The 119,733-nt window shown below is 39.8% G+C and overlaps 9 protein-coding genes and 2 long non-coding RNA genes across 13 annotated transcripts; 4 read left to right on the top strand and 7 right to left on the bottom strand.

Moving 5' to 3' along the window:
• The first annotated feature begins 2,113 nt into the window (after positions 1-2,113).
• scn4ab (sodium channel, voltage-gated, type IV, alpha, b) lies at positions 2,114-37,947 on the top strand. The gene is made up of 31 exons (XM_067477312.1): positions 2,114-2,242; positions 11,429-11,611; positions 16,164-16,301; positions 16,422-16,540; positions 17,205-17,294; positions 17,844-17,972; positions 18,424-18,515; positions 18,619-18,900; positions 18,975-19,038; positions 19,133-19,274; positions 21,915-22,115; positions 22,195-22,285; positions 22,940-23,178; positions 23,717-23,788; positions 23,879-23,980; positions 24,104-24,460; positions 24,635-24,833; positions 25,004-25,257; positions 25,648-25,756; positions 26,456-26,610; positions 27,493-27,666; positions 27,821-27,943; positions 28,033-28,317; positions 28,429-28,482; positions 28,667-28,804; positions 28,891-28,995; positions 29,083-29,353; positions 33,209-33,830; positions 33,933-34,077; positions 34,149-34,226; positions 34,915-37,947. Exons 2-31 carry the CDS (start codon positions 11,480-11,482, stop codon positions 35,278-35,280), a joined length of 5,328 nt encoding a protein of 1,775 aa, XP_067333413.1. The 5' UTR covers positions 2,114-2,242; positions 11,429-11,479; the 3' UTR covers positions 35,281-37,947.
• Positions 37,948-39,153: 1,206 nt separating this feature from the next.
• Positions 39,154-41,431, top strand: gh1 (growth hormone 1). The gene is made up of 6 exons (XM_067478395.1): positions 39,154-39,303; positions 39,962-40,095; positions 40,195-40,311; positions 40,723-40,866; positions 40,951-41,097; positions 41,208-41,431. Exons 1-6 carry the CDS (start codon positions 39,294-39,296, stop codon positions 41,268-41,270), a joined length of 615 nt encoding a protein of 204 aa, XP_067334496.1. The 5' UTR covers positions 39,154-39,293; the 3' UTR covers positions 41,271-41,431.
• A 1,586-nt stretch (positions 41,432-43,017) lies between these two features.
• cdc27 (cell division cycle 27) lies at positions 43,018-59,277 on the top strand. The gene is made up of 20 exons (XM_067477048.1): positions 43,018-43,173; positions 48,001-48,076; positions 48,228-48,375; positions 48,514-48,639; positions 48,735-48,832; positions 48,924-49,069; positions 49,178-49,395; positions 49,480-49,579; positions 50,178-50,287; positions 50,400-50,499; positions 50,660-50,840; positions 51,075-51,247; positions 51,342-51,494; positions 51,618-51,698; positions 51,774-51,901; positions 51,987-52,104; positions 53,154-53,282; positions 55,424-55,498; positions 55,734-55,863; positions 58,964-59,277. Exons 1-20 carry the CDS (start codon positions 43,147-43,149, stop codon positions 59,053-59,055), a joined length of 2,409 nt encoding a protein of 802 aa, XP_067333149.1. The 5' UTR covers positions 43,018-43,146; the 3' UTR covers positions 59,056-59,277.
• Positions 59,278-62,224: 2,947 nt separating this feature from the next.
• maptb (microtubule-associated protein tau b) lies at positions 62,225-71,484 on the bottom strand. The gene is made up of 11 exons (XM_067477061.1): positions 71,451-71,484; positions 71,205-71,333; positions 70,749-70,802; positions 68,492-68,532; positions 68,186-68,243; positions 68,022-68,098; positions 67,754-67,903; positions 67,498-67,579; positions 66,834-66,943; positions 63,754-63,921; positions 62,225-63,670 (listed from the first exon to the last, which is right to left on the bottom strand). Exons 1-11 carry the CDS (start codon positions 71,467-71,469, stop codon positions 63,638-63,640), a joined length of 921 nt encoding a protein of 306 aa, XP_067333162.1. The 5' UTR covers positions 71,470-71,484; the 3' UTR covers positions 62,225-63,637.
• A 1,442-nt stretch (positions 71,485-72,926) lies between these two features.
• LOC137099786 (uncharacterized) lies at positions 72,927-78,410 on the bottom strand. 2 transcript variants are annotated; one of them, XM_067477051.1, is made up of 4 exons: positions 78,239-78,410; positions 77,150-77,901; positions 75,097-75,260; positions 72,927-74,893 (listed from the first exon to the last, which is right to left on the bottom strand). In XM_067477051.1, exons 2-4 carry the CDS (start codon positions 77,870-77,872, stop codon positions 74,095-74,097), a joined length of 1,686 nt encoding a protein of 561 aa, XP_067333152.1. In that variant the 5' UTR covers positions 77,873-77,901; positions 78,239-78,410; the 3' UTR covers positions 72,927-74,094. The 2 variants fall into 2 exon arrangements, with proteins under 2 accessions (XP_067333152.1, XP_067333153.1); XM_067477052.1 differs by having other exon boundaries at positions 78,243-78,410.
• A 5,661-nt stretch (positions 78,411-84,071) lies between these two features.
• On the bottom strand, positions 84,072-86,308 carry LOC137099803 (uncharacterized). The gene is made up of 3 exons (XR_010910812.1): positions 86,181-86,308; positions 85,642-85,747; positions 84,072-85,429 (listed from the first exon to the last, which is right to left on the bottom strand). It is a non-coding gene; the product is annotated as an uncharacterized lncRNA (long non-coding RNA).
• A 539-nt stretch (positions 86,309-86,847) lies between these two features.
• On the bottom strand, positions 86,848-91,198 carry LOC137099795 (uncharacterized). The gene is made up of 3 exons (XM_067477064.1): positions 90,831-91,198; positions 89,983-90,128; positions 86,848-89,771 (listed from the first exon to the last, which is right to left on the bottom strand). Exons 2-3 carry the CDS (start codon positions 90,087-90,089, stop codon positions 89,081-89,083), a joined length of 798 nt encoding a protein of 265 aa, XP_067333165.1. The 5' UTR covers positions 90,090-90,128; positions 90,831-91,198; the 3' UTR covers positions 86,848-89,080.
• A 1,514-nt stretch (positions 91,199-92,712) lies between these two features.
• LOC137099791 (uncharacterized) lies at positions 92,713-98,148 on the top strand. The gene is made up of 4 exons (XM_067477059.1): positions 92,713-92,727; positions 93,670-93,746; positions 94,439-94,531; positions 96,010-98,148. Exon 4 carries the CDS (start codon positions 96,015-96,017, stop codon positions 97,539-97,541), a length of 1,527 nt encoding a protein of 508 aa, XP_067333160.1. The 5' UTR covers positions 92,713-92,727; positions 93,670-93,746; positions 94,439-94,531; positions 96,010-96,014; the 3' UTR covers positions 97,542-98,148.
• A 1,204-nt stretch (positions 98,149-99,352) lies between these two features.
• On the bottom strand, positions 99,353-103,889 carry LOC137099802 (uncharacterized). 2 transcript variants are annotated; one of them, XR_010910811.1, is made up of 3 exons: positions 103,749-103,889; positions 102,970-103,046; positions 99,353-101,488 (listed from the first exon to the last, which is right to left on the bottom strand). It is a non-coding gene; the product is annotated as an uncharacterized lncRNA (long non-coding RNA). The 2 variants fall into 2 exon arrangements; XR_010910810.1 differs by having other exon boundaries at positions 102,970-103,057; positions 103,749-103,888.
• Positions 103,890-105,746: 1,857 nt separating this feature from the next.
• On the bottom strand, positions 105,747-110,124 carry LOC137099787 (uncharacterized). The gene is made up of 2 exons (XM_067477053.1): positions 109,482-110,124; positions 105,747-108,310 (listed from the first exon to the last, which is right to left on the bottom strand). Exon 2 carries the CDS (start codon positions 108,306-108,308, stop codon positions 106,701-106,703), a length of 1,608 nt encoding a protein of 535 aa, XP_067333154.1. The 5' UTR covers positions 108,309-108,310; positions 109,482-110,124; the 3' UTR covers positions 105,747-106,700.
• Positions 110,125-114,689: 4,565 nt separating this feature from the next.
• On the bottom strand, positions 114,690-118,290 carry LOC137099801 (DELTA-sagatoxin-Srs1a-like). The gene is made up of 3 exons (XM_067477081.1): positions 118,149-118,290; positions 115,958-116,105; positions 114,690-115,774 (listed from the first exon to the last, which is right to left on the bottom strand). The coding sequence occupies exons 2-3, from the start codon at positions 116,089-116,091 to the stop codon at positions 115,357-115,359; spliced, it is 552 nt and encodes a 183-aa protein (XP_067333182.1). The 5' UTR covers positions 116,092-116,105; positions 118,149-118,290; the 3' UTR covers positions 114,690-115,356.
• Positions 118,291-119,733: the final 1,443 nt, after the last annotated feature.

Raw genomic sequence — 119,733 nt, 5'->3', positions numbered from 1 at the left:
TCTCCTAACAAAAGCTCTGTCCTTGGTCTCTTCTTTGGCAACAGACATCCTCAACCTGTTGCACTCCTGCCCCAACACACCGTCTGCTCACCTTTTCAGTCAGCAATAATCTACAGCTTCGTACAGCTTCTGTTCAATTGGACAGAACAACTTTTTATTTTGTCATCAGAGTTTATACCTGTACTGTTACTGCTGTTTCCAACACATGAACGATCCACAGGGTGGATAAATATCAGTTGAATCAACATCAGACTAAGGTGGTTATGATGACATACAAATCTTAAATGAAAGTCCTCCTTGTCTGATCTCCTGTATGTCCATATATTCCTATTGTCCCCTTTCCCCTGGAATATTCTCAGACACAGTCAGAAAAATGCTATTGAATGTCCCTCTGATTTCCTTATTTTAAAAATATCTCTCAATTTCTAGTTTAAAAATGCCTCCAGATGACATCTCGTGAGGGAACCTTCAGTTCAGATTATGTCATATTGTTGTTCAAACTATGGAGTTTGTAATCAGGGTCAACTTGCTTTTTCAGAGCTCCCCAAATTATATAATCTGAAATATTAATATTGAAAAACTGAAAACTGAACATTTTTCAGCTAGAAGCAAAGAAATATTGGAAGTCAGAAACCTCCAAGGGAAATCAGAGGGAGGTTTAAAAGCATTCACGTACATTTACACTCTAAACTAAAGCACCAGGGAACAGGTTGAAAACTGGTGAAGTCGCCCTCTAATACTTCAATTACTGCCTTATGTGATTATTGCACATCTCTGGGTCTGTACCTGCTAAAAAAAAAGCACATGGTCACCTGGTCAGGAGAGGACAGTTTGACAGAGGTGCAAAGAACTGTTTCAGTTTCAGGATTGATGAAAAAAAATAAGAATCACTTATTTTGTAAATACTTAAAAGTAAAATATTTCATTTTTAGTTTATGTCCTTCAATAATGTGTCCTGTCCTTTGTACTTATCTTCTTTTACCACTGGGGGGCAGTGCCTGATAGGTTCTCAGTATTCAGTACTGACCCTTGAACTTCTGTTCAGGGGGGTCACTGACAAAAACATCTTTACAGGATGGTCCCCCACCCCTAATGGACTGTTTGGCATGAGCTGGTTTTTTGGTGACACCACTGGGATCCTTGCCTGGGATCTACCTCTCGGACAAGCCAACATGCTCCAGCTAACAACACAGATAGAAGAAAGTAGTACAAGGAAAATGAAAATAATTTTAAAATTAGTGACTTCCTCAATTACCACCTTTCCTCAGGACATCTGGTGTGAGCGTCTCACTGAACTCTGCTTCTGTGCTGGGTTCAGGTCTGGGCTCTGACTACAAAAAGGATTGTGTGCACCTCAAGTCTTTCTGTAGATACCAGCTGCTTAAAAGACTCTGGATGAAGCAGGAGATTTTGCACTGTCCACAACATGATGGTTCAGCTTTCATTTCTAGTTGTCTATTAAATTTTACTGGGAGTCCATCTGATCAGCTGTTCAATCATCAGCTGACAGGAGAATTAACATTTCTGTTACCATAGTTAGGGATAATGGTCCACTTTGATTCTGATTGGCCAGAACCTCTGTTCCCAGGCCTGTGACATCAGTAATTTATGTTACTTTATAGTTTTATCACATTATTACTTCTGCTTGTCAGTCTGGTTGTACTAGTCAGACTATGGTTATATTATTTAGACTGGTTGTATTAGTAGAACTAATATAATAATAATAATATAATACTATACTATACTGGTCAGACTGATAGTTTAATTGGCCAAGTTGATTAAACTTGTCAGACTGTGCTAATACTGGTTAGACTGGTTTTACTGGCCAGGTTCCATTGAATGTCTGTGATTCCTGACAGACATTGCCTCTCAGTGAAAAGGATTCAATAAAAGTTAAAATGAAAAAGAAGAATACTTTTTAATAATACTTTAATAATTTAAACTTAGTTTAAGTGTTTGTGTCAATGAATTTCAGTGTTCCGATCATTTCTAATATTAACTCTGAATAAAAAAAATGAACATGTGACTTCACATGTGTGTGTGATGAAACTGTACCTGAGCTCTCAGGTTTCAGCCAGAGAGATGCAAGGCGAGGCCAGAAGACACGAGACAGACTCAGTCAGATACACAGAGACTAAGACAGAGACAGATAGAGGGACAGACAGGTAGTAACAGGGTGACAGACAGCTGTTTACACTTTGATGTGTACTGGTCTTTTTTGAGGGCAAATCAACAGAAGCAGGTAAGACTGAACTGCTCTTCATTTGTTCTGAGCTCATAATGTTTGGACTTGACGAACTTCAACTAGACAGTTTGTGACTAACGGGTTTAGGTGGACTGTCTCTAATCTTCATTCCCTGACTGCTAAAACATTTGAGCCAAGTGAAAGGACCAGGTTTAGGTCTAAACTGGAACCGGAACCGATTCAGTATTATAATAGTTTATAAATCAATTACAGAATGAAAAAAAAATTCACCAATCACTTTTCGGGGGTTGAGACTCTGCTGATCATTAAAACTGCTGATCTCAGCTTGGTCCTGATTCAAAATTTTGATGATGATGATGTGATGATTGTAAAGTTGTCACATGATTAGAGTTTAGTCGTAGTTTTAACTTAGAGATCAGGTGTATCAACCTGGAGGTAACCATGGGAACAGGTCAAAAGGAGGATAGTGGATGTTTCACCTGTGCAGATGTCTGCTGGAGCAGCTGTGTGACGTTTCAAGAGCCAGAGCTCAGACTGGTTACTCAGATGTTGTTCATTTGCAGAGGAATGTGATTCGGTCTGTGAATAGTTTTACTGAGTGGCTCAGTAGCTTGACAACGGCTCAGATTTAGATTTATATGACACAACACTGACTGCAGGTTCAGGTCTAACATAAACCAGCTCCTTATGTATTTATAGGCCGGCTGAACAAGCTGATCAGGAATCCGATATTAACAACTGCTACAGTTTAATTTAGCTCTCTGTGGCTGTGGCCAGGCTAATGCTAACTGAGTAGGGTCACTCTGAAAGGTTAAAGGCCTGCCAGAAAAATAGCATTTAGCTAGTCACATTAGCACTGCTCGATCCAGTTCAGAATAAAATGTTTGCTACAAGATGTAGCAAAGGTTTATTACTGAATGATTATCAGGTCTTTTTACCAAAGTTCTCTATGCAGTGGACACAACAGCCAACAGCTAGTTCGCTGAAACATGTGGTGCTAATAGCTGGTTTAAAGTTAATCAGAAACTAATGAGTTAAGTCTTGGTGTAGAAACAGCTACTGTATACAAAGTACTTTATATACACAGACAGTTCACACGTGTCTACTGCTGAAACTGCTTTATATTGGCATTAGTTTATGAAGTCTGTTGAGTAAAGCATGTTTGACTGAGAGAAGAGTTTACCGATCAATAATTGTGGTTGTCACATAATTGGTGTTGCAAAGCAACACATCTGTCAGGTTTGTTGTTAGATTTTTGATAGCGTTCATGTTCAGGAACCAGGGCTAGTGGCAGAAGCAGAATAAGGGCTTGGACTGGTTCAGAGAACTGAATGAAGCTGTAGAGTATCACTCTTACATGTGTTGGCTGCACATTTGGAGGTTTCTGACTTCCAAATTAGTTGGCATGGGAATCGCAATGTGATCCCCACAAAACACACACTCAGCACCACACACACACACACACACACACACACACACACACACACACAAACACTTCTGTGTGATTCACCTCCTGCTCTCAGTCTGTACTGTAGCTGGTTTCAGTCCAGAGAGAAACTGGAGAAAAGTGAGAAATGTCTAAAGTCAACAAGACTTTGTCACACTCAGAGATTCAGCTGGAAGCTTCAAGCCCCCCCAACCCCTACGACTAAAACTAACACCACCTGCTGTTCCTGGTTAAAGTTGCTCAGTTTTAATAGGAAATGAAATAAACAACTTTATTTAGAAAGCACTTCAAGAGGGACAGCTAAGATATAGAACACATGAAGAAACAACATAAGCTAAATGGCAGCATGACTAAGGGAGCTAGAAAGGTTAAGTGTGAACATGCTAAAGAAAACTAGAGAAGCTGGAAATGAAATGACAGAGGGGAAACTAGGAAACAAAGTATGAAGTGGAATAAACATAAAGAACAGTATTAACAACAAGCTTAACCTCTGTCAAAACAGTTAACTTACAACAGGACTTTGGAGCCTTGCAGAACTAGAAATCTCGGTTGACTAATATTGACAACGATGTGGTAGTGGCTGAGAGTTTAAACTAAGTCTTGATGAGCTGAGGAAGCAGGTGAGTGAGTGGGCAGAGCTTGGTGAGAAAGCTACAGTTGGGCATGGGTATGACCAGAGGCAACAGAGGGCAATTAAATGAGGGAGGAGGCGAAGCGGAAAAAGTGACTTGACATACTGAGATATGTGTGTGTTTATGTGTGTAAACCAGGGCGGGGTCAGAGGAAAGCATGGAGTAGTAGGCGGCCTGAGTGCAGAGGCCAAAGCTGGTGCTGAGGCTTTGTTGTTTAATATCAGTATCAGTTCATGAAGCAAAGATTTAGTTTTTAAATTTGCGATACTTTGACTGTACTATATAAATTTACACACTCATTTAAAAACGACTTCAAAATGGTAAAAACACTATATAGTGAGTGGGAAGTGATTTCGTACACAGCCTTAGAGTTTGATCTGCACAGTTTAAATTTTTTCATGAAACCAGATGAGTGTTGAATAAAACATGGTTGTCTCATAGGAAGAGTTCAGTTGGTAGGGACCTGGAGGCGAGTTCGACAGAGTCAGTGACCTCAGGTGGGTGGTCTGAGTGTAGGAGCCAAGGGAAGTACGGAAGCTCATCCCAGCTGTGGGAGCCATGAGTGCCAATAAATCCGGAGGTGGAGCTGGGAGCCAGCAACTAAGGCCCCTTAGAAGGTGAGACTGGAAGCTGGCGATGAAGACTGCAGTCGAAACCATCTCTCCTACTGCCCCCAATTTGGGGCTGTCCTACAGCCGACTCAGGGACAGTAGCAGGCTTAGGACTTACTGGGGCGACTGTAGTGAGGAGTTAGAGCGGTCGGCCATCAATTCCACAGTTGTTGGTTCGATCCTGTGTTCCCCGGTTACTTGTCAAACTGTCCATTGAACCCCCAACTTAGTTGTTCAGCTCTATAGCAGCTCGCCATTGGTGTGTGAGTGTGTGTGAATGGGTGAATGAGACACAGTGTAAAGCACGTTGAGTACCAACAGGTAGAAAAGCGCTATATAAGGGCAGACAATTTAGGAGTATCGGGTAGCTTCCGCTTGGTCTCTGCATTGGCATTGTTCACCACAAGCCAAACCAGGGGCAGGCACAGGTCTGGCATTGGCCAACCCAGGAGCGGGGTAAGGAACTGGCAGGGTATCAGCCCTCACAGGAAAAATCAAAACAAGATTCTCTGGTCTGATGAAACCAAGATTAAACTTTTTGCCATCAATTCTAAACATTTTATCTGGAGGAAACCTGGCACTGTTAATCACCAGCCCAACACCATTCCTACCGTGAAGCATGATGGTGGCAGCATCATGCCGTGGAGGTGTTTTTCAGCAGCAGGGACATGGGGCTGGTCAGAGTTGAGATACACCTGAATGCAATAAAGTACAGAGACATCCTCAGCTCCTTAGCTGTCAGTGAGCTCTCTGCAGAGAGAACCACCACTTTGTTGATGTGATGGTTTTTGCAGTGCCCCCTTTGTGGGAGGACTCTGTCAGCTGTAGACTGTCATTCACACAGACACACACATGGTTTTATTTTAGTGTGTTGAGCTGACAGAGGGAGAGGAAATGCCGAGCGTCTCTGGCTGCATCCAACAACATTCTGCGGTCTACAGTTACACAGACACATGCAAGAGAGACTACATGAAAGAGAGACTACTTTTCTCTGTCAGTGAGACAAAACTACACACAACATCACACTCTACAGGGACATGAACACGGATAACAGCTGTCTGTGTGGAGGCAGACCATCAGCTTCAGTCACCTGTCTGTCTCACAGAGAGACAGACAAAGACTTGCTTTAGCAAAGGAGAAATTTAAAATTTGAATAACCTACTGATTTCTGCCACACAACCAGATTCATGTGAAGCCTGACAAGTGACTCCTGGTACTTCTGTTCTCTGCACATGATGCTCTAAGAGTCGGGTCTGGATGCTGGACTGGTTGAACTATCCTGGTGATGGATCTGAAATTGTCCATAGCTAAAAACTTTGTTCAGCTTTTTACTGTTAATACATTAAACTCACGCTTTGTTGTTTTCAGTGCTGTGTGTCATGACACCAAAAACAATGCACCTCACAGCTGAAGCAACAAGCTTAGTCTATCTCTGACTTTTTATTTTTCCCGTGTTTTCATTTTGGGTTTTGAGTTGAGTTGAATTTTCTGTTGTGGAAAACAATGTTAATGGAGTTTGTGTGAGTGAGTGCAAGTGGCGCCTGTTATCACAGAGACAAGAGGCTGGAAGACATGTTAGTTACAGACAAACACTTAACACACAAACAGTGTCACTCAGTTTGAAGCAGCGAGTGGAGCAACAGCAGCTGCACACAGTGAGAGTTTTCTACTATTTGTGTGTTTGTGTGTTGTACTTGTTGCTTACATGAGTGCAGATACGTTTGTTTTTACTAGTTTAGTTTACCTGTTGGGTGTGTTAATGACAGTTCACTAATGATGTTTTGATGTTTGATGTGATTCTGGAGCAGGTTTGTGATGTTGGTGGAGGTTTTGGTGGTGGAAGTGACCCTGGTTAGTATTATATCCAATTAACAAGGTGGAAAAACAAACTGAGACATATTGGTGATGATGATGTCTTGATCTGACTCCTGGAGGCTGGTTCATACTGACTGGGGTTTGACATGTGGTTATCAACTTTAGTTAGCATAGTAACAACACCTCAGTCTCTGATCTGGACATAGGTTAATGTGGACAAACACAGTTTCACTTCATCAAAGCACAGTGTGATAGTAATCAACACACAATACAAACATTTAAATCAGTTATTGATCTGATAGTTTCATTATCAGTTTTACAACTAAGCTAAACAACATGTTAGACTCAAATACATCCCTACATAAACACACACAAGTACATAATTTATATTTTACTTAAAGTATTTACAAAAGTTCTCTGTCCCTTTCTGTGGACCAGTGATGCTTCATGTTTGGTGGGCTCTTTAAATATATGATCAGAGGTATTTTTTTTGCTTTTTTTTTTTTAAGAAGCGGTAGGCAGCACCAAGTTCAAATTCAGGATATATACATACATACATATATTTATACATATATATATGTATATGTATGTACGTGTGTGTGTGTATATATATATATATATATATATATATATATATATATATATATATATATATATATATATATTATGTATAAAGTACTTGACTTTATTTAAAAAAAGTATTTGATATGTAAAATACGTCTTTTAAATAAAGGAGAAAATGGAGAAAGTGGTTTATTATGAAATGTGTGACATGAATTTGATTAGAAAATAGAAAAGTAGCCGTAATGAAATCTACTTAAGTACAGATACATGAAAAATGTAATGTGTAAAAAGTACAATAACAGTACTTTGTTAATGTCAACCACTGACACACACACACACACACACACACACACACACACACACACACACACACACACACTTCTCAGTTTTGTTTCTTTTCTGTTATCACTAACTGAAGCTGATTCCTTTTGTGTGTTTGATAGTTTAGGAAGCTCCAATGTGACAGCACCCTCTGCAGGCCAAAGGCAACATTCTGCTGGGAGCATAGTTCAACTTTTATTAATATTTAACTTTAAAACTGATTCACAGTTTTAAACAGATTAATTCAAATGTGACTGAGTTTAACTGTCTCTCTCTGAGGCTGTCTGTCTGTCTCAGATCACTTATCACTGACTGTTGGTTCCCACAAATATTAGGCTACGGCTAAATACAGACACACACACACACACACACACACACACACACACACACACACACACACACACACACACACACACACCCAAACACTTCTGTGTAATTCTGTGTGAGTGTAAAGGTAAAACTGGGAAAAACATCCATGAAATGAGGCACTGTGTGTTAATAAGTGTGTTGGTCATATTATATCTTCATCACCTCTTTTTTCTACAGTGTGTCTTTCTCTGTAAAACTCCATCAAAATGTGAAAACCTGTGCGTTTTCTGGATTACTTTGATAGTGTCCGTGTTGTAGCTCAGATCCCTAGACCTGTGCGAACGAGTCAAGTTGTATTGGAGAAGCTAAAGAACAACTTGTTAAAAGGAAATGTTTGTAACTTTATCTATAAAGTTTCATCAACCTTTTCTTCAGTTCCACTGTCTGCTAGTAAGTCTCAGTCCGAACTCTGCTTCCTAGTGTTTCCACTGTGGTGGAATAAGTTACTTAGCTTCACTGTATCTGGTCAGAATTTCTTTAGGTCTTCAGAGTTCACAGTTAAACACAATAGGCCTGAGACTGTGAGAACCAGCAGCAAGAACCAGAACGACATATCTTGTTTCTCCATCATGCACTCATCAGAGGATGAGTGTTTCCAGCAGTCACCTAACGTTTTACAGAGAATGTACAAACTGTGAATTTAGCCAACAACAGTAGTAAGCACCATCATTTTGTAGACCACACCAACAGTGACAAATAAATGTGGGTTGTTTCTATAAAAGCTGTGGAATGGACAGCTGAAAACAACGAAGTGTATAGAAAGATACTGAGCAGCTGATCAAAGCAAGCTGAAGAAGGTCTGAAAGGAACCTGTCGAGAAAGATGAGGACCATGTGTGCATGTGTTGGTGTGTGTGTACTCGTACACTCTGTAACTTTACACTCATGGGTTAAACTGATCACTTGCAACAGCTGCTGCTTCCGTGGTAATGCAAAGGTGGAGTCAACCCCAGCAACGCCCACCAGAGTGTAAACGCATTTCTGTTGTTGTGAGCACTTTCTGTCTCACACTTTCTGATATTCAGGTTAGAATAAGTTTTAGGTCAGGAAGGGTTGAGCCTAAAAATTGCTGTCAAAAATTGTGATTTTGTATGATTCAGTTCAACTCAACTCAAATTTAAATTAATTATTTATTTATTATTTATATTTATTTTATAAATTATTTATCCTTTAAAACCCCAGAAAATGATTAGAAGGAAATTTGTTTCAGGTTTCAGGTACATTATGTTTCTTTGTTGGCTGCCTAAATAGCCATAACTCTCCACCAACCTCCTGATACATACATAAACATTGAGGATAGAAAGATAATAAAATCTCCATAAATAGAATATAATCTTCATTGTCATCACTGAGCACATTTGACATGTTACAATGAAATTTGTCCTCTTAACCGATCAGCAACAGGGGGCTACTGCTCAGTGTCTATTAAAGAATTTCTATTATTTTTAAGCACACTTTGAGGGAAAGAAATTCTAAAGGTAACAACATGTCAATTTGACCCAGAGAAGAACATTATGTGAACAAGTTGTAGAAGAAAACATCCTAAGATCATTCAGGAAAACATAACTTCTTTTTTACAAACAGTAAAAATTGAACATCATATCAGGCCTTGTTGTATGCTATCATACTATATTTATACTAGTAAAAATATGTATGTGTAATATCCATTCATCCATCCATTGACACCTTATCCGTACAGGTTACCAACTCCTGTTTTGTTTCATTGTAGTTCAACATCATTTGTAGTCTTTTCTCTGAACCCAGGACAGCATATTTCTGCATGGGGCACATCAGCAGGACATTGTTCGTTTTTTTTCATGTCTAGAAGCTCAAAGGCCCAGACTTGTTCAGTGGTGATATGTAGAGTGTAAATGCTGATTTTATACCTTGGAGTTTATATATCTGGGGTGCCTGAAACCATTTTAATGGTATTAGCAGCACTAAGTCTGCCCTGCCATTCAAAGTGGGCAGCAGGACCATGATTACGTCCCAATTTTGGAAGGTAGCATGTCTGCTGGTGTCAAGAGGACACTAAGGGTATTATTCTTATCATCAAAATCTTTTCTTAGCAGTGATTTTCAATTGAGAGATGATGAAAAAAAAGCACACAGAGCATCATTTACATTTAGCAGACGCTTTTATCCAAAGCGACTTACAAGTGAGGTACAAGGCAGCAAAAATCTAAGTCAAGGAGAAAACATCAAAGCAAAGTCCTATCAGAAAAGTGTTCACATTTCACGAGATGCAAGTGCAAAAAAAGAACAGAAAGGAAGTTTTTTTTGTGTGTGTGTTTTTTAATATATTTAAGTGCATAGGAAGATGTGGAAGAGTTGTCAAGAGAAATTGTTTAAAAGGCTGAATTGCAAGTTTTTATGTTTGCCCCTTCCCTGAAATATCAATGTCTCTGTTAGAACACCATGACCCTGCCCCCACTGCACAATACCACAGCTCTAGTTGGTATCATGTCTTCCCCTCCCCAGTGTTGTTGTTTTTTTGCAACACTGCAACGTGGTTACAACTGGGGTGATTTCCAGCCCTTGTCCCTGGTTAGACTATTAGATATTTGCAAATAACAAATGAAACATCATCACACAACCATCTCACCACTGTCAGCTCTTATGTGGGACACAACTATGTGCATAAGCAACTCTGCACAGACATGTACACACAGAGTGAGTTCACACATTAGGTAGAGTATAAGAGTGTGAACGTGAACACTTTGAATCCACCTTTCTCAAAGTGGTTATTTCATTGACAGTATCAAATGCTCTTTAAAGTCTAGAAATACTCCCAGTACATTGCTTTGATCCAAACTAACTTTGCCTCGGATTGCTTCTCTAAAATGAAATGTAGCCATTTCAGTTTTTTACTATGGTCAGAATCAAGTATGGTTAAGTAGATTAAAGTCCCACAACAGAAGGAAATTACACAGTTATCTCTACTAAATTATGAAGTCATTAATTATGAAGAAAAATACATTTTGAGATTTCAAGATGTTAAACCTTAGATGGGGTGAGATTGACCACAAGGATACAGTACTAAAGGTTTACTGTAGGTTTAGGTTTTGTCTTTGTCAAAATTGTCTTGTTTTGTCTATTTACTATTAGCTGGAATTTCATCAACACAGGCGAAATCTGTGACAATAGGAAATAATCATGTGTGAATGTGATGAAAGGAGCTCCTTAGGAGAGAGTCTTATGGTTCATTCACCCATCGTCTCATAGCTATAGCAGACAGATGTAGAAGAATGACTTGATCTGGAGTCATATGATCAACCTGCTGTTTCTGAGAACTATCAAACATGAAGCAGGTGCGGCAGTGAGTGGGTGGAATCAGATCAAGTTGTGTTCATCAGGTGTGTGAACACTTTGTGTTTCCTTTGTGTTTGTGGTTCTGACTCTTTAACTCCTTATCTGTCAAACCTTCAATGCAATAAACTCACATGCTTCCCTGATTTCCTGCAGGAGGTGGTTGATGGTGACGTTGGAGTACAGGTGGTGCTGCGTGATGACAGGATGTTGCCACTGCTTCCCCCTGTTGGTGCGGAAGTCTTCAGACGTTTCACACCAGCCTCCCTGGAGGAGATCCAACGAAGACGTGAAGTCGTAGAGAAGGAGCAACAGAAGAGAAAGGAGAAGAACATTGAGGTAAAAAACATGTAGATTAGTTATTGACCGCAACATACTGATAAAAGTACCAGTTATTACTGATCTAATATCTTGACCATGATTAGCTGTCACAGTTTTATCCTGTTGCTTGGCCTCCCACTGGTACCATTCCCTCCCAGATATCCCTGATTGCTTCTACTCCACCTCCACACCTGTATTTTATCCCACCATGTGCCCCCGTCTGCCTATCATTGATGTTTGGACTTCATCCAGCCAACCTGGCTAGATTACTGGCCTCAGGCTTTTTTGACATGTCTTGCCATCTTGAGAGGTTTCTTGGGGGAAACATTGACCCAAAAGACTGCTGCCAGTTCCGGCAACCAACTGTCCCAGAGTGCTCATCCTAGGCCAGTACCCTGCCTGTTCCTTAACTTTTTCCTAAGTCTTTTCCCACCAATACAGCACTTGTTATTACGTCTCTGTTTCCTGCTGACATTCTAGGTCGCCTTCCTAAGTCGCCTTCCTGAGATGCTCCACCTGCCAAATCCGACCAGTGAGGACATGTACACCCGCATGTCGTCATTCAACCGCTGGCTGTCTAGGTGGTGTCCAGCAAACTATGTGGGCTACATAGACAATTGGAAACGTTTTTGGGGAAAACCTAGGCTGATTAGGAGAGATGGCATCCATCCTACTTTAGATGGTGCAGCTTTCTTATCCAGAAATATGGCTGGTTTTATTAAACAACCAAAAGTATGACAATCCAGAGTTGAGCCTAGGATGCAGAGATCCAGTCCTACACGCCTCTCTGCAGTGTCCTTACAACCGTCACCCCCCCACAACTCCAACATACCTAGAGAGACTGTGTCTGTTCCCCGACCTAAATTACATAAAGTAAATATGACAACAAGAGGAGTTAATCATAATAACCTAATAAAAGTTAAGACTACTCCTCTTACAGAACAAAACCCCAAAACTATTAAATGTGGATTATTAAATATCAGATCTCTCTCTTCTAAATCTCTGTTAGTAAATGACTTAATAAGTGATCATCTATTCGATTTATTCTGTCTCACTGAAACTTGGTTGCAGCAGGAAGAATATGTCAGTTTAAATGAGTCAACCCCCCCCAAGTCATATTAATTATCATGTTCCTAGAAGCACAGGCCGAGGGGGAGGAGTTGCAGCAATCTTCCATTCTAGCTTATCAATAATTCCTAGACCTAAACATAGTTATAACTCATTTGAGAGCCTTACTCTTAGCCTTTCACACCCAAACTGGAAAACTCAAAAACCACTATTATTTGTTATCGTGTACCGTCCTCCAGTCCCTTATTCAGAGTTTTTGATTGAATTTTCTGATTTTCTATCTGATTTAGTGCTTAGTACAGATAAAGTCATTATAGTGGGTGACTTTAACATCCATGTAGATGCTGACAGTAACTGCCTGAGCACTGCGTTTAATTCATTATTAGATTCAATTGGTTTTTCCCAAAATGTAAATAAACCCACTCACTGTTTTAGTCACACGTTAGACCTTGTCCTTACGTATGGAATTGAAGCGGATAATTTAACCATATTTCCTCACAACTCTCTTCTGTCTGACCATTTTTTAATAAAATTTAAATTTACAATAACAGACTATATAGCAGTTAGGGAAAAATTCCACTATAGCAGATGCTTAAGTGAAAAAGCTGTCAACAAATTTAAAGAAATTATTTCTTCATCATTTGCTTCACCATATGTTAATACAATGGAAAGTAGTCTCCTTAATGTTACTCCTGCACAAGTAGATTATCTTGTTGACAATTCTGCCGCCTCACTACGTACAATACTCGATAGTATTGCCCCTCTAAAAAAGAAGGCAGTAAACCAGCAGAGGCGATCTCCATGGTATAGTTCACAAACACGCAACTTAAAACAGGAAACACGAAAGTTAGAAAGGAAGTGGCGTTCCAGAAAGTTAGAAGAATCTCATTTAGCCTGGAAAAATAGTTTAAAAATGTACAAAAAAGCTCTCAGTGATGCCAGAACAGCATATTATTCATCATTAATAGAAGAAAATAAGAACAACCCCCGGTTTCTGTTCAGCACTGTAGCCAGGCTGACTAAGAGCCATAGTTCTGTTGAGCCTACTATTCCCTTAACTTTGAGCAGCAATGACTTCATGACCTTCTTTATGAATAAAATTGTAGCTATTAGAGAACGAATTCACCAGATCCTCCCCCCAAAAATTACAGATAGATCTTCATGTACAGCAGTGCTAGAGTCATCGATAAGGCCCCACTCTCTCTTAGACTGTTTTTTACCCATAGATCTCTCTGAGCTAACTTCAATTATTACCTCATCTAAACCAACAACGTGTCTGCTAGACCCTATTCCAACTAAGCTGCTCAAGGAAGCTTTACCCTTAATAGATACGTTCATATTAGATATCATAAATCTATCTTTAGAAACAGGCTATGTACCACAGGCCTTTAAGGTAGCTATAATTAAACCATTACTTAAAAAACCCTGTCTTGACCCAGGTGTTTTAGCCAATTACAGACCAATATCTAATCTCCCCTTTATTTCTAAAATAATTGAAAAAGTAGTCGCAAAACAATTATGTGATCACCTTCATAGGAATAATTTGTATGAAGACTTTCAGTCAGGATTTAGAGTTCATCATAGTACAGAAACAGCACTGGTAAAAGTCACCAACGATCTTCTCATGGCCTCAGATACTGGACTCATCTCTATACTTGTTCTGTTAGATCTTAGTGCTGCATTTGATACCATTGATCATAACATTTTATTACAGAGACTGGAACATGAAAATGGAATTACAGGAACTGCACTAGGTTGGTTTAAATCTTATCTATCTGATAGATTTCAATTTGTTCATGTTAATGATGAATCCTCCATGCACACAAAGGTTAGCTATGGAGTTCCACAAGGCTCTGTGTTAGGACCAATACTTTTTACTTCATATATGTCTCCTTTAGGCAACATTATTAGAAACACACCATAAATTTCCATGCTTTGCTGATGATACCCAGCTATATTTATCTATGGAACCAGATGAAAATAATCAGTCAATAAAGCTTCAAGCATGCCTACAAGACATCAAGGCCTGGATGTCCCACAATTTTTTACTTTTAAACTCAGACAAAACTGAAGTCATAGTATTTGGGCCCAAAAATCTCAGAGATATGATGTCCAACCATATTGTCACACTAGATGGCATAAGTCTGGCCTCCAGTACTACTGCAAGGAACCTTGGAGTTATGTTTGATCAGGATCTGTCCTTTAACTCACATATAAAACAAATCTCTAGAACAGCCTTCTTCCACCTACGGAACATTGCCAAAATTAGGAGCATCCTGTCTCAAAGTGATGCCGAAAAACTGGTCCATGCATTTGTTACCTCTAGGTTGGACTACTGTAATTCCCTACTTTCAGGATGCCCCAGTAACTCCCTAAAGAGCCTGCAATTAATCCAAAATGCTGCAGCAAGAGTGCTGACTGGAACTAGCAAGAGAGATCATATTTCACCTTCACTAGCTTCTCTCCATTGGCTTCCCATTAAATGTAGAATAGAATTTAAAACCCTGCTTCTTACATATAAAGCTCTGAATGGTCAGGCTCCATCATATTTAGAAGACCTCATAGCACCATATCATCCCAGTAGACCACTTCGCTCTCAGAATGCAGGCCTACTTGTGGTTCCCAGAATTTCCAAAAGTAGAATGGGAGGTAGAGCCTTTAGCTATCAAGCTCCTCTCCTGTGGAACCAGCTCCCAGTTCAGATTCGGGAAGCAGACACTCTCTCTACTTTTAAGTCTAGGCTTAAAACCTTCCTTTTTAATAAAGCATATAGTTAGTTATAGTTATGCTGCCATAGGCTTAGACTGCTGGGGGACCCACCCCCCAATGCACTGAGCTCCTTTCCTCCTCTTGACCATCTCTCCTCTCCTCTCATCCAGCAATTGTCACCACTGTATGTCATTAACTCTGTGTGTTCTCTCCCGTAGTTGTCTTTGTCCTCCTCTGTCCCCTTCTCTCTGTCCCTTTCTGCAGGTGTCCCCCGGCTTTGAAGCTGTGTGTCTTCCAGCGTGAAGCTACTGATCCTACCAATCTGCCAGATGTTTTGTTGCTTTTGTTGCTCTGTTCTTTTCTCTCTCCCCTTTCCACTCACCCCAACCGGTCGAGGCAGATGGCCGTCCACCCTGAGCCTGGTTCTGCTGGAGGTTTCTTCCGTTAAAGGGAGTTTTTCCTCTCCACTGTTGCCTATGGCTTGCTCCAGGGGGAATTGTTGGGTTCTCTTTATATATCTTTATAATCTTGACTTTATTCTGTAAAGTGCCCTGAGATGACTTTGTTGTGAATTGGCGCTATATAAATAAAGTTGAATTGAATTGAATTGAATTGAACTCTAGTATGCTTGTTGCCTCAACTAAGCCCCCACCTACAAACTCTTGTGTCCAGTCCAGTTCAGAAGAATATCCTTACTGGGATACCTGACAGTTTCCACCAACATGCTGCTGTCTCTTTTACAGACAGCCTCTCTCTCTCTCTCTCACTAATTGACCGGCTCTCTCATTTTCAGATAGGAGATGAAGATCTTCCTAAACCAGCCAGTGACCTGGAGGCCGGGAAGCCCCTCCCATTTATCTATGGAGACCCACCCCCAGAGCTTCTCAACACCCCACTGGAAGAACTGGACCCTTTCTACCAATCACAGAAGGTCTCTTGGGGCAGTTAACTGTTTTCTGAGAAGCAATAATGATCAATTTTATCAATGAATAATTCCATCAAATTTAACTAAAAGGTTTAATTCACTTCTGATCTGTCTGTCCCTCGGCAGACGTTCATCGTCATCACTAAAGGAAACATCATCTACAGGTTTAATGCCGAGCCGGCCTGTTATTTGCTGAGTCCATTCAGTCATCTGAGAATTGTTGCAATTAAGATTCTCATCCACTCATATCCTTTTTAAAGTTACAGTGGATCTTAAGTTAAAGTTTATGTTCTTTAGTGAGAAATTTTCTTTCTGTAAAACACGACACAAACATGATTATTTAAAAATGGAGTAAAACAGCTATATCTGAATTATGAGAGGAATTTATAATGTTTTTCTTCTCGGATTCAGGATTGTTACACACAACCAGAAAGATGATAGCCCAAGAATAAAGATTGAAATTAAGTAGAGTCCACCAAACAAACACATAAACCCACAGGGAATTGGGAGGGCAGGACCTTTCATCTATGTCTGAATGAGACTTTCTAATCCCAAAGAATTATATCTTAACACTTTGTTTAAAGAGGTAAAGTTTCAGTACTTACCTGCAAAACTGCTGTTGTACCCAGAGACCTCAGTCGGCTGGGACCCTGGCTTAACACAGCCTTTCTCTCCTCAGTTTGCATATTCTCCCTGTGCTTGTGAAGGTATCTTCCCCCTGTCTGAAGACATGCATGTTAGGTTAATTGGTGACTCTAAAATTAACCGTAGGTGTGAATGGTTGTCTAACACAACAATGGGGCTCCAAGTTATCCAGCGAAAAGGCAACTATGACTAAATTTGAACATTGATTATTCTTAAATAAATTATGGTCGTTTTTTGAAGTTTTTTGTTCCTTAAAACCAAAACGTTGTTCAGTTTGTTCATCATGGTGACAATTCTGACTAACTGTGTCTTTATGACGATGAGTGATCCTCCAGCGTGGAGCAAGACAGTTGAGTAAGTCAACACATGCAGATCTGTGGCTGCTGTGCCCCATTGAACACAAAGCTGTGACATAGGTTTTAGTTCTGTGAGAAATCTAAGTTAAATGTGATGGTGTAACTGGGCAATTTGAGTAGATCTGTAATTCAAATTTGAGTGGGTTAAAACTGTTCAGGTAAAGAGTTTGTAAAAAATATCTTTACATGTAGTACAACATTAAAATCTGTGTGTGAGCCTCCCATGATGCCGTCTATGTATATATATTTTTAGAATAAGAGTGAAAAAGCCTGATTCTCAGAGGAATATTGAGGAAGGAATTTCACTGTTTAATCAGTTCCATAGTTGAAGGGGAGCTATGCACAGTAAAGCATGAGAGTAGTGGGTCGTGTTCCTCTTAAGACACTTTGCTCTTCAGTTTCTGCTGCTTTTTTACAGATAGATTTTAATTAGGACCAGCTTTTTTGTCCAGATCAAATGATTCCTCTGGGAACTGCACTTTAGAAAATTCCATCACTGTCTATACACCGTGGTGATAAACTGTCACTGTTTTCTGTCATTGAACAGATATGTGTTTACAGGCATCTACACATTTGAAGCAACAGTCAAAGTTTTATCTAGAGGATTCTGTGTTGGAGACTTCACCTTCCTCAGAGACCCCTGGAACTGGCTGGACTTCATGGTCATCAGCATGGCGTAATACTTAGTAACACACAAGACATATAAATTTGCTCATCTCGCGAACTGTGAACACTTTTCTGATAGGACTTTGCTTTGATGTTTTCTCCTTGACTTAGATTTTTGCTGCCTTGTATTTTGCTGCCTTGTACCTCACTTGTAAGTCGCTTTGGATAAAAGCGTCTGCTAAATGACTAAATGTAAATGTAAATTTAATATTTAAAGACACATAAAAATGTAATTTGTTTTCCGGTGCTTTTAGTATTAAGTTAATTATTAATTATTGTTAATTATTAATGTATTAATAATAAAGTATGTATCAAAACAAAAATGTATCAAAACTGTGGAAGTTTGAAGAAGTTGTTTAGTTTTATACGGATGTTTTGTTGTCTGTAGTTATTGTTTTCATTGGAATGTGGGTAGATAATAAAAATTATGATGATGGTGATGATGATGATATCTATTTCAGATACCTGACAGAGTTTGTAGATTTGGGAAATGTTTCTGCGTTGAGGACATTCAGAGTACTTCGAGCCCTAAAGACCATCACAGTGATCCCTGGTCTGTGTTTTAGTCCAACATCCAACTTCAGCCAAACCTTCTTTCACAGATTTGATGATTATAAATCTGATCTGTCTGTAACTTTTGAACCCCCCTCCCCCAGGTTTAAAGACAATTGTTGGGGCTCTTATCCAGTCGGTAAAGAAGCTGGGTGATGTCATGATCCTGACGGTGTTCTGCCTCAGTGTTTTTGCTCTGATTGGTCTGCAGCTCTTCATGGGGAACCTGCGGCAGAAATGTGTCCTGATTCCTCCCCAGCTTCGCAACCACACAGCTGACGTAAACCCTAGTGTTGGTTACCTTCTGAACAACAACACCTACAGCAACATCAACAACATCACAGGAAGCAGCGACTTTGATTTCCATGATTACATCAACGACCCAGGTATGTAGAGCAGTCAAATTTGTGATGTGAACTGTCCATCCTGAAACTCTGACATCAGTCCATCTATCTGACAGAGAACTACTACATCCTACCTGGTCAGCTTGATGCTCTGCTCTGTGGAAACAGCTCTGATGCTGGGTATGTGCAGAGTCTAATACAGTCACTAACACTGATGATGATGATGATGATTGATGATGATCATGATATTGTGATAATGATGTCATATGTTCAGGGTCTGTCCAGAGGGTTATGTCTGTCTGAAGGCAGGGAGAAATCCAAACTATGGCTACACCAGCTATGACAATTTTGGATGGGCATTTCTGGCTCTTTTCAGGCTGATGACCCAGGACTTTTGGGAAAACCTTTTCCAGCTGGTCAGTAACTGAATTGTCCCAGTACTGCAATTGCTCTTAACTGTTTTTTAGAGGAGCAGAGCTGTCAAGTGATTACTACTTGACAGCTCTATGGATCCAACTCTCTATGGAGTTGGATCAGAGGGTGGGGGAGACTGTAGATAGATGTAGTAAAAAGGGAGTTTTTCCTCTCCACTGTTGTCTATGGCTTGCTCAAGTTGAATTGAATTGAAAAATCTAACCCAAACAAGCACTGACAAAGTGAACAACCAGGAGGGTATAGCACCATCTGCAATTTCCAGGTTTTCTGCATAAATTGGTCATGATATGTCATCTGATCTTCATCATGGTCACAAATCAACAAATACAATATTTCTAAACTGCTAAAACATAAATTAATGATGTTTATTATATTTGCTGAATACACCCATTATTCATACAAATTCATAGTGGAAAAAGTTATAGCAATAGTCTTTTAAAATCTGTTTAAATGTTGGGAGCAATTTTCTAAAGCAAAGACTTCTCGAACCTGCAGAATAGACCTGCACAGTGCTCAGAAGGAATTTTGAAACATTCTCCTTCATAGAACTGCTTTAGATCAGCCATATTCTTTAGATGTCTGGTGTAAACAGTTCTCTTGAGGTCATTCCACAACATCTCTATTGGGTTGAGGTCTGGGCTCTGCCTGGGTCACTAGATAGTGAAATCTTTGCCCATCCTTCTTTGCAAAATAGCTCAAGCTCAGTCAAATTGGATGTAGAGCATCTGTGAACAGCAATTTTCAAGTCAAGATTCAGATTCTTAATTGGATTTTTGTCTTGAGTTTGACTGGGTCACACAGATGACATGTGAACATGCATCGATCTAACCCATTCCATTGTAGCTCCTGCTGTATGTTTAGGGACGTTGTCCTGCTGGAAGCAACCTCCTCCCCAGTCTCAAGTCTTTAGCAGACAGGTTTTCTTCTAAGATTGTCCTGTATTTGGCTACATCCATTCTCCCATCAACTCACACCAGCTTCCCTGTCCCTGCCAAAGAAAAGTACACCCACAACGCGATGCTGCCGCCACCATGTTTCACGGTGGGGATGGTGTGTTCAGGGTGATGTGCAGTGTTATGTTTCAGCAACACGTAGTGTTTTGCATTTGGGCCATAAAGTTCAATTTAGGTCTCATCTGACCAGAGCACCTTCTTTCACATTTTTGCTGTGTCCCCCACATGGCTTGTCAGGACTTTTTCAACAATGGCTTTGTTCTTGCCACTCTTCCATAAAGGCCAGATTTGTGGAGTGCATGACTAATAGTTGTCCTGTGGAAGATTCTCCCACCTGAGCTGTGGATCTCTGCAGCTCCTCTAGAGTTACCATGGGCCTCTTGGCTGCTTCTCTGATTAATGTTCTCCTTTGCCGGCCTGTCAGTTTAAGTGGACGACCTTGTCTTGGTATGTTTGCAGTTGTGTCACACTCTTTCCATTTTTGCATGATAGATTGTTCGTTGCTCGGTTAGATGCTCAAGCTTGGGATATTTTCTTATAACCTAACCCTGCTTTAAACTTCTCCACAACTTTAGGGATTCACAGAACAGCGGTATTTATGTTGAGATTAAATGACACACAGGTGGACTCATTCGGTGACTTCTGAAGGCAATTGGTTCCATTGGATTTTAGTTAGTGGTATCAGAGTAAAGGGGGCTGAATGCATTTTCATTTTCCTTTCACTTGACAATTATGTGCCACTTTGTTCTATTACATAAATCACATAAAATCCCAAAAAATACATTTACAAAAAAGGCCAAAATGTAAAAAAGTTCAAGGGGTATTAATACTTAAGCAAGGCACAGTAAATTTCAGCTTGCAGCCCTTGCAGGCATGCAAATATTATCATGTAGGATGCCTTCATAAACTTTAGTAATTTTCTCCTCTACAGCAAGTAGTCCAGGTCCAGTGGCAGCCAAGCAGCCCAAAACCATAATACTCCCTTCACTGTACTTCCATTTTGGAATGATGTTTTCTTGTTTGTATGATGCGACTTGTATGATGACAGTACGTCATATGTGTTTGTTTGTTTTTTCTACCTTTCTTTCATAAGTCAACAAGACATTTTCCCAGTAGTGTTCGGGAGTTTCAAGGTGGATAGGTGGACAAACTTTGGACATACTGCAGTGTTTTTTCTGTGGTGGACACTGTGGTCTTCTGAGATTTTGTTTTGTGAGACATGGTTCACATCAGCTGATGTTGGTTTTTATAAGTCAAGGTAGTTCTAAACCACATCTCCATTCACGTTTCTTTGGAGGGACTCCAATTGACATTTAGTGCCATCAGAAGGCTTTGCTTTATGCAGAAAACCAGGAAACTGCAGAGAGTGCCATTACTTTTTCTTGCAACCATATGTGCAGCATCAGCAGTTATCCAATGTACCAAACAATTGTGGTGAAGAGGGAGCTTATGTGGAAGGTAACACTACCACCTCCTCAGTCAATTTACGTGGAACATAGACAGGGTATGGTCCGTAGGGTATGGTATACAGTATGGAGTTCAGTCATCTGGACTGTCCCCACCTGCCCCTTCACCTGTGTACACCTGTCTCCATGCATCTGCCTTCCTCCACCTGACTCTCTTTCTACACCTGTCTGTCTCTCTACCTCTTTCCATGTGTCTCTGCAGACGTTGCGTGCCGCAGGTAAAACCTACATGATTTTTTTCGTTGTCGTCATCTTCCTCGGCTCGTTCTACCTCATTAACCTGATCTTAGCCGTGGTGGCGATGGCATATGCTGAGCAGAATGAGGCGACCATTGCAGAGGCTAAACGGAAGGAGGAGGAGTATGCTCAGATTCTGGAAATGCTGAAGAAGAGAAACGAGGAGGTCCGACCTGACAGACCCAAGTATTAACTACAGAGGAACCAAACACACACATCTGAATCATTTCCCATTGTTATTACAGCAGGCAGCTTACAGGGCAGCACTCGCAGAGAAACAAGAAGCAATAAACTCATCTGTAGAAATTCACGGGCAAGAACACACCAACATGGAAGGTAAACCAGCACTAACTCAAAGGTTGTGTAAACTTGAATTTAAACAGACATTAAAGCATCAAATTATTTTTACATCTTGTTTGTAGTGTTGTGTTGATCTGTTTAAACTTTTAACCTGAATTTACCCCACAATCACTTGTTTACCCTCAGCTGCTGTAATTAACGTGTTCCGACCTTTAAAGTAGGGGATTTTATGTTTCCAGGAAGAATGAGAGAAGGAAATAGGAAAGACATGGAATTAGACAGAAACTGATTCAGGTCAAATTCAAGAAACAATGGATAGAGACATGTAAGACAGAGACACGTATTTAGATGTAATCTATATCCAGTTTAAAAAAACAGTTTGTGGACCTTCTATAAAATTAAATATCGGTTCCACTGAGATATTTTCCTCTCATAAATGATGACATATTATGCTTCCTTTACATATATATATATATATATATATATATGTAGTTATTTTGATGATCAGTGATTATTTTGTTTCAGATCAAAACCAAATTTTGAGGTTTCGCCTGCAGGATAAGAATAAATACAGATAGACGATCTCAGACAGGTGGAGGGAGTCAACTTGACCCTTGTGATGGCCCCTGAGGTCTAACTGTATAAAGAATTTCTGTTGGCAGATCGTCATTAACCAGCTATGTGTTTCAGACTTTGAGGAAGACCAGAGGCCATGTCCACCCTGTTGGTACTCCTTTGCCAACATCTTTTTAAAATGGGACTGTTGCAGCTGCTGGCGGTGGCTCAAGAAATGGCTCTACACCATTGTCACGGACCCATTTGTAGACCTGGGCATCACAATCTGTATTGTTCTCAACACTGTCTTTATGGCTATGGAGCATTATCCAATGACAGAGGAGTTTGAGGAGCTGCTGAGTGTCGGAAATCTGGTCAGTGATAAACACAGTTTAGACAGCTGTTGTTGGAGAAGGTTGCCGGGTGCAGAGACATACAAGTAAAAAGTTTTTATGCTGGGCTCATCTACAGAATCTTGGTGACTCTCAGTGCAGGAGGAGAGATTTAGCAGAGTTAGTGCTGATCCTGAAATGCCGGTGCATTTTCTTTCGCCTCAAAAAACTCATTATGTTATCAACATAGTTGAGTTCCTGCGTTCCTAATTTAGCCTATAAGTTTTCTATGATGAAACTGGTTTGTGTCCCGTGTTTATAGGGGATAGACAGAGTGAATGATTGGCTTCCACATTCTCATCTTTAATGATAGAGTGCCCCAGGTAAACAGGGGATCCATGCATTTACATTACATTAACATTTACATTTACATTTGGATTTACATTTGCATTTACATTTAGCAGACGCCTTTATCCAAAGTGACTTACAAGTAAGGAAGAAGTGTCTGACAAATGATTAAATGTAAATTTAGTGTCTGGCACTAACATGATTTAACATCTACTCTCTGACACCCCTGCAGGTCTTTACAGGAATCTTTACAGCTGAGATGGTCCTCAAACTTCTGGCTATGGACCCATATTATTACTTCCAGGTCAGACCGTGTGTTTGTCATTTAGTCTTTTAAGGACAACAAAAGCTTTTCTCATGAAAATCAATTTCTATCCTTTTGAGTTGGTTATAGGTAGGCTGGAACATCTTTGACAGTATCATTGTCACCATGAGTCTGGTGGAGCTGGGATTGGCCAACGTTCAGGGACTGTCTGTGCTGCGCTCTTTCCGATTGGTCAGTCAGATGCTATCAGCAGAATGTTACTGTACACCCTTCAATCCTCCTGTCTCTTCACATGTTGTTTTACCAGTCACTAACATGTCTTCTGACCTGTCTCTCTACCTGTCTTGTGTTCAGATGCGTGTATTTAAGCTTGCCAAGTCATGGCCGACCCTCAACATGCTGATAAAGATCATTGGAAACTCAGTTGGGGCTTTGGGAAACCTGACTCTAGTTCTAGCCATCATTGTTTTCATCTTCGCTGTGGTTGGCATGCAGCTGTTTGGGAAGAACTACAAAGACTGTGTCTGTCGTATAGCAGAGGATTGCACGCTTCCTCGCTGGCACATGAATGACTTCTTCCATGCCTTCCTTATTATCTTCAGGGTCCTTTGTGGCGAGTGGATTGAGACCATGTGGGACTGCATGGAGGTCTCAGGTCAGGCCATGTGTCTGATCGTCTTCATGATGGTCATGGTCATCGGAAACCTGGTGGTAAGTGTCAGCCCGTGAACGCAATACACCGCTAATCCCTCAGCACCCAATAGCTATGACCAAATCCATATCTGGGATCTAAGACTGTGGTACTGGCTTCAACCATACTGGGAACAAACAAAGAGAAAACAGTCCTAAATATTTTCTTGGTTTTTGTTGCTGTTCTTATTTGAGGTCCTGAACCTATTCCTGGCCTTGCTTCTGAGCTCATTCAGTGGTGATAATCTGGCGGCTACAGAAGAGGAAGGGGAAAACAACTTGCAGATTGCCATAAATCGGATCAACAGGTCTGTAGCCTGGATCAGGTCCTGGTTTCTGGAACATATCTGGACTTTAATGGGAAAGAAGAACACTGTCAATCAAGGCCCCACTGGTAGGACCACAGCGTGGAATATAGCAACACATTTTTAGTGCTCTGTGTGATTATTTTGTGTTATTTTATTCGGTTTTCCCGGTGGTCGTTTTTTTTTTAATTGATGGCAACTTCAGACCAGTTTAAGTTGTTTAATGTTACTTATTCATTTCTTTAAATTTCATTATTAGTGGTTGACAGTGAGGAAGATGACAAGACAATGAAGGAGATGTTGGCTTTGACCTTTGTGACCCCAGAACAGCCAGTATCAGAGGTCAATGCTCTCGGCCACAGCAACCTGACCAGCCACTACCACAATATCACTTTTCTCAAGGTCCCCATTGCAGAGGCCGAGTCAGAGTCTGAGTTTGAGTCACCTGAAAATGAAGATGAGGAGGAAGATGAAGAAAATGAGTTGGATGAAAAAAATGACACTCACTCCCAAGTAACATATTTATATTCTATTTGGTTTTATTATACAACCAGTAGAACACTCATTCTTAAAGAAAATCCAGAACTTTTAATTCCGGCTTGTAGGTGCCCAGAATATACAAACAATGTATTTCCTTGAATATGTTTCCTCTATTCATCTAATCCTTTAATATTTTTATTATTAGTAGTATTAAAACTAGTCTTAATATAGTTAAAAATAATAGTAGTACTAGCCACTCGGGTGAGAGGTGAAATGTTTTCTAAAACTACAAACAAGTCCAGTTGCCACTGAAATGCACTTTTAGGATAACCAGGATCTCAATAACTGAGAATCTTTACAGACAAGTAGTACTAGCAGTTTTCTTTGGTTTTGAAGTAAAATGTGTTTAATGTGTTTGCTCAGACTGACGAGTCATCGGTCTGCAGCACCATACAAAAACTCCCTGAGGTCAAGGAGAATGCAGATGATGAAGATTGTGAAGAAAATACACCTGAGGACTGCTTCACTGACAGTATGAACAAACACACAAACACACACTTGTTATCGATATAGAGAGGTTGTTTTTGAGTTCCAATGGACAAACCAATCCAAAATCGTGATCCATGGAACTGATGTTTAGCAGTTTGGACACAAACCTGACACATACCTGTTTCCCAATTATTAATCAACCCCTCAGTGTTCAGCCACAACATTTTATTACCTGGTGGTTTTAATATAAAGATTTGAGATGGATTTCAGAAAAACATTATGAACTAATAACTGTTGATGTATCATTATGTCTGTCAGCACAACTTTACTAACAATGGCCTTTGACCCTTAGTTTTTATCAATTACTGCACTGTACCGTATGTTTGGCTAAAATCACTATTGTTTAAAATACAAGTGGAGTTCTTTTACTTTTGTACTTTAAGTAAAAAGGAGATAATCTGCTCAGTACTTCTACCACCTCTGCACACAGTGCATCACATCTTGCTGCTACTCAGAGTGGCCATGCTGACGCTTGTCCTCCATGACATTAAGACCACCAGGGGTAATGTTGTGGCTGATTAGTATAAACCTGACAGATTCCCTTGTTCACCAGTTTATTTGTTTACCTGTTACTATGTACCTACCCTATAATGACTTGTTTGCTCATCCTGGACTGTTCCTGCCAATTCTACCTGTTTTCAACAGTTGAGTGAAGTAAAACATTTGTTTGTGTTTATTTCAGAGTGTTATCATCAATGTCCATTCCTGGACATAGACATATCCCAGGGCAGAGGGAAGGACTGGTTTAACCTCAGGAGAGCCTGTTTCTCCATTGTGGAACACAACTATTTTGAGACATTCATTATTTTTATGATCCTGCTGAGCAGTGGAGCTCTGGTAAATATTATTATGTACCATTAATTGTAGATTGTAGATTTTTTAACAAACTCAAAGTTTTGACCCTAACTCACTGCAGTGATGCCATGTTTTTATTTTTTATCTTTTCCATTTTCCATTTTTACTCTAATGTATCTTCACATGTCGGACTATTGCTCAGTAATCCTGGCTGCTAGTCAGTTGGTCTAATTGTGTGACTGACCAGGTCAGATTTGATTGGTTCCCTGGCATGTGTGCAGTTTGAGTACTAACCTGTGGAGACAGACTAACAGTGGATTACAAACATGGTTGATATTCCTAATAATAACATGGCAGGTGAGATGATCTTTAACTAACCCTAAACATATTAACACTGACACATAATATTTATTGCTATTAAACAGTGGATTTGTCATAAAAATTACATCAAAAATTGTTATCTTTTTTCATCAAAAGATAATCATTATCCAATAAAAAAAATCTGTCCTTTTGTTATGTTTTCTAATGGTGAATTTCTAACTTAGCAAACACAACATTGTGGTATGCTTGTGTTTATCTAGACAACTACCTAAAATGTTGTTCATCAAAATTGCCATTATATACAGAATACATCAATTTAAAAAGACATGCTACTGCAATTTTACCAAAGCCTAAAACCAAATGATGTCACAATATAGTCAAATTTATAGGGACAGTAAACAAAGCATGACTGGAAATTAAAGAAAAGTAGCTTGATTTTCTGGTTGAAATTTTGAAAATTACCTCCTAGAATTTGCAGTGAGTCTCAAACAAAGCAAATTAATTCTGTCAGTGTAATACAACTAATATTACATAACACATGTACACTGACCTAACAATGAGACCCACCTACCCAAATGCTAACATAAGTCTCCTTGTGAACAGGCATTTGAGGATATCTACATGGAGCAGCGTCCGGTTGTAAAGACAGTCCTAGAGTATGCAGACCAGGTGTTCACCTATGTGTTTGTTGTGGAGATGGTTCTCAAGTGGGTCGCCTATGGATTCAAAACCTACTTCACCAATGCCTGGTGCTGGCTTGACTTCCTTATCGTAGATGTAAGATGATCAATAACCACAGTTATTAGAATTTTATCCATTAGGGAGCTGACTTCTCTTTTTGTTAAAATGACAAGCTGTGAAACATAGACGAGGACACTTCCGGTAGTCACCTACTGTATGATATCATCCCCATGTGTGCGTTGTCTTCCAGGTGTCTCTGATATCTCTGACAGCAAACATCCTAGGATACTCTGAGCTAGGAGCCATCAAGTCTCTGAGGACTTTGAGAGCATTAAGACCCCTGAGAGCCTTGTCTCGCTTTGAAGGAATGAGGGTGGGTTGGCACTTCTAACACAGATACACACTCTTTCTGCCTATGTTAATGCCTGTCTCCCTGTCTAATACCTGTATGCCTGTGTGCAGGTGGTGGTCAACGCTCTTATTGGAGCAATTCCATCCATCTTTAATGTGCTGCTGGTTTGTTTGATCTTCTGGCTGATCTTCAGCATCATGGGAGTCAACCTCTTTGCTGGGAAGTTTTATTACTGTTACAACGAGACGTCGGAGGACAGGTTTGACCCCGACATGATCAACAATAAGACACAGTGTTTCTCTTTGATACAGGAAAATTTCACAGAGGTTCGCTGGAAGAACGTTAAAGTAAACTATGACAATGTGGGCATGGGCTACCTGTCATTGCTGCAAGTGGTGAGTTTGAACCCTCGGCACCTGATTTAACTGCAAACACTGAGATGCTCAGCGATACAGATACAGTTAAAGCATTAGACCATTATTTTTCTATTCATATGTCTGTTTCAGGCCACTTTTAAAGGTTGGATGGATATAATGTACGCAGCCGTGGATTCCAGAGAGGTCAGTACCGTTGTTGGCATTACTCATACTGGTACTGGAGATAGTACTGAAGTTCCCACTGTTCCAAAGATCAGATTAATGTCATTGAAAACACCTATACTATAAATTGTGAGGCTGTGTTTTAAAAATAAAGTAACCTGTAAATTGATTTGTGTCATTTTACTGTGGTTACCAACCTGTGTAGGTGGAGGCCCAGCCGAAGTACGAGGACAACTTGTACATGTACCTATACTTTGTCTGCTTCATCATCTTTGGTTCCTTCTTTACCCTGAATCTCTTCATTGGAGTCATTATTGACAACTTCAACCAGCAGAAAGCAAAGATATGTTTCTATGCACACCTCTTCCCACCTGGAGTTTAAAATTCAGATCTTCAGTGAGTTAACTTTGTTCTTTGTTTTTTCTTTACTTGGGAGGAACAGATATTTTCATGACGGAGGAGCAAAAGAAATATTATAATGCCATGAAGAAACTTGGCTCCAAGAAACCTCAGAAACCTGTTCCACGGCCTGAGGTCAATCCATTTCTTTAAGGTATAACCAGAAGTGATCTTCACAATAAATACAGGTGTCACCAATCTCTCTGCTTCCTGTCTCTGCAGAACAAGTTCCAGGGTCTGGTCTTTGACCTAGTGACTCAACAGTTTTTTGACATCTCCATCATGGTGCTTATTTGCCTAAACATGGTGACCATGATGGTGGAGACAGATGAGCAGAGCACAGAGAAGGAAACCATCTTATACTGGGTCAACCTCGTCTTCATCATCATCTTTACTACTGAGTGCTCTCTGAAGATCATTGCACTCAGGCAGCACTATTTTGGTGTTGGATGGAATATCTTCGACTTTGTGGTCGTGATCCTGTCCATTGTAGGTCTGTTTCTCTTCATGTGTCTTAGACTTTAGGAAAATATATTCAGTTGTACATTAAGCCTAATTCTGTATCCCATAACAATAGGGACCAGTTTTTGTTACCAATCAAGTAATTTTGGGACATAATATATACCTGTATTACTCAAGCACCTGTTTTCTGAAACACCTAGCTAATGTTAACTAATTCCAAATTCATTCTTAGACCCGCATGTTTAGCAATTAGCTGGTAGAAATGATTTCTTTGTCTAGATTCATCACTCCATCTCTTCGCTGCCCAGTGTGTCTCATCTTTAGTTTTTTCTTGGCATACTTTAGTTGGTGCTTCTCTCTTATCTAAAAATATGGCTGCGTTTATTAGGCCGCCTAAAACCTGACAACCCAGATTGAGCTCTGAAAGCAGAGATCCAGTATTACATGCTTCTTTGTAATGTCCTTACAGCTGTTGCCCCCACAAAGCTTTATTTTTGTGTCTGCTAAAAAATATGTGTCCGCTAAAAATAAACATAAAAACCAAACACTTGAAACAATTCAATGTTGAATATTAAATATCACATCTCTCTTTTTTTACAGTAACTGTAACTGTCAGTAACTGACTTGAGAGGAGTAGAAACAATCAAATTAAGTTTCTGATTTACTGGATACTAATAACACCCCTGTACAGGTGGCAGTGGCTCAGTTGGTAGAGTGGCCGCCCACTGACCATAGGGCCGGAGTACCTTCAACAGTAACCTGTCGAAGTGTTGCTGGGCAAGACACTGAACCCCTAACAGCCCCTCATCCCCAGGTGTGCAGTCCCAAGCCTAGTATAAATTGGAGATAAGAAACTTACGGGATAAGAAAAAATTGATTCTTGCCCCTCTAAAAAAGCAGCGCAGATAGATAATCTAAGAATGACCCAAAGAAGGCAGGATCAGCTGGAGTGTGTGTTCCAATACAAATGCAGTGTGTGCGTGTTTAGTGTTTATGGGAGGATGTAGTGATTGAGTATTAGTATATCCAACGTGTATAGTACAGCATTGATAGCAGCAATGTAAATGGTAAATTGCTGCTTATATAGCTTTATAGATTCAACCAATGTCCGCGGACAACTACATTACCAAATTAGTTACAGCTGCCCCTTTTATGGTACAAGCTCCATGTAGTGGTACAAGGTCTGCTGTTAATGAATACGATGACCTGAAGACAGAAACTGTTATGGTCTCTGGTGGTTTTCATAAATAGAGCTCTGTAGCACTAGCCAGAGAGAAGAATCTCTAAAATGGCCACTTATATAGCACTTTTATCCAAGTGCTTTACAATGTTTATTCCCATTTACGCATTCACACACTTGCACACCGACGGTGGCGGCTGCCATGCAAGGTGCTCACCTGACCCAGCAGGAGCAACCTGGGGATCAGTGTCTTGCCCAAAGAACCTTCAACATGTAGCTAGGACCAGGGATCAAACCACTGACCGTGTGGTCCATGGACAACTGCCTTACCAACTGAGCCACAGCCAGAGGGTTCTGTGGGTATTTTCTTCGCCCCATTCCTGCAGTAGTACATGTCCTGCTGAAAAACTGCTGAAAAAAAAACTCTTCCGCATCTACCTATGCACTTAAATCTATAAAAAAAAACAAAAAAAACTTCTGCTCTTTCTTGCACTTGCATCTCGTGAAATGTGAACACTTTTCTGATAGGACTGTGCTTTGATGTTTTGGGATCCAGGGGAGCACAGTCCTCCCGATGCACTGCACACCAGGCCATTCTTAATGTCTGGTGTTGTCTGATCCTGTTTGGTGACTGCTCCAAACCAGACTGTGGTAGAGGTGCACAGACAGTGTAGAACTGGATTAGCAGCTTCTGTGGCATAATTTATTGCAGTCCTATGTTAAATGCATTGTTTACTGACCTGTTTACCTTGTAGGCAATCACCATGATTGAATGTTTTAAAGTTAAAAGGACTCTGTTGAAGATTTGGGTGAAGATTGGAGCCAGTTGGTCAGCAAACGCTTTCAAAAAGGATGGGCTGACTTTATATGGGCCTGTCTGGGTGTCTGGATGTGGGAGTAGGGGGGGTGTATGTTGTCCTGGTGTCATGGGGGAGAGGTGGGGAAGGGAGTGCACTTTATGTGTCTTTGGGTGGATTTAGGGGGTTGGATACAAGTGTGGTGGTGATGATCCCTGCAGGTGGGGGATGTTGGGCTGGGCCTTCAAACTTGCAATAAAGTGCATTCAGACTGTCTGTCAGTATTTTGACTTTATTTTTTTTTAGCTCTTCAGCATAGTTTCTCTTTGCCACCTTGATCAATTTTGTGTATTTCTTGCCTGCCTGTACAGGAGTCTAGTTGTACTTCTATGAGCTTCCTCCTTAAAAAGCTCATAGAAGTGCCTCCTTTAGTCCTGTGAAGCTACGTGAGTTTAGCTGTGAAGCATAGGCTTTTTGTTGCTGTATGTGTGATAGGTCTGGGTTGGCACACACATGCTCTCACAAAAATGATGTCACAGTGTCAGTTAGTTCATCCAGGTTTTCAGCTGCATGCTCAAAAACACTCCAGTCTGTGCAGTCAAAGCAGTCCTGCAGCTGTTCCTTTGCCTATCTGGTCCATCTCTTCACAGTTTTAACTAAAGACTTTGCAGATTTTACCTTTATATATATATGTCATATGCATATATGTCAGCAGGCGATGAACCATGCAGAGATCCAAGAAACCCAGAGCTGCTCTGGGAACACAGCAATATGTGTTATTAGTACAGTGTAGAAGTGATCCACTGTATTATTTTCTCTGGTGGGGCAGTTTATGTGCTTTTTGTATTTAGGCAGTTCATGGTTCAGTTTTGCTTTGTTAAAATCCCAGTAAAATCGAAATGGAGTCTGGGGGTGCGGTCGGGTGTAAACACAAACCCGTTAAAATGAGGTAAACTAGTTTACAGAGAACAAAATAGTTTACAGTTTATAAATAGAGTTTCTAGGTTCGGGCTACAGGCTCTACTTAACAGCATGACATTGGTACAGAAACCTTCACTGATATTGAAGCAGATTCCACTTCCTCTCATTTACCCTGATCGGCCCGTTACACTGTTCCAATCGATACAGGTGAAAGCCCGACAGCTGCAGTCTGTTATCCAGAATTGATGCGTTGAGCCAGGTTTTAGAGAAACTGAGGACACCAGAATGTACAAAGTTCATGTTTGATCGGTTCAGAAGTACCACCTTGTCCATTTTGAGCGACCTTATACAGACTTAACATAAAAAGAAAGACAATGTCCTGGAGAGCTTTGGACCAAGGTAAAAATTTGTTGCGACATCTTTTATTTTTATTAACAAACTATGTACCAAAGGCTTATAAGATAATCAAACCCCTACTTAAAAACCTTTGTTTGTTTTAGCCACTTACAGACCAATATCCAATCTTGTATCATCATCATTTTTTTCTGCGTTTTTGTGACCACCTATGCAGGAATACATTTTTTGTAGATTTCTAGTCAGGATTTAAAGTTCATCATCGTACAGAAACTGATAAAAGTTATTAATGATCTTCTCAGAGCTCCCAACAATAGGTTCTATACTCTGTACTGTTAGACCTGCAGTGCTGCACTGGACACCATCAACTACGACATTTTATTACAGAGAATGGAACATGTCAGTAGGACTAAAGGACCTGCACTAGGTGGGTTTAAATCCTAAGCCCCTTAAGCCCCTTAAGCCCCTTTTCCACTTCACAGGACCAGCACAACTTGACTCTACTTGACTTTTTTGCTTTTCCGTAGGTTAAAGTTGTAAATAGTACCTATAGTGCCTATAGAACCAGATGAGGAATGTTTCAAATACCAAGTTTTCCTCTTTCTTTTGTTCCTCTCTCCCTTCATGCCTTCAGGCCTCCTCCTCGCTGACATCATAGAGAAGTATTTTGTTTCCCCCACACTCTTTCGTGTGATTCGATTGGCTCGTATTGGCCGAATCCTTCGTCTTATTCGTGGAGCTAAGGGGATCCGGACACTGCTGTTTGCACTGATGATGTCACTTCCTGCTCTTTTCAATATTGGCCTCCTCCTCTTCCTCATCATGTTCATCTTTTCCATCTTTGGCATGTCAAACTTTGCTTATGTGAAGAAGGAGGCCATGATCGATGACATGTTTAACTTTGAGAACTTTGGGAACAGCATGATTTGTTTGTTTATGATCACCACATCAGCTGGATGGGACGGCCTGCTGAATCCCATCATGAACTCACCACCGGACTGTGACCCAAATATCGAGAATCCAGGATCAGCTGTCAGGGGAAACTGTGGCAGTTCGGCAGTGGGAATGGTATTCTTCACCTCCTACATCATCATGTCTTTCCTAGTGGTAGTCAACATGTACATCGCCATCATTCTGGAGAATTTTAATGTGGCCACAGAAGAGAGCAGTGAGCCGCTGTGTGAGGATGACTTTGAGATGTTCTATGAAACCTGGGAGAAGTTCGACCCCGATGCTTCGCAGTTTATAAAGTATAGGTGAGTATCATGTACAACAGAGGAAGAATTAATTGGTTCTTACAATCTGGATCTCAGCCTGGCTCATTCCTGGACCTGATCTGTTTCTTCTGTCTGCTACAGTCAGCTGTCAGAGTTTTGTGACACACTGCAGGACCCTCTGAGGATTCCCAAACCCAACACCATCAAACTGATCCACATGGATCTGCCTCTGGTTCCTGGAGACAAGATCCATTGTCTGGACATCCTGCTGGCTCTCACAGCACAGGTAACATCACCGGGTCATGTCTCACAATATGTTAGCATTTACCGTATGATGTTATATTGTCTTTGTGTTAGGTGCTGGGTGATTCAGGAGCGATGGACACTCTCAAAGCAAGCATGGAGGAGAAATTCATGGCCAATAACCCATCCAAGGTTTTTATCTGCTCTATTATCTGTTTTTAACTGTTACCTAAATGGTCAGTTTGATTTATTCTCACACAAACTTTTTTTTGCATTTGAGTATTTCATTAAAATCTTAAGCTAAATATATTTTAATATTACTCCTGAACCATTTGCAGAAAATGGTAAGTCCACATTGGTTCTTGTAAATATGCTATGAAGCACAAAAGCAAAAGTTTTGTACATTAACATCTTTGCATTCATTACACAGTTGTCTTTAAGTAAATTAAAACAAAAACACAAAGTCTAAACCAAGAGTAGAATCATATGTATTTTTAGAATCTGTGTCAACTGCTGGGCTCCAGGTTCTACTATACAATAATCAGGACCAACCATGTGTAACTGTTTGCACATGACTGAACTGATAAAGACTTCTTTTGAAAGGTAAAATAAGTGGTATTTTCCTTCCTTACTGCCATGAATTCAATACGTCAGGCAGTTTTTAGTATATCACATGTTCAGTTTGAATTATCAGGGAAAACAAAAAGACATTCATTTATTCACAGAAAAATTATCGAGTTTTGGACCTTCATTAGTTCCAAACATTTTTTTTTGCTGAAATATCAAATGAATGTCTCACAATGTCTCAGAGTTTGTTCGCTGCTTTATCAGACACGTTTGTTCCCAGATGTTGAAGTGACAGCATAGTTGTCATCCATAGGTGTCGTATGAGCCAATCAGCAGCACCCTAAGGAGAAAGCAGGAGGAAGTGGCAGCAGCAGTGATCCAGCGAGCATACAGGAAACATCTGTTGCAACGGACTGTCAAACTGGCATCCTACAAATATCGTGAGAAGACAGAGGGACAGGGAGACAAAGAGCGGCCACCAGAGACAGAGGGACTGCTCTACAAACGAATCAGTCAGCTATATGGAGACAAAAAGGATGAAAACCCTAATGCTACAAGTGAGGAGAGGTATCCTCCTGCCCGAGTGGAGCTTCAGAGCGAGTTCCTCCTCCACAATGCTCCTCCTAACAGTGTCTCTGACTTCCTGCAAGAGGAAAACCTGAGGGAGTCTATCGTGTGATGGTGCCCTGGGTCAGCTTATTTTTTGGGTGCTACCTGTCAGGGAGCAGCAGACAAATGGATGTCAGCTTCAGAGCAGCGACAGATGGAAGCAGACAAAGGAAGCATAAAGGTTTTTATTTTTCTATCTGGAGACATTAAAGTTTCTGTAAAACTAACTGTTGTCATCAGAAGGAAAAGAAAGAAAAAGGCCATATGATTCTTTCCTGTTCTTATCCTTGTACTAAACCAGTCCAGATCAGTTTGTATAAGTTCAGGAGCTTTGACCAGAAACAATTGATGACAAGTCACATGATCAGTAGGAGAACGTGAATCTAAAATTAATCTTTATTCAAACAGTTGAACAGAAAAGTTTTTTCGTGTTTTCTGCTTCGGTTTGTTAGACTAATTTTGTCTCTTAGCAAACTCTATTTTTTAATGGTGATTAACAGGAAAGTAACTACATAATTTATTGAAGTACTGCAGTTCCTCTATGTTACGCCTTCATTTTTAGAGGAACAGTAGATACGAATATTGCCCATTGAAAAAATATAGCATATTATTCTAAAACGATGTTGGACCCTTTGACTTGTGGCCTGTAAAACATTATTGTAGTGTGGTTTTTGATTGCACAAGTTCAAAATATGAACAGATTTCTGTATCAGAACCCATAAACCTTATTTGTTGACCCTTTGAAGGAGCCTGAATCCTAATTTGGGAAACACCTCAAGCTATTGCAGTAGTAAAGATGACTAATCTGATATCACAGTACACACAGTATTTTTACCTTAAGTGCATATTTAACACATTTGTATGTTTGTATAAGTAAGACTTTTACTCAGCTGTATTGGTATTTTTATGGAATCATAGTAATGACAGCAGCATATTCATGGAAATCGACCTGGTTAAACAGGTTAAAGTTGGCATCTACCCTTTATTTATTTTAAAAAATCCGCAAAATGATTGGCATTCTGATTAGCTGATTCTGGTGCAGGTGTTTTTTTCTATGTTCTTGCTTTACAGGTAAACCTGAGTCAGGTGTTGCACTGCTGTGAACCGACGAATGAGAGATTCAAATGGGCCAGTCAGTAACCACTCACAACTGCTTCAGATTACCTCCCATTAAAAACATCCACAAAGTTTCTTCTCTAATGAAATGGCTCTGATGCAGGTTCAGTTTTGGTCCCTGTTCACAGGTACAACATACGTCTCAAAGTTAAATTGTCCAATTACAGCCCATGATGTCCTGGATTAACTCTTTTCAAAGATATTTCAACTCTTTCACACTGTGGCTTCAATGAACCACTTCACCTTCAGCTCTGTTCACAGCAGATTTACCTATTATTTCATGTATTTTTTATTTTGTCTGGTAAATCTGCACTATTATACCCAAGGGTCAGTGGTTCAACTACCAACAAGTCAGCCCGGGCCAGTGGGACAGGTGGGGTTCCATATATGGCAGCTGTCATTCACGAATGAATGAGAAACAACATTGTAAAGTGGTTTGGATAAAAGTTACCAGTTACTATCATTAAAATAGTAATTTGTTCAGGGGGTAGCTTTTTGCTAAGAAACCCTTTTATTTGATTGGTGGATTACTTTAAATGTTGTGACAAAAGTGTGATTAAACTTTTAAAAGATTCTGCTGTTGTTCTTCACAGAGTTTACACCGATATTTACACCTGTTCTTTGTAAATCATTAAACAGATCCTGGATCGAATTGATAATGCTAGATCACGGTGTCCACAGACTCACAGCCCAAAGTACCATTAACAATGGAGACATTACTATGAGTATTTTCTTTTTTGAGTATTTTTGAGTATTTAAAATTAGACATTACTTATATTAACCCGATTCTAACAATGAACCTGAAACCTGGACCTTGCTCTATGTATGTGGGTCAACAGGTGATAATATTTTTCACTCTTTGACCTGATCTTGGATCTGTGGGTTTTATAAACTGTTATTGTTGTCTTGGATATATATATATTATAGATCCACCGTCTGAAACCTTCTCAGCAGCTGGTTTAGTTTCAGGTTAGTCTGTATTAACAGATAAAATGTTGTTGGCCCAAAAAGTCTAACAAACTCAAGCTGATGCACACATCTGATTGATGTATGTAAAAAAGAACACATGGGCAGCAGTCTGATGACACGACAACAAAAACTATGATCAACCGATTTCAGTGTGTGTTTGTGTGTGTGTGTCTATGGCTGTCACCATGGAGACCCTAGGTGATGGAGGCATGTTAAGATGGATGAGCGTGTTTCTGTGTCACAGAGTGAATATTAAAAGGTTACACGCAAACACATTAATACACAACGGTGTGAATAAACAACAAGGACACAGTTTGTCTCATTAACACACACAGGTCATTTAATACTTTTGTTTTATTATCAACACAAGAAAAACACACAAACAGCAGCTCCACAGTAATAAAGCCATAACATGATGTCTTACGTTTCAGGTTATTTACCAAAATATTCAGACCCTTTGGCTCCAGCCTGAGGTGGTGGTTCATCTTTCAGTACACCGTCAGACAGTCTCTGACTGTAGTGGTTCAACCAAAGACCAACGTCTGTGAAGATACATGAAGACAACACTTCACAAACACATCCCATTCAATCTGATGAAGCTGAGAGGACAAACCGAAGGAGTGTGGGGGGGTTTTGTGTTATAAATTAAATTTAAATTAAATTTATAACAAACAGTGTGAGGAGTCAGTCATTATATGTTCTACTTTACTATGTTGTGTTAACCCATTACCTAACTGTTAATGAGTTATTTCAGATCAATGTGTCTTATTTAACCAGGTTAAAACAGATGTCTCTCAGCTCAGTTTTCTGTGAGTATGATGAATCTGAACTAAGATCAGTGACATCTGAATAAATTCATGTCTCTGAGAGAAAACAATCATTGCTCATGTCACTGTTCAGTAATTAATTTTTTCCATCCATCATCATCAACAAAGTCTGTCAGAAGACAACAACTGAGCTTTACTCAGCAAATCTCGTCCACCTCTCAGGCACTGTGCTCTGTTAATGCAGCCTAACGCCTGGAGTAATGAACGAGTACAGTGAGACTAAAAGTCTACATAGGAAAGAGGTCGGCGTGGTCAAATGGGTCAGTAAGGAGACAGACGTTTCAACATTGTGTACTGTCAGTGAGACTGAAAAAGGTCAAAGATAGAGATAATTTTTCATGGTGTGGGATTAGAATATATATTAAATACTCAAACACTAAGTACTCACAAAGCTAATGAAGATGAAAGTATTAAGCGTCTTTGCCAATGGTATATACAAAGATTTTATTTAAATATTTCACAGCAGACAGTGATCCACAGTAACTACAGCTTTACATAAAGTCATTTTACCTGCACTTGCCTTTATAGCTCTACAGTTCATGTTGTTCTCACCTCTCCATTTCAATCTTGCTGTTTTTTCTTTTCTTATAAGCCAAGTTGCTCTGTTCATAAAAGGTGAAATTTGCCTGGTATGTTCTCACAGGGGCTTTGTCTGTCTCCAGTGGTTCAGTGTATTGCCCACTCTTGTGTTCTGTTTTCAGAGACCGGAAATCTGTGACTGACAGTGGAAAGTGTGAACTGTCCAGTCTTTATGTTTGTTTCCAACCTTAGTTTCTTTGGATGAAAGCATCAGTTAACTTACTAAACAACTAATTAAGAGGTAGTAATGGTACTGAAAGTACAGTTGTGTGCAAACGTTTCCACTTCTGTTTCCTGTGTGTCGCTGAATGAAGTTTGAAGATTTAATATTTGAAACGTGACATTTATTTTCTATAAATATGATGATTGAGGATTAAATTCTGGTCAACACACTGACACGCACACTAACAGAGACAGTAACAATGTGTGGTTGTTTGTTCGTTTCATGTTTCTGTTGATGAATTAATTCATCAGATTTTCTGCTATAAAACCACAAAGCTCTGAGCTGAACACATCAGAACTGATCCAAAATCTAAACCAGATCCTGAATTTAAACCTGACCCAGACCCAGAACCTGAACGTGGAACAAGCCATGGACAAAGGTAAGACAAATGATGACAAAGGTAAGACATGAGGAACAGAGGTGTTTTTAGACATTTGAGTGGCAGGGTATTGCTCTTGTTTTGATTTTGTTTTCAACACTTTTTAAGCTTTTTCATAATTTCCTACCTGTTTTTTAACTTTATTCTGCTTCACTTATGTTGTTACTGTCTGTCAGTAAATACCTTTATATGAACACTGATCGAGTTGGAACTGTATTCAGGACTATCGGGGCAGAAAAGTTCTCCTCTCTCTGTAGCAGACCCATGGAGGTGCAGTAACTGGTCAAGAGCAGCCAGGAGATGGTGGTCAAAATAAATGCTTCAAACATTTAATGCCACAGACCGCGACAAAGATATTGTTTAGACAAATCTTGGGAGGGTTAGGCCTGAGTGGTAGGGCCAAGGAGGAGAATTGAGACTGGGCCTTTGCCTTCACCTTGTTTAATCAAACCATATTATAAATATATTTATTTTAGTTTTGCAGATTTCAGCTTGGATAAGTCTGAATCCAGAGTTTAGGCAGCTTTGTACACTAGTTATTTTTTTTTCATGTAGCCAACATGTTGATAGTCAAACTGCAGACACTGATCACAACTCCGACACACATCTGATCACATCATATCCTAATGTTTGTCTGTCTGTCTCACCTGTCTGCCAGTCATCCTCCTGCTATCTGTCCTCTCTCTGGGCATCTCCTCTCAGCCAATCACAGACAGCCAGCGTCTCTTCTCTATCGCCGTGAGCAGAGTCCAACACTTGCACCTCCTCGCCCAGAGACTCTTGTCCGACTTTGTATGTCCACTGATGCATTGACTAGTTTTACTGTGTATTACTGTGTGCATTACTGTAAGTTTTATTTTTATATTAATGAGTATTACTGTCTACCATCAGGAGAACTCTCTGCAAACAGATGAGCAGCGTCAACTCAACAAAATCTTCCTGCAGGATTTCTGTAACTCCGATTACATTATCAGCCCTATTGACAAGCATGAGACCCAGCGCAGCTCTGTGAGTTCTACAGCAGTACTAAAGCAGTTTTAATACTGCTATTGTACTGTTACTACAGTACACTAGCAGTAATATACTGTTATTAATTAATTGTACCCTGGGTTTTGCTCTCTGCGGTTCTTGAAGATGACTGGTTAAGGGGGTGCAGGTATTTCTATACACTGAGTCAACTACAGTCCAGTTGATACTGGACTCCACAGGGTTCTGAACACAGTTCTTTGCTGTAATAATTTTTATCTAAGGCATAAATCACTTTATTGATGAAAAACATTCTGAAATGTTGTGGTGAGAACTCTATAGATATTTTAATTCTGAAATGCTCAGCTCAAACTCCTTTTTAGACTACAGTGTGGAAAAAACTGCAGAACCAGAATGGAATGAAACTTTATCATTATTACTGATCGGTTCCAGGTTCTGAAGCTGCTCATAATCTCCTATCGACTGATTGAATCCTGGGAATTCCCAAGTCGGTCTCTTTCTGGAGGTTCTGCTCAGAGGAACCAGATTTCTCCCAAACTGTCTGAACTGAAGACGGGGATCCTGCTGCTAATCAGGGTGAGAACACACTTCAGACACACTTCCCACACTGATGTTATCTGACCAACATGAACACTGTATGATGATCGCCTGACTCTGCAGGCCAATCAGGATGGAGTCGAGATAATCTCCGATGGTGCAGTTCAGCAGCTCGCTCCGTATGAAAACTACTATCAGAGTCTTGGAGCAGACGAGTCTCAGAGACGCAGCTACGAGCTGCTAGCCTGCTTCAAAAAGGACATGCACAAGGTGGGGAGGGGGATGTAATAATAAATATAATAGTGCCTTGGGATGATTAAATGTGATGGCACTGACTTAACATGATGGCACTGATGTAATGATGGTGCTTTTGTTGACAGGTGGAGACGTACCTGACTGTGGCGAAATGTCGACTGTCTCCAGAAGCAAATTGCACTCTGTAACCCACCTGTGGTGATAATGTCATATTATGTGTTCTGTAGCATCTCCCCTCACTCTCCTTGCAACTAGAATTAGCTTTAGCGTTAGCCTTTATTTGTTGTAGCGGGTTGACTAGGAAGTGATGTCATACTGTCAGCATGTTCAATAAAGTTTGATTCAGAAAGTGGGTTTGTTTTTCTGCTCTATAAAAAGCACAACTGCCATTCAGTTAAAATTCCACTGATAGCCATGATATTAACCTAAATTCCAGGTAGCATCCACTTTTGTCTCCATTGTGTCCAGTAAATGGTTACAGGTGTTTTGGTCTATCTCCACACTGGTCTGCATAGTGATTCAGAACCTGGTTCACTTATGTCTAAAATACTGTTTGCTGGGTTAACTTGTGAATGAGTTAAATTGCTTGATGACAAAAATACAGACAGATTTTTATAGCAAACACAGTGGTAGCTACATGTTAGATGAGTTTACCTTTTTATGTACATGCTGTTGTATTTTTATATTCTCAGCTGCAGTAAATCCATCAAAATAATATCATTTTAATCTAGCACCACTATCATGGGTAGAAAATGTCTAGAAGGGTTCTGATGATGGTTTTCAGTTGAAAGAACCTCAAGCAAATTGAGATTCTCCTGAAAAGCACCTTCAGGAACTGAGAAACTGGAGACAGTATGAAAAGTTTAATTAGTTTTTTTAGTGTTAAGCACAAGTTAGATAGATAGACGGATAGATAAATAGATAGATAGACAGAGGGGAAAACCAAGAAACTAAATAAAGTCTAAAAGAATCAAAAAGCCAATTGAAGTTTAAGAGGACTATGTATGAATGTGCACAGCTATAAAATGGTCTTATCTGGGGTCCCTCTGCATTAAGACCAAAATTACTTATAGAGAATAAAAGTGGGCCAAGAACAAAAGTGAGAGGTACTCCATTGTAACTGTGACTTTCCCGCAGTCCTACCTCAAAGATAAATACATTTCTGGCTGAACAGGTTGATGTTAGTAGGACATGATCTGCTGTATCCAAGGCTTCATACAAATAAAGTTGCACAGATGTAAGTGGACAGAACCGAGAATGAAAGGAAAGATGTTCAAGACGGTGGTGAGACCAGCAATGTTGTTCGGCTTAGAGACAGTGGCACTGAAGAAAAGACAGGAGGCAGAGCTGGAGGTAGCAGAGCTTAAGATGTTGAGGTTCTCTTTGGGAGTGACGAGGATGGACAGGATCAGGAATGAGTACATCAGAGGGACAGCTCATGTTAGATGTTTTGGAGATAAAGTCAGAGAGGCCAGATTGAGGTGGTTTGGACATGTTCAGAGGAGAAACTGTGAATATATCGGTAGAAGGATGCTGAGGTTGGAGCTGCCAGGCAGGAGGTCTAGAGGAAGACCAAAGAGGAGATTTATGGATGTAGTGAGGGAGGACATGAAGTTAGTTGGTGTGAGTGAAGAGGATGCAGAGGATAGAGTTAGATGGAGGCACATGATTCGCTGTGGCGACCCCTGAAAGGGAGCAGCCGAAAGGAAAAGAAGAAAATGTAAGTGGACAGAACGCTAAAACTAATTAACAAACTATCTGACTGACAAACTTACTGACTGAGTATTGATCGATTACCTCAACGATTACCCAACAGGGGTTTTCTGCAGCAGAGGGCGACAGATCCCACTTTATATTTATTTTACCAGCTAGTGATGCAGCAGCGGTTTCGGCTCTTTCCGTGTGAACTTCGTTCTTTTCCGCTCCGGTCTGCCATCTTCCCCGGCAGTGTTCGGCACGACTCGGCTGCTAACGGTCGGTGTGTTCAAATCTTCGGTTGCAGCTCCTCCAAGAGAGTAAAGAAAGAGGGAAAACAGACAAACCTTTCTCGTGTTTCGAAGCGGAATGACGGTGCTGCAGGAACCTGTCCAGGTAAAAATACACCATCACATCGCTGTCATGAGCAGAAGGCAGATTATTTATAAAGCCTGTGTTGCCCTCTCCGTCCCGGCCTCGGCGGCTGGTTCAGTCCGCGGTGTGAGAGCTCTTCCCTGGCCGTAGGCCCCGCAGCCCGCCGCTGGCAGCGCGGAGTTTTACTCGGTGTTATCAGTGTGATCATTAGAGTAAGATTTTGTTTGTCAGGGGCCGTTAGGGTCAAACCTTAGGCATAGTGCTAGTTCAGTAGCTTAAGTTAGCCTGGTCATGCCCTAACGTTACTCCCTTTGAAAACCAGTCATATGGAGGTTTCTCTTGGTGTACGTTTAAAAACAGAGGATGGGAACATTGTTGGGATTGGGGAAGGGGACTCCGTGGGTTCTTTTTGTCACTTACTAGCATCGGTACAGATCTAATAACTGTATTATTATGATTATTAATTTAAAATAATACATTTATTTGGATTCTGTGCGTTAATATGCCCGTCTATGGCTCAGGTTCTAATGCAATACGAAGGGCAACACTTCATATTAAAGTTTCATTATTTTTAGAGAAATAAAACGTGTCTGGCTGAGTTTAGTGAAGATGAATGGATTTGCTGTTTGTGTTTGTGTAAATGTCTCTTTTGGAGTTGTGTGTTTTTGCTGATGAGCGGCATGACACTAAATGCTACATTTCAAATGGAGATTTGAATGATGAACGTTGCTAATGCTGTTATGCTAACAGTAGAGTTGTGTTAGCCGGTTAACACCATGACTAACGTGTAGCAAGGCTGCTCCGGGACGCAGAAATGTCGCTTCAGAGTTAATAAGCTAATAAATTGGACTATTTGGATTGTGGCTAATGTCTGACCACAAACATTAACCTGGATCCAGGCCAAAGTTAACCAACAGCTGGTTAGCTTATTTTGCTAACTTCAGCTAACTGCCGGTTAAAATTTACAGCCTGCAGCTTGCTAGCCGGTTAATATGAACAACACTGGCCTTCAGGTGGTTAAACTGAACATTGTTAGCCTTCATCTAGTTGGATGATTAACATGAACAAATGGTTAACACGAGTGTGAGCCTTTAGCTGACTAGCTGATTAACTTTAACAGCACTGGGCTTTAGCAGTCTTTAGCTGGTTATCATGAACAACATTAGCCTTCAGCTGGTTAAATGTCATGTGAGGCTGAAGGAGTAAAACTAGTCAGGTTGTTTGAAGCACATTTGTACGGAGTTGGTATTGTGATTCATCAGGTTTTATTAACATCACCTCAGGTTTATTTAACCACAGCAAAGTTAAGTTGAAATTCAGTAAAAACAGGTTTGTCTGCTTCAGCTGTGTAGACTGGTAAACAGGTTATCACACACCAATGGTTTTTCGAGGTCTGAACTTATATTTTAGGTCAGTATCAGTTTAACAGTACATAATTTTCAAAAGACAAGAACATGCAGACTTCACACAGAAAGACTGCAGTCTATTGCAGTTTTTGTCATTTTCTATGGCCGTGAAAAGCTTGGTGGGCTCATTGTGTGTGTTTGAGTACTTTACACCAGGCCTGTCCTCCTTAACATCCTCTTCCTCATGCCAATACAGTGAAAAGACAATTAGGAGATCTCAATTATGAGGTATAATTTTATATATTCAGGAAAACCATAGAGGCTGCAGCCTGCTACACACACACGTGCTCACACCTTTATTAGCCTAAACAAGCTAATGTTAGCCTCTGTAAGTCTTTCCAACTGTTGCAAATCACAAACCGTAACAGCAACATTTAATTTTGATTCCCTGTTCATAGAAAATCAAACTCCATCACCACGGCTTTCTAAATAAAAGACTTTTGGCTGTATCGTCAGTTTATTTTACAATAACCTGCTTTCCTTTGGTCACCCATTTCTAGTCAATAATTACATCACTAAAATACACTGTAAATTCAAACCTTTTGATTGACCCACTGATGGAAATTCTTATAGACACACTAGGTTAATAGTTACTCTAACAGCTAAAATTTCAATTTCTGAATTTTCAAGAAATCTGCTAAATACCAATTTGATTAGTTTGTACTTTAACTACTGATATTACTTATCTTTGCGCAGCAGGAATTTTAGCTATAGCTATACCTGATATAGGAATGATTATTTAGCTGGTGACTACATGTCATGAAGCTGTTTTTCCTGTCATTTTGTCTACCACATTTAGTATATCAGTGAGGACTGGCCAAATTGCAAAATCTCTGTCTGCACTTCAACAGCAGCACAATAACAGCCTCCAAAACTGAATCAAGTCCTCTTTGTGTTTGAACAAAACTGAACATCAGCCTCATGAAGGAGACTTTACTGCAGGACTGTAGACTGATTTAATTTTAGCCTTATAATCTAACCACTGAGCAGAAATTGATTCATCCGGATCTACAACAACAAAGACACCGCAGACTCAGTAATATCTACCTTAATTAAATGTAAACTGGGTGAAGTTTAAGAATGAACATGAAATCAGGCACTATCACTTATCCCTGTCTTCCTTTGTCTGCTGATGATGTCGACTCTCTGCTGTCAGCTACAGCTGCTACAGGGTTTTGCCTGGTTTGGGAGTGTGTGGGTCTTCCATCTCAGTGTCCACCAGACCTTGTGCCACATTAGGTTAAAAGGTTGGCGCATTAACTAAGTCACGCCTCTCCTTTTGTGGTTAAGTCGAAACAGTGAACGGGAGGCTCCGGGCAGAGCTGAAATAATCTCTCTGATTCACGTTTATGATTTTTTTTTGGTGTTTTGATAAATCCCTGTTTGTTTTGCAGAGCGTTATACTCTCATGTACCTGAATGAACACTAATGTTGTCTCCTCAAGTTGAGGAATTTAATTTTACCTGAGCTTTCTGGACCCTCTCTATTTACAGCCATGGTCCATGGTACCAGGCTGAGCTCCAACATCCCTCCTACAGTAATAGAAGAAGGTGCTCTAGAGTTAAATGTTTGTATAATGAGGGTCTATTTGGGATATTGAAGAATAGATATCCCGTAAAGTAACTTTTTGCAAAAAAATGCATAAACTGTAAGGTCATTTTCTTTATTGTCCTAAAATGGTTCCAGATCTTGAATCATTGGGCCCACGTGCTATTTTTACTCTCGCTGGGATAAAGGAATAGCATTTATTTTGAGCCCTGTCTTTCACTTTAAACCTTTTGTACAGATCTGAATGTCTGTCTTTGAGGTGCTTGTGCTCTTGTGATTTTGTGCCTTCAGTAGTAATTTTATCAGAATACATTTTTTGGTCACATTGGGAAGTGGAATTAGATATGAGTGCATTTAATAAAGGGTTGGTTCTAATGTCTTGGCCCACTCATTTTTTTAAATGACCAAAATAGTGGAACCACCCACTTAATAGTAGAATTATCGCCTTTCTGATAGTTTCAACATAAACCCAGAATTTATAGCTTTGTAAGTTAGAATACATGGCAGGGCTACTGTATTAGAGTGTAATAGCTTGTACAGGTGTATTTAATATAGTGGCCAGTGATTATATAATCTTGGTGCAGTATTTTCAATTATTTGGAAGCTCTATGGGGAGTTATTGGGACATCATAATGTTACAGTAGTCCAATCTGGAACTCCCTTCCATTCAACTTGGGATCAGTAGGATACCTTTCAATGTGGATACCTTTTTAAAAAAGCAGCTAAAAGTAGGTTTGTTTAGCTTTAATAATTTTTTAAAATGTTTCTAATCATTTTCTCATGTCGGTTGTTTTTATCTTTTTGTTTGCTTAATGTACTTTCTTAGAAGTAATAAATGCATGGACTAGTTTTCAGCATTACTCTGATATAGGATGCTTCGAATTTTGGCAATATTTCACTGGTAGAAGAAGGCTATTCTTCACCATAGTACTGGAGGCCAAAGTTGTGCCACTTATACACCCCACCACTGCAGAGTCATCAGCGAATTGCTGCATGTGAGAGGAATCCGAGTTGTGCTGAAAATCAGTGTTCAACCTGCATCTTCAGCAGCTTCTCTCTCTCTCTCAGCAGAACAGGGTGTATTGTATTAAAGGCACTGGAGAAAACAAAGAACATGATCCGTACAGTGCTGCCTACTTTGTCCAGGTGAGAGAGAGGCCTCTGCAGCAGGTGGATAATGGCGTGATCCACTGCAACCTAGGGGCGATAAGCAAAGCAATGTGTTTCTAACCTGAGGCCTCAAATGTGACGTTACCAGTCTCTATAATTTTCGTGATGTGAGAGCTACTACTTGGAGCCGCTAACTTGAGGTTTAGTGTCTAGTGTAGAAATTATTTCAGGCACGGTGGGCAGAAAAATGGTTATAATCGAGTCCATACAGCAGCTGAATAAAATCCTCTAAAACAGTTTTAAACAAAACTTTATATCATCCTCTTTATTAAGTTAGGATTTAATATAGGTCTGTTAGATTAAATTGACTTACTTTTAGCTGTAGGTGTTACCAAAACACTGACAAGTGAAAATTCATTTCTGCAACAAAGAGTAAATAGCTCCCTGAAATCACACATGCTCTGCATAAAATAATTAATAGCCCTGGCATTAATCACTGGGTGAAGCTTAAAAACAATGAAGTGTATAGAAAAAGTCACTGTCACCTTGAGCATTTAGTTAAGTACATTAATTGCACAGTATTTGATGTTCAGCCTTGCTGTGTTTTTGTGAGTTTTAAAAGAAGCACATAATGTCACACAAACTCAAGCAGTTCTTATCAACCTTTAGGACTAGTTTCTTTTGTTCATTATATGAGAAGTTTCTGTCAGCACTGGTTGTGATGTTGGTCTGTGTGACCTCACTGCTGCTTGTCTGTCTCTCTGGACCTCTCTCTGTCTGTTAGGCTGCAGTGTGGCAGGCTCTAAACCACTACGCCTACCTGGATGCCGTTTTCCTTGCCGAGAGACTTTACGCTGAGGGTAATTCCTGTCAATTGTTTGCCTGCCTCTAACTGTTACATATCTAGCTGGTTACTTGTCTGTGTACCTGTCAACCTGGCAGTGTTGCCAGAGGAGGCCCTCTACCTGTTTGCCACATGTTGACCTGTCTGTGTACTTCTTTGTCTGACAGTGAGGTCAGAGGAAGCCCTCTACCTGCTGGCTACCTGTTATTACCGCTCAGGGAAGCCATATAAAGCGTACCGGCTGCTGAAGGCTCACAGCTGCTCCACGCCGCAGGTTCGATTCCTACTGGCCAAATGCTGCGTGGAACTGAGCAAGTAAGAACCAACACACAAGAAAACAAGTTAACTTGGTTATCTAACCTGTTTTACACGAGTAAGCTCAGTAAAAATTTTAATTACTCCTTCTCATCAAAAGGGTTGTTTAGACTTAAACTTTCTTTCTCTGTCTCTCAGGCTGGCTGAAGGAGAACAGGTTCTGATTGGTGGAGTGCTGAACAAACAGAAGAGTCAGGATGACATCATCACAGAGTATGGAGACGCTGCCTCCTTCACACTGTCTTTACTGGGGCACATTTACTGGTAAATTATTAGTTTACCAAGAATGTCTGTTACTGGTGTAAGTTGTGTTACTTGTGACTGACCTGTCTCTGTCCCTCACTTGTCTATCTGAGCAGTAAGACAGATCGTGTTGCCAAAGGTGCTGAGTGTTTTCAGAGGAGCCTAACCCTCAACCCCTTCCTCTGGTCACCTTTTCAGAGCCTTTGTCACCTAGGTAACACACACACACCCACACCCACCCACCCTCGCGAGAGTCTCACCTGTGACTATGTGGTGTAACTGAATATTATGCCCTGTGTTTTTAGGGGAGAAACCAGATCCGGATCAGGTCTTTAAGTTGTCCTCTCTACAAAACTCCTCTATAGCCCCGCCCCCTCCACCCATAAGCCCTGCCCAGAACCCCTCCCACCGTTTAGACACTGCCCTCATGGAGACGCCACAGGACACTCTTGTACGTATACCAAACAGTCCATTATTACTAAGTTGGTTCAGTCTGACCATCAGGTTAATTAGGCGGAAGGAATAATCACATTACTGAGATCTGTGTGTTTCTCTTTAGGAGTTAAATCGTTTAAATTTGGAGTCAAATGGAAAGCTGACATCAGATTTGTCAGTTTCTTACATCGACTCCTCTCTCATCTCTCCTGATACCGGCTCCCTTTTGGGTAATACGGTCTCCATGGCATCAGCTGGCTCCTTATTGGCCAAACAGAACAAGCCCAAGACTGGGCGGAGTTTACTGGGAGGACCTGCCACACTGAGCCCCCTGACACCTAGGTAAGATTGTCAGTTTACCAGCTGCTTATGTGACTCTGGCAGTTTACCTGTACAGGTGAATCATACATATGTGTCTGTTTGTAGTTTTGGCATTTTGCCTCTGGAGCCCAGTCCTGGAGACCCCACATATCTACAGAATTATTCAGCTACCATGGAAACACAAACTACAGCCCCTAGCAAGAAGGTACATGCACAAACATTAACATGCATGTTGTTTGTGGGCGGGTCCTGTAGGCTCAACAGAATAGGGAAATCTAATTTCTCTTTGTTTGATTTATTAGTTCTAGAATGAATATGTTTTCAATTTAAAGTTGTCTCTATCAATTTTTTTGCAAACATTAAACAACTGTATAACAATGGACTGATTTCCTGCTCTGTCAATGTAGAAAAGGTCATCTAGACAAACTTTTTCATTTAGTTCTGTGCTTAATAATCTTTCTTGTATAACTGTATATACTATAAATAATAACTCTTGCTCCGTCTCCACTCCCAAAACTTCCAAATGACTGATGTACTTTTTCACTTTGACAGATGAGTCCTCCCTTGGTCTTCAATATTAGGGTTTGTCTCTGCTGAGGACATTTGCAGTACAGCTGTTAGTCCTTTGACAGAGTCAGACATAATGTTTAGTTACATGTTTAGAAGCCAGTTCCCCAGCAGAGGGCACCCTACAGGATGCACACTCTGCTTTTCTTAATTTTAATGTTTTACACTGCTGTCTCTCTCTCTCTCTCTCTCTCTCTCTCTCTCTCTCTCCACCTACTTGCCTCTCTTCCCCTCAGTCTGTCTCCAGGATTAGCCAGTCTAAGTCTGTCTTCAGTCAGAGTGGAAACAGCAGAGATGTTCTCCCCATCCCATTCAACCAGTCGCAGTCCTCTGCACCTCACACTAGGTAACAACAGCAGCTAATCAAAGAGCTGAGTGATGCTGGTATTGTTGGTCCAATCAGAAAATGGCAGGGAGACACACTTTTCTGACTATTTGACCACCTGTCTGTCTTACAGTGGCTCCCCTCAGGTCCTCAGTCCCAGTATGTCTGGTCCACCAAATGTTCAGCCTAGAAGAAGCTCAAGACTGTTTACAAGTGCCAGCTCTACTGCCAAGGTACTTCCTTGCTTCACTAATACAATATTAACATCACATAAAAACGTACATTTTTTTGCTACACTAATACCACTGTAATTTTTCGGTAGTGCTGCATTTATACTGCAGTACTATGATTGTAAAGTAATGTAAAGTAAAGTAAAGTAACCTGTCTGTGCAGGAGAACAGTAAGAAGCTGAAAATGAAGTTTCCTACAAAGATACCCAATAGAAAAACCAAGTGTAAATCAGCAAAGACATCAAACAGCAGTAACCTGAATGAGAGTCTGGATATCCTGAGACTGGATCCCAGTCTGAGTCTTCCAGACACCAAGATGCCCCAGTATCAGAGAGCCGCAGCAGGTAAGACCATCACCATCCTCCCAGGTCCCTGGTTCGTAACTAGCAATAGGATCAACCAGGTTGGACATACCCACATCCATTTGCTTGATACTCAGAGGCTTTCAGACCTGATTGGATATCCTGGGACCTCTTTCAGTTAGAAATCCCAGAAAATGTCTACAAGAATGGATCAGAAAAATCCTCTTCCTCTCCCTTTTAGGCATTTTAACTTACAGGTTCTGTGTGTGTGTTCAGACAGTGTGATGGCATTGCTACGGGAACTGGGTCGTGGTTACCAGGCACTATGCTCGTACAATTGCAGAGATGCCATCAACATCCTGACCTCTCTTCCCCCCCAGCACTACAACACTGGCTGGGTCCTCACGCACATTGGCAGGGCCTACTTCGAGCTGGCTGAGTACACGCAGGTAACACTCAACCCGGGACACACAGGTAACGCTCATGTCATCTCTGGACATACAGGTAGTTCTCACCTAAGATACGGTAATCACTTTTTTGTAGGCAGAGCGTTTGTTCAGCGAGGTCCGCAGGATCGAATCCTACAGAGTTGAGGGGATGGAGATTTATTCAACTACGCTGTGGCACCTGCAGAAAGATGTGGCCTTGTCTGCCCTGTCCAAAGACCTGACTGATATGGACAAGAACTGTCCTGAGGTGAGCACCACACCTGTCCAATTGCTTTTCTAAACTCTCTTCTGTCATCTGTCTCGCTGACCTGTCTGCCCCTCTAACAACTTTTCTGTTTCTCTAACCACTTGTCGTCTTCTATGTTTGCAGGCCTGGTGTGTTGCAGGAAACTGTTTCAGTTTGCAGAGGGAGCATGACATCGCCATAAAGTTCTTTCAGAGAGCCATCCAGGTGAGCTGCTGTTACTATCAATACTGCGGCTACTTACCTCACACTGTTTCACCTTTGGACCTGTCTTTGTATCAGGTGGATCCAGGATTTGCCTATGCCTATACACTGCTGGGTCATGAGTTTGTCCTGACAGAGGAGCTGGACAGAGCACTCGCCTGCTTCAGAAATGCCATCAGAGTCAACAGTAGACATTACAACGCTTGGTGAGTTACCACAGCAACCAGAACAGACAGTATTATATCAGACTGTGTGTGGGTTTGTGATTCAGGTGTTGTTGTCTCTACTCAGGTATGGTCTGGGCATGATCTACTACAAACAAGAGAAGTTCAACTTGGCAGAAATTCACTTCAAGAAAGCTTTGAGCATAAACCCTCAAAGCTCTGTGCTGCTGTGTCACATTGGCGTGGTATGTTAGCATGTGTCTTCCTCAAATTATTGTTGGTGAACTGTCGGCATTTAGCACCCTTTATTCACTACTGATGACGTTTGGGACTTAGGAAAGGGCTCGAAATCAATGTTTTTAGTTTGTCGGTAACCTGAAACTTCCCCAAATCAAATTTTTTCTTACACTTTTGTGTGTCTGAATCAAGAAGTTGCACCCGTTTATCTTACTGTAGCTTGCTTTCTTTAGTCTTTACTGTTTTGTCGATAAATGCATAACTGCAAAACCACACTGTAAATTCAGATCTTCTGATTTACATCCTGACTTTGTTTACATTTACTGAAGTAACCACGATACTCGGAAAAATCATCTTTCTCACATGATAAGGGGACAGAATTTACATGCACTTTAGAAACTAGGTTACTGCAAATCATTGTATACATGCAGCCGCAGTGTATCGCCAGATTGTGGTGGTTTGGACATGTTCAGAGGAGAGACTGTGAATATATCGGTAGAAGGATGCTGAGGTTGGAGCTGCCAGGCAGGAGGTCTAGAGGAAGACCAAAGAGCAGATTTATGGATGTAGTGAGAGAGGACATGAAGTTAGTTGGTGTGAAAGAAGAGGATGCAGAGGAAACGGTTAGATGGAGGCACATGATTTGCTGTGGCGACTCCTCAAAGGGAACAGCCGAAAGGAAAAGAAGAAGAAGATCTGATGGGGACTTAATGTTACAGTTGCTAAAAGTTGGTGCCTTTGATATTTGGCCATTAACTTTGGGAGCATTTTTCTCATACGTAACACAAATAAGCCCTAGTATATTCCACTCGAGCTGAGGAGAAAGTTTGACTGTTTCCTCTCTCTGCCTGCATACAGGGACACTTGGCTGAGCCCTGCCCTCAGTGACAAAATGCTGCTCTAGAAATTATTCTTTTAGATCTGCTAATTTCACTGATCTCATCAAATATTGCTCTCCTAGGAACTCAGAACAAAAAAATTTTTTTTTTATTTGCCTGAAATTTTGTGCATTGTAAGGTTTTTATTAAAATGTATGTGTGTGTGTGTGCAAATGCAGGTGCAGCATGCATTGAAAAAATCTGAAGCAGCATTAGAGACTTTAAACAGAGCGATTGCCATTGATCCCAAAAACCCGCTCTGCAAATTCCACCGAGCCTCCATTCTGTTTGCCAATGACAAGTACAAGGTAAGCAAAACTGAAACTGTAGTTTTCCTCTGAGCTATTCAGTTTCAATGAACACAGGTTCATTCATTCGCAGCATACACCTACATGCAGTAGTTATAGAAAAGAATCATCTAGTTTTAACCTTTTATCTTTTTACAACACTGAATCATGGTCAACTCAGTAAAAAGATTATTGAAAAGCAGACATCAGGGGATGGATACAAGAACATTTCCATCCATTCACCAAATATTTCTTATTTATATGGTCAGGCATAAATTTACCTAGAACAGGTCCTCAAAAACTGAGCAACTCTAAAAGACCCTTTCTTTTAGAGTTGCTCACCTATAACTTCTGAAGGAGTTACAAGGTTCAGCGGCTGAGATGGGAGCGGCTATCATAAATCACCTTCACCTTTAGGTCCTTAAGCAGTTATAAGTATCTTCCACTAATACACTGGAACCCTGAAATTCTCGTAACTTTATCCAGGGGGTGCTTGTGAGAACGCAAATGTCTTAAGTGAGACGTTTCCAAGATTTTTTAGATTTGACCTTTCATGTACAAAGTCCAGATTATGTGTGTGAGGCCATACAGGGAGCAAGCTGCTCTGTCCCAAATTGTCAAGAGGATTCAAAGAAGAAATTGGAGTGGTGATGAAGTTTCTGTCAGATGACTGCCAAAGAATCCTTATTTAGATGCACAGCTACAATGTGCTGTATACAAGACCCTATGTCACGCAGCATAATCAAATAGTTCCTCCTCTGTGTGTTGACCATCACTGTATCAATCAAAATTTTTCCAGGGAGAACGCTTCTGACTCCGACAATCTCCCACTTGAAATGCAAATGCTTGTAACCCAAAAGGCTAAATGTAGGTCTGCTCAGACTTAGAAACATTGAATTGTGTATTCTCACAGTACACAGTACACATTCCATTAAGAATACAAAGTGGCGGTGAAAAAAGTAATAGCAACACAAGGCTTATTATGCCACTAAATGTCAACTAGAGTCAAATGTTAGCAAACCTGGAGTACAATCAATGGAAAAAAGAATGAATGGATGCTTTACCTTAACTTACAAACCCAGTTGGTGTTGTTATGTTATTCACAAGCAGCTTCAGATGTATTATTCAGTGCAATAAAACTATAAATGACAAAAAAATATGCAGTATTGCAGAAAATATCATATAAACCACACTTTATATGAGTCAGGATGACAACTCTTCCTTTACATTTTTTTTTCTTGCCAACTCTCTTCATTTTTTATCTCTTGCTACTTCACACTCTTTTTGCCACATATATACTTAGTAGTTGGTGTATTCAAAAATGGAACAACAGCAACATGCAAATATAAGTAGCTTACCCCTCTCATGCCCGTAATGTTCTCCAGAACACGGACATTGAACTTTGTCATTATACTACATTAAATTGTCTGCGTTTTGATTCAACTGTATTTGAAGTGATTCTCCCATTAACTTCAGCAACAGATGCATGTCAGCTGATACCTGGCTTGACTAAGTAGTGGCAGGAGACTGCATTAGCAGGCATGTTTTAAATCATTAACTTGTCAAAGCCCAATGGGGTTTTTCTTACATGGAGAGCTTTCCTTATCTTGACTGGTTACTTTAGCATAACACCTGTATGTGCTGTGCATCATCTTGCTTAAAAACAGAAAGTATCCCTACTGCCAATGGGACTTTTCTGTTCCACTTTGACACTAGTGTTGGTCTCTTAGTGTTAACATGGAATGGAACTCTCCATGTGAAACCTAAAGGAACATTCAGAATCAGAAGTACTTCATTAATCCCAGAGGGGAAATTGCTTTCATCCCAGATGCAAGTGTAGAAAATTGTGCATAAGATACTTAATGATTCGGGGCTGCTTTGCTTCCTGAACCACTTACCATTGTTATTCCCACGTTTATCAAGGTATTGATAATGGGATAATGTTAGGATGGGTGTCCAAAAGCTAAACCTCAATAGAAAAAGAGAAAAGAAAGGTGTTGAAGCAGTTTAATAAGAAGAAGACAGCTTTTTTGCTCTTCCTCTCATTTTCTTTCCTTTTGATATGAAAATTTTGTCTTTTTGAAATTGGTTATGGTTTTGTAAATAAAGGTTTTAAAAAATCTCTCTCACTCACGCTCTCTCTCTGAATTGTCTGTCTGCAGGCGGCTTTGCAGGAGCTGGAGGAGCTAAAGCAGATCGTACCTAAAGAGTCATTGGTATATTTCCTGATAGGAAAGGTAACAACTGTTTAACTCTGTTCTCATTACATCCTCTGATTCAGCTCAGCTAACCAAACCTAGCACTGATCTATCTACCCTTATAACATTAACCCATCTGACCCTGGCCTAACTAAACCAAATTAACCAGTTAAGAATTATTTTAGTGATCCAGAGCTTTAGTAAAAGATTAGTAAAAACAGACTGATTGATGCACTTCATTTTATTGTTAACTGCCTGTCTTCACCTGCCCAAGGTTTATAAGAAGCTCGGCCAGACTCACTTGGCTCTGATGAACTTCAGCTGGGCAATGGACCTGGATCCTAAAGGGGCAAACAACCAGATCAAAGAGGCCATTGATAAGAGATACCTGCCAGAGGATGAAGGTAATCAATCACCCAAACCAGTGATTTATCATTTTGATCATTGAGCAAAAGTAAATAATTAGTGTAACCAATGTTCACTCTAAGCTGCGCGTGTGTGCAATTGTGCACTGCTGACACCGTCTCCGTGCACAGACAATCTCCTCGGCGCACCTGATTTGAAAATAAACTAAACACATAACAATTTATTCTGTGCTATTTGGCAATTTGATTCAGTGAGTTACTGGCCGCTCCAGCCAATGATGCGATTCACATGCGTATTTACGCAGCTAATCTACGTCATTGACAGGCTGTGACAGCGTCCTTAATGTGACGGAAACAGTGTTTTAGCAAAGCGGTGTGGCCGATGTGGAGTGAAGACAGGCTAATGATGCTAAGTGCTGCTCAAGTTGACCCTTAATAATAATGGCAAAACGAACGGGAAGTTATTTACAATTTTCATTTATGGATATTGATCATTTTCATATTGACAATTTTATGAGTAGTAGAAATGCAAATAATCATTATGTACTGTATTTTGCAGACAAAGAGTTAACCACTGGCTCATACTCATAATACAAGTCACACATCTGATGTTTCTCACAGTGGTCTAAGGGACCGCTCAGGGAATTTGTGTGTTTGCTCAGACACATAAAAAATTTGAGGGAACATTGAGTGTAACTCTGTTGGTTGTCATGGTGACGACTGCTTCAGACTGTGCTGTAATGGCTTAGCTGCTCACTTCAGTCGAGTAACAAATCCACAGACAGAAACTGAAGTTTCCAACGAGCTGACAAGAACTTTTCTGCAGCTACCACACCGGCAAACAGGAATTTTAGAATCACCTGCTTGTGAAAAGTGATTTGGAAGAAACACAGATGTAGTTGTGGGCATAGTTCCAGGTACATGCCATGTTTGAAGATACTGGATGACAGTTTAACATCATCAGGAACTTTCATGGAAATAGTCCATTCACCCACAAACTGCAGCTGTGAGTAGTTAAATGGTTCTATGAATCAGCTGAGGGTGTAGGTTATGGGAAGCTTCTTCAGTGTTTTCCCAAGGTGGTGTTACACCTAGATTTAAGATCAGGGTTAGGACAGTCCCATAGCTCCATCCTGTCCTTTGAGCAAGGTCTCAAAAAAAATTGATAAAACACTGACTTTTTGTTCTTATGAGTTTCTAAAGAAAATAGTTTTTGTTTCGCCACTTTTAGTTATAATTTTCACTAAAAATGACAGGTCACTAACTATGGAGGCAAAGCTAAGTATAAACTCATTATTGGTTTACTGGATGCAAACTTATTTTAAGATGTTTTGACACCCAGGTGGGCATGCATGAATAATTTAAGAGCAACTGCACTTGAATTTCTGAAGAAATCTGATCAGTATAATGCCAAGCGGACTAAATGTTTAATATGGAAGTTTGATCATTATACTGTGCTCAAATATGCTTAAAATGGATTGTTTTTTAATTTTTGTGGTTTGTGATCCATTTACATTTTATTGAATAAAACTAGCAAAATATAATATGAATACAAAAGTGCCTAGGTGTTTCCAAAATAAGTTTTCTATTCATAACATGACACCTGATCTTCTAAAATGTCTAATGTAACTTCCAAATTTACTGTGCTTTCATGGGTCCACTGGCTCAGCTGTTATTAAGCTTCTCTGTTTCCCTCCATCTTTCTTATCACATGGTCAGGTCATCTCATGATTAGTTTTGCCTCCTTTAGTAATGATGCTATCTGTAGCACGTATAAGGTTTTTGCAGCCTCGCTGGTTAGGCAAATGGAAGTAGAAGCACAGCTCTGCATCATGGAAATAAGCCAGCTAGTCAGGTCCCAGTTAAGTGCAAACCATGCTTGTGTAGCCGTTAGCTGTCGCCCGGCAGTTCCCCAGCAGCTGGAAGGCGTTCGTAAAAGACCTAATGCTAAACAGATGTCCACCACCAACACAAAGTTCACATTTCTAAATGATTTTCCCCACTCACCAACACAAAAACTGGTAATTGGTGGCTCAGTTGTCAGAAATGTGAACTCCAGTGGCCATTGACAAATAACACTAGATTTTGCAAATTAGAGGTCACAAAAATTAATGTTTAATCTCTGTGTAATTTTGCCAAACGGTAGTTATATAAGCTTTATATATATATATATTTTTTTTTTATTGTTTTTTTGGACCACTTAACTGACCAGTTAACTGATGATTAGCCAGGTGGTGTCCAGCAAACAAAATGGGCCACGTAGACAATTGGAAACCTCTTACTGGAAAGCCTGGTGTGATAGGAGAGAGGGTATGCATCCTATTTGTGGTGCTTCTCTCTCATCTAAAACTATGGCTGAGTTTAATAAACACCCCAAACCCTGACAACTTCTCCAATGCTATTATCATGTTCCTCAAACTGTAGTTATAAAAAACTGATGGCTTAGCCAGTTGTGTGCTCCTGGTGTTCTGTGGAGCTAGAGCAGCGTGGTTTTTGAGACGGCATTGGTATCATTTCTGTTTTCCTGGGCACAGAGGTGTGTTGTGGCTGTGCTGACTGGGGGTGTAGAGGTCTTGACATTGTTGGGGTTGTATTTATTCCTAGCTCCTCATCTGCTCTGTGCATGTACATGACAGTAGCACATGTAAAACATTCAAGATACCTCAAGAAGTATTTACAGGTAGTATACTGTACATACACAAACTAATATGCACATATATAAGACGAGAATTTATATAGTGCATAGAATATAAATGTGTATATAATTGTTTGACGTGTTTATAAAGTTTACAAGGAGGGTAGTAACCTTGACAAAAGCGAGACACATTTATGGGACTGTTTCGCCTCTTGTTGCCAGTAATGAGAGACATCCTTGTCATTTTCATTATTATTGCCGTCTCTGTCCGTTAAATGATGAACATACTTATATGAACCTGCATTTGAAAGTAGGCAGCTTGTTAGACAGTCTCTTCAATTTCTCCCACAGAAGGTTTGTACATAAACTGTGATTAAACGCTGAAACAGAGAAACCTGGCAGCTTAAGCGTTGTCTTAAGTTTAACTTTGTAAAGAAAATCATCCACAAAATTGACTTACCTCTTTCTTTCATTATCCCTTTCTCTTCATCTGTCCATCTGCAGGGGCAGAGCTTGATGACAGCCAGGACAGTAGCATCATGACTGACGCCGATGACACACAGCTCCATACAGCTGAGAGCGACGATGTCCTTTAACCCTGCCCCTTCTCGTGGCCCTGCCTCCTGCTCTGATTAGCTGGTGGAGTGATGTTGCTAGGCAACATTCTTCCCAGTGCTCATCCCTGTCCTCTCATTTGCTGAAACAGACTGCTGGTCTGAACCCCCACCCCTCGCTCTTCCTGTTATAACCTCACCGCTGTTTTTTATGTTCTTTTTATTGTCATTATGGAAACAAATCAATAAAAACATTTAAACCCCGCCTGTTGTCAGTCCACTTCCTGTTTACTAGCCAATCACAGCACTTCTCCAGGTGACTTGTCATGATCGGCTGGCTGGAGATGAACTGTGCTTTGCCTGGAAAGCAGCAGAGTGCAGGCGGCAGCAGCGGTGGGCAGTGACAAAAATTTTAGTTATTACAACACACATTTTAACATTTCAAGGCACTTTACTTTGAAGGTCAAGACTTGAAGAATTATAGAACCCAACTAATCCACTTTGAGCAGCACTAGGCAACAGTAGAGGAAAATCTCCCTCTAATGAAAGAAACTTCCAACAGAACCAGGCTCAGTGTTGGCCGGTTGGGGTGAGTGGAAAATAGAGGAAGAAAGCAAAGAGGAGCAACATTTAGCAACTAACAAAATACAATCAGGAAGACAATGAGCAACTTCGAGGTGCCCCCACCAGCATCAGATGCTACCTTGGACTTGCAGGTCCTCTTCATCACACTTGGGAAAAGGGGAGGAGGGAAGGGCACACAGACAATGGCAAATTATTTCCAATAACATACATTTTTGGACCAATTAACTGTAATAGGATAATTTCCCATGGCACATCAAAGTTCTGTGACCTGATGGTTGATGACCACTAACCTACACTGTCCAGCTTTTTAATGCTGTTACCCTATGGGTAATGAGGCAAATGTAAGCTTGTCAGTTATCCTTCACTGAAAAATTTACTGGAGTCCGGTCCTCTATAATCACCTGAAGCTTCAGAAACATGACACACTAATCTAAAACTGACACTTAAAATATGTTATGGGGACCAGGTCAGGTTGGCCCGTAGTGTCTTTATACATGCCAAATGCCACTTATAATGACAAATAAAGCCCTTTACCTTTAAACATGACACACTGATCTAAAAATCCTTTACTTGTCATGAATTTGTTTTAACTTCAGTTAAGTTACTGGCCTTTACACATAGTCACAGATGCTAAAACAAGTGTATTCAATGTTGGGTTTAGAGTGTATGGCTATTAAGAACGGTTTAATTTATTTAGAGAATTACTATAATTGTTACTAGTAAGTTAATGAATAGTCTAAAACCTGACATCTTGTATCACATCCTGGGCTTAAAATAATTTGCTCTTTCACGTTTGGTCGTGTGCCTACATATTTCAAACATGCTTCTGAATAGCCACTTCTTGCATCTACATTTTACCCTAATATTGATGGCCTTTCTCTAAACTGCCCTTTACAGCCAAACATTTAACAACAGTAGTTGCAAACCAGCTCACAGCTACATAAAGTTGCCACAACTTTCCTGATATGTTCCAGTCAGGTTTCTATAAATTGCAGGTATTTATAAAGGTTTACTTCTGATAGGACCTTCTCTGTCACTGTTGGAAGTTGTGCCTTATCATGTGCACCTCAGTTATGGTGTACCACAAGGTTTTGTTCTAACACATATTATTTGCCTTGTACATGTTTCCCTCTGGGGAACATAAGCAGTTTAAGCATATGTCTTATGATTGTTATGCAGATGATATCCAGTTATACATGATGTAACCATTTTTACCATAGAATTTTGATAAAACTCTTACATATGTCTAAATGCAATAAGAACTAACTTGTTGATAGTCATCAACATTAATGCCCTTGCCAGTCTTGTCCCTAAATGCAGGAAAAGTATTTTGTTCTCTCTATCTGTCAGAAACCTTTGTGCCCTGCATTTACATTTTTTTACCAGTATCTGCTTTTTTCAATTAAGGAACACTGAGCTACAATTATTTATTTAAGCAAACAGGTTTATTCAAAGTGTCTAACAACTTTGTGTTGTGACAACTTTCCAAGTGACCCTGCAGTTTGTGGACAAATTGTAATTCTCTCTTTACCTGTCTTAGCAGCAGCATTCTGGATCACTTGTAAACAATCCAGAGATTTTTTGCTAAGGTCTTGACCAGGTCTTCAAAGAGGGAACATTTAACACTAGTCACAATCTCTTTACACTGGCTCCCCACCATATTTAAGATCTAATATAATGTCCCTCTTTAGCTCAATTGGTAAGGCAGTCATCCACAGACCACAGGGTCAGTCGATTGACTCCCAGTCCCTCCAGTCAGACGTCAACTCCTGAAGTTACTCCCGTTGGGTCAGATGAGCATCTTGGAAGGCAGTCCTTTAATCAGTGTGACTGTGTGAATGGTTGAATGAGGAGCAACACTTTAAAGCACTTTGGATAAAAATAAAAATTTAAGCAGACCTTTTACATTCAGGCACCTGAATACCCTCCAAGCATACCACAACCAAACCTCACCAGCTTGTCTCTGAGGTCCACTGATCAAGGTTTAACTGTTCCTTAGTCCAGACTCGGAACTAAAAGAGACTGTGCTTTTGAACCCAACACCTCCTCTTTGGACTTAAGATCTATGAACTCTGGACATTTTCTAAAAGCAGCTAAAGACATATCTGTTTCAGCTAGTTTTTGAGCAGTGACTTCATTCTTTTTATGTGTTTCAATACTCTTATTGTGTTTATTTTACTCAACCACAAGGCCGTTTGAGTTGGGCTACAAGCTATTTACTGAACCAGTATTACTTGCTGGAAGGCATGGCTAGAGTAATTTTAGAGGGTTTTGAACAGATAAGACCTTGCATAGTTATATTTATTGCAACATTGAAGTGGAATATTATATAATATTTATGGTGATGCTGTAATGTAATCCCATGTGTCCAACAGTGTTGTTTGAAGTGACGTGAGTTATAATGTGCAGTGTTATAAGAAAAAAAAACCTGAAACATCCCTAACAGATCAACACAAACAAACAAGCAGCTTTTTTCTTACTGGTCCATCAGCAAGGTGTAACCTCTGCATCTGTCTTATATTTGTTTTGTCTTTTAGCTTTCGCCAACAAGTAAAACCCAGTCTTCGGACAAATGACATACTGTAACTCTTGTCTTTTTAAACTTTGACAACAAACAGGAAACAGGTTTTGCTCCAAGAGAATCTTTATTGGTACAAAGCACTTTTACATCATGGTTTTGGCACCTGCTATCAAAATGCATTTTGTGAGTATTTTGATAATGGAGTGGGGAGGCAGCAGCACATCAGCATTCAGAAACGCAGAAGAGAAAATGATTGGCTGAGAGAGATGACATCAGGGAGAGATGGTGTCCCTGACTGGGAATTTTATGAAGGAAGCCAATAGCAACATCTACTTTAGTATAAACTAGATCAGAATTTTCAAACTTGTCAAACATCAACTTTTAACCCCTGACATGAAGACAATTTTGACAAATCAGAGGAAAAACTGATTCCCATGAACATGGTTTCCAAATCTTTATTTTCATGTGTTTAACAAGTAACAGGAACTGAAAAAAGAACATATAAAAAATAATTTTTGACACTGTTTGTGTGTCTTGTGGTAGTGTATACGTCTGACACCACCGTCCAGTTGTATTAGAGCAAGTAAATGTTTTCAGGTCACAAATCAGAAGCTCAGTAACAGTAACTTTACTACAGAAAGTAGTACCAGCAACTTGCTAGTTTGCAGCACACTCTTGTGATATTCGCTGCAGAAGTTTTTGGTTAGCGTAACTGTGGGAGCTGCTGTTCTGACCAGCTCTAGCAGGTGTAGATGCACTAACCATTGGGAGTTCTTTCCTCAATTTGAAATGTCTTGTGTGGTAACACCATGTTTGGTTTTATAACCTGAACCGATACAAATATCTTGCTGAATTGCTCATTTGTATTTATACATAATGTAAATTCGGGATGAGAATAAAACAACTTTTATCTCCAATTTGTCTTCTGAAGCATGAGGTTAGGTTACCCTAACCCTTCAACAGAAGCTGTGAAAGAAGAAGAAAGTCTTAAAACTAGCAACACTTCTCTAAAAAAGGCGCAGTTGTAAAAGTTTGAAGTAACTATTATCAGAATTTGATCCATTAATCTAAAATAATGTGGGGAATTCATGGAAATATCCATCTGAGGATCTGATTTTATTTCTGTCAATGCCTGCTGAGAACTACTGAGCATGCTCAGTTGGTGCAAAAATACAGAAACCGGCTGAACATCCAGGTCATGTTCTAGCTGCAAACTCTGAACACTAATCTGGACAAAAAGATTGATTGAGCAGCACTGATTGAATCAGTGTGTTTTTTTGGTTTTTTATTCGTACAGATTTTAATCTTTTGAGGACAAAGAACGACTTAATTGTCCTTTAGTTTGTGTCATAACTGTGTGGGCCCGTCGTAGTTATGATTGGCTCAGTTCATAAAATCTTTCTGATGTGAGTGATGAAAATTAGGGTCATGAGCTAAAAGGCAGAATGATTTTTTTTTTTATCAGGTGTATTCCTTGGTAACGGACATGGTGGGGTCTGCAGGCACTAGCTCGTCCAATCACAGGCCTTGTTTGGCAAGGGAAGCAGACACCTGACAGGGACAGAAAAGTTTTCATTTCTGTATGATTTTGTTTTGAATAGATACATTTTTATTTGAACAGGTAAATATTTCACCTGGTCAGCCAGGGTATCAAGGGGTGGAGCTCCAGCAGTGTTAAGGCTGCCCGGGGAGGAAGTGTTGCTAAGGTGATGGGGGGAGGAGTCAGACTGGATGATAATGTCTGCACCGTGGTCAGTCCGAGCTTTGGCGTGTTCTTTGAAGGTGAGTTTCTGAGTCTCAATCTGCGAGCAAACAGAAACATCTTAAAACTTTATCTTAGTATGTTCACTGTGGTACACTAGTAGCAGAATGGTTACAGCACATTCTACAGTATCCCAATATTCCGGGTTCGTGCCCAGCTGGCAACATTTGCTGCGTATCACCATCATGTAACCCTTCAAAATAAAAATACACTAATAATGGATATGACTGTCATGGCACCACTGAGCTTTAGTTAATTTCTTCTTATGCTGATGCAGAATGGTTGTACAATATTCCTCTTTATTAATTGAAAAGAATTTGATGCATAGGGTTTAATTTATTCTGAGTTTTCTGACTATACAGGGCCAAAATTATTAGGGACTCCAAAGGAACACACACTCAAAGTAAGATAGTTGTGTACAAAGACTGGTAAAAGTAGAAGTACTGATTCATTTACTCAAATGAAAAAGTACAGGCTCTGAAATGTAATCAAAGGATTAAAGTAAAAAGTACATTTCTAGCAGCTGTTTGTGCTGAAGGTAAGGTGCTTATTTGTCATTATACATACAAGCTGCACCTCCTTCAGCACCTGGACTCTCCTTTGCAAGGATACTCTTTTTGTAGGCAACTGTGGCGCAGGAGGTAAAGTGGTCGTCCATCAATCCCACAGTTCTTGATTCAATCCCCAGCTCCTCTGGTCACATGTCAAAGTGTCCTTAAAAAAGGCACTGAACACCAACGTAGTTGCTCCTACAGAGTGTTGGGTGGCTCTCACATTGGCGTGTGTGAGAAGGGTGAATGGGTGAATGAGAAGCAGTGTAAAGTCCTTTGAGTGCCAATAGGTAGAAAAGTGCTTTTATAAGTGCAGAAAATTTACCTTTTATAGACTTCAGCTCTGTCTATAATTTCATCCAGAGTCACCCAATGATCCAGAAGTTGTACCACCTCAACATCCCCACTCAGCTGATTTATCTTATACACAATTTCCTCAACAACAGGCAGCAGTAAGTAGTAGTAAAGCTAGCCTCAAGCATATCTCGTCCTCTCACAATAAACACAGGAGCATCGCAGGAGTCTGTTTTGAGTCCTTTTCTGTACACTACACACACAAAATTATCAGTCCATCACCCTGCACAAAGTACTTTAAATACTCTTATGACACACCCCTTCTCGCCTTGTCAAAGACATTAGCTGCATCATGGACTAAATGGTAAATGGTCCTCCTACTCTGCTGTCACACACTACACTAAGTAGTGTGAGGATAAGCACCTAGACCTCAATACATGGTACAGGGCTCTGAGGTCCAGGAGGGCTCACTTTGGAAGAAGCCTAATCCCTTCAGCCATTACCTCCCTCAACAACAGACCCTGTTAAGTTGTTGTTATTGTGGTGTCTGTTGTTTGCCTTTGTCAAAGAAGAGAATTTCCCCTTTGAGACAAAGTCAAAACCTACACAAACACGGGGAGAACATGCAAACTGCACAGCTTATTGGACCTCATGTCATATTACTGTAATTAGAAAATTATTTAACTAGTGCAGCACAGTGCTGGAGTGGTTATAACTAATGACAGATAGAAGGGCCCTCGTTGAAACCCCAGGTTGGCGTGGCCTTTCTGTGTGTAGTTTGCATGTTCTCCCCGGGCTTGCATGTGTTTTCAAAGACGTGTTAGGTTAAATGGTAAATGGTAAATAGTTGCTTCTATAGTGCTTTTATCCAAAGCGCTTTACAATGTAGCTTCCCATTCACCCATTCACACCGATTGTGGTGGCTGCCATGCAAGGTGCTCACCTGACCCACCGGGAGCAACTTGGGGTTCAGTGTCTTGCCCAAGGACACTTCGACTTGTAGCCGGGAGCAGGGATTGGACCACTGACCCTGTGGTCCATGGTCAACTGCCTTACCAACTGAGCTACAGCCACCCCACAAATGGGGACTCTGAGTGAGTGTGAATGGTTGTCTGTCTTTGTATGTCTCTCTGTGTTGGCCTGAGACAGACTGGGGAAGGAAGAGGAAGAAGGAGAGAGCAGCTGTAAAAAGGCAAAGAAATTTCCTTCTGGGAATAAAGTTTTTTCAACCTTAAATTCTTAATTAGAACTGGTTGAGTAATGATAAAGCAGGCTGACATTTAGGCTTTAGGAAAAACCTCAACAAAGCAATGAGCTCATGTTAATTTATGAAATATGTTGAAAAGTCAATTCCGTGTTAAAAAAAAGAAAAAAATTACCTCTAAATAAATGTCTGTCTAAACAATTAAATTAAACACTGTGCACCAAAATTTCTGATAATTAGAGATGTACTGTATGTTGTACAGTTATTCTGCCTCAGCAAAAACAAAACTGTTAAAGGAATTAATTCATAGCCAAATAATGTTTCAGTTCAATTATGAGAAACTTTCAATCAAAGGTGTATGTAATAAAAACAGTTATATTCAAATGTTGCAAGATATAAAATCAGTAAAATGCTATAATGTAATACAAATATATAAAATACGTTTTTACATAATTAGTTGGAGCCACAAAAAAAAAACAATCAAAATTTTTATTTTGTGTAAACATGATGAAGCTTGTGTCACATACTGAAAAATTATTTTGGTCAGTTGTATGATGTTTATTGACGTGACTGCTGTGTTTCCGACACAGTAATGAAGAGGTGCTTGTTTTTGAATATTTAGTTCTGATAGAAAGTCAGATGAATTCCCCATCCCTCACAGTCGCTTTCATTTCTTTATGAATATGTCTCAAGTATTACATTCCTGATGACTTCACTCTGACACATCAGCATAAAATAATTAAGTGACTGAAGAACATGTGCCAAGAAGCTTAAAGCCTATTTTTTCCCACGATGTCATTGTGTGATGTCTCATAGCAACTTGCAACAGGTCAATTACAGCTCACACTCACAGTTTGATGTGCCTACTGTCTTAGCAGTTGTTAGCATGTTGTTAGCGTTTACCTTCTTCTTTCCTCCTCCTGGCACATGGGTGATGTTCTCCAGAGAACCGACTTTAGACTGAACGGCTTTAAAATCCGGTTTCTCTGACTTAATCTCCACTTTCCCTCCACCTGACGGAGAAATCAAATATGCACACCTACAACATGCGTTGCCATACATAATAACAGGACGCAGCATGGGGCTTTCATGTACGGCTCACATATGGACTGATTTCCCAATCTTAATTCAAGAGCATATTTCTCCATTTGAGAGCATACTAGATTTGTTACCCTCGCACTCAAAATGTCCCTGCCCGCATTCAGTTTTACTCTGCTCACACTTCAAACTGTGTGCTCTCAGATTTCCTGTTTCTCCACCTCAAACCCTCGTCCTGGCACTCGGTTGCTGCTGCACGCTTACAAAACTTCTGTCCTTGGACCTCCGAACTCCGACTCTGATTTTTTATAGTGGACAAACTGTGACAAATCATTAAGGTATGCTCTTAAATTGAAAAATATACTATTGAATTAATATAGGGAAATCATTTCATACTCACACTGAACACATCCCATTGTCAAAGTCAGATTAAATTAATAAACAGATTTTTCAAAAATCAAAAAAGATTTAAACTGTGTATCCAGGTGTTTGTGTGTTACCTGTGTGTGCAATTGTGTGTGTGTTTTACCTGGTTTGTGGTGGATGTTATCTTTGGAACCGCACTTGGAAGTCACAGTACCTATGTCCAGCTTCTTGTTAACAATCTGAACCTGCAGGAACAAATGGAGATCGACACTTGGATTCAGGGTTAAATTGATTCATGATTTGGTTTGTCTATTGTAAAACATGACAAAGGTTAAAGAGCAGGAATCTAAAATGCTTGGGTTTGCTTTCGCATGCACACTTTGGTTGTGCGTGCGTGCGTGCATGTATGCGCGCTTTACCTTGCCCCCTCCAGGTGTGTGTTTTAGGTTCTCCGTGGATCCGACTTTTGACTTCACTTTGCTGAGATCAGGCATGGGGTGAGAGGGGAGTGGGGGGGTACGTCCACGAGCGGACCCTGGAGACCTGGGAGGAGTCCGGACCACAGCCACCTGCAGTTTCACCAGTAGTACGGTCAAAACCATTAACACAACTGTAAAGTATTCGAAGCACAAATGAACTGTCAAAAAAACTTTACGTAAGAGACAAAGAAAAAATGGGTAATCAAACCTTCTTGACATCTCTGTTTGGAGTTGATGATCGACTTGTGGGAGAACGACTTCCAGGACTGACTCCATCTACTGACTCTGACATAAAGATCTCTCGTCACAGAGGGCTAAATCATGTTACTAATGTTCTTGGTATAACTGCTGTTACACTGTCAACTGTTTTACCTGTACTCTTTGCTGGGATCATCTTGGCTGCTCCGGCGCCTCCCACTGACTTGGAGTCCTAAAACAAACAAAGACATAGTATTAGCAGTAGTACAGCATGAAAAAGACATCAACCATTTTATTAGGAACCACCTTGTCAAGCTAATCCTCTACAATAATACTCATTTGCAGTTTGAGTTTTGAGGAGGGAGTTTGTTTCTGTTATTATTTTTGTAAATAAGGTGGACAAAATAGCAGAAACATAAGAACTTTTATTGTTTATTATCTTTGCTTCTTTCTTTCGTACTAAAGTGGCAAGACTTTTACCTTCATGCATTCTTCAGCCGTTTCCTGCGCAGCTGCATTTTCTGTTTGATAAAGAAACAGGAAGTGAACAGAGAACCAGAGAAATTTTTTTTTTTTTTCACAGGAAGAAACTGTGATTGCTCCTTAAATAATCAGTATCTAAGGGATCAGAGATTGTTGTTAACAGAGGCGTGTTGAGGTTCAAGGTCACAGAAACTGCGTGTGTGTGTGTGTGTCTGGAGCATTTGTTTATCAGCCTGCAACTCCTGGTCATCATTGGGAGCAGCAGCAGGAGGTGCTTGGTGCATCACTATGTTTTTCCCCACTGGATGTCCAGCTGTTTCTCAGCAGGAAGGTCAGAGCTACAGGTAGCACTTGTTTCAGGCTGTACTCCAGCTCTCATTTAATTGTTTTAACCGTTTTATCTAGTTATTGCTCCTCTTCATTGTCCTGATCCTCATTTCTTTCATTCCCATCAGCAGCATTTACATCAGAAGGAGGTTTGGCAGAATGTATCTCTCTGCTCCTCCCTCATCTCCTCTCTTCCACCTCCATTTCAGATTTTGTACAAAAAACTGACAGAGTCCAGGTCTGAGGGAGGACAAGATAAAAAAGGACAGATGGAAATAGAAGAAATAGGAAAAAGAGAATTAGGAAAGCAGATGAGGAAGGAGGAGATGAGGATCAGAGTAAAGGAGAAAGTAGAGAGACAATACAGATGACACACAAGAATAGCTGAGCAACTCCTTTGATGGAACTGGACCCATCACCATGGTAACCTGGGTGCCTCTGTATTACCTGACTGGCTGGGAACCGGATTCAGGGCTATTGTACCCTCATCAGATTTAACCTTGACTTCTGTCACAGCTTCTGAATGATTGACATGAGCCCTTAGAGTGCGTAAATAATCTTTTTTACATCCACGTTTCTTTTGTTATATGAACTTGATGACATGAGTTGTTTTGGGTCTTGGTCCTGTTGTTACTTTTCATTTTTTTAAATAGTCTGACTCCACTGCTTATAGTTAATATTAAGCTGAATTAGTGGTCGATCAATTCATTGGTCAGCTATAAATCAGTCTTGCATTGTTAATCTACCGATGCCTGCACTCGTGCTGGCTGATAGATTAAAAAATTGTCTGCAGACATGACTGCAGCCTGCACTGCCAGCATTTCAGTCACCCATGCGACAAGCAACAAGAAAGATTAGCGGACGTGGTGTTGATGTTACAGTGTACCGTGTGATTGAGGGAGGAGCTCAGGGGCTCCTCATACACACAGCAAAAGTGAGGTGAGACTTTTTACTTTTTTACTTTGTGACTGTAGTTTGCCACACCTGACATGTTACTGTAAGTTCATCAGCAAAAGAAAGTGAAAATTAGTTTAGCAGTGCACAGTAAACAAGTAAAATCAGAATAATAGTAACATCAGCTCTCGTCATGCTGTCTTATTCCCCAATGCAATAATCCACAATAATCCTTGTTGGCTACAAACAAACCATTATGCAAACTAAGTGACTGAAAGCTGACAGCCCACTTTACTTCGAATCGTTGTAACCATTTGCAACCATCATGAAGTGAGGACTTAATAGAATGGATTAGTTTCCAACATGTGGACCCAACTGGCTCCAATAGACAGACATACTCTCTGTTATTAGGTTGTTGACCCTTCTTGGTCATTTGGAGATTGTTTGTCCACCATGTTTTTGTGTGTGTTGTTCTATTCAAATAAGTAGATTGTCAGCAACTGTGCAACTCCCTCAGGTGTGATGAAAGAACTTCATTCTTAGTGTTTGAAAAGTGATGTCATAGTCTGTCTCTGTCTTCTGTTGAGACAGGGTCTTTGTAGCCTACCCCCTTTAACAGACAATCTCTCCTCTCTCTCCAGAATGTGGACATACATAGCTGTCTTTAAAAGAGTGAGTGATTTGCATTTACAGATGACAGACAGCTGCGTGTGGTCCTGAACAGTGGCTTCTCCTGTGTTCTGCAGTGTGTTTAGTTTCTAATACACTACATCGCTCTTTTCATGTCTGGGCAACAGCGTAGTAGCAATTTTAGCGTTGTTGTTGTGTCATGGAGTCCTTTCAGTTATTTGTAGGTAATACAGTGTTTTCAGACTGACAAACCAAAACAGTGATAGAAGATAAAACAGGTATCAACAATAAGATTTTCTTGGTTTAACTAAAATCATTAAAAGACATTCAGGATTTTCAATCATGGATGAACTGTAAACTGCAGCTGAATGAATGACATCTGTTTTTGTTCTTTAGTACCAACCTGCAATCAGGCTCTGGTCCTCATGGGGGGGGGCATCTCCATCCATCATCACACCTATGGGTGGGGGCAGAGTAGCCTGTGAGCATTCTCAGTGACATCCATGGTGATGATGATGAAGCAACAATATAGTACATTCGAATTACACCTCACTGTGTCCCCACCCGTCAATCATCTGCTTGTACGCGCGCGCACGCACACATATATACACACACACACACACACACACACACACTATGTTTAAAGCTACTTCATTGTGCTAGCTAACAACGTAATAGGCCAACGGGCGTTTTAGCGTCGAATCGGTTCGTGAAAGTCGGACAGACAGCGGACAGACACCGGACAACGCCTTGGGTGCAGGGAGCGGAGCGGGAGAGCGAAGATACACAGACAGACGGACAGACAGACGGACGGGCGGACAGGTGAGATACAGGTGGCGGTGGCTGTATCTTTTCTTACCTCCGTCTTTGCTGCTTCTTCTTTCCGTCTCTGCTGCTCCACCCTGCTGCCGCTCTGTGAAAGCGAGGGGAGGGAAGGTCTGTACTGCATGCTGGGAGGCTGCTGTTACCATGGTAACCTGCTGCATCACTGCACCACGGACACACATTGACCAGAAATGTCAAACAGTAGTTTGTGCTGGCTGTGAGTTTACACATTAAATGAGAATATTTAAAAGTGTTTAGCCAGTAGAAGTTCTAAACTTACTGAATTGAATTAATGGCATCAGTGTGTTTCAGGGTCTGTGACGAGCAGTGACATTTCCCACCATATGCACTGTGAGCCATTATATAGACAGTATTATCACTGAATGACCTCATCTGCTGGATGAAGAGCAGTAATAATAACAATATATTGCTAAATGAAAAAGTATTCAAAGTTGTAACTATCAAAAGCAACAAATATGCCTTACTTCCTGTGTACAAATAACTAGATTTATTTATTTTTTATTTTTTTGTCCTTTTGGCTTATCCCGTGAGTTCAGGGTTGCCACAGCGGATCATTGTCCACATGTTGAATTTTTATTTATTTTTTTAATGCCAGATGCCCTTTCTGATGCAACCCTCCCCAATTTCTACCAGGCTTGGACTGGCAATTCTCAGCTAAGGAGGGGAATGGGATCTTAGGGGTTCAGTGTCTTGCCCAGAGACACTTTGACATATAGCCAGGACCAGGGATTGAACCACTGAGCCTGTGGATGACTGCCTTTACCAACTGAGCTACAGCTTCCCCCTAAAATTAATTGTGAGCTATTTGTTGTTTTGTGTGTGGAATAAAAGGCAGTCAGAGTGAAAGGCAAAGATTTCCCCAGTGTGCCTAACAATCAAAAAGCTAATTTAAAGATGACCATGAATATGGTTTTTATTCTTCCTTCCAAACTTCTTCCATTTACAGATGATGGAGGCCACTGTGCTCAGTGGGACATTCAATGCTGCAGAAATTTTTCTGCACCTTTCCCCAGATCTGTACCTGGATACAATTTGGTCTCGGAGGTCTACAGACAATTCCTTGGACTGTGGGACTTTATATAGACAGGTGTATGCTTTTCCAAATCATGTCCAATCAACTGAATTTCCCACAGGTAGACTGTGATCAAGTTGTAAAAACATCTCAAGGATGATCAGTAACAACAGTATCCAACAGAGCTCTATTTTGAGTGTCATGGCAAAGGCCGTGAATGCTTTTTATTCTTAATAAAATTGCAAAGATTTCAGACTTCTTTCATATTGTCATTATGGGGTAAATCAATAATGGAAAACATAAGCACATCTCCTCTGAACTCCTCTTCTGTAAGAGTGGGCAGGAAACAAGGGAGATCAGTAAGTCACAAAAACAGGACGGCAGGCAGAGTCAGGCCGAATGCGTAGCATGGTCAGTACTGTGGAAAGATAAATGTGATGAAGCCTGGAAAGTAACTTGCTTGGTAAGGGAACTGGGAGGTTATAGAAACCAGAGAGTGAGAGCAGGTGGAAGTGATTACCTATGTGAACGTGAAGGCACCAAACAGGAAGTGACTGCAAAATAAAGGCCTGAATGAGAAAAGTTATTGATCCTGACATTTACTTGAACCTGTGGATGTACGCAGCCTATCCAGATGTTGAGCAGCCACTTTTGCTGCAGTGAGTTTTGTCATCACACCTACAAAATGTACAGGAAATGAAAATGGTGTCTATAACATGATGGTTAAAATTTTATTTAATTAAAGTTTTGTTTGAAGAAAGCACTGTAACAAATGCCGTTTAACATTTTAAGCATTCAAACTTTTCTGTTTTGTCAAAGGATGACAGTTGTTAAAATGAAAATAACTCATTAAAAACAGCAAAATGATATTCACTTCAAAATGTCTTTCTTAGATTTTTACAACCAGTGTTTAATAACAGCATGCTGCAGAAGAAACAATGGACTCTGTGAGGAAAACCTCCTAATCAGGATGATGATCTTAATGCAATAGTCCAGTATCTCTAGAAATCACATGTAGGTTGAATGAATGTGCAGCAAATAGTCTGGATCCATCGATAACAGTGAGTACTGCTTCAGGGAGCAGTTTAGCTTGTTGTTTTATGGGACAACTGTGGCCGTTGTCGAAGTGTCCTTGAGTAGAACCACAACTTAGTTGCTCCTCGTCAGTGTTGGCCAGCTGCATAGCAGCTCCCCCATCAGTGTATGAGTGAGCGTGTGAGTGTGAATGGGTGAATGAAAAGCAGTGTAAAGTGCAGACCATTTACCATTTTAGGCTTCAGAGAATTAGGAAGTGGAGGAAATTAAGGCTACTTTATCAATACACTATAGTTTTCATGAGCTGACACTGCAGGAATTAGTGAAAGCAAACTGAAAGGCATCAGTGCCTGTTTGTTGATAGAGTTGGGTCATCAACGTAGTCTGAAACAATTTGATATGAACCAGAATGGTTTGTAGATAATAAAAATGTTTTTTTGACCAGACATTCCTCACTGATCTTCAGACTACAGTTCCCGAAGGAAACATGTAATTTATTACAAACACAAAGGGTCCATACAGTACATGAAATAGATTAGTTTTAAATTTTTACAGTATAAGGACACATTTTGTTCTCACAATAATCAATACCAGACTATCCAAGAGTAAAAGAATATTGAAAGATGTTACAGGTGAACAGCACACGAGTCACAGAATTCACAATAATCCATGGTCCTGTTGAGACTCTGGAGCTGAATTATTCTCCTAGTCTGCTCCTTTGTGGAGCTCTGTAAAGGAAATATGAGATCCGAAGCAAAAAAAGGTTAAAAAGATAAACATACAGTATAATGGTCCCTCAGGGAGTTCCCAGTTCAACATGTCCTCACTCACAGAATCGTCCACTAACACCTGGACACTAACCCAACCAAGGTTTTAAAATGAGTAACTTGAACATGTCCAGTGAATAAGTCAGTCCTCTGGAGGCGTACTGCTCCTTGAGATAGTCCTTGTCTAGTTTCTGTCCAGCAGATCTGTCACCCAGAGACAGATGTACAGTGGCTGTAAACCTGGAGAAGAGCAGAACCAGAGACAGGGCCAAGGTGACCACAGAGAACGGGATTCTGTCTGAAGAATGTGAGATCCTCTTTCCATTGAGCTGGTTCAGAATGATGATGATGATCCGGTTTCTCCCTGGTTTTCCATTTTGATTTGTGAAAGCCTTATATTGTGCCCACAAACCGTCCTCTGGCTGAAGAGGACTCACCATGATGTTTGGGATCATCATTTCATTAGGGACTTTAGGGTCTTTATACTCATAAAACTTCCTGCTCTGAGGCTTCATGGTTACTGTAGCATCAGCAGTGATCACACAGTTCCAGGGAGAGGGCAGGACCACGTCTGTAATCGTGGACAGAGGCCGCAGACAGCGAGCTGGGATCATGGGATCTCTGCTTTCTCCGCGTGCTATAAGGGTGATGTCAACATTGTTGCTGTGATTCTCCTTTTCTTCCTCGTCAATCTTTTCTTTCAGAAAATGAAACACGTCCACCAGTTTGAAGAAGGTCTCTGACTCAGAGTTTTCCTCGATCCACTGCCGAACTGTTTCCTCCTGACAGTTTTCCATTGCAAAATCGAGTAATACTTTCTTTTCACTGGAGCTCCGCTTGGTTTTTTGAAGAGAGGCTAAAACATCAGCTAATCTCTTAAATGCTTTTCTGAAAGGGGAATTTTAAAGGACAGATGAATTTCAAAAATAGAACTTCAACACAATTCAAATTATATTTCTTAAAATCAGCAGGTGTTTCAATGAAACTGTCCACTACAGAATACAGAATATGAATTGAAATCCTCATTAAAATGTCTGAAACAGAAACATCATACATCCTTTAATTTCTTTGACTGTTTATTTGAGACTTACTGAATTTCTTTCAGCTCTGTCTTCAGCTGCTCAGAGGTGGACTGTATGGCTTCAGCATTCTGTCTCAGTCTCTTACTGGCTTTTGTCTCACACTTGTCCAGATTTCTATAGCTGGTAATCAGTTCAGGAACTGCAAACACAAGTCCAACTGCTCCTCTTCCAATCTGAAAATGACCAGAAGTGCTTCAATAATAACAGTATTTTTAAGCCTTGATATTGTAGATATCAGATAACTGTTAACTAAAACTTGCGCTGAAGGAGCTGGTAAAGAGATGAAAAGGTAAAACAACAGATACACAGAGTCCGTGAGGTTACTTCAACTCAGCAATCAGGAAGTAACTTTCAGAATTAGTTGAATAACTGATTTGAAGGGGAACGTGGGGAGCAGAAAGTAACCTGTCTTGATAAACAAAGCAGTGAGAATGACCTTGAAGCCAGTGATGTTACAGAAGCAGACTACTGGCACCAGTATGGAGGGTTTAAAGCAGAAGTATTGCGACAAGATGTTTCAAAGCCTCACTTCACCACACCAAAAATCACATCTCTGTCATGAATGAGCCTTATTATATCAGATTCATATCAGAAAGTTGTCGCGCTGGTCTTTAACGTCAGATCTACTGCTTCATTCTGCTGATTCAGAGATGCAGTCTATTTAATAGTGATCTGATTTTATTATTGGGCCCATAAGCCGCAGAAATATGCTGTCTATTGTTACTCTAAATGGCCTTTAGTACAACTGCAAGGAACCTCTGAGTTAATTTTGACAAAGGTTTGTCCTTTACCTCTAAATGATCAGGCTCCATCATATATAGAAGACCTCATAGCACCATATCATCCCAATAGACCACTTCGATCTCAGAATGCAGGCCTACTTTCCACTCACCCCAACCGGTCAAGGCAGATGGTCGTCCACCCTGAGCCTGGTTCTGCTGAAGGTTTCTTCCGTTAAAGGGAGTTTTTCCTCTCCACTGTTGCCTATGGCTTGCTCAAGGGGGAATTGTTGGGTTCTCTCTATACATTTTTATAATCTTGACTATATTCTATAAAGTGCCTTGAGATGACTTTGTTCTGAATTGGCACTATATAAATAAATTTGAATTTAATACAGAGTTTACTGGAAAAAATAACATTGGTAGCAATAAAACAACTTGTATTCTAATCAAAATTTTCATCATGTATTATCCATCAACATGTCATACTAAATATTTACCAGCAGATGTCGCCATTGTAACTGAATCAAATACTTCAAAAGACTGAACGATTTTCAACAAATCTGCTTCACACTGATTTATCTTTGATAAACCTCAGTTGCTCCACCAGAACTGGAAGAGAGTGTGTGTGTGAGTGTGTGTGTGTCTTTCCCTCCACATTTAGGACAAAAATACAGTTTACAGATCACTACATTACATTACTAAATTTTTACTCAATTTAAGACTAGATGCTGCAACCAGAGGGTAAAAGAATATGCATTATCCATTAAGTAATGTTCGCATTGGCTTGGGGGAGAACATTGAGGCCACACCTTAAGCCAATGAGAGCAGGGGCTCATGATTAATGAAAATGTTATGCAAAAAACCTTCTAAATTAGAAGTGATGTGGGCTGATTGTAAAGACAGATTTAGAGAAATGTGAAGAACTTTTGCTGGTTTTAAACCACACGTTTGAAATACACAGTATTTAAGAGTCAAAAAGGACAACGGTACCAGCTCTTTGACATGTTGTCTTTGTTACTCATAAAGTGAATCAACAACATCCCGCTGCTCTTTAAGCTAATACACCAAACTGATTATAGGTAATGTGGGAGAAGACAGTGAGGGACTGATCATCTCTCTCTCTTTCAGATGGACACCTCGTCATTGATTGTTATTTTCAGGTGTCCCTGCAAGAACTTTCTGTACTACATGCAGAAGGCCTATATGACCTGTCTAAGGACTGAAGAATGTGAACAGAACAGTCATTTTATTGTTTCCAGAATAGTAACTTTTTTGCAAAGAAACTCATCAGATATTCATTAGCCCTTCACTTGCTTTGAACAGTTTTCTTTGAGACTTACCTGTCCAAATGCCTTTGCTGCTGTTTTTGCTCCCATAGTAGTGGCTAACTCAGGGAATAGTTTTGAAAACAGAGCGTTCCCGGTTTTTTCAGCTGTTACTTGTATAATAAACTTTAAAAGCTTGGTCAAACCCACTACGGACGTCTTCAGGAGCCATAAACCTCTGTCCTTCCCAGAGATCTTACATCTGAGAAAAACAAGCAAACTGACGTCTTTGTGTAATTTCAGTCCGGCCCGTTTGGCCAGTGCTCTCAGAATTCGTTCAGTAACATAATCTTCTGCAGGACCATCACTGCATGAACCAACCTCTTTTTCCCTCCTCTCCCCTTCATTTTTCAGTGTCACCATCAGTTTCTGGATTCCATTCTCAAGATTTTCTATTTCATTTTCAATCTTTTTTGCCTCTTTGATAGTGTGTTTCGATATGAGGAAATTTGCAAATTTTGAACCCATATTGGTGGCAAACCCCAGCCACGACACTGTTGTTCCTACTACACCTATAACAGGTATGGCAAAGCCTCCTGTAAAGATGGCTGCTACACCTGCTGCTGTCATTGTAGCTGTACCAGCTACAGTCCCAACACTGCCAGCAACCTGACTGATATTAACATTCTTCTTATGTTTCTCCAGCTCAGTGGCCAGCTTGTTCAGCATTTCTGCATATTTTTTCTGGAGCTCCACCCAGGACAGGATCTTATCTATGAGCATGTCGGCAACATCCATTGTGTGATCACACTGAGAGCTCAGCAGGTCTGTCAGATAAAAAAAAGACTGAAATAACTGTGGGAAACTTGCATTTTAGATTTGTGTAAAGGAAAACAATTAAAATGCCTGTGTTTGCTCTATTAAATTGCTCTGTTAAATTGCAGAATTTGTTTAAGAGTAAACCCGGGCAATAAGTCATGTTTCTGGTTGATGGTCAGAAGGCACAAATGTGATGACATTCATGAAAACAACAATTATAAGATATATTTTGGTATTACTACAATATATGTATATATATGCTGAGGAAATAGCAACGCTGCCCAAAAGAATAATTCACTCTTCCTGCATTTCCTGTTAACTGTGAATGTGCATTTCATTTCTTACCTACTTTGCTGTGTTGAGATAAAGCTCCAGTCTGACAGTCAGTGGTCAGATTCACTTTTTATTGTATTTATAGAGAGGAGGAGCAAATATTTATCGGTTTGTTATTGGCTATTACTGATAAAAAAGATAAAGACAGTAGAGACAGGGTGGAGAAGAAGGAAGGATCTGTGCAGGCTCAGTAAGTCACATGGTGTACAGAGGAAACCAAAGCACGGCTGTTGTTTCTAACTTTAGTGGGGCAGTGCTTATTATGCTGCGCACACATTCATCAGCCACAATATTAAAACCAGCAGATGGTGGACTGCATTGAGATGCTGAACACGATCAGGTGTAAAAACTCACCGTGCATCACAGCTCATCTTATGTGGAGCTGGATGTCCTAATCCCAAATTTGGAAATTTCCCAAACAATTTTTTGAGAGGCCTTTTTGTTTTGTAGTTTTTAGGAAACAAACTTTGGAATTTGCAACCCCCCAAAAAGTTCCCTTTCTTCAGCAGTAGTGATGATGAAAACTTCTGTGTCTGTTCAACGCATGTGTGTGTGATACTTCCTGTTGTGCAGCTTCCCTAGCTACAGCATATGCTTTAGGGTTTCCCGTTCAAACAGTCAGTGTTTTTAGACAAACAAACATTTATATCAAGCAATGCAGCAACATTATTATGTTGAAGAATATGTGTGATGATTTTTGCTCCTGGAAGATGAAACAGACTGCATATGGAACCAAAAGAGTTAGATCAGCCTAACCAACAGATTTCTCTGCAACTGTTGCAGCTTGCAGGCATCATAATCAAGCAATGGGTTGTTATCTGCCATCATGTTCCTGTAAAAAAAACAGATGTCATATAGATATCACTCTGGTTATCAAACTTAACATATGGAAGATTTTGGATTGGATAACACTAACCTTGAATCTTCTTATGGAAGCTGACAGTTATTTTCCATGGAATAATAAAAACAATGAGCTTGTTTAATTATGCCCTCTGCTGTGATCACATGACCTAAATAAGTTACGTCAGGTAGGACAAATTGTAATGTAAACAGACTTTGATGTTCATTCTCCGCTAAATGTCTGAGCAGGTGCAGCTTTTCTAACTTGCAAGCTTTTTCAGACAAGGTGCAGATCATAAAATCATCAATGTACCACACACGGAGCGGATCCTGCTGGTAAATGCAATGTCTGAGATTTCAGTTGATGGAAAACATCTGCACTTCCTCAAAAGTGAACTAAAAAGCCAAATCTCGTCTAGGTAATCATCATTAAAAACAAACAGATAGTGGCCGTCCATGTACATAAAGACTGAGAAAAATACATCCTCCAAATCAGCCACTGAGAAATGTGAGGAATTTGGTTGTGGATTTGATACTTCCAAAGCTCTTGGATGGACGGCTGTTTTTACTTCTTACTAATCCTACAAATCTCCACTATATGATTGTCAACTAAAATTTGCATTTTACAACAATAATTTTGGATATGTTACAGCCTCTGAACTCCTCTTTGCTTCAACATATTAAAGATGTCACATTAAGCTTGTTAACTATTCATCATACACTATATGATAACAGCATGAAAGATGTTTTGAATGACGCCAAATCCCACTTTTCTCAATAGAAAACAGTGAGTCTGAAACACCCCCTTGGAAATATTAAAAGTCACATAAACTACAATCATTTTTTAAGGCCTTGTTGTCACAGCTCTTTCATCTCTGTGTCGCTGGTTGCCCCTCACCGTATAATACCCCTCCACTTTTTTAGTCAGAATCATAAGATTGTTGGATTTTTATGTGACCATGTGGGTTGTAATACATTAGGGTCACTGTGATGTCAGAGTGTTTAATTATGTGACATACTCTGTAATTAGGATGCATGATTGGAAGCAACTTGAGGTTGAATCAACTGTAATATTTTCAGTGTCTGCCTGTGCTTACAGGAAGTCTTTTATTTCTAATTTGCAAGAAAGAAGAAGTGTGTGTTTGTTTCCTGCTCAGGCTCAAGTTTTTGAACACACACAGCTCCAGCCTCTGTCCTCTGGGAGGTGCTGCAGAACTCAGTTTCCTTCTCACTCACATCAGTCATGTGACCACAGGAAGTGACAGGAAGTGATAGATCTGATCTGGGATCTGACTGATGATGTTTGACATGATCACAGGCTGATCCTTCTGTCACCTATTATCACATCACCAACATCCATCAGACACACGGTGACACCTGAACTGTGTCCATGACAACCAACAGACTCAGAGATTTGACCACTTGTTGTTTGTGAGAAAATCAAACGGAATATTTTACATTAACAAAGCAAATTAGAAAGGAGAGAAGTCATCATTGATTATGATTATACTGATCATATAATTAGTTGTGTGTCTAGCGGGCGGGAAGGATTGTAGACTTGAATGAGTGAGTTGAGGCGGGAGCTGTCGAGTTAACCACCCTGTAAGCAAGAGACAGAGCTTTGAACCTGATGCGAGCAGCTAAAGGAAGCCAGTGTATAGATCTAAAGAGTGGTGTGACATGGGTCTTTTTTGGCTGATTAAAAATGAGGCGAGCTGCTGCGTTTTGGATCATCTGCAATGGTTTGATTTGGGGAATTGGTAACCCCATCAACAAAGCGTTGCAGTAATCGAGACAAGACATTTTTGTTAGAGCTCATCTATAGCCTGGCAAAAAACCTTTTGTTCACAGCTGTTCTAATTATAATAACTGTTCATTTCAAAACAAATGATAAATTGTATTCATCAATAGACATCGGTTACACACAGTTGGGCAATGCTTACAGGGACTTTTGAAGCTGCTGCTTAAGGCCTGGGACATTTGGAGAGAGCAGGTATCAGATTCAAGTAGAGGAGGAAGACAAGTGGTGGGGCTGACCTCAGACACTCACAGGGATGCTACAGGTTTGGTAGAATAGCTTTTGTTGTGTTGGTTGTGTATTTAATGAGTACATGCATTTCAAGGTTGTTCAAAGATCTGATGGACCCTTTTACAACCATACAGTGTTGTCTGCAATACAGATGTACTGCTGCTGCAGACAGTCCTCATCAAGTTTAGTTTCTGCAGATGTTTTACTCAGAAAGGTGGTGAGATGGACGGTGGCTTTAAACCTGGACTTGAGCAGCACCAGTGACAAGGCCAAGGTGACCACACAGAATGGGACACTTTGACTTGTGTTTTCTTGAACAGGATGATGATGCGATTCCTTCCTAGTGAAGCATGGGTTTTTTTGAGAAGCTCGTATCTTTCCCAAACACCATCATTTGTTGTAAAAGGAGAAATATTGATTGGGATTTTCCATCCTGCAGCTTTCCTCATTGAGTTCCAGTGGTTGGGAACGTTGGTGGGCTGATGGTTTTCATCAGAAATTTTACAACCCTTTCTTTTGTCACAAGAAAAAACTCTGTGCTGGGGCATAATTTTTCCAGTAGCAACAATGTACACTACATGGGCTGTATTGGCACAACTCCAGGGAGAATACAGGACCACGTCTTTTATGGAGGACAGAGGCAGCAGACTACAGGCTGGTATCATGGGAAGTCTGATTGCTCCATGCTCCATGTAATACAAACAATACAATGAAAGAGAAACTACTGTGGTCCAAATTGCAGTGGGATTTTCCATAAACTGATCTATAAACAATCTCATGTGAGACAATAAGGTCAGTGCATCTGTGGAGCTTTTTTTTTTTTTTTTTTTTTTTTTATAAAGTCAGAGAGGCCAGATTGAGGTGGTTTGGACATGTTCAGAGGAGAAACTGTGAATATATCAGTAGAAGGATGCTGAGGTTGGAGCTGCCAGGCAGGAGGTCTAGAGGAAGACCAAAGAGGAGATTTATGGATGTAGTGAGGGAGGACATGAAGTTAGTTGGTGTGAGTGAAGAGGATGCAGAGGATAGAGTTAGATGGAGGCACATGATTCGCTGTGGCGACCCCTGAAAGGGAGCAGCCGAAAGGAAAAGAAGAAGATCTTTGGAGCTTTTTCACCAGACACAAAATCCCAAAACAGACCCAGAACCAAATGTCAGAATCCAACAAATGGACACTTGTGACCAAAGCGTTTTATCTGCTGAGAGGTGAAGTTTGTAATAGTTATAAAAGAGAATCCTCTTGTAAAGCAGTTCTTTTTTTCTGAAAAAACATTTGACCTTATTTGTTTTGTAAGTGTGACAAAAATTCTCACTCATCTACTGGGCAGGTATGAAGTACCTGAGGTTTCCTGTAAACCACCTGAATTACTGCCACTGAGCAGCTTCCACTGTCCAACACACAGGTAGGGACCAGAAACTGCAGCTTCAAAGGGTTTTAGCCAGCTTCAGATTATTTCATTTAGAGAGATTTGAACTGCAGGTGAAACTAATGGGTTTTTCTCCTTTTCCCTCTTCCCAAATTTTCAATTAGCCTCTGTTATCTTCAGGGTGGTCCCATGCAGACCATCTTTTAATATCTGCACCATACGGTGCATCCAGGCCACTTCACACTCAGCTGCAAACTGTTGCAGTGCACCAACGTGTACGTGTTTGACTTCTTAACGAGAATACAGACACAACTCTCACCCCAGTTATACAAGGACAGGATGGTTGGTAACAAAGGCCCCCAACATGCAGACTGGATGGGCATACTTCCATGACCCCTCCAGTAGTCTTGCAAAGGTAAAGAGTTGGTCCACTGTTCCTTAGCCAGAGCAGAATTTCACATTGTTCCTATTGGATCTGAGGTTCAACAATCGATCATAGCCTCTTTCCAGCACCCTGTCATAGACTTTTTCAGGGAGGCTGAGCAGTGTGATATCCTAATAACTAGAGCACACCCTCTGGCCCCCTTTTTTAAAAATAGGGACCACTACCCCAGTTTGACAGTCCACAGGTACAGTACCCATCCTCCATGCTACGCTTAACAGGCGTGTCAACCATGACAGCCCAATAATGTGCAGTCCCTTGAGCCTCACAAGGCAAATCTCTAACCCTAATACCTAATCGGGGACATGAGGATTTCCCATACTTGTTTAGCGTTCATTTCAAAAGTTGAATTGACAATTTCACTGACATGTTCTCTTCAGGAAAAGTCAATGTGTCTTTGAAGCTTTTTCCCAGACACATAACACAACCGTCAGAAAACCACTCAAGGTCAGAATCAGAGACAGTCTCACCTCACGTCAGATTTTCGTTTACTGACAGATAAAACAGAATCCACTGGTAGAACAGGTTCTGTTCCTAAAATTACATCTGATCATATTTGGTTTGTCCTGACAGAAATCCCCACTGACCCACTGGGCAGTTATAAAAAAACCTGAGATTTCCTATAAACCACCTGAGTTAGTCTCACTAAGCAGCTTTTCGTGGTTTAACACATGCAAAGACCAGAGGCAGCAGCTTAAAGAGGATTCAGCTAGAGACATTTTACCTGCATGTGAACACAGTTATTTATGCCTGACAGACTTTGGAAGAAAAAACTGATGCTGGTCTTTGGAGCCTCTTTACCACACAGCTCGTATTCCTGACACAACTGACCACCAGAGGGCAGAGAAACAGAAAGTCTCAGCAGATGTTTGGTGACAGAAGTCTTCTTTTTTCTGATTGGTGGAGAGAGTCAAGTAATTAACAGCTATGGAGACGTTAAGGTGTAAACACTGTGACCTGACTGAGATCAGATGAGGATTGCTGTTATAAACAGATACAGAAAAATTCTGCAAATGCTGTGAACCCTAACCCTGATTCCTGACAGAAAACAAATATTTAAATGTATGTTTAAATCATGACTGAGAGAAAACTAACTGGACTCAATCTGTGTCTGTCTGAGCAGAAATTCACAGGTCAACAAAATAAATGTCTGCATTGATTGGGAAATACATTTTAATGAGGTGCTGGCATATTAGGAGCAAATATCTTGAATGTAAGTAAATAAAAAAACCTTATTATTGCTGCCAATAAGGATAAACAAAATAAAATGCAAAAAATTAAAGAAATAAAAACTTCTGATGTAATGATAAAGAAAATACACTAACAATGAAGTGGAGACTGAAATTACTAATCATTGATATATTGATGATTAATAATAATCATGTATGAACACTTATGTTATTGTGATTTAGCATTGACATAAAAAAAAAAACTTTAAATCATTAAATTTTTATTGCCAGTCACTGAACCAGGACCAAACTGTGCTTTCATTCCGGAAACATGTTGAGGATCATCAACTGACTCACAGAGAAGCTAGAGACACTGTCCATCACTTTCCAGCTGCAGCCACAAATAATCTATTACTGTCTAACAGAGCTGCAAACATCTTTTTATGATGTAAAATGTTTTTCAAACTATTCTGCAGTAATTTTGATCAGGTGTCTCTGTCTGTACTGTAGTTGATGCAGAAATGAACATGTCTGCTGAAAATGTCATTCCTGTGTTGTCAGTGGCGTAGGCGTACTGCTGTTGCAGATAGTACTCATCAAGTTTAGTTTGTGCAGAACTTTTACTCAGAGAGGCAGAGAGATGGATGGTGGCTTTAAACCTGGACTTGAGGAGCACCAGAGACAGAGCCAAGGTGACCACAGAGAATGGGACACTTTGACTTGTGTTTCCTGGAACAATGAACGGGACGAAGATGTGGTTTCTTCCTGGTGGACCATGCTTTTCTTTGAGAGACTCATATCTTTTCCAGACATCGTCCTCTGGTGCTTTCACAGGACTGAGGGTGATGGTTGGGATCTTCTGTCCTCCAGCTTTTATTCATTGAGTTCCAGTAGTCAGGCAGGTTGGCGGGTTGATGATTTTCATCAGGAATTGGACAGGTGTCTTTTTCACTGCAGTAAAACTTTCTGTGCTGAGGTTTAATTTTTCCTGTAGCGACACCATATGTGACATCAGTTACAGTGACACAGTTCCAGGGAGAGTACAGGACCACATCTGTGATGGAGGACAGAGGCAGCAGACAGCAGGCTGGGATCATGGGGAGTCTGATTGATCCATGAGCCCAAAATGTGATGTCAACATTGTTGCTGTGATTCTTCTTTTCTTCCTCATCAATCTTTGCTTTCAGGAAATCAAACATGTCCACTAATTTGGAGAAGATTTCAGACTCTGAGTTTTCTCTCAGCCACTGCAGAACCATCTCATCCTGACAGTTTTCTATTGCAGTCTGTAATAATCTCTTTCTTGTGTCCGATCTCGTCTGGCTGGCCATAACACAGTCTGACAACTGACGGACACTATTATAAATCGAACAAAAAAAAGAAGAATGACAATTTAACCAAAATCAGAATCATATTTTCCAACTATCATCTTAAAACCAATGTGTGTAGATCTTATTTTATTAACAACCACTGATATGAACCCCTGTTTTGGATGTTTAAAAAGTCTGAATAACCCTTGTGACAAGTGTTCTTAAGCTTTTATAGTTTGTTCATAATTACAGACTCACAGAATGTCTTCCATTTTTTCAGTGTCCTCTGAGGCAGCCATGACTTCACTCTTTCAGACTCAGGTTTCTACAGGTGGTGACGAGTCCACGTCTTCTACCTGAAAACCTGAAAAATAGTGAAAAAAAAACATCTAAGAAGATCATCAACATATCATCCCTGTGGCTTATAAACCCAAAAACAGAAGACACCAACATCCCCACTCTGGACAGAGAAGATTGTTAGCTTGAAACAAGTCAGCAGAAGATCAATGACTAAAGAAGAGACCATCTACTGTACACCAAAGTGGAGCAACCATCATAAACAACACACTGGCTCTCTTCACACTTTGGGTCATCGGACACTAACAACACATGACTTACAACACATTTGACTTCAGCAAATATGTAGGTGTGGGACCCAACAAGTGAGTTAGAATCAAAGAAGCTTTACAAACAGGTGCTGTTTCCTCCAAACAGAAACTGATGACTTTATATCAAAAATTTGTTCTTGGGGCTGATGAAAATAGAGTTTTCAGTGTGAGTTGATTGTCTCATCTTACCTACTTCAGATCCTCACTGGTGAGTTTGTGGAGAAAATATGAAAATCTGATCTGTTCAACTGGAGCTTTTAAAGTTCAGGAAACAGGACGAGCAACATCACAGTCCTGTTGCTAGTGGTTTATTCACGCGCAGGTGTAGTAAAAGAGAAAGAGAAAGTACTGTGTTTCAAAAAAGGCCACAGGATTTCCCCCAAATCTCCAAATTGCAGTCTGATGTCAGACACTAAAATAATAAATCAGCCACATTAGCAGTTCTGTGGGGCTGTAAGTCCACATTCTAATAAATTAAAATTACTCTGTCCAACTTAAGGTAATACTAACATGACACTGAGAACCAGTCCTCTGCACAGTTCTTCAGGTGGTCATAGTAATCAGATTACAGTAAATAAGGAGCTGATAAAGTTACTAATCCAGAAGAAATCATTGGTAAGTAAGGTTGAGCTTTACTGACTCACTCAAACACATTTAACAGAGAATATTTCTGATGTATCCATTGCACCTCCTAACATTAAAAGTTTGAACATATTTCTATTAAATAGTATGTGGAAAAGGTTGCACACTGTCACTTTAACAGAGAAATAAAAGATCAAGTTATTGTAAAAATGATAATGTTTTATGTTTTGCAGTGCATTTTATTATTTTACATTCAGTTGTTCACTTTCCTTTAAAAAAGAAACAAAAATATAAATTGAAGAATGAATGAATGAATCATAGGAAAAAAATGTCATCATCATCTCTTCAGCACTTAGAGACATTAAACTTTCATTGACAGACACTATGACGATATATCACTGATATTAAAACATCTTGTAGAACTGGTTTGTTTTTTACAAATACACCTGATTATTTTTGTTTTATAGTCGTCACAGAAATTCCCACAGCTCTTCTTAGAAGAGTTTTAGAATACCTGTGGTTTCCTGTAAAACATTTGAGTTACTGTCATGCAGACTGTAACTGTAACCAAAAACACCTGGTCAAGTGTTTCTGATCAGTCCTAAAATGTTCTTTCCTCCTCAAGTAAACTGCAAAAGTGATGATGCTTTTGAGAGCAACATCATTACAACCAGGTTACATGAACATGCTGACATGAAACTTATGTTGATGAAGAAAAAATCAAATAAATGTTGCTGGACAACATATTTTCTCTGCCTAAATATCTGATCTTGCGGTAAATTATCCTGTATCATTTTCTGCTGAAATATGTGATCCTGCAGTACAACGTCCAGTTTGTGTGACTACAGCGTCATTACAGCATTTTGCAGCTGGAGCAGCAGGTTAAACATCATGGGGAAATGTAACACAAGTCATTTTTACTCAAAGCTTGTTAAAATGCTCCTTAACTCATCCATTAACATCACTGACCAGACTGTGCTTGACAGTCCTCCACTTTGTATATCCATCACCCACTTCACCCCTTCCTTTTAACATCTCTTCTGTTACTTATTGCATTCAGGAAATACTGCTCATTACTCTCCTTCAGAACCACAATGGTGTTATCACCTTGGTTGTACAGTTTCATGGCAAAAGTGACGATATTTGGTCTTAGACACCTCAAGTGTAAACAGTAAAGAAGCTTCAACATCCAGGATACTTTTTAGGGTTTTATTATCTTGCAAGAGAGAAGAACATCGACAGAGTTTCAAGCCTCCATCCTATGCAGTTCTAAACTTCATACATTCACAGATTAGTTTTAGAACCTGGGCAAAACATTCTCCACCCTCAGCCTACTGCTCCCAGCCCTTTTCTCCTTTTCTGGAAACCTTTTCCCTTTTCAGCACTTTGATAAGCACCTGTAAGCATGAAGTGACTCTGGGTCACTACAGTGTGGGATGGTCTACTGTTAGACAATAACTGAGCACTTCAAGACAAAACATGTATATGAGACAAAGTTTGAACAACATTTTAAGCATCCTTCAAAAGTACACTGAGTTCAAGTTGTCACTACAACTATGTAAAATGCTAAGAGTAAAATCTAATCATTTAATCAGACTTGATTTTCCATCACAACACTAAGGTAATTTTAACCTGTCAACCTTTTTAAAAATCACACACTTTATCATTATATTATCTGTTAAATGTTGTGTATGATGAAGCAGCAGGGAAAACTAATTGTGAGATATTATACTTTAACTTTATTGTGCAAGGACGTCACACACTGATGAACATCACTGTAAACATGCTGAATGACTAGTTCTCAGGTGAGGTCCCTGTTTGAGTCTCTTTAATTTTCTAACAAGAATCAGCTGCTGGACAGCTGAGGTGCAGTGGACCATTACAATAAACACAAATGTCGGCTCTTCTCAGCACCACAGGTGTGATTATTAGGACAAGAACATTTTCTTCTGTTCTCGTTTTTCGCGTTAAACAAAAGTAAATATTGAACTGATTTGAATGTGAATTACACAAACCTCAGCTTTGCTGTTTTTTCTTTGGTTGAATGTGATGGTTTTTACTTCTACTTTTCAACAAGTGTGAACATTAATATAAATATAAAGACAGTAACTGAACTGTGAGGACAACAGCTTCAATATATCTCAGTAACATTTAGGATAAGACGAAGTAAATCTGCTGATCACAGTCCAGCTGAGTCATATTCAACTGATGAAATGTGATCTGAAACCTCCTGTTCATGAACAAACAAAAGAAAAACATGAAAAATCAAACCATCAACACAAAAGATACTCCTCAGTTAATTTGACATAATTTTCATGATAAATAAAAGATACATGTAACATCGGTTTCCTTTTTGTTTCTCTTTGTGAAGATCCTTCCCTTTTAAAGGTTTTTGTCACCTCTTGTAAAATGTGTTATTTCTTAAAAAATAACTGAAGTAAAGTTCCTCTGTTATTTCTTCTATTACTCTGTAAATAATCCAGATAATCTGATGGATTTGCTGTAAATCACAGACACACATGTGCTGAATGTTTAACCATCAAATGCTTAAGAAGTTTCCTCCAGTTTCCACTGAACTTGTCTGTATCGTCCGTCAGCTGCTGCACATAGTTCCCTTCAAGTTTAGTTTCTGCAGTGAGATGGACGGTGGCTTTAAACCTGGAGTTGAGCAGCACCAGAGACAGGGCCAAGGTGACCACACAGAATGGGACATTTTGACGTGCATCTCCTGGGAGGACAAATGGGATGATGATGCGATTTCTTCCTGGTGAACCATGTGTTTTTGTGAGAGAACAGGAAACGTCCTTGGGTGGTTGGAGAGGACTGAGCAGGATATTGGGAATCATCTGATGTCCAGTTTCCTTCAGTGAGCTGCAGCAGATCCAGGGAGAATCCAGGACCACATCTGTGATGTTAGACAAAGGCAACAGACAGCTAGCTGGGATCATGGAGTCGCTGATGGATCCACGAGCCACGAAGATGATGTGGATGTTGTTGCTGTGATTCTTCTTTTCTTCCTCATCCATGAGTTTCTTAAGGAACAGAAACATGTCTGCGAGTTGAAAGAAGGACTCTGAGTTTCCTCTCAGCCACTGTCGAGCAGCTTCATCCTGACAGTTCTCTGCTGCAAACCTGATGAAGGTTGTCCTCTTCATCATCAGAACACAGCGTTTCACTCTGGGTGATGGGAACATCAGACTGTAGAAGAAGAACAGGTTTGGGTTTAAACAGTAAAGGTGAATCAACAAGTGTCTTTCCATACAGACAGAAAATGTAAAAAAAAGATAATTGGTGAAATACTATCAGAATCATGAGTTTTTTTGATTTCCAACAACATGTGGTTTGTAAAGTGGATTCAGAACAAATATTCACGAATACTTGTCAGTTGGATGTTTCCAGAGAAACTCACTGAATTGCCTCCATGTCTCTCTCCATCTCTTTGAAAGCACGTTTCCTGCAGTTAGTTTTCTCTCTCGGACTCACACAGGTCTTCAGATTCCCCATCATGTTGATCATCAGATCAGGAAGAAGAAACACACGTTCAGCTGCTCCGACCTGGAAAACGATGACATCCACACTTCACTCGTGTGTTTTTGACACAAAGTAGTTATAACATCCAGTGAAGCTTATTTACTTCCTGGTTCAAGTCTTCACGCAGACCAGGTTTTACTGCTGCACCACACATCAACAGCTTTGTGTCAGAAAGCAGCAACTGTGCTGAACACAAACCCAGAGAAACCTGCTGCAGAGCCTCACACCCTGAACACACACAGTTCCAGCCTCTGTCCTCTGGGAGGTGCTGCAGACCTCAGTTTCCTTCTCACTCTGAGGTAAACATCAGTCATGTGACCACAGGAAGTGGTTAGTTTAGTGAGCTGGGATCTGACTGATGATGTTTGACATGATCACAGGCTGATCCTTCTGTCACCTGTTATCACATCACCAACATCCATCAGAAACACGGTGACACCTGAACTGTCTCCATGACAACCAACAGATTCAAAGATTTGACCACCTGCTGTTTGTGAGAAACTACCTTTACATTTACATTTCATTTAGCAGTCGCTTTTATCCAAAGCGACTTACAAGTGAGCTACAAGGTAGCAAGAATCTAAGTCAAGGAGAAAACATCAAAGCAAAGTCCTATCAGAGTAACTAAAACTGAATATTTTACAGAAACAACGCAAATCAGAAAGAAAAAGAGAAGTTATCATTAACTACGATTAAACTGATCATATAATTAGTCATGTGTCTTACCTACTGTGGAGCATCACACGTTTCATGGGAAAATATTAAGATCTGAAACTCAGCTTGAGCTTTTAATGCAGAGAGAAAAGAGGAAGGTGATGGTTGTTGTTTCCTATTGGCTCCTTCAGGGTCACATGATGCAAAAATAAAAGTCCCTACATGTGAAAGAGAAACTACTACAGTAGCGTTAACAGTGGGAACCCCCCGGGAGTCCTACATACCGTGAAATATTCAAACACATCTGATCTTGATACAAACCGTAATTTCAGAAGATTCTCAGAGAAATTTTTAAGTTCACTTTCAGCCACAGTAATGGTGTGTGTCACATTGACTGTATTAAAGACACAAATCTATGTCTTTTAACCCACAGTGTGATCTACAGGCTACTTGATCCTTGGATACTTTACCGACAACTTAGGCCTTTTTAATGCTCAGGCAGGTGGAGGCTGAAAATCTCAGGAAATGTGACAGTTTAATAGTTTTCAGCATATCGGAAAGTGGAGTGTGGACTGATAAACATCTGAAGCTCTTTATCACTTAGTTTTAGCTCTGAGTCAGAAGTGCTCCGTGTTAGCAGGCAAAGCAGGCAGCTGCCTGGGGTCCCAGGCCAGTAGGGGCCCCAAGGGCTGACAAAAGGTAAACTATGTACAGCACTTACTGGGTGCACAGTTTGCAATGACACTACCAGTCACAGACCACCCGACAAGGACCCCGACTTTTTGTGCTAAGTGCAATGTGGTGTATATTTTACTGTATTTCCATATCTTAAGCATTGCAGTTTTATGTTGCATAAACGTTTGCCGATGGCCCAAACAGACTCTAAGATCACCACTGGCTCTGACATTCTAAACTCAGTCACTGCTGAAACTAAAATCTGGACCTGATGAAGGCATCGCTGTAAATTGTATTTTTTCCTCAGTCTAAATCTTTTCTAGATCTGTGAATTTTACTGGTCAACAGCTTCTTTTTGTAGCTCTGTACTGCTTTAATATGTCAAAGGCTGTGAGTGTCCCAGTACAAAATTAGCTTGTTATATTAAATACTTTAAATTAATTTGTTAGTGCAGTTAATCTACATTTCTACAATAAAACAAACAGATCCAGGATAATAAACAGTGTTTATTCTGACCTATGAAACACAAAGAGTTAAAACAACAAATGTACAAACAAATGCAACCAAAGAAAAAAAAAGTGTATGAATGTGACCTTATAAACCCCTGACATTTTTTCCTGCACCCTCAATCCAGACAGGCTAAATCCAGCCCTGACCTGGACTGGAACAGTTTAGTTGTGCAGCTAAAGTTCCATAAGAAAATCTGAACTGAACACCATTCCACTGACACAATCAGAGGCATTGAACAAACACGGATTATAGACGATACTGCAATTGTGAACATCCTGACACAGAAAAAAAACAAGTGGTGTACTGAGCATCATCCACAGAAGAGGTCAGCAAAGGACATCAACAACAGCTGATGACAAAACTGTTGTGAGAGCTCTGAGGCAAAACCCTCAAAACAGACAGCCCGTGACATCAGCAACAACTTCCACAGAGCAGAACTGAAGTTATCACAATCCACCATCTGAAGAAAACTTCATGAGCAGGAACAGAGCGGTTTTGCCAAAAGATAGAAACAACTCTTCAGCAGGAAGAATCAGGAAGTCAAAAAGTCCAGAGCTGATCCACAAAAGAGAACCCGCAACCTTCTAGCTTTGAGGTGGCAGCACTAACCACTCCACCACCATGCAGCTCAGAAGGTTTCAGACAAGCTTTAAAACATGGATGACAGGACACGAGGAATGAGATGTTGACGGTATGGATAGATGGAAGAGCCTCACCCTGCGGAGTAATGATGGAGGTACCTGGTCCACAGAGTACCACATCACAGAGTCAGGCCCACAGATGTGTGAGTAACTGTGCTGAGGGGCTGTGTGTGGTAGAGTTATGGTCAGCTGCTAATTGTTTGCACTAGGTGCCTGTGCTTACGCTGAGGTGTCCTGGGGGGCTGTGGATTGTGTAGTGCCTGCTGCAGTAAGATGGTGACACATGGACCAGAGGACATTGGTCACAAACCCCCAAACTGCCCCTGTCATAAGTATAACGTTTAGTTACTCCCTATTCTCCATGTTTTAGTAATCTTACTGCGGGATACTCTTAACCTAAATTAGTTCTACTACTTTATGGATTCTTGGTCTTTACATATTTTATATTGTAATGCAAAGTGGACTAAATTACATCAGGACAACTACATGTTGTCTTCATGTTTCCAAAAGATCCAGGCTATAAGCAACCAGTGATTCATTCCAAATAAAACCGGATAAAAAACAATGGAACAAAAAAACAAGCTATTAAAATAACACAAGTATAAAATGAAATGTAGGCAGTTTAAATGAAATTAAAATGCAAACCTAAATGTCCTAAAATAGAAATTTGACACAACCAAAATGAAATTTGATGCTAAGAAGTTTGAGCTTTTAATTAAGTAAAGAAAAAGAAAGGAGTTCTTCTTTCACCGCTGGCTGATGGTCACCACTTTACTGAATCCAACAACTGTGGTTTAACACCTTTTACTGGATCTCATTATTAGGATAAGTCAATATTTTGTGCCTCATATTCAAACTGCTTCAACTGTCTGTTCCTTTCCCTGATAAGAGTTTTTATTATATGATGAAACGTAAAATGAGCTTCATGTTCTGCTATTGTGTTCCTCATTTGTATCACATTTACATTTTCCCTCGTGTTTGTTCAAAGTGAAAAGTCAGATATGGAGAGCTGTTGGTCGGACTGATGTTGCGCTCTAACTTTGTCCGGTTTCAAAGACCAGTTCTTCACATTTATCCGTCCCCAGCAGAGTTCCTGGTTTTTGTTCCTGGAAGTTTCTCCACCGGTTTAACAATAGGCCTTTCTGCAGAAAAACAATAAGAAGTAAGTAAATTTAATCAGAAATCAGAGAGCTTCATTGTGCAGTAACAGGAGCAAATTGAAGCTTTTACAGTAGCTACCATTTTACATTTAAAATTTCTTAGCTGACTAGAAAAGTGTTGGCAAAGTGATTTTCTGGCTCTTGTTTGTTTGATGAACATTTGGAAAGAAATACAAGAACCAGCACAGTAACAGTACAATTCCTTACACACTCTGCAGTTTCCTACACATCAACTACATTTAAACTGATGTGGGCAGCTCAGCATAACCTGGAGTGTTGGAGTGTGAAGCTTAGAAACTCAAAATGGGAAAACTGATGAGACGCCGACAACATCCCAACAATGAACAACAGCAGCAAGATCCAAAATAAACTAAACTAAAAGAGAATCGATTTAATTCTAAAAATCCTATTTCATGGGCCACTTTTTGTAGTGACAAGTTATTTTTCCTCCGTAAAAATGTTTCCGTTACTAACATAGGTGATAAATGTGTCCAACTCCACGTTGGCTTTCTGACATGGATTCTTTTAGTGTGTGCATTTAAGGCAAATGAGCCCACAGAACAGTCTCACCATACAAGGGAAAAATCTTCCTCGCTAATGCTCCTGACTGCTCAAAACCTGAGTTTGACTATCAACAAGGTGTGATCTGTCTTCTTCCTATAAAAATCGCCTGTCCTGTGGAGCTTCCTCACAGACGCTGTCAACCTCCAGACATCATCAACTGACCAACAGGACTTCAACCCCCTTGCTGACAACCAGAGACACATCTTGACTCAGTCACCTCCAGGTCTGAAATCTCTCTTTGATTTCTTCATTCTTTGTTTCACCTAAATTCACTATTATTCCACTGTGTTTTAAAAACCATGCCTGTTACAGTTATATTACTATACTTATCCACAAGTAAAAGTATATCTCATTGTTTTATTCATCAGTTGCAAATAACATTATTTTTCTTCTTTGATAAACTGACAGCAGCTTGAGTCGAGCATGTTTTTAATTTTAGTAATTGTAAAACATGACAGTTCTGCCCTGCACTAAAAGTAAGGAAACGTTTTGATTTATCTACAGACTGCATCCAAAGTAAAGTCAGAAAACCAAAATCACCTCAGGTTTTGCATTGAATCTTTGAAGCACCTTGGTTCTCTCCTCACTTCACCTGCTCACAGCAGGTTGTTCAGAACCTTGGAGACTCTGTGGATTCAGCCTCGATGTCTTTGTCTGAAAATAAAAGCATGTATGTAGATTCACATTTCAATGCACTTTGTAGAGTCGGCATCTCCTTGGGAAACTTGACCTTTTCATTTTTTCCCAATTATCTCACTGTTCTTAGGGTTAAGCACAGAAACACCAGTTCTGTTAAGGGAAAGATGGTTATCTGGGTTAAAGTGCTGAACATCTGCAGTCAACTGGATATGGGAAACAAGTCCCCTGTTTTCTTACTCACCTGTCACCATCCACCCTGTCCCCCACCCCCCAGCAGACTCTCTGTCAATGAATCTACTGCTGCTTCCTTCACATTTACTGCCACTGTTAGACATCGCTTCATAATCAGACTGCTGGATATTAGAAAAATAAACGCCTACGGAAACATAATTATGGATTAGTAATAATGGATAATGATATCAAGCTAAAGGTGTGATAACAGGCAAATAGCCTGTCGTGCAAAAATGCAAACCGGGTTGCTGCAGTAAAACCTTCTGCCTTCAGCCTCAACTCTGCTCTGCTTAGCTGTGCTAGAGATTTGTCTGACTTGTCATTTGTTGAGATATTGACTGCGGGCATCAGCAGCACAACATTTAAAAATTGTTTTAATTGTTTAGCAACTTGGAGGAAGTCACTGCACAAAATGATGACTATTTTGAATACAATATGTTACAAAATTCCAATAATATTTAGTTGTGTTTTTTATTTTTTGTAGCACTGTTGTCACAGTAGGAATGTCCTAGTAAGACATGATTATTTCCTCTTTTCATGATTTTTTTCTCATGCAGAATAAAGGTCTATTCAGTAGTGAAACAGAAGTCCATGTTTGCCAACAAGCTCTGAACACAAGAAAAAATAAAGAAATCAAGAAGTCTGTTGTTAAAAAACTAATGATTTTTTTGCATTTTCTTGTGATCAAAACTACAGTCCAAATGGCATTTTTACTGATTTTTAAAGGTATTTTTTTGCAAATCACTAATATGCGACTTAATATGTAGTTTGTAGAAAGCAGGGTTTCCGTAATGAATTTACTGGTGTGTTACTGTCTGTGTTATGTGTTAGCAGACATGGCGTGTCGTGGGCGGCTGTTCCTCCTCCTGTCATCCTCCCTCCTCCTCTGCAGCCTGAGTGCATCTGAACCATCCAGTCAGCAGGAGAATCACCATCTGCAGAAAAGAGGAAAAGCAGCAAAGACTGCATTTAAAGCTGCAGACTATGCTGTTAAGATTGCATCAGTAGCAAAACCTTTTATTGGGATGATACCAGTTGCAGGGCCAATTATAAATGGTTTGATAGCAATAATAAAATTTGGCCTGGACAAAAGCAAACCAGATCCCACAGAAGCTGTTCTCAAAGAACTTGAAAATCTAAATCTTGTGATCAAAAATTATCGCACAGAGCAGAAATGGGACACTTGGGCAAGTCACTATTCTGAGTATGAGGCAGATATCAAGGTAGCTTCAAATGAATTCGAAGCACTTGTGAAAGTTTTAGGTGATGACGGCAAAACCAGTGAACAGAAGACCAATCACATACATTTATTCAAAAGTAAATATAAACCCATTGCACTTTCCAGTAAGAAGCTGTATCTGGCCCTGACGGCTCAACAGCCGTCTTTTTTGACAAAGTTTGGAAAGCTTGTAACGGACACATTTAGATGTCATGAAAAAGACATCAAACAATTAACTTTGTTCATCAGTGATCTTTTTTACAGAGGAAACACAGTGGATCTTTTCTACAACAGCATTTATGAGACTGAAAAAACAGATGAACTAGTTAAAAGTGCTTTTGAATCTGCCAAAGTAATGTTTGAAATCCACAAACACTGTATTTCTGACTTTATTACTCATGTTAAAAATGACGTTTTAGACCGCATTGATGAAAAAAAAAGTCGTGACCAACTAGCAAAAGACATCAGGGTGTTTTTGGATGAGACCTATGACAGGTACAACTGGATAACTGTTGCTTTTCTAACCAAATACTCCAGTCATCAAAATAAATTCACTAAGCCACAGAACAAACACATGTTATCAGGATTTATTGAGGTGCCGAAAGGGGATGTTACTGTGGCTGTAGCCGGACAGGTGAAAGGGAGTCACACCAAAGCAGATAAGGTGAGAAAAGCCCTTGAGAAGTGCCTTGAAAAAACGGTGGAGTGTGAAAAACTAGAAGAGAAACTCAGCCAGTGTTCAGAATTAGTGGATGGAATTAAAGTGAATAACACTTACACAGTCATCCACGCCTTCATTAGTAAAAGCCATGACAGCTTTAAGGCACTGGATGCAAAGGAAGCATCAGGACAAGAAGATTCTGTAGAGCCTGAATCTCATTCAGACATTCCTTACGTTTATACAGGAAAGTGTATGAAATATAAAATATTTAATCTTGGACAGTTTAGAGTTCTGATTAAAAGTGATGAAGAGATGATGGGATTGTCTCCCTGTAATAATATGAACTGCGGAGAAAAAGGTGAATGTAAGCTTATAACAAACACCTTAATACCAGTGTGTGAGTGTGTGGACGGCTTCTATGGGGAGAACTGTGAGGAGAGTGTAGAGGATTACAAGAAGAGGATGATGGAAAAAATGCCTTAATTTGAAAGAGTGAAAGCACAACAGTGCATTTATCGTTCAGTGTGACTCCTTCTTTTCTAAGACGTATAACACATTTACCCGAGTGTGTCCAGTATAAAGACGGTGTCCAGGACTAGCCTAGCTTAGCACAAAGACTTGTAGCATGGAGAAACTGTCAAAACTGTCAAAACCGCTAAAGTTCATTAAAACGTCAAAGCTGTAGCTTTCAGTTTCAATTACTCTCAACTATGAAAATTCTGATTCCATTTTTAGCTCATTATTACACAGCACAGACAAGTGAACTTATCTATTTGTCTTTGAAAAATATTACAAAACAGAAGTGACATTTATTGTGACCATAAAAAGACCAAAACTCTAACTTCATGTTAATAAACAAAACAAACAAAAAACACCATTAACACTTCTTTTATTGATGGAGGAACATTAATGTGTGATTACTGTCCAAACATTATGTTGCTATTTCTGTTTTCCTATTTATAGTTTTTACATTCAACCAAGGATGTATAATAACAGAATAAGAAAAATGTTGAAACACAGTACAGTGTGCTTCATGTGGGACCTGAGTACTTTAGTTTCTTGCAGCATTCAATAAAGAAAACTTTCACCAGCTGAAAGTTTGAAGTCATTTTGTCAAATATTGATTCAGTGAAATAAAGATTTTACATTCTTTGCCAGTAAAGTTGACTGGCATCTGTAAAATTAATGAGTTTCATTCCCAGTCCTCTGTGAATATAAAATTATGTTTGTTAAGCTGGATGTAGCCTAGTTATTTTCCATATGTTTTTCTAACATAAAGAAATTGGTTCAGAGTCATGTGATCTGTCAGTTAATACATCAAATTGTTGCTGTAATAAAAAGAGCTACCTGAACAGGTTCTCTGTCCACAGACATTATTAACAGATCAAATAAATAAAAATATATTGATCTCATTACACATTTATTTTAGTCATTAATAAAATTGCAGATTGATACTGTTAGACAACTATAAATGATGATGTAGTAGTTTTGACTTTGTCTCACCTGTTGTGATGTCATCATGACCTCTTGTTTGACCATGTGATCAAACCTGATGGAGGGAACAGACCAATGTGAAACTTTTCCTGCTCCAACCTTTGTCCTGACATTTTTGGTTCAAATACATTTTTAAATTTCATGGCATTAAATCTGTTTGTATTTTTATTGTAAAAACTACCTTTTCTTGGTTTCCTCTTCTCAAACAGTCCAGGATGTGCAGGCATCAGTGTGGTAGAGAACTTGTTACTATACTAATACTTATAATGCCGTGTATATAAAATCTGTTTCGTATATGAAATGAGTAGGAATACTGAACCCCTGTAAAATTGCTCCTTGGAGGCATGATATTTGCACCATCCATCATAAATGCTGACCTTTTCACCTGAACTTCACCTTTAACAGACCCTTTGGCAGCGATGTTTATTCTTGGTTTTAATCCGCCTGTGTAGCACTTTGAGATTTGTTAACAAATGTAAAGTGCTTTATAAAGAAAATGAATTATTATTATTATTATTATTATCCACCAGCAATATGATGGCTGTATTACAGCAACAATTTGATGTATTAACTGACAGATCACATGACTCTGAACCAATTTCTTTATGTTAGAAAAACATATGGAAAATAACTAGGCTACATCCAGCTTAACAAACATAATTTTATATTCACAGAGGACTGGAAATGAAACTCATTAATTTTACATATGTTTCCTGATGCCAGTCAACTATACTGGCAAAGAATGTAAAATCTTTATTTCACTGAATCAATATTTGACAAAATGACTTCAAACTTTCAGCTGGTGAAAGTTTTCTTTATTGAATGCTGCAAGAAACTAAAGTACTCAGGTCCCACATGAAGCACACTGTACTGTGTTTCAACATTTTTCTTATTCTGTTATTATACATCCTTGGTTGAATGTAAAAACTATAAATAGGAAAACAGAAATAGCAACATAATGTTTGGACAGTAATCACACATTAATGTTCCTCCATCAATAAAAGAAGTGTTAATGGTGTTTTTTGTTTGTTTTGTTTATTAACATGAAGTTAGAGTTTTGGTCTTTTTATGGTCACAATAAATGTCACTTCTGTTTTGTAATATTTTTCAAAGACAAATAGATAAGTTCACTTGTCTGTGCTGTGTAATAATGAGCTAAAAATGGAATCAGAATTTTCATAGTTGAGAGTAATTGAAACTGAAAGCTACAGCTTTGACGTTTTAATGAACTTTAGCGGTTTTGACAGTTTTGACAGTTTCTCCATGCTACAAGTCTTTGTGCTAAGCTAGGCTAGTCCTGGACACCGTCTTTATACTGGACACACTCGGGTAAATGTGTTATACGTCTTAGAAAAGAAGGAGTCACACTGAACGATAAATGCACTGTTGTGCTTTCACTCTTTCAAATTAAGGCATTTTTTCCATCATCCTCTTCTTGTAATCCTCTACACTCTCCTCACAGTTCTCCCCATAGAAGCCGTCCACACACTCACACACTGGTATTAAGGTGTTTGTTATAAGCTTACATTCACCTTTTTCTCCGCAGTTCATATTATTACAGGGAGACAATCCCATCATCTCTTCATCACTTTTAATCAGAACTCTAAACTGTCCAAGATTAAATATTTTATATTTCATACACTTTCCTGTATAAACGTAAGGAATGTCTGAATGAGATTCAGGCTCTACAGAATCTTCTTGTCCTGATGCTTCCTTTGCATCCAGTGCCTTAAAGCTGTCATGGCTTTTACTAATGAAGGCGTGGATGACTGTGTAAGTGTTATTCACTTTAATTCCATCCACTAATTCTGAACACTGGCTGAGTTTCTCTTCTAGTTTTTCACACTCCACCGTTTTTTCAAGGCACTTCTCAAGGGCTTTTCTCACCTTATCTGCTTTGGTGTGACTCCCTTTCACCTGTCCGGCTACAGCCACAGTAACATCCCCTTTCGGCACCTCAATAAATCCTGATAACATGTGTTTGTTCTGTGGCTTAGTGAATTTATTTTGATGACTGGAGTATTTGGTTAGAAAAGCAACAGTTATCCAGTTGTACCTGTCATAGGTCTCATCCAAAAACACCCTGATGTCTTTTGCTAGTTGGTCACGACTTTTTTTTTCATCAATGCGGTCTAAAACGTCATTTTTAACATGAGTAATAAAGTCAGAAATACAGTGTTTGTGGATTTCAAACATTACTTTGGCAGATTCAAAAGCACTTTTGACTAGTTCATCTGTTTCAACAACCCCATAAAGACTGTTGTAGAAAAGATCCACTGTGTTTCCTCTGTAAAAAAGATCACTGATGAACAAAGTTAATTGTTTGATATCTTTTTCATGACATCTAAATGTGTCAGTTACAAGCTTTCCAAACTCAGTCAAAAAAGACGGCTGGTGAGCCGTCAGGGCCAGATGCAGCTTCTTACTGGAAAATGCAATGGCTTTATGATTTGATTTGAACTGTCTGACATAATTTGTTTTCTCTTCCTTGGTTTTGCTTTTATCACCTAAAACTTTCACAAGTGCTTCGAATTCATTTGAAGCTACCTTAATATCTGCCTCATACTCAGAATAGTGACTTGCCCAAGTGTCCCATTTCTGCTCTGTGCGATAATTTTTGATCACAAGATTTAGATTTTCAAGTTCTTTGAGAACAGCTTGTGTGGGATCTGGTTTGCTTTCATCCAGGCCAAATTTTAATATTTCTACCAAAGCACTTATATTTCCCCCATAAACTGGTATCATCTCAATGAAAGGACTGGCTGCTGACGCAATACCAACAGCAATGCTTCCAAGGCTTAAAGCAGTCTTTGCTGCTTTTCCTCTTTTATGCAGACGGTGATTGTCCTGCTGACTGGATGGTTCAGATGCACTCAGGCTGCAGAGGAGGAGGGAGGATGACAGGAGGAGGAACAGCCGCCCACGACACGCCATGTCTGCTAACACATAACACAGACAGTAACACACCAGTAAATTCATTACGGAAACCCTGCTTTCTACAAACTACATATTAAGTCGCATATTAGTGATTTGCAAAAAAATTCCTTTAAAAATCAGTAAAAATGCCACTTGGACTGTAGTTTTGATCACAAGAAAATGCAAAAAAATCATTAGTTTTTTAACAACAGACTTCTTGATTTCTTTATTTTTTCTTGTGTTCAGAGCTTGTTGGCAAACATGGACTTCTGTTTCACTACTGAATAGACCTTTATTCTGCATGAGAAAAAAATCATGAAAAGAGGAAATAATCATGTCTTACTAGGACATTCCTACTGTGACAACAGTGCTACAAAAAATAAAAAACACAACTAAATATTATTGGAATTTTGTAACATATTGTATTCAAAATAGTCATCATTTTGTGCAGTGACTTCCTCCAAGTTGCTAAACAATTAAAACAATTTTTAAATGTTGTGCTGCTGATGCCCGCAGTCAATATCTCAACAAATGACAAGTCAGACAAATCTCTAGCACAGCTAAGCAGAGCAGAGTTGAGGCTGAAGGCAGAAGGTTTTACTGCAGCAACCCGGTTTGCATTTTTGCACGACAGGCTATTTGCCTGTTATCACACCTTTAGCTTGATATCATTATCCATTATTACTAATCCATAATTATGTTTCCGTAGGCGTTTATTTTTCTAATATCCAGCAGTCTGATTATGAAGCGATGTCTAACAGTGGCAGTAAATGTGAAGGAAGCAGCAGTAGATTCATTGACAGAGAGTCTGCTGGGGGGTGGGGGACAGGGTGGATGGTGACAGGTGAGTAAGAAAACAGGGGACTTGTTTCCCATATCCAGTTGACTGCAGATGTTCAGCACTTTAACCCAGATAACCATCTTTCCCTTAACAGAACTGGTGTTTCTGTGCTTAACCCTAAGAACAGTGAGATAATTGGGAAAAAATGAAAAGGTCAAGTTTCCCAAGGAGATGCCGACTCTACAAAGTGCATTGAAATGTGAATCTACATACATGCTTTTATTTTCAGACAAAGACATCGAGGCTGAATCCACAGAGTCTCCAAGGTTCTGAACAACCTGCTGTGAGCAGGTGAAGTGAGGAGAGAACCAAGGTGCTTCAAAGATTCAATGCAAAACCTGAGGTGATTTTGGTTTTCTGACTTTACTTTGGATGCAGTCTGTAGATAAATCAAAACGTTTCCTTACTTTTAGTGCAGGGCAGAACTGTCATGTTTTACAATTACTAAAATTAAAAACATGCTCGACTCAAGCTGCTGTCAGTTTATCAAAGAAGAAAAATAATGTTATTTGCAACTGATGAATAAAACAATGAGATATACTTTTACTCGTGGATAAGTATAGTAATATAACTGTAACAGGCATGGTTTTTAAAACACAGTGGAATAATAGTGAATTTAGGTGAAACAAAGAATGAGGAAATCAAAGAGAGATTTCAGACCTGGAGGTGGCTCTGGTTGTCAGCAGGGGGGTTGAAGTCCTGTTGGTCAGTTGATGATGTCTGGAGGTTGACAGCGTCTGTGAGGAAGCTCCACAGGACAGGCGATTTTTATAGGAAGAAGACAGATCACACCTTGTTGATAGTCAAACTCAGGTTTTGAGCAGTCAGGAGCATTAGCGAGGAAGATTTTTCCCTTGTATGGTGAGACTGTTCTGTGGGCTCATTTGCCTTAAATGCACACACTAAAAGAATCCATGTCAGAAAGCCAACGTGGAGTTGGACACATTTATCACCTATGTTAGTAACGGAAACATTTTTACGGAGGAAAAATAACTTGTCACTACAAAAAGTGGCCCATGAAATAGGATTTTTAGAATTAAATCGATTCTCTTTTAGTTTAGTTTATTTTGGATCTTGCTGCTGTTGTTCATTGTTGGGATGTTGTCGGCGTCTCATCAGTTTTCCCATTTTGAGTTTCTAAGCTTCACACTCCAACACTCCAGGTTATGCTGAGCTGCCCACATCAGTTTAAATGTAGTTGATGTAGTTTTTCTTGTGTGAAACTGCAGAGTGTGTAAGGAATTGTACTGTTACTGTGCTGGTTCTTGTATTTCTTTCCAAATGTTCATCAAACAAACAAGAGCCAGAAAATCACTTTGCCAACACTTTTCTAGTCAGCTAAGAAATTTTAAATGTAAAATGGTAGCTACTGTAAAAGCTTCAATTTGCTCCTGTTACTGCACAATGAAGCTCTCTGATTTCTGATTAAATTTACTTACTTCTTATTGTTTTTCTGCAGAAAGGCCTATTGTTAAACCGGTGGAGAAACTTCCAGGAACAAAAACCAGGAACTCTGCTGGGGACGGATAAATGTGAAGAACTGGTCTTTGAAACCGGACAAAGTTAGAGCGCAACATCAGTCCGACCAACAGCTCTCCATATCTGACTTTTCACTTTGAACAAACACGAGGGAAAATGTAAATGTGATACAAATGAGGAACACAATAGCAGAACATGAAGCTCATTTTACGTTTCATCATATAATAAAAACTCTTATCAGGGAAAGGAACAGACAGTTGAAGCAGTTTGAATATGAGGCACAAAATATTGACTTATCCTAATAATGAGATCCAGTAAAAGGTGTTAAACCACAGTTGTTGGATTCAGTAAAGTGGTGACCATCAGCCAGCGGTGAAAGAAGAACTCCTTTCTTTTTCTTTACTTAATTAAAAGCTCAAACTTCTTAGCATCAAATTTCATTTTGGTTGTGTCAAATTTCTATTTTAGGACATTTAGGTTTGCATTTTAATTTCATTTAAACTGCCTACATTTCATTTTATACTTGTGTTATTTTAATAGCTTGTTTTTTTGTTCCATTGTTTTTTATCCGGTTTTATTTGGAATGAATCACTGGTTGCTTATAGCCTGGATCTTTTGGAAACATGAAGACAACATGTAGTTGTCCTGATGTAATTTAGTCCACTTTGCATTACAATATAAAATATGTAAAGACCAAGAATCCATAAAGTAGTAGAACTAATTTAGGTTAAGAGTATCCCGCAGTAAGATTACTAAAACATGGAGAATAGGGAGAAACTAAACGTTATACTTATGACAGGGGCAGTTTGGGGGTTTGTGACCAATGGCCTCTAGTCCATGTGTCACCATCTTACTGCAGCAGGCACGTCACAGTCCACAGCCCCCCAGGACACCTCAGCGTAAGCACAGGCACCTAGTGCAAACAATTAGCAGCTGACCATAGCTCTACCACACAGCCCTTCAGCACAGTTACTCACACATCTGTGGGCCTGACTCTGTGGTGTGGTACTCTGTGGACTACTGCTCGCATCCTCCAGATACCTCCATCATTACTCCGCAGGGTGAGGCTCTTCCATCTATCCATACCTTCAACATCTCATTCCTCATGTCCTGTCATCCATGTTTTAAAGCTTGTCTGAAACCTTCTGAGCAGCACGGTGGTGGACTGGTTAGTGCTGCCACCTCAAAGCTAGAAGGTTGCGAGTTCTTGTCCTGGCTATCCGTGGCCTTTCTGTGTGGAGTTTGCATGTTCTCCCTGTGCTTGAGTGGGTTTTCTCCAGGTATCCTGGTTTCCTCCCACAATCCAAAGATGTGCTATGTTAGGTTAATTGGCGAATCTAAAATTGCCATAAAATCTATTACAAATATACAGCCATTTATGAAATGTGCATCAACACATCGCAAGTTGGATTAGAAATTAACGGTACACAAAGATTTGGTACCTGGGACAATTTGGGGACAATAAAGAAGTTACCTCACAGTGTGCAGATTGTTAAAGATTAACTAGATCATCTGATAGGAATTCTTCAATTCTTCAACCACTCATACTCACTTATTAGCAATATGTAGTTTGCAATATGTCTGGCCTATATATCTTTGCACCTAGAGACAACCACAGACACAGGGGGAACAAGCAAACCTGTCAACTTTGTAAAATGTCATCTTGGGGCAGGATAGCAGGGCTAATTGTAGAAACATGAATAAACTGCAGACGCAGAAGATAAGTATTTTGTGTTCAGTTTTGTGGATACAGAGTTTACCTATATTTTACCGGATTGTCTGATCTTGCATGTGACATCCACATACACCACATACAGGTGTAATAGAGGACATCAGTTTACATTCTTGTCACCTACTCTGTCCAGTACACAACACAGATTAAACACACAATAAGTGCAATGTACATCGTATGCATTTCAACATGCAGTAAAAATGTGCAGGAATTCATTAAAGCTTGGTAGGTGATTAAACTTTTATAGAATGTAGAAAAAGACAAATTAGTCAGAATCATATCGATACAAATTAAAAGGAACCTATACATATGACCACATAATGATCTGTAACAACCTCATAGGATCACCTCATAGAATACATAGAAACACACACTGAGTGCAAAATATTTTAATGAGTACAGAGATTTTAAAAAATTAGCTGCACCTAATGTTTTTTAGGAAGAACATGGGTAAACATCTGTTCTAAACTGAATTCACTGCAAAGATACTGTCTGTGTAAAATGTTAACATTAATTTCATTTGTATTGAGGAAATTAAAAGTTACATTCTGGTAATGTTAGTCAACATTGATCAGAAGCCTGGGTGCTAATTCTATATACTTACAATATGCAAAATATATATTTTTAAAAAATTCTTTTCACTAAGCCACAGTCTGCAGATTAGTATTGATAGAGATTTATATAAAGGAACAATTACATGTTTTCTTTATTTTGTTCATGTTAATTGAAATTATACATATTAAAGTTTTAACAGGTTTAGTTAAAATTAAAAAAATGGAAGAAAGAACTGTAATCCACTAAAGTATCCAGCACAGAACTGAAAAAAGCCTTTACCTCTTTACATGAATATTTCTAAATTAATTTGAATAAAGCAAGTCCACTGCACTAAACTGATTAAATGTCAGTAATTTTTCTGCTTATGTGTTATAATAAAGTGCCTATTAAGAGTCAAATATAAACTCAGGATTTAGCTTGTACAAGATAATAAATTGATTATCTGATTTCCAGCTCCAGAGAATCTCAGTCACATCAGAATTTGGCTACACAGGCCTCAACTGCTGTGTTCTCATAATAGTTGGTGAATATCTCCACCAGGCCAACTGTGTCCTCCTCACTTTTGTTAAAGTTAGTTTTAAGCTGACATAATATTGTTTCTTCTATCATGTGTCAGCGGAATCGGCTACTGACGGGGACATGTCTCATTGATCATGTTGAGAATGTCCTCCAGTTTGGCCTCCATCCTTTTCAGTTTGTTGTCAATGGTAGTGATGTCAGGCACATGATTGTGTGTATCAGTCAACAGGGTTTTGCTGATTTCAATTTTCTCTTCACACCTGTCTCCATAGTAAACATCGGGACACTCACACAGCCATTCATTGGAGTCCAGCAGCCTCATACACTTTCCACCATTCTTACATGTGTTAACGCAAACAGGCTCGCTCCTGGAGTAATGCATGAGAATCTTACTCGTACTGTAACGCCAGCCCTGACGACATTCCACTTGATGTGAGGCTTTTGGGACCTCAACAAAGTTTTCCCCATAGATGACGTGTATGGCTTTGGCGTATTCTGTAAGTTTTATAGCAGACAGTCTATGATTACTCTCATCGTACCAATTGTAGCTGCATTCATGTGATTTGTCAATTATTTGACACTGTCTTCCTTCAAAGCATTTTGTGGCTGCTTTGATAACTGCTTCTTTATCTGTGTCCCCTCCTTTCAGAGTGTAGCCCACAGCAACAGTCAAAGTGTCCACATGGATCTTGGTTAGATCAAACATGATGTAATTTTCATCAGACTGTGTGTCGTACACCAGCACCACCCAGTTGTACCAGTCGTACTTCTCGTCCAGAGCCTTTTTCACCTGATCCGCGATGGCTGTTTTGTTGTCAGGACTGAGAGCTTTGGTGATCTCTACCACGTCTTCCTTCATGTACTGCTCATAGTTGTTCAGGCAGAACTCCACAGCTGATATCTGAGCTTTGTAGACGTTCCTGAACATCTGGGTTTGTTCCGCTTCTTTTGTTGACAGATCAAATCCGATCAGATTCCAGTAGAGTTCGTTGAGCACAAGCCCCTTCCACAGCAAGCTGCTGAAATACAGGTTATATTTACCAATCTCACTTATGTCACATTTATACTTCTTCTTCAGCAGGTTGTTGAGGTTTCCACTGAGAGACGTGCTGCTGATGACCATCAGGTAGTGGTAGAGGTTGGCCACACAGGCCTCAACTGCTGTGTTCTCATAGTAGTTGGTGAATATCTCTGCCAGGCGGACTTTGTCCTCCTCACTTTGGATCAACTCACTCCTCTCGAAAAACTGACAGAACTTCTTCCAGGCGTTAAGGATACAGACTTCATCTTGAGAATAGACGCTGGCGTAGTTGAACCATTCCACGTCCGTTGCCAGGTTAGAGACCTGCATGGAGAGAGAATCCAGTTTTCTATCCAACTCAGCAAATCCTTCCCTCAGAGGGGTTTTCCCTGTGATCTCAACCACGTTTATGATTGAGGAAACCAGGGCACTAGTGCCGGACGCCAGGTTCGCAAAGTTGTAGAGGCTCTTCATCACATCTGATGAGTTTTTGGTGTCAATCTTCCGAATCATGGTTTTGGCTGCAGTCAGACAGTTTCCTACCTCTGCTAAGAGCTGCTTGTTCTGGTAAGGTAAGGCTCTCTTTACCCTGTAGTGTGGGGAGATGACATGTGACCAACCACAAGACGTTGTCCAATAAAAAAGGATCAGTGAAGCCGACAGCATGGAGGTAAACGACCATGAGGATGCCATCACTGCAACACAGACCAAATAACAAAACATTTTAAAATGCTATTGGCAGAGAATAAAGCAGCAAATCTTTGTTTTAATGTTAGGCTGGTTTATTTTCTGACCATCTGTATGAATAACACTATTTAAATTCATCCATCACGTCAACCTTCACACACTTACATTTCCACTTCTCTATATAGAACATTAAAACACATTACTTCCTATGTAGGTTTTAACAAAGTTCATGAAATGGATATTAAGGCATAAGATACTGGGCTGCAAATACTGGACCTGCCCAATTAAATAAACGGACATTATTCTAAGTTAAAGAGTTACGATAACCCTGAAATGACCCCCAAAACACTTCAACAGCAATTCAACAATGTGTAGAGAAACAGCCTACTGCCTTTTCAGTCAAGCAGTTACTGAAATGCTCATTTAAGATCCACATGAAACATTATAAATAAACTGCGGTAGAGTTACAAAGGTTTAATTTCAGTTTAAAACATAATATTACAAAAAATGGGCAAGTATAAGCTTTAGCAAGGTGCACAAACCAAAAAAGGTCATCAGGTTTAGCAAGGTACAATGTGAGAATGTAAGCAGCTTTAGCTTTAGCAGGCTACGCCACATGAGAAAGTAACCCAGCAAGGACAATTTAGTAACAGGTTAGTATTTTTAGAAACCACGAATTACAGGCCCCCAGACAACATGACCAGGTAAATTAAGGTAAGTCAGCACTAAGGGTGTAAGAACGTTAATAGGCAATGAGCAGCATGAGCATGTAAGTGATCATTAGTCATGATAAGAGCCAGATTATCACGAGAAATCAAGTCATCATTTTCTAATATGACAGATTAAAATCATTCTCCTGCTTGATGCCCAGCATGGATCTTTTTGGTTTGACCACACATTCCTTCATCACATAACTAAATATTGTCAGTGAAGGTGCAGGGAGCCTAAAGTAATTCATCTTGTCTCATCCTCAGGAGCCAGAAACACACCACAGAATCTAAGGACTGAAGGAAAAGCTCCTCATCAGATTTATCAGAGTTTGAAGTGTCTGAATTAACACTGGTTCCTGTAAATTCACTCTTAGACTCACTGCCTCACCCAAACATTATACCCATTAAACAAACAGCTGTCTGGTCGTCCTTAAGAAGACATTTAAAGATATTTGTATTATCATCTTACCTGGTTTGACGTGTCACTTGAAGATATTGTAGTGGACACAGTGATTGGTTGGTTTTTATACTCCCAGAGGAGCCGAGGAAACAGTAGAAATCTGTCAGGAAGAGGTCAGTTTGTGATAAACCACAGATTTTGTTGTGTGACTCAGGAATGGGAGGCAGAGTAACTCCACCCAGCTTGTTTTCTCTTTCAGGGGACTGTTGGACTTGTCCTCTGTGGAGGCGGCAGAGTTGGAAGACAGAGGGGAAAAATATTTCTCGTCTCCCAGAGAGAGAGTGATGATTTATGACGGATGTTTTAACAGCAGCCATGGAGCAGATGGTGGTGGACAGAGGCAACAGCAGCTCGTGGGAACATAAAGGTCCATGAAATCAACAGGAAGAAACGCTCATGAGTAACCACTGAGACTGTCCTCCTGGAAAACACGACCCAGTGAGTCCTTTGTACGAGGAACACAGACATAATACCAAGGGGCGACGTACAGTCACCTGGTATTTAGACACAGCAAAGTTTGGGTCTGAGCCTTTGTACAGATATTCTCTTCTGAAGGTTTTTTGACTGTGATTTGCACTTTGAGATATTTCTGTTTGATTTGTTTTAATTTCATACCTAAAGATTTGATGGAACCCAACAAATCTGAGTACATGACTGACTGAGTTTTAACCAAATATCTGGACCCTCACACTCTGGCAGATTACGTCTGCAAATTATGTTCCTTTTTTTTACAGTTTTTTATTATTTTCTGTTGTAAAGATTTAACTCCACGCTGTGAGAAATGGTCTAGATCCTCCATTGGATCTAAGTCAAATCTTTTCCAAACACAAACCTTTGCTGTTCTAAACAATGCCAATCTTTGCATCAGAAGTGATTTTACAGTTCCAGGAAGAAGCCAGGACCAAATCTGTGATGAGGGCCAAGGCAGTGACAGCTGGACGCGATCATGGAAAGGAAGGAATCCACAGAACTGGTAAACAGGTGGACGGTAAGCAGCTTACAGCTCGAACAGCTGCACAACCAGAGTGAACAGAACATCCACATAAACAGCAGTGTGTGACAGTGTGTGTGCGTGTGTGTGTGTTAACACATTTTGCCTTTGAGAGTCTTTAAACAGTTTTATTATTATTCTTTAGTGTGTTCATGAGCACAGTTACAGATAAAAGTGGAGGCAGCCTAATCAGCTCCTGTGTTACAAAGTGTGACACTAGCTGTGTACATGGACAAAAATGTCTTCAATCTGATTGAAATAAGTGTGATTAAAGATTCCAGCTTTATTCCTTAAATGATCCCTGATCGATAAGAAGCCACAGACCAGTTCACTTTTGCTGCTGTCACCCTTTCTGAGATGCTTCTGGAAATTTATCACAGGGACCATTATTATTCCAAAAACATGGAAACAATCGTGTCAGGGGTTTTGTAGCTAAACATTCAGTTGTTGATCAGAATCTAAAAGGTTTATACCACTCCTCTCAGTCTGAATAAAAATTCCTTGTGATCGGACCAAGTGATGTGTTGACATGGTGCCTTTTTATTCTGATTGGACTAAAATTCCTGGTCATTTTGGTTCATGTAAACACAAATACTGATGGAAAGCTGTCTGACTCTGACTGGTTACACTTGGTTAGTGGTTAACAGCTGAGAGTCCTGCGACCTGAAACTGAACAAAACCAATAAAACTTGCATTACCTGAACGGTCCCTGTGATACTGAAGTGCAAATCAACCTGAATCCTATCTACATTTGTTTGTCTCAGTTCTTACTCTGAGAAGCAGCAACTGACACTGCAGCTCCACATGCTGACAAACTACAAGAACTTCCTGTTGCTTCTCCTAGACTGCATCTTTCTGTCCCTTCAATGAACTCTGGTTCAAGGCCTCACAGCTGAGAAAATCAGCATCAGCTTTAATAATGAATGAACATTAACTATTCCTGTCAGTTACTGTGAGTCAAACCAAACGCGCTGCAGCTCAAATATTATTCTAAACCCTGTCAGAACTCCAGCAGTAACTTGTGGTGTGAAAACAACTTTACTTTCCCTCTTTAGGGTCACGTAGGTAATGTTCTGCTTTGCTTTGGTTTTTCGTGTAGCTCTGGGTGACATTTGATAGCACAAACTTAGACCTCCTCTTAGAGTATTCTGTGGTTTTAACTACGACTTACATAAGTTAAAGTACAGTATAGCTGACTGAAGTGTTGCTTCAATAACATAAAATCTGAGGGAAAATAATCTTGGAATCATCTTGTTATTTAAGATGTTTGTTGTGACAGTTTAAAAATGTGTTTTAACAAACCAGTGACATGTTCTAACAGGTGGCCTCATTTAAGATCCAGCTCCAACTTGAACATGTCTAACAGGCTTTAACCTCATTGTGACCTGTCCTGCAACAGAGTGATTAAATGTGGATTAATATGACAAAGACCTAAAAGCTGAAATAACATGCAAATGCAGCTCATTTACTCTTTTCTGTAGAACATTTTACAGATTCCCTATAAGAAAAACAGGAAAACTAGCAGTGAAGACAAATGGATGAATAATTTTTATTGATTGTTGATCAAATGTTTCATGCTATTTGTGCTCAGTAAGATTTCACTTAATCAGATGTTTTATAATCTTCTCATCAACATTCATATGTGACCTCCTCCCTAAATCTACTGTCTGTAGGGGTGAACACAGTATCTGATCATGTGATGAGCAAACCAGCTTTAAAACTACATTTTAATAATATCAGCTGCATGTGAGAGACATTAAACAGCAGATAATGGGCATTACTGAATACAGTACAGGAACTGCCGATTAAATCCTTCACATGATTCATAAGGAATAAATTATTGATCTAATGAATAGACGCTGGTGCAACTCATGAACAAATATGTTCAATGTGTGGTTTCACTTTACCAGCACACACATCTGAGGTACATGTTCACAATTATGCCTCTTTTATGAGCAAAATGAGCAGCTGAGTGCACAGAGAAACACTTTATTACACAGGTGTTCTGTCTGAGACGTTTTTGCTGAATTCAGGCAAAACTTTACTTTGAAACTTTTATGTCAATTCAATTCAACTTTATTTATATAGCGCCATTTCACAACAAGGTCATCTCAAGGCACTTTACAGAATAAAGTCAAGACTATAAAGCTGTATAGAGAAAACCCAACAAATCCCCCTTGAACGAGCGCTAGACAAGAGTAGAGATGAAAAACTATCTTTAAGGGAAGAAACCTCCAGCAGAACCAGGCTCAGGGTGGACTGCCATCTGCCTTGATAGGTGGAAAGTGGAAAGTGAAGAGAGAAAAGAAAAGAGCAGCAGAAGGCAACAAGAAAACATCGGGCAGGTTGGTAGGACCCGTAGCTGCACACTGGAAGACACAGAGCTCCAAAGCCGTGGACACCTGCAGAAAGGTGTCAGAGAGAGAAACAGAGAAGGAGAAACTACTGGAGAAAAACACACAGAGTTACTGTCATACAGTGTATTAGCCTGTAGCAGCATGACTATAACTAACTATAAGCTTTATCATATTATGTGCTGTGCAATTACAGACCAGTATCTAATCTCCCCTTTATTTCTAAAATCCTTGAAAAAGTAGTCACAAAGCAACTATGTGACCACCTGTACAGGAATAATTTGTATGAAGCCTTTCAGTCAGGATTTAGAGTTCATCATAGTATAGAAACATCACTGGTAAAAGTCACCAATGATCTTCTCTTGGCCTCAGATAATGGACTCATCTCTATACCTGTTCTGTTAGATCTTAGTGCTGCATTCGACACCATTAAACACAACATTTTATTGCAGAGACCGGAACATGAAATTGGGATTAAAGGAACTGCACTAGGTTGGTTTAAATCTTATGTATCTGGTTAGATACATAAGATTTAAAGGTTAGGTCTTGCCTAAAGGTTAAAAGTTGCCTAAAGGTCTCCTTTAGGCAACATTATTAGAAAACACTCCATAAATTTCCATTGCTATGCTGATGATACCCAGTTATATCTATCTATGGAACCAGATGAAAAAAATTAGTTAATCAGTTTTTTTACTTCTAAACTCAGACAAAACTGAAGTCATAATATTTGGGCACTAAAAAGGGAGTTTGTCCTTTACACTGTTGCCTAGTGCTGCTCAAGGGGGAATTGTTGGGTTTTCTCTATACATCTTTATAATCTTGACTTTATTCTGTAAAATGCCTCGAGATGACTTTGTTGTGAATTAATGCAATATAAATAAAGTTGAATTGAATTTAATTAAAGAACGCTTCATTCTTATAGTAACAGTTGTTGTGGTTGCTGGAATATTTATAAATGGTAATTGGTCTGAACTTATATAGCACTTTTCTACCGATTGGTACTGAAAGCACTTTACACTGCTTGTCATTCACCAATCTCACACACCAATGCTATTTTTTTGCCCTGTACTATCATTCTACTCACAACCTCTTTGGCATTTGAAGAATAAAACTAAATGAAAATTGTAAAAGTCTCTGGTTGAAGCATGATGTAGTTATCTGGTTATCATGGACATCTGAAGGCGTAACAGCCCTGGACAGTCTTGCCAGGTCAGGTGGATTCTGGGATTTCTTCTGTTGGTCCTGATGAACTTCTGGTTGTGTTGGGATTCTTGATGCAGCCTGACACAATGTCTGTGTGCAGTCCTTTGACATTTGTCTGACATTAGTTAATGCTCACTTCCCACTGCGACCCTCCAAATATGCACTTCCATCATGTGATCTTTGTCTGTTACAATACAGACTCAGCATTGCAGATGGTGAAATCAGCTTGTGGCATAGAGCTGATAACTACAGATCTATAAGTTAATCCAGTCCTAATAAGATTAGATCACATCTCCCCATACGCTGTTTATGCACCACAGATTTGTTAATTGCTATGATCCCAACTTTTGTCAAGGTAGTTTCCGTTTTCTCCAGCTGTCTGTGTGTGCACTGCCTCCTTGGTACTTCCTGTTTGCATCATTTGTATCACTTTCTTAATTCTCTACATATGTGATTCATTATGATTATCACTTTAAAAACCAGTACAACATAATCATCTTAATTTCCATACAATCAACTGTAATAATGATAAATTCAATAGTAATCACACATTTCCATGGATATACTTAACATCCATGGAAATGATCAACCTTACTAATATTTTTTTCTTTCATTAAGTATGTCAAAATTAACCTCTATCTCCTCTTACTGCAAGTAATAATTCACAATTACAGAAAACCTGAGCTGAAATATTTTTCACTTTATTTTACATTAGTACAAGAGATAAAAAACATATCTCAGGTTTGATTTGTTGCTGCATTATCAGTTCAGTATGAGCAGGTTAGCAATCACATTACGCATTACATTACACAGATGTTCTACAAAGTCACAGCAAAAAATTTTCTCTTTCAACTTTCTTTGAAAAACCACATCACTTCAATATTTAACGTCCAAAGAAATGACGTAGCATGTACGAGAAAAGGTCTCACATGGTGGTGAATGGTACAACAAGACACAGGACTTTGCAAATGGTTACTATAGTTAGGAAACACATTTGTGTCATTGTCACTATTTGTAGCCTTATACTTTTATGCTGTTTATCTAATAACTTAATCAAATCCTGATGTTTTGGTGCCTAACACTAACCGTTGTTGTCTCTAAACATAACATTACCCTGAAGTGGTTTTCCTAACCCTCTGTGTATATAAATTTGCATAGGTATAGGTTGCATCCATTTCTCAAATGGATTGTTGATTGGTTCAAAAATATAAAAAGTGGCTCAAGAAAAATCATCAGGTGATTATATTTTATACGATAAAACTACAATCTATCATTCATTTCTGCTAACACTGTAGGTCACTCTGATCACATTATGACCAACTTCAGCTTTCTCACCTCAGTTATCAGACAGCTGAAGGTTGATGACAGGTTGGTAACTGTCTGACATGGTGGCTCTGATGGTGACACCGTGGCTTGTATAAGTCAGGCTGCCAAATTTAGCTTCACCTCTAACAAACCCTTTTTCTTCATTGTAATACATCTCATTATAAAGATTACAATCACACTGTTTGTTCATGTCAAACACTCCCACTGCAAACCAGTTAGAGTGCATGTTAAAGTCATAGGGATTAGAGAACATGACGGCCATTTTCCCCCTGTTCTGTTTAGTGGAGTTCTGGTAGAGATCATAGGTGAAGACTCCAACAGATCCACAGGCTGTGTGAGGAGTTTTGGCGAACAGAGCGCTTCCAGAGCTGGAAACACTAATAGTAGGCGGCAAAGACTTCTCACTGGAGCCGCTGACAGTGTAGATCCTGTTCACAAAAACAAGCAAAAAACAATAGAGAATTATAATTATTGTGTTGGCCGTTTTAAGTTAGTTTAAGTTAGGATTCTCTCTCTTTGTACAGCGTCACTGGAGAAAAACACAAAAATACCTGAACCACAATGTGAATGGAAGAGAACAAACCCTCGGAAGATAAAAATCATGTTGTTACCTGGGGCTCATCAGCATGTGGTCAGACTTATTCTCAATCTCGATGGTGCACTGGCGATGTGTTGGAGCTAATGAGGCAATAGTAGTCCCAAGTCCTGTTGCCACATCAACAACTTCACTAACAGGCAAAGGCATTGCGTCTCAGATCTCTTCAGGGAGACACAGGACAGTTAGTTGGTTCAGGTAAAAGTAGACATACAGGACACATCCCAAACCACATCAGGACCAAACTAGGAGTGGCTCCTGGTTTCACCTGGTTTCCTGTCCACATAACACCTCCACTAATCTTAACAGGCAGCAGGCACCAAAACACTGGCTGGGGAAGACAAACTAAAATGGCTGCCTGGTAGTACTACAGTGTCACCAGTAAATGCTTAGACAGACTCTCCAGTCAGCTGCTGCCCCAACAACTACCTGTTCCTATTTGTATTTCCCCCCATGAGTATCTCAGGGGGGAAATAAAAGGGTCAAAGACAGCCTACAACCACGGTCCATTGCATTTGACCAGTGGTGAGCCAGCTATTCCACTTGGGTGGGGAAATCTCACTGTAGATCTTCAAGGTAATGTGTCCTCTCTGCCTGTAGCAGTAGTGAGACCAAAAGCCCTGGCCTATGGTGTTGTTCTTGGCCTCAACTTTAAATCCAGAGCTGGAATGTTGGTCCGTGTGGTTGGCAATGAATATAGCTTGAAACCCCATCTCTCTGTTACTTGATGTTTGCTGCTGGAATTTTGAACCCTCTAAAACAGTATGGACTTTCACCAAAGAAAGATGGAGGACACTGAATATGTTTAGATTTTTAAAAAGTCAATGCTGCCACTGAAACAGATGCATAAAAAGTCACACATGCCAGTTTGCTCTTAAAAAGTTGAAGTCTAGCCTGAGCTCTGTCCTCTGTCATACAAATCTTGACCTTCCATTCTCTGTTTACACTGTTATCACTGCTAGTGACACAGGACTGGGAGGTATGCTAACACAGAAAGAAATCATCGAGCTGAAAGAAATAATCCTGTAACAGAAAAACTGTCTTGCAGTTATTTGGGCACTAGAAAAGTGGCAACACAATTTGGAACCAAAGCTTTTCACTGTTATTACAGATCACTCTGCCTTAAAATGGCTCCTCATTGAGTTGACATGCTGGAATTTTCCAAATCTGTGAGAGATTTTATGAAGTGGCATGTGGGCCTGGAATGTGGACAGATGTTCAACAATCTCAAGCATTGCGTTGCCAAAGTCTGAAACCAGACAAACCAAAACCTCCTGGAGAATGCGCAACAAACAATTCTCAAAAGCCCAAATGAGATGCTTGGTATTGACCTCATGGGTCCTCTACCGAGAAGTCCAGAAAGAAATGAATTTCTATTAGTGGATGTGATTATTTCACTCGCTAGGTTGAGTTTTCTCTTTTGCAGACTGTTACAGCATCAGCAATAGTCCGATTTTACAGGACACAATTTGTACCCAATTACTGTACATTTTGGTTGACTATGACTCCCAAGCCTACCACAGCATATCATCCCCATATCTTCCAGAGTTCAGATTTGCCGTTAAATCTGCATTTTAAGAAACTACCAGGGTTACTCCTGCAGAATTCCAAATGAGCAGGAAGTTAAACAGCCCAAAGTTCTTAAAGGGCAGATCCTTTCCCCAGAGTCCACTGCTTATGATGTGCATCATTTACAATAGCTAAAAGCAGGTGTCAAGGAAAACATTCAAAAATCACAGAAATTGACAACTAATCAGGTTTATTGGCAACTGGTCAATAACATGACTGGATATAAACGGAGCATTTCAGAGAGGCAAAGCCTCTTGAATGTAAAGATGAATTAATCAAAGTTTGATATTGTTTTTGGAAACCATGGATGCCATGTCCTGCAGACTAAAGAGGAGAGGGACCATCCAGCTTGTTATCACCGGACAGTTCAAAAAGCCTCCATCTCTGATGGTATGGGGGTGCATTATTGCCTATGCTGTGGGCAGCTTACAGATCTGGAAAGACACCATCAATGCTGAAAGTACATAGAGGGTTTAGAGCAAAATATGCTGTAAGTGAGAAAATGAGCATTATGAAAATATTCAGTGAAAAAGCACATATGAATATTCAGGGAAGTAAAAGGAAAAAGAACCAGATTTAGATGAGAGCTTATTATCCTGTTCAAACCAGGTAAATATGAAGATAAAAGCCTGACTTACTGTACAGCAGTGAGATTGAAGATGAAGAGTCTCTGTGTGGAGGCTGCAACTGCAGAAGTCCTCCTTATATAGACACACAGTCCAGGACAATGCCCCCACTTCTGGATACTTCTGTCCACTGGAATCAAAGTGGAAGTGAAAATGTGCTCCAGGACAGCAGCCCCTGTTTCACCCTTTCTTTCTCTATATACCACGTGAATTCCTCTAAATCATTTAGTCCGATTAGAGCTGACTCTGTCCTTTCAAATGTCCCATTTTTTTGTTCCTTTTATGATCTTTTCACATTCACATTTCCAAAGATAAACCTGCTTAAGAATTCTGTTGATCTCACAGATGGGGACACACCAGATATAAAGTTGTAGTCCAAGAAAAAAAATAAAAATCTCTGGTGCAATCCCACCTGCTGTCTAGGTGCATGGATGTGGGGTCTGAAAATTGTAATATAACATGTTATGTAAAAATATCAAATGCCTCCTATAAAAATTAATTGATTGAAAAAATCTTCCACGGGGGTATGATTATTCCATCAATTAATTTTTTTATCGGAAGCATTTGTCATTCTTAATTTTAAATTTTAAATTTTAATTTATTCTTTTTATCCTTTCATATCCATTTTACTTTTACCATTTTTATTGTTGTCTTAAATGTCTCTGTGCTTTTAACAGACCCCAATAAAGGCTACAAGCCGAAACAAATTCAATAATCTGCAAGTGTAGCCAGCAGAGAGAGTCTTTCTGTCCATTTTGGTTTCCTTCAATGTGTCAGCTCCTCCTGGGACACAAACCAGAAGTTCAAAATAAAGTTCAAAATAAGTTCTGTAACAAACAGAAGTTGATGATACTTGAAACGTGTTTTGTTCAGCAGGATAATCACTTTATGATTTAAAAGTTAAATGCAATCAGAGGTAAAACATTATTGTTGTCAGTGTTGTAGTCAAGAACACGACCTAAAACGAGACCAAGTCATGACCAAGACCTTGGTGTATTCACATCAAGACCTTAAAAAAAAGGTCTTTAAGACCGGTCTCGACACCAAGACCAATCAAGTACTACAACACTGGTTAGACTTTAAACAAACTCTTCAATGGTCACGTGACTTCAACATCATCACCACTATCTGTAATTTGATTTTGTGAATTTGTCCTTCTGCAGAAGACAACCAGCTGCAGATCATAAGTTTTAAACTGAACAAAACTGTAAAGAAGAGTCAGAATGTGAAAATTGATGTTCTCAACAACCTCCTAATAGTGGAAAAATGGCATGAGTGGGGCTTTTACTGAGGAATGTTCTGTAGGAGAATAAAACATAAAAACCTCTTGACCTTGTGTTAATCAATTTGTGATACATCATCGACCGGTTAGTTTAATTCAAGTCAACTTTATTTATATAGCACCAATTCACTACAAAGTCATCTCAGGGCACTTTATGGAATAAAGTCAAGACTATAAAGATGTATAGAGAGAACCCAACAATTCCCCCTGGAGCAAGCACTAGGCAACAGTGGAGAGGAAAAACTCCCTTTAACGGAAAATTTCGGGCAGGTTGGTAGGACCAGTAGCTGCACACTGCTTCAAACCCGGGGACAC

This window comes from Channa argus, chromosome 15 (genome assembly GCF_033026475.1).
Source record: "Channa argus isolate prfri chromosome 15, Channa argus male v1.0, whole genome shotgun sequence".
Lineage (NCBI taxonomy): Eukaryota > Metazoa > Chordata > Actinopteri > Anabantiformes > Channidae > Channa > Channa argus.
The sequence above is the reverse complement of the archived record's forward strand: the minus strand, read 5'-3'. Positions and strand labels throughout refer to the sequence as shown.

What these genes read in the sequence shown, in the direction of transcription:
- LOC137099786 (XM_067477051.1), bottom strand. Translation starts at nt 77,872, where the DNA reads ATGGATGTTGCCGACATGCTCATAGATAAGATCCTGTCCTGGGTGGAG. An exon ending in CAGCAAAGGCATTTGGACAG is followed by an intron (nt 75,261 to 77,149) that starts GTAAGTCTCAAA and finishes GGTCATTTTCAG; the next exon opens with ATTGGAAGAGGAGCAGTTGG. An exon ending in ACAGAGCTGAAAGAAATTCA is followed by an intron (nt 74,894 to 75,096) that starts GTAAGTCTCAAA and finishes TTCCCCTTTCAG; the next exon opens with AAAAGCATTTAAGAGATTAG.
- LOC137099795 (XM_067477064.1), bottom strand. Translation starts at nt 90,089, where the DNA reads ATGATCAACATGATGGGGAATCTGAAGACCTGTGTGAGTCCGAGAGAG. An exon ending in AGAGACATGGAGGCAATTCA is followed by an intron (nt 89,772 to 89,982) that starts GTGAGTTTCTCT and finishes CTTCTTCTACAG; the next exon opens with TCTGATGTTCCCATCACCCA.
- LOC137099791 (XM_067477059.1), top strand. Translation starts at nt 96,015, where the DNA reads ATGGCGTGTCGTGGGCGGCTGTTCCTCCTCCTGTCATCCTCCCTCCTC.
- cdc27 (XM_067477048.1), top strand. Translation starts at nt 43,147, where the DNA reads ATGACGGTGCTGCAGGAACCTGTCCAG. An exon ending in TCCTCTGCACCTCACACTAG is followed by an intron (nt 50,288 to 50,399) that starts GTAACAACAGCA and finishes TCTGTCTTACAG; the next exon opens with TGGCTCCCCTCAGGTCCTCA. An exon ending in AGTAGACATTACAACGCTTG is followed by an intron (nt 51,902 to 51,986) that starts GTGAGTTACCAC and finishes GTCTCTACTCAG; the next exon opens with GTATGGTCTGGGCATGATCT.
- LOC137099801 (XM_067477081.1), bottom strand. Translation starts at nt 116,091, where the DNA reads ATGCCTTTGCCTGTTAGTGAAGTTGTTGATGTGGCAACAGGACTTGGG. An exon ending in CACATGCTGATGAGCCCCAG is followed by an intron (nt 115,775 to 115,957) that starts GTAACAACATGA and finishes TTTTGTGAACAG; the next exon opens with GATCTACACTGTCAGCGGCT.
- scn4ab (XM_067477312.1), top strand. Translation starts at nt 11,480, where the DNA reads ATGTTGCCACTGCTTCCCCCTGTTGGTGCGGAAGTCTTCAGACGTTTC. An exon ending in TGCTGCGCTCTTTCCGATTG is followed by an intron (nt 23,981 to 24,103) that starts GTCAGTCAGATG and finishes TCTTGTGTTCAG; the next exon opens with ATGCGTGTATTTAAGCTTGC. An exon ending in TCGCAGTTTATAAAGTATAG is followed by an intron (nt 33,831 to 33,932) that starts GTGAGTATCATG and finishes TGTCTGCTACAG; the next exon opens with TCAGCTGTCAGAGTTTTGTG.
- gh1 (XM_067478395.1), top strand. An exon ending in AGAGACTCTTGTCCGACTTT is followed by an intron (nt 40,096 to 40,194) that starts GTATGTCCACTG and finishes GTCTACCATCAG; the next exon opens with GAGAACTCTCTGCAAACAGA. An exon ending in GGATCCTGCTGCTAATCAGG is followed by an intron (nt 40,867 to 40,950) that starts GTGAGAACACAC and finishes CTGACTCTGCAG; the next exon opens with GCCAATCAGGATGGAGTCGA.
- LOC137099787 (XM_067477053.1), bottom strand. Translation starts at nt 108,308, where the DNA reads ATGGCATCCTCATGGTCGTTTACCTCCATGCTGTCGGCTTCACTGATC.
- maptb (XM_067477061.1), bottom strand. An exon ending in CAGGAGGAGGAAAGAAGAAG is followed by an intron (nt 63,922 to 66,833) that starts GTAAACGCTAAC and finishes GTTTGCTCGCAG; the next exon opens with ATTGAGACTCAGAAACTCAC. An exon ending in TTGATACCCTGGCTGACCAG is followed by an intron (nt 63,671 to 63,753) that starts GTGAAATATTTA and finishes TGTCCCTGTCAG; the next exon opens with GTGTCTGCTTCCCTTGCCAA.